This window comes from Pan troglodytes, chromosome 7 (genome assembly GCF_028858775.2).
Source record: "Pan troglodytes isolate AG18354 chromosome 7, NHGRI_mPanTro3-v2.0_pri, whole genome shotgun sequence".
NCBI lineage: Eukaryota > Metazoa > Chordata > Mammalia > Primates > Hominidae > Pan > Pan troglodytes.
The window spans coordinates 153,594,779-153,731,218 of record NC_072405.2 but is presented as its reverse complement, the minus strand read 5'-3'; the positions used below and the strand labels follow the sequence as shown (position 1 = coordinate 153,731,218).

At 56.4% G+C, this 136,440-nt stretch overlaps 5 protein-coding genes, 1 long non-coding RNA gene and 1 other non-coding gene across 57 annotated transcripts in view; 2 read left to right on the top strand and 5 right to left on the bottom strand.

The window, feature by feature from the left end:
• The window catches only part of RHPN1 (rhophilin Rho GTPase binding protein 1), a 13,658-nt gene extending 3,465 nt beyond the window's left edge, over positions 1 to 10,193 (bottom strand). For 3 of the 10 annotated variants that reach the window (XM_016959974.4, XM_016959975.4, XM_063817454.1), the window contains exons 1-9: positions 9,977 to 10,193; positions 5,075 to 5,233; positions 3,728 to 3,843; positions 2,743 to 2,871; positions 1,908 to 1,983; positions 1,016 to 1,093; positions 542 to 666; positions 284 to 450; positions 1 to 47 (exon numbers count right to left, since the gene is read on the bottom strand). The exon at positions 1 to 47 is cut by the window's left edge and continues 147 nt beyond it. In XM_016959974.4, coding sequence (XP_016815463.2) covers positions 1 to 47; positions 284 to 450; positions 542 to 666; positions 1,016 to 1,093; positions 1,908 to 1,983; positions 2,743 to 2,871; positions 3,728 to 3,843; positions 5,075 to 5,233; positions 9,977 to 10,036 — 957 coding nt within the window. In that variant the 5' untranslated portion in view covers positions 10,037 to 10,193. The other 7 variants (XM_063817452.1, XM_016959977.3, XM_016959978.3 and 4 more) reach the window with 7 other exon arrangements.
• An 8,863-nt stretch (positions 10,194 to 19,056) lies between these two features.
• Positions 19,057 to 88,219, top strand: TOP1MT (DNA topoisomerase I mitochondrial). Of its 18 annotated transcripts, none has more exons than XR_010159125.1 (19): positions 19,090 to 19,230; positions 19,716 to 19,855; positions 49,082 to 49,197; positions 50,951 to 51,072; positions 54,076 to 54,198; positions 54,887 to 55,074; positions 55,791 to 55,935; positions 56,278 to 56,421; positions 57,740 to 57,925; positions 61,194 to 61,262; positions 61,531 to 61,645; positions 63,132 to 63,259; positions 63,437 to 63,531; positions 69,047 to 69,196; positions 69,721 to 69,849; positions 73,610 to 73,847; positions 75,120 to 75,221; positions 75,656 to 75,776; positions 76,692 to 88,219. XR_010159125.1 is itself a non-coding variant. In XM_063816070.1 (19 exons), exons 8-19 carry the CDS (start codon positions 51,007 to 51,009, stop codon positions 69,821 to 69,823), a joined length of 1,512 nt encoding a protein of 503 aa, XP_063672140.1. In that variant the 5' UTR covers positions 19,128 to 19,230; positions 19,716 to 19,855; positions 20,446 to 20,536; positions 20,843 to 20,964; positions 23,057 to 23,127; positions 23,658 to 23,771; positions 49,082 to 49,197; positions 50,951 to 51,006; the 3' UTR covers positions 69,824 to 69,908.
• Positions 28,807 to 28,913, bottom strand: LOC112204251 (U6 spliceosomal RNA). The gene has a single exon (XR_002937827.1). It is a non-coding gene; the product is annotated as a U6 spliceosomal RNA (small nuclear RNA).
• ZNF696 (zinc finger protein 696) lies at positions 70,318 to 87,752 on the bottom strand. The gene is made up of 3 exons (XM_054657072.2): positions 87,686 to 87,752; positions 85,475 to 85,568; positions 70,318 to 82,791 (listed from the first exon to the last, which is right to left on the bottom strand). The coding sequence occupies exons 1-3, from the start codon at positions 87,701 to 87,703 to the stop codon at positions 81,731 to 81,733; spliced, it is 1,173 nt and encodes a 390-aa protein (XP_054513047.2). The 5' UTR covers positions 87,704 to 87,752; the 3' UTR covers positions 70,318 to 81,730.
• Positions 88,220 to 96,040: 7,821 nt separating the features above from the next.
• LOC107976465 (uncharacterized) lies at positions 96,041 to 98,404 on the top strand. The gene is made up of 2 exons (XR_010159717.1): positions 96,041 to 97,683; positions 98,050 to 98,404. It is a non-coding gene; the product is annotated as an uncharacterized LOC107976465 (long non-coding RNA).
• Positions 98,405 to 101,589: 3,185 nt separating this feature from the next.
• On the bottom strand, positions 101,590 to 127,649 carry GLI4 (GLI family zinc finger 4). Of its 17 annotated transcripts, none has more exons than XM_054657068.1 (5): positions 113,324 to 113,410; positions 112,341 to 112,475; positions 110,957 to 111,668; positions 103,717 to 103,815; positions 101,590 to 102,622 (listed from the first exon to the last, which is right to left on the bottom strand). In XM_054657068.1, exons 3-5 carry the CDS (start codon positions 111,618 to 111,620, stop codon positions 101,715 to 101,717), a joined length of 1,671 nt encoding a protein of 556 aa, XP_054513043.1. In that variant the 5' UTR covers positions 111,621 to 111,668; positions 112,341 to 112,475; positions 113,324 to 113,410; the 3' UTR covers positions 101,590 to 101,714. The 17 variants fall into 17 exon arrangements, with proteins under 17 accessions (XP_054513043.1, XP_063673521.1, XP_009454383.1 ...); XM_063817451.1 differs by lacking the exons at positions 112,341 to 112,475; positions 113,324 to 113,410 and adding exons at positions 103,988 to 104,102; positions 108,918 to 109,078 and having other exon boundaries at positions 101,590 to 103,541; positions 103,717 to 103,799; positions 110,957 to 110,979; XM_009456108.3 differs by lacking the exons at positions 110,957 to 111,668; positions 112,341 to 112,475; positions 113,324 to 113,410 and adding exons at positions 108,918 to 109,078; positions 127,542 to 127,649.
• ZFP41 (ZFP41 zinc finger protein) lies at positions 112,833 to 132,284 on the bottom strand. 9 transcript variants are annotated; one of them, XR_010159711.1, is made up of 4 exons: positions 131,186 to 132,284; positions 129,330 to 130,775; positions 127,542 to 129,190; positions 115,736 to 119,047 (listed from the first exon to the last, which is right to left on the bottom strand). XR_010159711.1 is itself a non-coding variant. In XM_054657071.2 (2 exons), exon 2 carries the CDS (start codon positions 129,034 to 129,036, stop codon positions 128,440 to 128,442), a length of 597 nt encoding a protein of 198 aa, XP_054513046.1. In that variant the 5' UTR covers positions 129,037 to 129,190; positions 131,742 to 132,010; the 3' UTR covers positions 127,856 to 128,439. The 9 variants fall into 9 exon arrangements, 1 of the variants encoding a protein (XP_054513046.1); XR_010159709.1 differs by having other exon boundaries at positions 129,381 to 130,775; XR_010159713.1 differs by having other exon boundaries at positions 130,491 to 130,775; positions 131,186 to 132,010.
• Positions 132,285 to 136,440: the final 4,156 nt, after the last annotated feature.

Sequence of the window (136,440 nt, the reverse complement as noted above, 5' to 3'; positions counted from 1 at the left end):
TGGGCTCGGCGCATGGGAGAAGTTCTCCCTCAGGAGGCTGAAGGCCCCTGCGGAGGGAGGGGTGCTCACACAGGCAGGGCCCTGTACCTGCCCATCTCTGCCCCATGCAGCACTCAGGGCGGCCAGCTAGGGATGCTCCTGGGACACATATGGACCTGATGTGCTCACTCCCCCTACCTGAGGGACTGACGTCCTAACCACTCCCCAGCTCCTGCCCTGCAAAAGGGGCTCTGCAACACCCTGGCACCGCACCCTGCCCCACGGCGGCCCGGGCCGCCCTCACCAGCAGCCCTCTGGAAGGCCTCCATAGCGCGGCGGGCACCCTCGGCGCAGGAGCGGTCCTGGCGCGCCCCAATCTGCGTGTGGAGGGCACCGATGTTGAAGAGAACGCTGCCCTTCTCGAAGGCCAGGGCACGCTGCTGGGCCGGGACCCCAGTAAGCGAGTCGTACCTGCAGTGTTGGGTCAGGCTGGGTGGAGTTCCCACGGTTCCCGCAGCCGGGCCTCCCCTCCCCAGGGTGCCCCCGCCCGCAGAGCCCCTACCAGTGGAAGAAGAGCCCAAGGCTCCTGGCAGGGGTGAGGAAGCGCGCATCCAGGAAGCACAGCTGGTTGTAATAGGCTGTGAGCAGCTCCAGGCCCGACTCATTCCGGCTGGGGGTCCGCATGGCCTGCAGGGCAGGAGCCGCTGGGCCCCACCGCCCTGGCCCGCCCCACTCACACACACTGCCCTGGGAAGTCCCATGGGCACCAGCACCATGGGGGGCGGGGAGGCAAAGCCAGTGGGGCCCTGGGCAGCCGTGACTCCCGAAGGCCAGCAGCATGCGGCACCGGAGCCACCTGGGAGCCCCTCCACGCCCCCTGGCTGGGTCTGGACACACAGGGCCCCTGGTGCGCCCGTCTCCCCATGTCCTCGAGATGTCTACGCTGAGCTCCTCTGTCTGTTCCTGACTTCAGCTTCAGCCTCTGCATGTGTCTCCCGGGGCTGCAGGAGGGTGGGTGGGCGGGGGAACCACACACCTGCCGCAGGGCCTCCAGCTCCCCGATTTCTGCCTCGTAGGAGGCGCCGTCCTCTCCGAAGTGCACTGAGATCAGCTCCTGATGGGGGGCAGGTGTTGGCATCCACAGTACCCCTGTGCCTGGCCTCCTTCCCTGAGGTCTCCCAACCCACGTTGGGAAAAGACTCATGGTGGAGGGAGGGTCTGTGCCGCAGAGCAGGCTGGCTGCCATGCAGCGTGGGGGCCCTGGGCCCCTCAGTGGAAGCCCCAGAGAAGGGCTGGGGGCCAATGTGTGTGGAGGGGCCTGGTGGGTTGATGCGGGTCGGAGCCCCTGTGGCCCTGGGGTTTCCCCACCCCATCACAGAAGCGGGGCCTGGAGACTCAGCGCTACTTTTACGTGCGTTTCCTTATTCATCCCCATGGCCGGGAGGCAGGTGCCATCTGCCACTCAGTGACTTGGACACGGAACACAGTCAGTGGCTCCCGTGGGGCCCTGCCAGGCAGTGCCAGTCTGTTCTAGCTCTCCCCAGGACCCTCATGAGCCAGTGCTGGGTGTGTGGCCCCAAGCCAGTGGTGCCCTCCATGGGTGAGCCTGGACCCTGTGCCCCGGCTGGGGCTTCCAGGCCCCATCCTCCTAGGGCATTGCCCATCCGAGGGTAGGGCCCATGTTCATACCCACTCTATGGGATCAGCCCCAGCCTGGGGCGCAGGCACCAGTGCGGGCCCTGAACGCAGCAGAGGCTGGGTCCCTGTGGCCATTTCTGCCAGGTCCCTTGTGTCCCTTTTAGCCCTCCCTCCCTCTGGGCCTCAGTTTCCCTATCTGTTCAACCAGACAGCTGGACCAGAAAGCCTCCAAGACCCCCTTGGTCCCAGGGCAGGGCCGTGTATCTCAGAGCTTGGAGGCCAGTACCTACCTTCAGCGGTGTAGACCAGTCCAGCTCCTTGGTCTCCTTCAGGCCCAGGGGGATCATGGGGACAGTGACAGCTTCGCTATAACCAGAAGCATCGACTTCAGACTGTAAGGCCAAACCCTGCTGCCCACGGCAGCCCGGGGTCCACTCCTAGGGCTCTGTGGCACAGGGTGCCTCCCTCCCTCATGGGTGTGCACGTGCGCCTGTGTCCTGGGGGGCATCCTTGCACCTGTGCACCACCCCCCCACAGTCCTAAACCGCCCCAAAAGCAAACACACACACAGACACACACATGCGCGCGCACACACACACAAACACATGCGTGCATACACATGCACAGACACACATGCGCACACACACATGCACACACGTGCACAGACACACGCGCACACACAGACACACACGCAGACACACACAGACACACGTGCATACACGCACACATACAGGCAAACACACACACGCGCACATACAAGCAGACATGCACACGCACGCACAGACACGTGCACACACAGACACGCACACACACAGAGATGCACACACAGACACATGCAGACACACAAGACACACGCGCACACAGACGCATGCACACGCATGCACACACAATGCACACATATACACACAGACACACACGCACACACACAGAGATGCACAGACACATGCACACAGACACATGCGCACAGACATGCATGCACACACACATGCACACATGCACACACGCACACACACAGACAATGCACACATATACACACAAAGACACACATGCGTGCACACACATGCACACACACACGCACACGTGCACACACATACACGCATGTGCTGTCCCGGCCCCCACCCGCACCTCCCATGCCGGCCAGGGTCCACGCCACCACTGAGCTCCTCCAGCTCCTCCTTCAGCAGCTGCAGGTTGGAGTTGACGTAGCTCAGCTCCAGGGCGACCGTCTCTCTCACTCGGTTGTTGCTGGTGGCTCTGAGGGAGGCCGCGGCAGTTGAAAGCCCAGCCCCAAGGCAGAGCCAAAGGCCCCATGCCCACTGCAGCTGTCCTGCCAGCTGACCTGTCAAAGCTGCAAGCCCACCCTGCAGAGGACGTCGCTGACAGGGTCTGCCCCCCATGGGTGGGGCAGGGGCAGCAGTGGGATCCGGGGGCTCACAGGTGATGCCCCCTACAGTTCATCACCCCGACCCCAGCACCTGCATGTTCCGACTCTGGCCTGGGGGCACCTTCCTCAGCACCACGGTTTTCTTTGGGGCTCATACAGCCCTCGACAGCACTCAAACATCACTCCTTGGATGGTGGGTGAGAGCCACACCCCTCTCTGTGCCTGCATCAGGGCCTGGCAAAGGGACCGGAGGTCCCCAGGGAAGGCCAGGATGGGGGCAGGGAGGTAGCAGGTGCTAAGGGGACCGAGGGGCACTCACACGCACATGTGTGGCACACAGGCGGTGTGCTCTAAGGAAGAGGCAGCCCAGGTCTTCCACCCCCTCCCAGGTCCCCAACCTTGGGACGCGCCGTCACCTGCCACAGCTCAGCCTCAACCATGCCTCTTCTGAGAAGCCCCCACGTGCACTGTTGGGGCTTCCCAAGCTGCACACCCGGCAGGGACACTGGTTTCCTGGCACCTCCAGCCCAGCACAGAGGCCCATGGAGGCAGGTCTGTGAGGGTCATGGCTGAGCATCACGTGTACTACGTGCCCACCAGGACCCAGCTGCTCATGCACCTGTCTCTGTGACCCGGCCATGGGGCAGACATCTGCCTGCGTGGCTGTCCTGCCCCCTTCACCCAGGTGGGCCCTGCTCCCGGGACCGGGCAGCCTCAAGCACTGACCTGTAGAGGTTCTCAGCGCCCGTCCGCATCTGCAGCTCCTTGTCAATCTGCTGGTGAATCTGGGCCCTGCGGCTCTGCAGCTGGCCGCACTGGATCTGCGTAAGGGCGTCACAGCCCTGCAGGGAGGCCACAGGCGATCACAGCCCGACCCCATGGCGCCTGCACAGGCTGTGCCTCGCCAGCCACTGAGAGGAGTGCATCCTGCCCATGGGTAACGGGATGGTCACCATGGGCTGGGGCTGGACAGAACTAGTGTGAACACGGGCCTGGCCAGAGCAGGACAGGAGGCAGTCAATGCAGAAGGACGTGGTCGGTGGGGGAAGCTGCTGACCCGTGATGGGGGTCAGCGGGGGAGGCTGGCACCTGCCAAGGACACCAGAAGCCAGGGTCTCACCAGGCAGCCTGGACAAGTAGGGGCTCCGGGAGCCCTGCAGGAGGCGGCCCACTGCTCCTCACAGCCTTCCTTCTGCGCTTCTGGATTTCATTCTGGATCCCCCCCTTGCCCCTCCCAATTTTTTCCCATCCAACTCACCCACGCCTCCCAATCATCCCATGTGGGTTTAGGCGTGGGCTCAAAGGACAGGGTCCCTGAGGCTCTGCGGGCGGCCACTGGCCCCCGATGGTTGGTGCAGAGGCTGCGGTCTGACTTTGGGAATGGTTCTCGAAGCGAACGCACACCCGTGCCCTCCCTATCCACAGAGAAATGACTCTGAGCCTTGCACCCAGACTGCAGACCCGCGGCCCTGCCCAGCACCAGCCATGGCGAAAGAGCGGGGCGTGCCCGGCGGGGCCCCTTCTGGACTTTGATGGCTCCTGTGTCGTCAGTGGTGCCAGCGTGCTGGAGCTTACATTTCACTCTAGGGCGATCCAGTTTCATGCCTCAGCCCACCCCAACCTTGTGGTGTTGGGGTCCTGCCCACATGATCCTCACGTGTCCCTCCCTCTCACCATGGCCTCCCAACCCCTACTCTTCCCCATGGCCATGTGGGAATGCCTGGGTCTCCACCCGGACAAGATTATTTGCAGCTACCTGTGGCTGTCCCCTGGGTGGGCTCCCAGGCGTGGGCTGGCTGGCTTGCCTCTCCAGCACCCACTCCTTCCATGCTTTGAGACCCACAATGCTGCTCAGGGCTCGCTGCTCAGGGACACTGACTCCCACCCAGCCCTGGGGCGAGCCTGGTCTGAGTCAGGCGTGGCCAACCTGGCCATTTCTGCCAGTCAGCAGCAAGACAAGGCCTCTGGTGGCTCCTGGGACTGCTTCCCGCCCTTGTCGGGAGACAGGACCTCTTCTTCCCCAGGACCTTGTGGCGTCTGAAGGTGAATCTTGCCACCATGAAACTGACCTACCACTGCATGAAGCTGCGGATTCACGGGGCCAACGTGCACACGCACTGGGTCTTCCCCTCTGTGGACCCGACACCCTCTCCACGCACACACGTCTCTCAGGCCTTCCCGTCTTCCCCGTAAAGAGCTCACACGTGTTTTCCTGGGTTTTCTCCTAGATATCTGGAGAGAGTTCTTTTTGCTAATGTGAACGAGATCTTTGTGCGCATTTTAATTAGTTTATTCCCATTATACAGGAATGATTTGATTTCTTAGACAGAAGGCCTGCTCATCCAGCCCCCCAAAATCACAGCAGCCAGCTGAGCGGGTGACTATCTATTATGGGTGAATTGTGTCCCCACAAAAGACAGGTTCAAGTCCTAACTCCCAGTACCTGTGACTGCAATTTTTCTAGAAATAGGGTCTTTGCAGATATAATGAATTAAGATGAGGCCACCCTGGAGTAGGGGGTCCTTAATCGCAGTGACAAGGGTCCTTATACGAGGTGGGGAATTTGAATGCAGTCACATGGAGGTGGCCATGGGAAAGCAGAGACAGAGACTGGAGGATGAGGCACCGTCCCCTGGAACCCACACCATCCCCCAAGCCCCCGCACCATCCCCTGGAACCCGCGCCATCCCCAAACCCCCACACCATCCCCTGGAACCCACGCCATCCCCAAACCCCCGCCCCGTCCCCTGGAACCCATGCCATCCCCAAACCCCCACACCGCCCCCTGGAACCCACGCCATCCCCCAAACCCCTGCCCCGTCCCCTGGAACCCACGCCATCCCCAAACCCCCGCACCGTCCCCTGGAACCCACGCCATCCCCAAACCCCCACACCGTCCCCTGGAACCCACGCCATCCCCAAACCCCCGCCCCGTCCCCTGGAACCCACGCCATCCCCAAACCCCCGCCCCGTCCCCTGGAACCCACGCCATCCCCCAAACCCCCGCCCCGTCCCCTGGAACCCACGCCATCCCCCAAACCCCCGCCCCGTCCCCTGGAACCCACGCCATCCCCCAAACCCCCGCCCCATCCCCAAACCCCCACACCGTCCCCTGGAACCCGCGCCATCCCCCAAACCCCTGCACCATCCCCTGGAACCCGTGCCGTCCCCCAAACCCCCGCATCGTCCCCCAGACACCTGTGCCATCCCCCAAACCCCTGCGCCATCTGCTGGACACCCGTGCCATCCCCTGGACACCCAGGCCGGCAGCCTCCTGCTGAGTGCTGGGGTGAGGGAGCCTGACGGAGGTCCCTGAACTGAAAATGAGTCGGCGCTTAGGGGCTGGAGGGAGGGACACAGGCGGCCGGAGGGAAGGACACAGGCGGCCGGAGGGAGGGACACAGGCGGCCGGAGGGAGGGACACAGGCGGCTGGAGGGAGGGACACAGGCGGCTGGAAGGAGGGTGTGCCGGCCCAGGACCCTGGCCTCCCCCAGCCCAGCCCTGCCCCCGTGGACACCACCCAGCAGCAGACGGGCCGACGTGCACTTGGGAACCCTCACCCTGCTCCCGTTTCTCACTCCCGCCTCCTCCAGAAAAGAAATTCCCTCCAGAGCTGCTTCAGGGACTCGGGCTGGAGAGGCCCACAGGTGGGAGAGGGGCATGGGCGCCTCAGATCTGAGAAGCTCCCTGAACCTGAGGCCCGCCCACCCCCACCTCCCATCCCTATCTTTCCCACTGGCGCTACCACCTCGAGGGCCTCTGCCCAGTACCTAGGAGACACCCGTGACACCCACCGCAGCTACACCCCCTCCCCACAAAGGCCCCGCTGCAAGGCTCCAGCAGCTTTAAGGGCTCTGGCTGTGCAACGGGCATCAGACACCCAGCCAGGTCCCTGCTCCCCTCCTGGCCCCAGGAGAGCTGCGGGGAGCCTGGCCCCTTGGAGCCCCACAGGCACCTGCTGTGGGCCTGGTCCATTCCTCGGCCTCCCTACCCGCAGTGCTCCCTGCAGGCCAAGTGACTTCCCGGACTACAGGCGGAGGAGCAGACCCAAGCCGGACCTTTGAGGCTGGGTAGACCTTGGAGGTGGGCGGCCCATGCCCCACTTTCCACACTGGGCTGAAGGTTGAGCCCAGTGGAAGGGGTGTAGACACAGGCGTTCAGGCCCCTGCTCCTGCTACAACCTCCCCACCCTCTGGAGACAAAGGTGACCTGGAGCGCCCCACCCCCACCTCCACGGTGCCCTGACACCCCACTGTGGCCATTTCCGCCTTGCATTAGGAAAGGACAGAGAGGCTGTGGTCTGTGGGGGTCCCGAGAGGCAGCCACACATGAAGGGCCTGGCCATGCCTTGATGGAGAGGGACGAAGAACAGAGAAACAGCCCCCCAACCCTGACACTGGGGCTCCTCTGCCCAGGAGGAAACAGTGTGGTCCTGGCCAGAGTGGGGCTGACCTGGGGATGGGCAAAAGGCAGAGATAGTTATCCCAGCCCAGGTCTGGGAACAGCAAAACATCAGAGCAGGGCCAGACCTCCACTCTCCCCCAGGATCCCCTGGCCCTGGGCCAGGCAGTCCCCAGGGAGAGGTCACCCACCTGGAGCAAACCAGCTTTTTCCCTTCAGAGCCCTGGCCCTGGGCACTCTGTATGCTGACAGCCACCCATCTCAGGTACCCCTCTCCTCTGCCCCCACTGAAGTCTCACCTGAATGCAAGAACTGGAAGCCTCAGGAGGGTGGAAGCCCAGCACCCACCTGACCCACCATCTCTGCCCCCCACTGATGAGGGAACAGAATTCAAAGGGCATTGCTGCACAGGGGTCTCCTGGGACACAGGGCTATAAGCAGCACGCACGCCAGAGGAATCATAGACTGGCCACTCACGGCAGGGACTCCCACTCTCTGATGCTCCCTGGGGTACCCAGGCACTGGTGCTTCCTGAGCACCCCTCTTCCTGGAGCCCAATCTACCTGGGCAGGGGCCTGGGAATCTGTAACCAGCACCCAGAGGGTGCTCCTGTCCAGCCAGGCTGGGGAACCTCAGGCTGACCCACTCGGCATGCTGGAGACCAGGTGAGGGGGGCACAGCCACCATGCCCACCTGCTGCTCCAACGCTCTCCCTCCGCAGCCTGCTCCCCCTTCTCCCACTGGCCTCCCAAGGAAACCATAGAACCTTCTGCATACAGCCAGGCTGTATTCCCTGTGGTCCTCCCCCGGGAGCCCCTGCAGCCCCTGCGGGAGGGACGGCAGCTGGGTTGGCCACCCTGGGCCGTGCCAGGCTTCTCCCCTTCCCAGCTTGGCAGCCTTGGCCACTTACTCACCCTGTTCCTCAGACGGGCTGAGGCCCAGGGCTTGGGAGGCACCAATGGCAGGACTCCAGCTGTAGCGCTGGCCCTGGCACCAGGTAAGCGCTTGCTGGAAGCCTGCTCTCATCACGCCTGGGGCAAATACAAGTCACCCAGACCTGTCCACAGGGCCTCAGGCCCAGGTGTGGCCTCTAAGTGGATGAATGACCAACCCCTGACCCACTGAACTCTGAGCTTTAGGGCCAGTTTGGGGGCCAGCCTGATGGGGGTGGAACAGGCCTCACTCTAGCCCGGCAGCAGGCATCGGGGAAGACTTTCCAGATGGCAGGACAGCCTGAGTGGTGCGCGTGTGACACAGGGCCTGCCTCCGCCCCACTGCCACCTCCCACGGGCCCCTCCCCAGTACCCTGACTGTGGGGTCATTTCTGGACGCTGCGAGAGACACGGCAGCCTGGAAACAGCTTCTCCCCGACTTTCCAAGGTGGCAGACCAGGGAGGGCCAGGACAGGGAGCCCAGGCACAGCCCCCAGCCTGAAAAGCGTCACCTCCGGAGCCCTCTGGGACATCTTGTTTGTACAGCCTCCCAAACATTCCACCCAAAACAACATGTGCCGTCCCAGGCCACCTGCAGGCATGGCCGCCCTGACAGAGCGAGTTCACAGGGGGCAGGCACAGGCTGCCTCTTTCCCTCCAGTGCCCAGGAGGTGCTGCAGCCTCTGGCACGCCTCGGGGTGGGCAAGAAGGGCGTCCTTGAGGGCTACAGTCAGCATCACCAGCCCAGTGACCTGAAGCCAAACCCTGGCTGATAGCACCGCCTCCTCCTCTAGGAGACCTAACCCCAAACACCAAAGCCGAGTAGAACCAGCCCAGGGACAACGCAGTCCGACGTCCCAGAGGGGAGGAGGGCCGCGGGCTATCAAAGGCTCACCCGGGGCGAGGAGCAGGAGCAGCCCCCGGCTGAAAGCCCGTGGCGGGCGTGGGCGCCCAGGGCCTGGCAGGAGGACTGGGGCAGCCTCGAGCTGGTCCGCAGGGAACAAGCAGGCTCTGGGCTACAGAGCAAGGCCCACAGACGTCCCCTCCTTCCCGGGCACAGACTCAGCAGGTCTCCATAGCCCTGCCCACCCCTCCCACTTGCCCAGTCAGCACCCCGGGTTAGGGGCTTCAGAAGGGAAGGAGGTTTGGGAAGTGAGAAGAGGCCAGCCGGGAAGACCTCTCTCGGTTTCCCATACCCAGGAGGCTTCGCTGCCCGCTGCTACCAGTGCACCCAATGGGCACGCAGTTCCTGAGCGGGTGCAGAGGGAGGACCGAACTAGGGAAGGAGGCTGTACAGGTGCCGGAAAGGAACACGATGGCCGGTGTGGGGAGGGCGCTCACAGAGCCCAGCCCCACATCCGCCCAGACGGGGGCCACGAGGAGGGCGTCCCCCCAACCCGCTTCAGCGGTGAGGATGATCCAGACTTTGGCTGCCCGCATTTCCCGGCTCACATGAGTGGCCTGGAAGCACCTCCACCGAGCTCAGAGGAGGAGGGACGCAGGCTCTGGCCTCAGTTTCCCTGCCTGCGTCCGGGCCGAATGAGACGTAGGAGGGGGGCGCCCGGAACGCGCCTCGAGGGGGGGCAGGAAAAGGCCGGGATTCCGGGCCCCTCCTCCCGCCGCCGCGCCAGTTCTGCGCACCTGCAGCCGCGGGCTCTCCTCGCCGGCGCCGGCGCCGTCCGGCCTCTCCTCCAGGATCATCGCCGCGCCCGCCGCGCTGGGGGTCCCTCGGGGTCAGCCAGCCCGCCGCTCGCGCAGCGGTCCGCAGCCGGGCCAGGGCCGCCCGCACCACCTGGGCCGCGGGCTCCTGAGTGCCCGCGCCGGTCCCCGACTGTCCCTCCTGAGTGGGGGCGGCCCGCGGCGCGGCTGGGCGGGGCACGGGTCTGGCGTGCGAACTGGCCATTGCCCAATAGGCGGCAATGCCGCTTCGACGGACAGCTACATCAGCCAACCAGAGTTCCAGGAAGGCGGGCTCTGGACGGCCTGCCCCGCCCGCCCGCGGGACGGTAACCCCTGGCAACCGCGGCCGGAACGCCCGCGGCTGGCTGGCTGGTTGTACTGCGCATGCGCCGCGGCGGCCGCTGAGCGTGCGGGAGAAGTTCGGGAAACGGAGAAAAAAACTATACGGAACGTCCCAAGCTGAGAGTCAGGGCGGACCTGGACTCGGCGCGCCTAGCTCCTCGGCTCCCTTTGCGGGGACTCCAGGAGTCTGCCCGCTCGCGCCGTTTCGTCCTGTCACCCCGGCAACGGGACCCTCTAAGAGGCTTGTTCCAAAAATGTTCACAATGGGGTTTTTAAAAACGGTTTTGTTAGGGACAAGTGCTTGTGTGAGTCCTCCGACAATGCCTGCTTTCTTCTCGCTGCCCGCGGAGCGGAGGCTCCAGGCCTGGCCCCAGTCCGAGGCGCCTCTGTCGGTGTCGTCCTGCTTCCAAAACCGGCCTCCAGAACCCGCCTCCTTCCAGAACCTCCGTCCAGAACCCGCCTCCCTCCAGAACCTCCGTACAGAACCCACATCCTTCTAGCACCTGCCTCTGGAACCCACGTGCTTTCAGAACTACCTGTTTGTAGAACTTGTTTCCAGAACGAACCTGCTTTCCGAATCTCTTTACTTCCAGAGCTTGTTTCCTGGACTGACCTATTTTCAGAACCTACTTTCAAAACCAGCTTGCCTCCAGGACCACCTGCTTGGAGAACTGGCCTGCAGCCCCAGGACTGGACGACTTGAGACTGCACAGCTCCCTGCGGGGCTCACCCGGCTGTGTGTGTCCTTCCGGGCCTTCCATACTTCCCTAGGTGTCTGGTGACTCCGGAGCCCGCTCGGATTTCGTGTGGGTCTCGCCTCAGCTCAGAACACACCCTTTGAAGAGCAGGAAGGCCAGGGCACAGGCGGTAACCACGGCTCCTGGTCATCAAGTTCCTCTGAAGCCCAGGCCTTGTCCACGTTCACTGCCCCACCACAGGCCCAGCGGAGCCTTGGAGCTGAGCCCTGGGATCATTCTGGTGCCTGTGCTCCCGGCTCCGCAACAAGCACACATGAGCCTGTCATCCCCAGATCTAAATCCTGAAGGCTAAGCTCCGTGGTCTGCCGCAGCCATCTGCAGCAGGCCCCTCCCAGCAACAGCCTTCTCATAAGGCCCCTGCCAGCCACGCGAAACCTCCTGGCTAGGGCCTGTCTTCCACTCCTGGCCTTTTGAGACAGGGCCTCACTCTGTTCCCTAGGCCGGAGTGCAGTGGTACGATCACAGCTCACTGCAGCCTCCACCTCCTGGGCTCATGTGATCCTCCCACCTCAGCCTCCTGAATAGCTGGGACTACAGGCTTGCACCACCACACCCGGCTAATTTTTGTATATTTTGTAGGGACAGGGTTTCACCACATTGCCCAGGCCCAGGCTGGTCTCAAACTTCTGGGCTCAAGCAATTCATCTGCCTCAACCTCCCAAAAGTGCTGGGATTACAGGGATGAGCCACCACACCCGGCTTTTTTTTTTTTCTTTCTCCTGGCCTTTTGGGCCCTTGAAGTGTCTGCTCCCTGGGAGCCCTTCAGCTTGTCGTCCACCTGGTGGGTTCCCACCCGTCCTTCTCACTTCTGCCTGAATCACACAGGCTACATGAGACCTTCACCCACCCCCTTCGCCAGCAGCTCTGTGGTTCAAGTTTCCTCAAGGGCAGGGGCTCCTGGCCATCTTACCTGTGGGCCTGAGCATGGGCCGATGCTTCCAAAGTTCACACTGGGTGCACTTGTGTGGGGACTCCCATGTGAGTCATCTCCTTGCAGGCTGCCAAGGTCCTGTACAGCAGAGACCCCAACCCTCTTAGCAGTCTTCAGAGTCGGCTATGTGTACAGGAGGCATTACCATATCAGTGACTGTCAGCAAGCATGTGTGACTGAAATGGTATCCAGTTCTTACGTATTTGTTTTGCAGGCTTCTTGGTTCAGCAGACAGAGGCCATTGGGAAGTTAAGAGAGGCTCTCAAACTTTGAGGGTCATAAGACTTCCCCTCCCTGCAGGGTGCTGTTTCCTGAAGGAAAATATTCAATTACTATTTTATTTATTTATTTATTGAGATGGAGTCTTGCTCTTGTCGCCCAGGCTGGAGTGTGTGCGTGTGTGCGTGTGCGTGCGTGTGTGCGTGCGTGTGTGTGCGGTGTGTGCGTGTGCGTGTGCATGTGTGCGTGTGTGCGTGTGCGTGCGTGTGTGCGTGCATGTGTGTGTTGGAGGGGGGTGGTGCTGCCTTTTTCTTTGCATGCTTCTGTGTTACTGGATTTGGCACAGCAAGAATGTATCACTGCACTCAAAAAATTTAGAGTTTCCTTTTTGTTTTTTTAAATTATTTTAGATTTGGAGGTACATGTGTGGGTTTGTTACATGTGTATTGTGCACTTCTGAAGTTTAAAAATTTAGGGGGAAAAATGAAAGGATGGGAGGTGAGAAAGTAGAGGAGAATTTTGGTGTGACAGGCAGGGAACTGGACAGCGGCGGGAGGGGCACGGCAGGCAGTGAGCGCAGGGACCTTTTGCAGATGAGGTGATAATTGCTGATGGGGCTGCTTTATGCTCGTTTTCTCTTTTGTAATTTATAAAGAAAAAAAATTGAGACAGGGTTTCGCCCTGTTGCCCAGGCTGGTCTTGAACTTCTGAGCTCCAGTGATCTGCCTGCCTTGGCCTCCCAAAGTGTTGGGATTATAGGTGTGAGCCACTGTGACTGGCCTTTTTTTTTTTTTTTTTTTGTGAGACAGGGTGGCTCTCTGTCGCCCAGGCTGGAGTGCAGTGGTGTAATCACGGCTCACTTCACTGCAGCCTCAACCTCCTAGGCTCAGGCAATCCTCCCACCTCGGTCTCCCAAGTAGCAGGGACTGCTTGCATGCGCCACCACATCCAGATAACTTTTGTATTTTTTGTAGAGATGGGGTCTCGCTATGTTGCCCAGGCTTGTCTCAAACTCTGGGCTCAAGCAATTGGCCCACCTTGGCCTCCCAAAGTGCTGGGATTACAGGTGTGAGCCGCTGTGCCTGGCCTGCTTTATGCTTTTATATGGACCAGTACTTTGCAAGTGTGAGCCTGGCAGACTCTTGCTGCAACCAGGAACATGCAGATTTTCCAGATGGGCAGGAACCTGGGCTCCTTTCTGAGCCTTCACATGTCCTGGGTGAAGACCTCAAGGTCTGGAGAGACTGACTGACTCACCCAAGGCCCAATGGCTGTGAGCGGGAAGCCAGGACTCCTCACAGCGCCAGCTTCTTCCATGCATGCCAGCCCATCTGCAGAGCCCGGTCAAGCTCAGGGGAACGCCACCACTGAACCAGAGAGGCAGCCAGGAGGAGGGGGTCTAGATAGAGAAATGTGGAGAAAGCAGCTGATTCCAGAAATTTCCTGCTTGGCCTGGATTAGGCCATGCTGGGGACTGGCTGCCCCTTGCCCAGTGGGTGCTGGGGCATTCAGGCTTGGGGTCTTTTAGGTCAGCCCTAAAAGCTGATGATTTGATGCTGATCGCTGGTACTTACTTCAGCTTTCCTTCTGGTTGGAAGCCTTAATTAGTGGAGGTTGCTGACACTGTTTATGCACATCGGTATTTTTTTTAGAATGTGGAGTGGAAGAGGTGGGCTTTGGAGGACTGGCTAAACCCAAAGAATTTAACTGGCTGTGTATTTTGGCCACTGTTGCGGCCTGTTAAGATCTTGGAGTATGGGTTTGCACCTGTATTTAGAGGTGCACAAACCCACACAAATTCAAGGATAAATAACTGCAAGGCCCGAAGAGAACACGCTCTCCCGCTGCACGCAGGCTGCTCATCTGTGATGAATGGAGTAACAGGTACCACAGGGCGAGCAGGACGCCTTCATCAATGGTGGTAATAGCCACCAATGCATCATCTGTGGAGGCGACAGGAGGGACGGCTGGGGCAGAATCAACAGAACGTGAAAATGAATTGTTTGTAAATACAATCGACAGTGTTACGTTCGTGAGAAAGCCATTCATCATTCAGAAACCACCTTTAGTAAAAGATGCACCTGGCTTCCCGGTGAGACGGGGCCATCAATCCCTCCCCAGTCACAGGGTCAGCTCGGGGTTGCCTAAACCCCCAGAGAACAAACACACATATTTATTCTTATTTGAAAATAAGAGTCGTTAAAAAAAAAAAAAGAGCCACTGAGAACATTAGCTTGCCTGGAGCATGGTAGAAGGAGCCACGTGGGGACAGAGAGAGCTCTTTAAAGCCGTCATCTTCTGGGTGCCCTGCCAGGCCCTGGTGGGGCCTCCGTAAGCAAGGAGCACCCAGCCTGCTCTGGGACCTTCCCGGGCTGTGTGTGCTTATGTCCCTCCCGGCCGCTGAGGGACCTTCCCAGGCTGTGGGTGCTCATGTCCCTCCCGGGTGCTGAGTGTGCTTAGGGAGGGAGAGAGGGAGACGCCCATGGTTGGCCTGCTGGCTTCTGGAGAACTGCACTTTTCAGGCAAATAAAAAGAAAAGGATATGGGGAAGGGGAACACATGATTGTCCTTGGAATGTGGCAGAGTGGCCTGCTGTGGGCTTTCTTCTGGTTGCCAGTTTCATTCTTAGGACAGTGCCTTGGTGAGGGTGCCCCGGGCACAGCACACTGGGTGTCTGCAGTGGGCACTTACCGGCACTGATCCCAGCAGCTGGATGCACCTGTGGCATGTTTTATACAACTGAAGCTACCCATGGCCTTCTGTGGTCCAGCCTGGTGCAGAGCCCACCGCCATAGAGCAGTGATACTGGAACGTGTGTGAGGGTTGCTGGTGGGTTCCACGGGGCGGTTGGAGGAAGAGGTGTAGAGGACTCAGACACTATTTTGGCCTTGGCAGCTCAGAGATGGCTGGTGTGACCACCATACGGGGACGGTTTGGGAGGAGGAGGTTTCGGCAGGCAGAGCCTTGGGTTTGGGATGCTGGGCTGGAGCTTCTCTCACACAGCTCAGGGGAAGGGTCCTGAAGGCTGCCGAGTCTCCAGCTCGGGCCAGGCTGGAGGCCAAGGTCCACACTGTAGACGTCTTTGCTATACAGTTGCTGGGGACAGAGTGCCAGGATAGTTCATGACAGTGGGCCCAAGGAGGAGGGCAACAGAAACAGGGTCAGGTGGCCCCCAGGAGCTCAGGGAGGAACCAGTTCCAAGGGAAGCCAGTGACCAACACATGCACCATCCTGCGCCATTGACAGCAAGACCAGGCTGCCAAGAGTGGAGGAGGCTGGTGGAGACCCTGTTGGAAGTGGTCTCAGGGGGCTTTGAGAGTGAGACCTTTTCTTTTTGAGACAAGCTGTCTCATTCTGTTGCCCAGGCTGTAGTGCAGTGGTGTGATCACAGCTCACTGCAGTCTTGAACTCCTGGGCTCAAACAATCCTCCTGCCTCAGCCTCCCAAGCAGCTGGGATTACAGGCGTGCGAAACCATGCCTGGCTCAGTTTTGTATTTTTTGTAGAGACAGGGTCTCCCCACGTTGCCTAGGCTGGTCTCTAACTCCTGGGCTCAAGTGATCCGCCAGCCTCATGAAAGTGTTGAGATTACAGGCATGAGCCACTGCACCCAGCCAAAGAATGAGAGTGCTTCAACGGGGATTAAGGTGAGTCAGAAGAGCAGAGACAGCCATAGGGAGTGGGCACATCTGAATTCTGAGGACAGGTGCAGTACTGTTTGTGGGGCCAGGGGAGGGCTGATGGCTGGCTGGCATTTAATAGGGGGCGTGAAGTGTTCAACCACGGTAACAGGAGAGAAGATGGAGGGGAGCAGAGGTTTGGTGGGTGGGGGGCACAGGCGGGACAGATGCCGTGTTGGGAGTGTGGGGTACCTCTGTGGATTGTCCCCAGGTGTCAGTGACACAGGAAGCAAGGCCTCTGCCCAGAGTGGCCAGGGAGGGGAAGCAGGCAGGACGGGCTGAGGACAGGGGCCGGGGCCCAGCCGAGGTACATGGAGGCTCAGAAGACCAAAGGCTGGGCTGGACCAGGGCTTAAAGGGAAGGAGAGGGGCAAGGGCCAGCCCCGTGGTGGCTCAGATGAGGATTGTGTCTCGCTGAAGTATTGTGATGCACACAAGAAAAACGTTCTTTTTTAAAAATATTTTATTTAATTTTGAGACGGAGTCTTGCGGCCGGGCATCATGGCTCACGCCTGTAATCCCAGCACTTTGGGAGGCTAAGGCAGGCAGATCACGAGATCAGGAGATCGAGACCATCCTGGCCAACACGGTGAAACTCCATCTGTACTGAAATACAAAAAATTAGCTGGGTGTGGTGGTATGTGCCTGTAATCTCAGCTACTTGGGAGGCTGAGGCAGGGGAATCACTTGAACCCAGGAGGCAGAGATTGTAGTGAGCCGAGATCACGCCACTGCACTCCAGCCTGGCGACAGAATGAGACTCCGTCTCAAAAAAAAAAAAAAAAAGAGACGGAGTCTTGCTTTGTCGTCCAGACTGGAGTGCAGTGTTGCGATCTTGGCTCATAGCAACCTCCGTCTCCTGGGCTCAAGAGATTCTCCCGCCTCAGCCTCCCGAGTAGCTGGGATCACAGGCACGCGCCACCACACCTGGCTAATTTTTGTATTTTTAGTAGAGACAGGGTCTCACCACGTTGCCCAGGCTGGTCTCAAACTCCTGGCCTCTAGTGATCCGCCCGCCTCCGTCTCCCAAAGTGCTGGGATTACAGGCATGAGCCACCACACCCGGCCAAGATAAAAGTTCTTAATTCCAAGGACTGTTAATCATTTGTGACCTAATCTAGATTCAGTCTGGATGGAGTCTCTGATGTCATTACTGAATACCTTGTTGTCAGACATTTTTGGATACAATTTATAGTTTTTGAGCCCTTCCCAGTCAACTGAGGCCAAGGCTTTTCCCCCAAATCTGAGACCACCTAGGCATAGCTACCCTCGAAAATGTACATCATCAGGAAATATGGATCATCTATTTACCAAGCAAAAGAGGGGGCATTATTCAGTGGAATCAAAGCCTTCTCCTCCCTGAAAACCTGTTTCTATTTTCCACGTGTGACTAATTTTTAATCTTGGTGACGGAGCGGTAATGGTGTTGTCACTGATGCTGACGATGGGCTTTTTAAAAAGCATAGGATCTATGCTGCCTTCATAGTATCCTTTTTTGGTTATTGTTTCTGTGGCTTTCTGAGTAAAATGAGCTCAGCGTCTGTGTGGCTCTAGCAACCCCGGCGCCATTGTAGAGGAGATGCCATCTGCATGCAAAGGTTCTGCGGTGCCTGCTCCACAGAAGGCTGCCTCTCCTGGCCATTACTCACCACAACAGGGAAACAGCTATCTGCCTATGTCCATTTGTTAAGAAGGCAGTAACATGGCATCTTTAATAACCTCAAATAAATGCACTAAAACTTATCACAAAATAGCCAAGTTGTAAAGTGAAGCAGTGTTTGTAATAACCTCTTCTGTCTTCCCCAAGTGTACGTTTTCCAGGCAGTTCTCCTTACCGTGACAGGGCTTTAGGGCCAGAAGACAGTGCCACTCACCGGACCACCCAAACTAGAAGCCTGGGCACCATCCTCAACTCGCTCATTCTCATTTCCACACCCTACTAATTATCAGACACCTCCCCTCAACCTCTGCAGGCCTGCGGTTTAGGCTCCTACTGTCTCTGGCCTGACCAAGCCCTGCTTCCTCCTGACCTGCGAGCAGTGTGCCCACTGGTGCCATCATCTCTCTGCAACATACAGGGGATCATGTGGGGGTGGTGCTCCCCGGTGCCCGCACCATCGTGTCCACACGCGCCGGCCCTTCCCCAGCCGCACCACGCACACACATGCAGTGCGGCTGACGCTCTCAGCACCCTGCCTTTCCCATGCACCCCAACGCCCCTCCGCCCCCCACACCTGCAACTTCCTGCCTGAGGGCTTTTCTCAGTGCTTAGGGGTGCTGGCCTATGCCCGGGGCTTGCTGGAAGTGCAGTTGGCAGAGGTGGGGCGGCAAGGATGGCCCCTGAAAACCAGAGCAAACCCACTCGGAACTGTGTCCTGTGCTCTCCCAGAGGCCTCCAGGAGGCCTAGTCCAGGGGCCCCGGCTCTCACCTGCTCTCCAACACGTGTACTTCCCTACTCCCTTACCTGTGCTTCCTGAGTCCACCTCCCGGATAAAATACCTGCAGGAAGAGCCTGCTTTGGAGGGAGCCGTACTCCACACTGGCCACCGGTGGCCACTTGCCGTGCCCTTGTACACAGAGCTCCCTCTCGGCCTGGGGGCCTTCGTCCATTCTGCTACCGCGGCCACATCCGCTCAATTTTCCAGACTCAGCCTCTGGGATCTCACGTCACCCCAGACTCACGGACCCCGACATGGCGCATCCTGCACCCCACGGGTGTGGCCTGGCGGCCCTCCTCCTCCCAAGCACTATGTTGAGGCTGAGTGGAGACTCTCGCTAGCAATGTGCAGGCTGCTAAGCAGATGCGACCCGGTGACAGCTTGCACCTCAGGCCTTGCTCCTTGAGCTCCTTGCTCCATGAGCTTTTCTCAAAATACGATCCTCTTTATCTTCAGAGTCGCAAAAGCGCTGCAGGGACTGGCGAGACTCCACCACGTCGCGGAAGCCAACAGCACGTCGGCCCAGGAACGCCCCTCCACCCCGGCCGCCTCCCACCCACCTCCTGGGTGCCCGTCAGCACCGCGGCCCACGGAGCGCGCGAGCCCAGGGGCCCAACCGAACGCAGCCACCAGACGCCCCGCGTGACCACCGCGTGGGCCTCTCCCGCGCCCGCGCAGCCCGCCCCCTTCCCGGCAGCACCCGCGGCGTCAAGGCAGGCACGTGGCGGCGGCTGCGCATGCGCGGGCTCGGGCCTTCCGAGCGTCTTCGCGCAGGCCTGGGGGAAGCGGGGTCCGGTGGAGCCGTGGTGCAGTGGCACCGCGTGGGTCCTGGAAGAGCTGCAGAGGAGGTGGGACTCGGCCTGAGGGCGCAGGGCCACCAGGAGGGAGGGGTCAGGCGGTGCCCTCAGTGGCCCTCTTCCTGTGGGTGACCCAGGTCGCGCTGTTGGTGACGACCTCCCACATCCCTCGCCGCACCGCGACTCCTCCGTGTACCTCCCCCTCCGCGCACTACGCCACCAACGTGTCCCCTCCTCCTCCGCGCGCTCCTCCTCTGTGTCCCCCCTCCATGTGCTTCACCCCTCAGTGTTTCCTCCATCTCCATGGGCTCTCCTTTTGTGTCCCCCCTCCAGGCCCCCTTGCTCTCTTCCCCCTTCGCTTACCCCTCCCCCTCGGTGTCCTGTCCCCTGGCTGCCCCACCCCTCCTCATCGCTCCCTTGGCTCCTGACTTTCTGCTTGGGCCCTGCACCTGGCCAGCGGTGCCGGTCTGGCTGCCTAGGAAAAGGGTCTGGAAACGGCCGTCGCTGATGGGATTCCGCTCTGTCTCCTGCCCCAGAGTGACGGCTTTGGATGCGCTTTGCCCAGGGCCTTTCTTCATGGAGTTGGCCTTTTCCCTGCCCTTCTCTTCTCCTGGCGTGGTGACCTGCCTCCCTTCTCCTGGATCGCTTTGCTGGCGGCCACCTTGTAACACCTCAGGTTTGCAGCTGCTTTTTTTACTTTTGGTCTGGCGCATCTAAAGCCATAAGCTCCCAGCTAAAACCCAAGAACAGGCTATTTTCAGGGGAGTCTCTATGCAGCATTCAAAATAGTCTACTTAAGGGCCGGTGCGGTGGCTCACACCTATAATCCCAGCGCTTTGGGAGACTGAGGCAGGAGGATCGTTTGAGCTCAGGGTTTGAGACCAGCCTGGGCAACATAGTGAGACCCTGTCTCTAAAACAAAAAACAAAAAACAAAAAAAAACGCTTTACTTAATAGTGATTTAAAAAACATGAACATGATGGCATATCACACCCAGGAATATGCTCCAGACCGGCTAATGGAAACTTTCTAGTGAGCCTGGTTGCATAGTAATGGGGTCAGGAATAAGCACCATCCTTTGGTGGTTGGAGCCAACAGAGGCTCGTGGCCGGTTGCCTCTCCTGCCCTCTCAGCTGCTGCTGTGTTTTCGGTGTCACTCCAGCCGCAGGTGCAGCAGTGTCCCTGCTGCCTGGGTCCAGGCTCACCTCTGTGGAACGGTCCTGCTGCTCACCCCAGGGCCCTGGAGACGTGTGTGTTTTCTTGCAGGTGGGGACACTCAGTTGCAGATAGGTGATGGGAGACAGTCGGGGCCCAATTTGAAGCAGTTGCCAGTGGATGATAAAGTTGCTCTCAAGAGGTAGCAAATACTTTTGGGAAGCAGTGGCCTTTGCATGTTTATGATGATGGATTTTGTTGCTGGGGGTGCTTCACCTGCTTGCCCAGCTCTTGTAACATTCGGGTCTAACCTCATCACTACAATGGTAGAGAATGGGGTGGAAGGAGCTGTCTGGGCTGTAGGTCCTGTCTGAACCACAGCCCAGGATCAGAACAGGGGAGGAATGGGAGGGGCGTGATGTCACTGCTTTCCTGTGAAGTTTATGTTTCTTCCTGTAAAAAACATCATTTTGGCACTGGTGTTGCCGTTTCTTCTTTGGAGTTACAGGAGCGTATTTCTTTGATTAAAGGAAGAGAGAGAGTACTGGGCAGATAAGGCTGGAAAATGCAAAGAAGCTCAAAGTGAAGAAGCCAAAGCAGAAAAATCAGGGAAGACAGGGCGAAGACCAGGTTCCAGCCTTTTATTTACTGTGAATGTTTCATTTTTATTTATTTATATTATTACTTTTGTGTAGAGACAGAGTCTTGCTGTGTCACCCAGGTGGGAGTGCAGTGGTGATCATAGTTTACTATAACCTCAAACCCTTGGGCCCAAGTGATCCTCTGCCTCAGCCTCTCCAGTAGCTGAGACCACAGGCATGTGCTACCATGCCCACCTAATTTTTTTTGAGACGGAGTTTTGCTCCTGTCACCCAGGCTGGAGTGCAATGGTGCAATCTTGGCTCACTGCAACCTCTGCCTCCCAGTTTCTAGCGATTCTCCTGCCTCAGCCTCCTGAGTAGCCGAGACTACAGTCGTGTGCCACCACACCCGGCTAATTTTGTATTTTTAGTAGATACGGGATTTCACCATGTTGGCCAGGCTGGTCTAGAACTCCTGACCTCAGGTGATCCGCCTGCTTCAGCCTCCTAAAGTGCTGGGATTACAGGCGTGAGCCACCGCACTTGGCCTAATGTTTTTATTTTTATTTTTGTAGAAACAAGGCCTGACTATGTTGCTCTGACTGATCTTGGACTCCTTGCCCCAAGCAGTCCCTGCCTCAGCCTCCCAAAGTGCTGGGATTACAGACGTGAATCACCACGCCTGGCCTTAATGTTTCGTTTTTAAACTCACAATCTTCAACATGTTCAATATGTTGTATTCTTAATTTTTGTTTTTACTCTCGAACTTTTTTTTTTTTTTTTTGAGACAAGGTCTCACTCTGTCGCCCAGGAGTGCAGTGGTGATCATAGCTAACTGCAGCCTCAACCTCTTGGGCCCAAGTGATCCTCCCACCTCAGCCTCCTGAGTAGCTGGACTACTGGTGTGCACCATCGTGCTGGCTAATTCTTCTTTTTAATTTTTGTAGAGATGGGATCTCCCTATCTCCCTATGTTGCCCAGGCTAGTCTAGAACTCCTAGGCTCAAGAGATCCTCCTGCCTCAGCCTCCCAAAGTACTGGGATTACAAGTGTAAGCCACCGCGCTCAGCCTCATGAAGCTTTTTTTTTTTTTTTTTTGAGATGGAGTCTCGCTCTGTCGCCCAGGCTGAAGTGCAGTGGCACTATCTTGGCTCACTGCAAGCTCTGCCTCTCGGGTTCATACCATTCTGCCTCAGCCTCCCGAGTAGCTAGGACTACAGGCGCCCGCCACCACACCCGTCTAATTTTTTCTATTTTTTAGTAGAGATGGGGTTTCACTGTGTTAGCCAGGATGGTCTTGATCTCCTGATCTTGTGATCCACCCTCCTCGGCCTCCCGAAGTGCTGGGATTACAGGCGTGAGCCACTGCATGTGGCCTTTTTTTTTTTTTTTTGAGACAGAGTCTCACTCTGTTGCCCAGGCTGGAGTTCAGTGGCGCGATCTCAGCTCACCACAACTTCTGCCTCCTGGGTTCAATCTGTTCTCCTGCCTCAGCCTCCCGAGTAGCTGGGACTACAGGTGCACACCACCATGACTGGCTAATTTTAGTATTTTTAGTAGAGGCGGGGTTTCACTATGTTGGCCAGGCTGGTCTCAAACTCCTGACCTTGTGATCCGCCCGCCTCAGCCTCCCATAGTGCTGGGATTACAGGCGTGAGCCACTGCGCCTGGATGAACCTTTTTTAAATGGGTATTTTACAAGTATAAAAAGCTTTTTTGATCATTTACTTAGATAAATTTAAAAATATGTACTTTGTGTTCACACAAGGTGCATTTATGTCAAATTTCAGGAGGGTTGGATCTGTTGCCAGCGTGCTACCTGGGTCGTGTGTGGGATGTAGAAGGAGCTGGAGTTAGCTGTGGGGACTGCACGCTTGTCCATCCTGGGAGGGTTGGTTACTGGTTACCTGGAATCCCTTGACGGCTGCTGCCAGGCTTTGGTTGAACTGTAATGGCAGCAGCCGTGGGCCGGGGAGTGAGTGGCCTGGGCCTGGCCGGCCCCATTCTCAGAGTTGTGTCTGTCTGCCCGCTGGCCACATGCAGGATGCTGTGGTGGGGTTCATCCTAGTGTTTTCACAGAAGTTCTGTTTATTATGACATGGAAATGTCCTCAACGTAACCCTGTTCTCTTGTGACTTATAGCAGTGCTTGAGGGAAGAAAATAAATTCTCCATTTCAAAAGAAAATCCAGGGCAGGACAATCTTACTGTTGGGTAAGGTTTGTTCCCTTTATCCCTTTTCTAAGAGCGAGGTGAAATGGGGCAGTGAGGGAATGGGGGGAGCGAGGGCATGGGGTGAGATCAGCTTTCGTCCTGAGAGCCTGGCCTTTGCAGTGGAATTGGGACCTGCCTCCTGTTCTTTTTCCAGTCTTTGTTTCCGCTTGAGTGGAGTTGGGAATCCACAGGACTGTGGAGCAGGTTCGTAATGCGAGCCACCTCTGACAGGTGCAGAAGTCCGGCTCTTGCACATTCGTGTCGGGGGCCCAGATGTAACAAGGGGGTCTGGCATCTCCCTCATGTGCCAGGGGCCCTTTCTGTTTGTTTTTGTTTTAGATAAATGATCTTGTCAGATTGTTACTGTGGTTAACAACCAGTGTGACCACATCTTTTTCAAAGATTAGAACCAAAAAAAAGTTGAAAGGCATTAGGCCTGCAGTCCTCACTCACCTTTCTCTCCCTCTGCTCTCTTCTCTCCTGCTTTCTTGTGTCAGATAATCATGTAAATAGCTTTCTGTGTCCCGCAGAACAAAGAAAAGAGCCCGATGGAAAAACGGTTAGCTTTTGCTTTTGAGAAATGTGGTACCTCCATGGCTTGATGGCAGGCTGCGTGCATCCATTCGCGGCGAGTAGAATCTAAGGTAGGATGAGTCCGTTTGAGCTAATTGTGTCGTTTTAAGTAAGGTTTCCATAGATGAACTAAGCACCTGGCCTTGGAACGCAGGAGCTGTTTAATGCGGTGTTTGCTCTGTGTCCTGTCAAATCGTGTTTGCTGGTTTCCAGTACCTGCCCTCTGGTGAGGAGCTGGGCCGTCCCGGTTGTGTCTGCCATGTGCCGCTTCCGCGCTCTCCTGCCATCCCGGCTGTGAGCTGGGAATGTAATTCTAAGTAGGCAGGCGGTGCAGGGGCCACACCTCCCAGGCTGCTGAATCTGTTCAAATGAAGCCAGAAATGGAGACTTTTATGGTGAAATATCCCAAGCGTTAAATGTTGCTGCAACTTCACAAAATTGCGTGGCTGTTTTCTGTACGTCACTTTCCTTTTTTTCTTTTCTTTTTGTTCTGTTTTTGTCTTTTTCACTTTTTGTCCCTTTTTTTTCCTGTCCTTAAGTGTGGTCTGACCACGCAGCAGCCCCGGACTTGCTCTGGACCTGTTCTGGTTCTGGGAGCTGCCCAATTCTCAGATGACTCTTTGCTCAGTTAAACTTTGTTAAATTTAATTTATCTAAAGTTTTTCTTATTTTTTTTTTGAAATGGAGTTTCACTCTTGCTGCCCAGGCTGGAGTGCAATGGCACTATCTCGGCTCACCGCAACCTCCGCCTCCCAGGTTCAAGCGATTCTCCTGCCTCAGCCTCCCTAGTAGCTGGAATTACAGGCATACACCACCACGCCTGGCTAATTTTGTATTTTTAGTAGAGACGGGGTTTCTCCATGTTGGTCAGGCTGGTCTCAAACTCCCGACCTCAGGTGATCCGCCTGCCTCGGCCTCCCAAAGTGCTGGGATTACAGGCGTGAGCCACCACGCCCAGCTAACGTTTTTCTTTTAACGTTCCCATTCTCCATTCCCCCAGCCCCTGGCAACCACTAATCTACTTTCTATTTCCATGGATTTGCTTATTCTGGATATTTCCTGTAAACAGAATCCTGCAGTATTTTTCCTTTTGTGCCTGGCTTCTTTCATGTCAGGTGTTTTCAAGATCCATCCACACTGTGCTGGTTAACACTTCATTCCCTTTCACAGCTGAAAACACCCTGCTGCGTGTATATCTGGGATTCGCTGATCCGTTCGTCTGCTGATGTACATTTGGGTTGTTTCTACCGTCGGGCTATTGTGAATAATGAGGCTACAAGTATTTCTTTATAAGTATTTGTCTGAATACCTCTTTGCAGTGCTTTCCGGTATGTAGCTAGAAGTGGAATTTCTGGCTCCTGTGGTAATTTCATGTTGAATTTACTGAAGAACCAACAGACTTTTTTTTTTTTTGGGATGGAGTCTCTCTTTGTCGCCCAGGCTGGAGTGCAGTGGCGCAATCTCGGCTCACTGCAACCTCCGCCTCCTGGATTCAAGCGATCCTCCTGCCTCAGCCTCCCGAGTAGCTGGGATTACAGGCACCCGCCACCACGCCTGGCTAATTTTTGTATTTTTAGTAGAGACGGGGTTTCACCATGTTGGCCAGGCTGGTCTCAAACTCCTGACCTCAAGTGATCCCAAAGTGTTGGTTCAGGCATGAGCCACCATGTCCGGCCCCAATAAACTTATTTAAAGCAGCATTACCGTTTTACATTCCCACCAGCATTGTACAAGGAATCCAGTTTTTACACATTCTTGCCAACACTTATTTTCTGTCTTTTTCATTATGGCCATTCTGGTTGATGTAAAGTGGTAACTCAGTGTAACTCACTGTAGATTTGATTTGCATTTCCCTAGTGATTAGTGATACCAAGCATCTTTTCATGTGTTTATCGGCCATTTGTATCTCATCTTTGAAGAAATGTTTATTTACAATCTTTACCTTTTTTTTTTTTTTTTTTTAAAAGAGACAGGGTCTCACTTTGTTGCCCAGGCTGGAGTGCAGTGACACCGTCATAGCTCACTGCAGCCTTGAACTCCTGGGCTCAAGCCACCCTCCCACTTCAGCCTCCTGAGTAGCTGGGAATACAGGTGTGCGTCACCACGCCCAGCTAATTTTTTAAATTTTTGGTAGAGATGGGGTCTCCCCATTTTGCCTAGGCTGGTCTCAAACTTGTGGGCTCAAGTGATCCTCCCACTTTGGCTTCTCAAAGTGCTGGGATTACAGGTGTGAGCCACCCCGCCTGGCCCTTTACCTGGTTTTAATTGGATTATTTGTTTTTTATCGTTGAGTTGTAAGAGTGTTTTGTATATTCCAGATACTAGACCCCTATCTGTGGATTGTCTTTTTGCTTTCTTGATGGTGTCTTTTGAAGCACAAAAGTTTTCAGTTGATCTCTTTTACCTGAGTTCAATTTATGTGTTTTATCTTTGATTGTTTGTGCTTTGCCTGTGTGTGTTTTAAAAAACCATTATCTGCCTATGATCCCAGCACTTTGGGAGGCTGAGGCAGGAGGATCACTTGAGGCCAGGAGATTGAGACCAGGCTTGGCATTGAAGTGAGACCGTGACTTGACGAAAAATTTAAAAATCAGCTGGACATTGTGGTGAGCACATGTAGTCCCAGCTATGGTAAGCTGAGGTGGAAGGATTGCTGGAGCCTGGGAGTTCAAGGCTGCAGTGAACTATGATTGTGCCACTTTACTGCAGCCTGTGTGACAGAGTGAGACCTGGCCTAGACCAACCAACCAACCCAAAAACCATGATCTAATTCAGGGTCATAAAGATTTATACCTATGTTTTTTTCTAAGAGTTTTATAGCTTTGGCTCTTACATTTAGGTCTTTGATCCACTTTGAGTTAACATTTGCATTTGATGTGAGGAAGAGGCCTAACTTCATTCTATGCATGTGGACAGTCCGCACCCCTTGTTGAAAAGACTGTTCTTTCCCCATTGAGTGGTCTGACATCCTTGTTGAAATCAGTTGCCCACAGGCGTGTGGGTTTATTTCCGGACTCTGAGTGAACCCACCGGTCTCTGCGTGTCCTTCTGACAGTGCCCCGCTGTCTTCATCACTGTAGCCCTGAAGTTTTGAAATCAGGAAGTATGAATCCTCTAATTTGTTCTTCTTTTTAAAAGACTGTTTGACCCTGGGTCAAACAATCTGGGTCCTTTGTGTTTCCTTGTGAATTTTAGGATCAGGTTGTCAATTTCTGCAAAAACACTAGCTGGAATTTTGATGGGGATTGCATTGAGTTTTTTGATCCGTTTGGAGAGTATTGCTGTCTTTTATTTATTTTGAGACAGAGTTTCACTCTTGTTGCCCAGGCTGCAGTGCAATGGCACAATCGTGGCTCACCACAACCTCCACCTCCCGGGTTCAAGCGATTCTCCTGCCTCAGCCTCCTGAGTAGCTGGGATTACAGCATGTGCCACCACACTCAGCTAATTTTGTATTTTTAATAGAGAGGGGGTTTCTCCATGTTGGTCAGGCTGGTCTCGAACTCCTGACCTCAGGTGATCCACCCGCCTCGGCCTCCCGAAGTGCTGGGATTACAGGCATGAGCCACTACACCTGGCCGAGTATTGCTGTCTTAACCATATGAAGTCATCTAGTCCATGAACACAGGATAGCTGTTCATTTATTTAGGGTGTCTTTAATTTCTTCTGGCAATGTTTTACAGTTTTCAGAGTATAAGCTTTGTATCTCTTGTTAAATTTATTGCTCAGTATTTTACTTTTTTGATGCTATTGTAAATGGAATTGTTTTACTTTCCTTTTCTTTTTTTCTTTTTTTTTTTTTTTTGAGACTGGGTCTCACTCTGTCCCCCAGACTGGAGTGCGGTGGCATGATCTTGGCTCACCACAAGCTCCGCCTTCCAGGCTCAAGTGATTCTCCTGCCTTTGCCTCAGCCTCCCGAGTAGCTGGGATTACAGGCATGCACCACTATTGCCAGGCTAATTTTTGTATTTTTAGTAGAGACAGGGTTTCGCCATGTTGGCCGGGCTGGTCTTGAACTCCTGACCTCAGGTGATCCACCCACCTTGGCCTCCCAAAGTGCTGGGATTACAGGCCTGAGCCACCGCACCTGGCCAAGAAAAAGTTTTTATGACACTTGTTGAAGATGGTAAGGCAGACTTTTCCAGGAGAGGCCGCTGTAATGGGGTTTTGCAGTAGGGGAGAGAGATTGAGCTCAACTCCAAATACAACAAAGATGTGGGGATGTACAGCCAAGAAGCAGAGTTGGAAAGTTACCATGAGGAGACATCGGGGGTAGGGGTTCTTGCTGAAGGCAGGCCAGGGTGATGAGCTGTAGAGGCTGAGGGAGGAGGAATTTAACCCGATGATGAAGGCGATCAGATACCAAGGTGGGCGTTTTCACTGAAGCGACCAGCGGGAGTCTCGCTGAAACTGGACTAAGCAGGTCAAGGACTAAGCCAAGGTCAGGGCCTGGTCGAAGAGGAGGACCCAGGAGCCAGACTCAGGTGTGGTCGAGGACAGTCTCTGTCGGTGGGGAGTGCTTATAATTCTGCATGTGCTTGAAATTTTCCAAAATAGGAAGTTTTCTAAAAATTTAAATTGAAGTAGATTGCAGTAAAAATAAAAAGAGAACCAAAAGTCTATTCAGATGCATTGGACTTTGTTTCAATTCTGATTTACAGAAAGATTTTTTAAATGATGAGACAATTAGGGAATTTGAGCACTCCGTGGATATTCGATAATAAGGAATTTGTTTTTTGAAGTGTGATAGTGGCCTGGGTGCGGTGGCTCACGCCTGTAATCCCAGCACTTTGGGAGGCCTAGGCAGGAGGATCACTTGAGGTCAGGAGTTCGAGGCCAGCCTGGCCAACATGGCGAAACCCCATCTCTACTAAAAATACAAAAATTAGCCAGGCGTGGTGGCAGGCGCCTGTAATCCCAGCTACTCAGGAGGCTGAGGCAGGAGAATCACTTGAACCTGGGAGATGGAGGTTGCAGTGAGCTGAGACCGTGCCACTGAACTCCAACCTGCATGACAGAACGAGACTCAGTCTTAAAATAATAAAAGAAAAGAAAAGCGAAAAGAGAGAAAGAGTGATGGTGTATAGTGGTTGTGTTCTTTAATTGTTTTGGTGGAGAGCGTGATGAATTTGCCTATCATCCTTGCACAGTGGCCATGCGAATCTTCTCTGTATTGTTTCACTTTTAGCGTATGTGCTGCCGAAGTGGGCACGTGGTTGTGGTCTTCAACAGAAGAGTTTGCATCTTTGGACATAATTGGAAATGTTTGTGGGTGAAACGATGTGCTGTCTTGGAGTTGCTTCAGAATAACCCAGTGGGGAGAGAAGAGGGTAGGCACTCAATGGAAGGAGATGGGATGTGAGCTGATAAGTTTTGAATTGGTGTAATGGGGTTGTGGGAGTGTATTAATACTTGTCAGACTCAAATGAAAATACACAGATGAGGCCCAGCACGGTGGCTCGTGCGTGTAATCCCAGCACTTTAGGAGGCTGAGGTGGGCAGATCAATTGAGGTCAGGAGTTCGAGACCAGCCTGGCCAACATGGCGAAACCCGGTCTCTACTAAAAATACAAAAATTAGCTGGGCGTGATGATGTGCGCCTGTAGTTCCAGCTACTCGGGAGGCTGAGGCAGAAGAATTACTTGAACCCACGAGGCAGAGGTTGCAGTGAGCCGAAATCATGCCATTGCACTCCAACCTGGGTGACAGAGCAAGACTCCGTCTCAACAGAAAAAAAAAAAAAGTGTACAGATGAATCTCTAAACAATATGTTTTATTTGGAAAAACAGAATTGCAATTCAGGCATACACACAGACCAGAGTGGTCTTTGGTCCCAAGAACGAAGAGCATGCTGGGGGGTTTATTGGAAAGAGAAATGTTACCTATTGTTTTGAAAGAAAACACATTGGCACTAGTGAAGTTTTGGGGAGCTGGCAAGCTCAGATTGGTGAAAGACACAGTAGGTAAACCTAGTCTTTGGGTCAGGTAGGTTGTTCCAGCAGCCATTAGGTACACCCGGTTGTAAGGTTGCAGCAGGTCATTTCAGCAGCTAGACTTGCAGGGGGCAGGGGGGTGGAGGGGGGCTCTGGGAGCAGGTGCTGTGTGCCTGAGAGCTTTTCCTGGGTCCCTCGACTCTGATTTGCTTGGGTGTGGTAGGAAAAGCTCAATTTGTATAATGAGTTTTCGTAAGCCGTTCTCTCTCTGTTTGTGTGTGCTTGAGATTTTCTCTAACGAAACATTAAACAGAAGAGGCTCGTGGCCCGCCTGTTGGCCTCTGGTGGGTAGTTTTGTGGTGAGGAGCTGAGAACCTGCCTGCTGAGGAGAGGCTCCTCAGGTGATTTGGCTGCTGCCCTGGAGACCGTGGTTCTGCCCTCTAAGCCAGCTAACGAACATTCTGTGCAGGCGATAAGCAACGCCTGGTCATAGTTCACAGTTCTGTAGGTCAGATGCTCAAGTGGGTTTGGCAGGATTCTCAGCTTAGGGTGAGTTGGGGTGTGCTGAGTCGGGGTGCGCTGGCCAGGCTGGGCTCCTGCCTCAAGGCACCAGGCTCCTGGGAGTTGGGTCAGTCCCTGTAGCTGTGGGACCAAGGGCCGTTTTCTTGCTAGCTGTCAGCTGGGGTCCGTTCTCCATGCCCCTCCATTTGGCCCTTCATCCTCACAGCCTGCAGAGGCACCTGAATCCAGTCTCTGACTCTCCCTGTCACCACCTGGAGGAAACTGCTTTTCAGCGGCGCATGGGGCTAGATCAGGCCCACCTGGAGGGCCCCCAACCCCCCACCCCCCAGCTGTCAGTGAGTACAAGAGTGACACAGGATGAAATATGCTGGTCTTCTTAGGACCCTCCTGCCACACCCCTGCAGGGCACCCCTTTACATGGCAGGATTAACAGGCTACACAGCTGGGCTTGTGGGGGAGGTCGGTGGGGGGTGTCTGTCAGGTGAGTGTGGGACAGAAGGGCCACAGGGTCACATGGAGTCCTGAGCCGTAGCTGCAGCTCAGGGCATGAAGTCCTGGGCCCTCTCAAAGCCGTGACTGGGTTTTCTGTCAATTCTCTTGTTGCCCCAGGTGGTCTCATGGCCTTACCACCCCTTGTGCTGTCCTCAGTGTGGACATTTTCTTGTGATTTTCTCACATGTCTGCTGCTCACTATTTGTGACAATGACTGAGGGACTTTGGAGCAGGGAGCTGGTGGGAGTATCTCTGGATGGGGCGGGCCTGGGTTTACCAGTGGGCTTTGTCCTGACTGGGGCCTCTCCAGGGTGGTAGGGCTTAGGGGGCAGGACTTTCCAACTCCAGGAACTCCACTCTTAGCACAGAAGGAGGCCCTGGGTGGAGGTCCCCTCTGGCTTGAAAGGCTGCTGTGGGATGCGGAGGCCCTGGTCAGGCCCCACATCTCCTGGGCACCCTCCATGGCAGCCACCCCTCCTCACCCTCCTCAGCGTGGGGAGACCCCTGGCTGCTGTAGCTGCGTCACAGAGGAGCCTGCTGAGCTCCAGGTACCCGTCCTCACCTCGGTGCCTGAGCTTTGAGGCCTGGCCTGCTGTGGGGCTCAAAGCGGTGGTCCCGCACAGCCCACCTTGGACTGAGGGTGGCTCTGCCCTCTCTCCCATTGTGCTTTATAAAGTTCCTGGATTGTTTCAACTCTTCCCCGCTGGCTGGCTGGCTGGCTGGCTGGCTGGCTGGCTGGCTGGCTGCCTGGCTGCCTGCCTGCCTGCTGTGGTTTCAATGTTCCTTCTAAAACTCAGGTTGCAATTTAGTTGCCATTTGTAATACTTAATACTAAATAGTAACTACTTTTAAGAGATGAGGCCTGGCCAGGCACGCCTATAATTCTAGCACTTTGGGAGGCCGAGGCAGGTGGATCACTGGAGGTCAGGAGTTCAAGACCAGCCTGGCCAACATATAGTGAAACCCCGTCTCTACTAAAAAATACAAAAATTAGCCGGGTGCGGTGGCTCATGCCTGTAATCCCAGCACTCTGGGAGGCCAAGGCGGGCGGATTGCGAGGTCAGGAGATCAAGACCATCCTGGCTAACATGGTGAAACCCTGTCTCTACTAAAAATACAAAAAAGTTTGTTGGGCATGGTGGCGGGCGCCTGTAGTCCCAGCTACTTGGGAGGCTGAGGCAGTAGAACGGCGTGAACCCAGGAGGCAGAACTTGCAGTGAGCAGAGATCGCGCCACTGCACCCCAGCCTGGGCGACAGAGCGAGACCCCGTCTCAAAAACAAAACAAAACAAAAATTAGCCGGGTGTGGTGGCGTATGCCTGTAATCCCAGCTGCTTGGGAGACTGAGGCAGGAGAATTGCTTGAACCTGGGAGGCGGAGGTTGCAGTGAGCCAAGATCACACCACTGCACTCCAGCCTGTCCACAGAGTGAGACTCCATCTCTCTAAATAAATAAATAAATAAATAAATAAAGAAGTGAGGCTTTTGAAAAGTGATTTGGCTCTACCCTCATGAATGGACAATGTTGTTATCTTGAGAGTAGATTTCTTACCATGGGAGTTGGTTCCTGATCAAAATCGTGGTGATTTTGCTTAGTGTCCTCCCTCTGCCCTGTGCGCTAGTTCATCTTCTGCCCCTGGGGTAATGCAGCAAGAAGGTCCTTGCCGGATGCAGCTTCTTGATTTTGGCCTTCCCAGCCTCTGGTGAGCCAGATAAATTTGTGTTCTTTATAAATTGCCCAGTCTGTGCTATTTGTTACAGCAGCAGAAAATGGACTAAAATACATCCCCCTTCCTTCTCTTTTTCTCTTTTTTAAGATGAGGTCTTGCTGTGTTGCCCAGGCTGGCTTCCAGTTCCCGGGCTCTAGTGATCCTCCCATTTCAGCCTCCCGAGTAGCTGGGACTACAAGCATGCTGCTATACCCAGCACAGCCCCCTTTCTTATTCTCTTGTGCTGTTTTGTTTGTTTAAAATATATCTTTTTTAAAAAAATCAGTTTGTGAGATCTTGGCAAGGGAAAGCAAATTTGAGGGGCAATGCCTGGTCCAAGAACTAAGTTTCTGGGTGTCTCAATATCCCATTAGTTGGGTGGTAAAAGTGCTCTATGAAGATAACCCCTTTGGGTGTTCTGTTCCTGCACTGCCTGTGAGGAGTTTGGAGCAGCCTCATATTTAGGAACCTGGCATTTCCTCCTCACTCCTGAGCTTCAGGAGGCCTGGCATTGCCTTCGGAGCTGTTCTGGAGGTGAAACAAACCCTGGCCAAGAGCCAGAAGAGCTTCCCATTCTCCTGGGCTCTGGAGTCACACAGGAGCACTTTGTGAGAAGTGAACTTTACAGACACATTATCTACACGTGATAAACTGTACTCGTTGACAGTGACCATTGGATGAGTTTTGGCAGAAGTGTCCCTCTGCAAAGCCACTGCCACACTCAGAATACAGACATGTCCACGCACACTCGACCATCACCCCTGCCCCCGGCATCTCCCTGGTGATGATTTCTGCAGGTGTTTCCTGCGGATGTGCTGATAGGGCAGAATCAGACCCTCCACAGTCTACCCCATCACCAGTGGGTTGTTAGATAACGGTTTGTTTGAAAAGCAGTGCAATAATAAATGCTTTGTGGGACTTCAATTTAGAAAAAGTGTCGATGATTTGGATTTTGCCATTTTACTGATGTCTGACTTCATCAGTATAGTTTAAGTGTGAATTACTTTATCTCTTCTCTGTGTTCTGGTACTATGTAATGTATTCTTCTATAGTTTATGAAAGCCCTGAGTTGGCGCTAAACTTTTCTACTACATGAATGCAAGCCTTATCTGTATTTTAATTTAAAACAGTGAAAAACTCTCTGCTGAAGTGCCAGCCAGAGGTGTGGGAGTATAGCCCGAGAGGCCCTGTTCCACGTGGGGTGTGAGTGACACCTCCCAGCCGTGCGTGGCAGCAGGAGCTGGAGGGGCCAGCCTGCTTCTCTGTGTCTGTGTAGAGTTTGCAACTGTGTCCTCCAGAGACCAGCAGACGCCTCGGGCTGGCATTGCTGGGCTCCTGTGCCCAGTGCTGGTTCAGACCTTTCAGCCACCAGGGCTGCCCTGTGGACCTGCCTCCTGCAGGGCTCTGCCAGGTCAGGCATGGGGGTGACCTCGGCTGCCAGTGGGCTTGTGGGCTCTGCCCCTCAGTGCGTGGCTCTGCCCAGTGAGGGTAAGCTCCTCGGGAAGGACTGGCTGGTGCCTGCAGTGTGGTACGTGTCTGTGTCCGGGGACCGGGACCTGTCTATGGGGAGTCTCCCATGCGTACTGTTTTACAAGCCCCTGTGCTGGCCCAGGTGGAGCCAGGATTGTGTCATTGAGTTGGGATGAGGTAGAGAATGAGTTACCTTTTAACACGGCCCCTGGGTCTCTTATCACGTAAAACTTTAACGTTTCCTTCCTTCCGATTTTTCTACCCCGACTGCAGCCCGTGCTGATGACTGTGGCTGTGATGAATTCCTGCCTGTGACCACAGCTGCTCTCCAGGTGCTGGGTGGCTCATCCCTTGACGCCCATCCATTCTGTCTCCTGCCTGGCCTTGTTCACTGTCGCTCTTCTCGCTCAGCTGAGGTCCCTCCTCCTCCGCTGTTTGGTGTCCTTGCCAGTTAATCACCCTTAGGTGCTGGGCCCTGCACTTACGGACAACATGGAGCCTGGCTTGTTGACAGGACAGCGTCTGCGCCTCTCCGTCTACACCCCCCACGACAGGGGTTACTGGGGAGGCGGCGTCTGGGAGTTGGGAGTGACAGAGATTGCTGTGGGGTCCGTGTGACCATCAGCTGTCCCTGTAGCTGGGGAATGGTGCTGCGTGGCGGGCGGGTGGCACAGTGAGCAGCCCCGGGTCCTCACTGAGTAAGGGAGTGGCTGGGGAGTGGGGAGGCTTGCCTTTGTATCCTGGGTGGGGATGGGGCTGGGGGAGTCACGGAGACCTGGAGGACCAGCTGCTGCTGGCCAGTGGGTGGTGGTGTCTCAGGGCCAGCCCAAAGCCTCCTGAGCTCCTGCCACTGCTACTGAGTTCTTCCTAGCCTGTCCCTCTGGTGTCCCGCCACTCCTTCTTCCTCAAGCAGGAGGGCTGGGCTGGGCTGGGGCAGAGGGGGCCTCCCACGGCTTCCCTGTGGGACTCTAGGCCTCTGCAGTCAGCACATCCCGAGAGGACCGTGGGTGTCTGCCGCCCTTCCCTCCCTAGTCCTCTCGTTTCGGTGAAGCGGCTCCTTCTGTCTTCTCAAGCACAGACCTTGGTGTCATCTTTGAGGGCCCCATCCTTGAGGGCCTAGATTCCACATGGAATCCATCTGTGAATCCTGCTTTCCAGCTGTGTTACAACAGGGCCTCCTCACCTTTCTCGGCTGGCCCAGGCCTCTGCCTCAGTAGGGCTCTAACATGATTTTCAGAAATCTCACGGGTTTTTCCTTGCAAGACGCGCGTTTCACTATGTCTCCAGTCTGCATGGATGTGGGCGTGTGTTGTGATGGTCAGATGGTGGAGTGAGAGCAGCTGTAGTGTGAGGTGTGGGTGAGGGTGGCCAGTCAGCCGATGAGTGGGCGCGTTCAGACCGGGGTGCCTGGCGCCCCCATAACCTCCTCGGGGTTCCCGGGGACGGCGCCTCTGACCCAGCGTGCAGCCCGAGGTGGGCCCCGTGCCATTCCCACTTAAGCGAAGTGTCTGTTCCTCTCTCTGTTCAATGTGGGTTTTGTTTCTGAATATATTTTCTCACACTTCTTCTTCAAAAGTTACTTTGGAAAGACTGTTTTTCCAAATTGATGATCTCTGAACTGCCGTGGTGTTGGTGGGGACAGAGATGGGCCCAGAGGGGACCTGGGAGCTGCCTTTTACTACCTGCCCACTCTTCCTGGGGCCGAGAGGGGCCTGAGACGTGTTCACAGCTTCTGGCCTCGGGTGGGACTTCCCACCGCCAGCTGGTGCTGTGCTCAGAGGCAGAGGTTCCTTGATGCCCAGCACGTGGGTCACCAGCAGCTTTGCCAGGTGTACTTTTGAAAAATGAGAAAAGGGTCATGAAGAGCTTGGGAGGCTTCCATGAGGTTGTTCTGACTCTCTGTTGTTAGAATGGCAACCCTAAATGAGCTGCAGAGCCGCATGTTTATGTATACATTTGAATTCTAGATTTGCACAGATCACCACGCCAGTGAAGACTAATCACCATGAAAAGCCACCCAAGAAAAAAGGCCAAGTCGGCATCTTAAATAGGAAATGAATGTGTGAACATGATTCTGATGAGCAACTTCCCAGGCACTCATGCCTGATGAATGCTTATTCTTGCAGATATGAGAAAACAACAAATGAACTTAGTGTCTGCTTTTCTTCTAAGATTTTATTGTGAAATAAGTTAGCAGGCCAGGCGCGGTGGCTCATGCCTATAATCCTAGCACTTTGGGAGGCGGAGGTGGGTGGGTCACCTGAGGTCAGGAATTTGAGACCAGCCTGTCCAACATGATGAAACCCCCTCTCTACTAAAAATACAAAATTAGCCTGGTGTGGTGGTCAGGAGGCTGAGGCAGGAGAATCGCTTGAACCCGGGAGGCAGAGGTTGCAGTGAGCCGAGATCATGCCACTGCACTCCAGCCTGGGTGACAGAGTGAGACTCTGTCTCTAATAATAATAATAATAATAATAATAGAGCGAGACTCTGTCTCTAATAATAATAACAGAGCGAGACTCTGTCTCTAATAATAATAATAACAGCGAGACTCTTGTCTCTAATAATAATAATAATAGAGTGAGACTCTGTCTCTAATAATAATAATAATAACAGCGAGACTCTGTCTCTAATCATAATAATAACAGAGCGAGACTCTGTCTCTAATAATAATAGTAATAACAGCGAGACTCTGTCTCTAATAATAATAATAATAACAGCGAGACTCTGTCTCTAATAATAATAATAATAACAGAGTGAGACTCTGTCTCTAATAATAACAGAGCGAGACTCTGTCTCTAATAATAATAATAATAACAGCGAGACTCTGTCTCTAATAATAATAATAACAGCGAGACTCTGTCTCTAATAATAATAATAACAGAGCGAGACTCTGTCTCTAATAATAATAATAATAATAACAGAGCGAGACTCTGTCTCTAATAATAATAATAATAACAGCGAGACTCTGTCTCTAATAATAATAATAACAGAGCGAGACTCTGTCTCTAATAATAATAATAATAATAACAGAGCGAGACTCTGTCTCTAATAATAATAATAATAACAGCGAGACTCTGTCTCTAATAATAATAACAGAGCGAGACTCTGTCTCTAATAATAATAATAATAATAACAGCGAGACTCTGTCTCAATAATAACAGAGCGAGACTCTGTCTCTAATAATAATAATAACAGAGCGAGACTCTGTCTCTAATAATAATAATAATAATAACAGAGCGAGACTCTGTCTCTAATAATAATAATAATAACAGCGAGACTCTGTCTCTAATAATAATAATAACAGAGCGAGACTCTGTCTCTAATAATAATAATAATAATAACAGAGCGAGACTCTGTCTCTAATAATAATAATAATAACAGCGAGACTCTGTCTCTAATAATAATAATAACAGAGCGAGACTCTGTCTCTAATAATAATAATAATAATAACAGAGCGAGACTCTGTCTCTAATAATAATAATAATAACAGCGAGACTCTGTCTCTAATAATAATAATAACAGAGCGAGACTCTGTCTCTAATAATAATAATAACAGAGCGAGACTCTGTCTCTAATAATAATAATAGCGAGACTCTGTCTCTAATAATAATAATAATAACAGAGTGAGACTCTGTCTCTAATAATAATAATAACAGAGCGAGACTCTGTCTCTTAATAATAATGATAATAACAGTGAGACTCTGTCTCTAATAATAATAATAACAGAGTGAGACTCTGTCTCTAATAATAATAATAGAGCGAGACTCTGTCTCTAATAATAATAATAATAACAGAGCGAGACTCTGTCTCTAATAATAATAATAATAACAGAGTGAGACTCTGTCTCTAATAATAATAATAACAGCGAGACTCTGTCTCTAATAATAATAATAACAGAGCGAGACTCTGTCTCTAATAATAATAATAATAACAGAGCGAGACTCTGTCTCTAATAATAATAATAGTGAGACTCTGTCTCTAATAATAATAATAATAACAGAGTGAGACTCTGTCTCTAATAATAATAATAACAGAGCGAGACTCTGTCTCTTAATAATAATGATAATAACAGTGAGACTCTGTCTCTAATAATAATAATAACAGCGAGACTCTGTCTCTAATAATAATAATAACAGAGCGAGACTCTGTCTCTAATAATAATAATAATAACAGAGCGAGACTCTGTCTCTAATAATAATAATAGCGAGACTCTGTCTCTAATAATAATAACAGAGCGAGACTCTGTCTCTAATAATAATAATAACAGAGCGAGACTCTGTCTCTTAATAATAATGATAATAACAGTGAGACTCTGTCTCTAATAATAATAATAACAGAGTGAGACTCTGTCTCTAATAATAATAAGAAGAAGAAGGGGGAGGAGGAAGAGGAAGAAGAGGAAGAAGGAGGAAGCAGTGGATGGGGCAGTGGTGTCGGGACAGTGCTCTGTGACCTTCCCTTTCTGGTGTTTTGTGCCTGGGTCAGGGTGGACGCTGGCAGTATGGCCTGTTGCGGCCTGCACCTGCTCCGGAGTTGGGAGCAGCCCCAAGCTGACCCCTGGCTCCTTTGTTCATTGCCCTTGGTTTCTGCTCCTGACAGAGGCCACAAGGGCTGAGATCAAGAGGCCATTTTCCAAAGCTGAGTTAAAAGCATCTGTTAGGCCCATGGAGGGCAGCCATTGCTGGGGTGGCGAAGGTGAACCTTCCCTCCTCCTCTGGGGTCTCCGGGTGGGTATGTGTGTGGCCCTGTGGCCCCTCTCATGGTGTGTGCTCTCTGTTCTGGGCAAGGTCCCAAGGCCACACGGAGGTTCCTGCAGACAAGATGAAGATGGCCCTTGGTGGATGTGCCCGGGGTCCTGACACCCAAGAGAAGAGATAGAAGGGCATGGCCCTGCAGGCGGTGCCCAGCCGGAAGAGGACCTGGACTGTGAGCTCACAGACACTGGCCGGGGCAAGGGCTGTGTGGAAGAGAGGCACAAACCGAGAAAAAAGAAAGAATATCCGAAGAGAAAGGGGAGAAAGGGCTTCAGGACAAACGTGTGGGGAGATGCACTGGGGCGGCAGCACGAGAAGAGGGTGGCGGGGACGCTAGGGGCAAGCCTGAGACCCTCAGCTGTGGGGAGCGGAAGAGTGCAGGGGCCGCCGTGGGAGCTGGGGAGGAGCGCGCCCTGGGCAGTGGGGATAGACAGAGCGGTCCCCACAGGAGAGGTGCGAAGCGTGGCCAGGAGCAGGTGCACAGTGAGGCCATGGTGCTCATCCCAGCACGGAGGACGAGCCGGGGCCACACTGAACAGAAAGGAGAGTTACGGGCCAGGAGACAAGCACAGAACGAGGACGAGGATGTAAAAGAAGTGCGGGTGGGAAAAACCAAGAAAGAAGAAAGTGACAAATTAGGTAGTGGCACAAAAGTGGGACAGGAGGCCTTGGTTTCCAGAAAAGAAAAGAAGAGGGAGACAGACAAAGCTGGGGAAGAGGGGACTCGAAAACCAAAGAAATGAAAAGCTCAGGACCTGGAGGAAGACAGAGAAGTGCAGTGTGGGAGTGAGCTGGACGGGGCACCACGGCCAGCGGCGTGGCCTCGCCATTGCCCTGGGGCAAACGGCGACTGGGAGGTGGGGGGCCTGGTGAAGAAGCCCCAAGAAGAGAAAGCTCAGGGCAGCCGGAAGCCAGCCAGAAGCAGAGAGAAGTGGAAGGAGGGGGAGCCAGTTGATGCTGGGGTGTCCAGAGGGAGAGAAGAAAGATGGCCAGGAGGCAGCTAAGCCACAGGAGGAGAGCCAGAAAGGGTGGGAGAAGGCCGAAGGCAGCAGGTGGAAATGGTGTGTACCCTACCCCGCCCCTTCTCTCCCTCCATGTCCCGACGGGGTGGTGGGAATGCTGTGTAGACCAGTGCTGGGAGGGGGGGAATGCTGTGCAGACCGGTGCTGGGAGGGGGGAATGCTGTGTAGACCAGTGCTGGGAGTGTGGGAATGCTGTGTAGACCAGTGCTGGGAGGGGGGGAATGCTGTGTAGACCAGTGCTGGGAAGGGGGGAATGCTGTGTAGGCCAGTGCTGGGAGTGTGGGAATGCTGTGTAGACCAGTGCTGGGAGGGGGGGAATGCTGTGTAGACCAGTGCTGGGAGGGGGGAATGCTGTGTAGACCAGTGCTGGGAGTGTGGGAATGCTGTGTAGACCAGTGCTGGGAGGGGGGGAATGCTGTGTAGACCAGTGCTGGGAGTGTGGGAATGCTGTGTAGACCAGTGCTGGGAGGGGGGAATGCTGTGTAGACCAGTGCTGGGAGTAGGGGAATGCTGTGTAGACCAGTGCTGGGAGGGGGGGAATGCTGTGTAGACCAGTGCTGGGAGGGGGGGAATGCTGTGTAGACCAGTGCTGGGAGTGTGGGAATGCTGTGTAGACCAGTGCTGGGAGGGGGGGAATGCTGTGTAGACCAGTGCTAGGAAGGGGGGAATGCTGTGTAGACCAGTGCTGGGAGTGTGGGAATGCTGTGTAGACCAGTGCTGGGAGGGGGGTAATGCTGTATAGACCAGTGCTGGGAGTGTGGGAATGCTGTGTAGACCAGTGCTGGGAGTGGGGGAATGCTGTGTAGACCAGTGCTGGGAGTGGGGGAATGCTGTGTAGACCAGTGCTGGGAGTGGGGGAATGCTGTGTAGATCAGTGCTGGGACGGGGGAATGCTGTGTAGACCAGTGCTGGGAGTGGGGGAATGCTGTGTAGACCAGTGCTGGGAGGGGGGGAATGCTGTGTAGACCAGTGCTGGGAGTGGGGGAATGCTGTGTAGACCAGTGCTGGGACGGGGGGAATGCTGTGTAGACCAGTGCTGGGATGGGAATGCTGTGTAGATCAGCGCTGGGAGCAGGGGAATGCAGTTTAGACCAGCGCAGGCCCACTTCCCCTCCCTGTCCCTGGTTGGGGAGGCGGGGAGTGCTGTGTAGACCAGTGCTGGGAATGTGGGAATGCTACAGTGCTGGCCTTTGCCTGCCCACTGTAGGTTGCCAGGGAGCCTGGGTGCCCCCCAGAGTGCCCTCTTGCATCGGCAGCTTTGAGCTGTGGGTTGTAGGGTACTGGGAGCAGCCAGCAGTAAGTGAGTGTTTGCTGTGTGTCTGGCATTGCTTTTGGTCAGTCCTCTATGAAGTAGGTACTGCTATGTCCATTTTTCAGATGAGGAAACTGAGGTACAAAAAGGTTAAGTAACCGGGCCAAGGTCACATGGCCACAAGTGGGCCACACTGCAGTTGTAGCCGTCACCCCTGCTGTGTCCTGTACGCAGCCACGAGCTGCGCAGCTCTCCCATGGAGACGTGCTGGGGGTGTGACACGCACGCCTGCTTTGAGAAGAACGATGCGTACCATTGCATTCGCATATTATGTTGAATGACAGTATTTTGGTTGAAATAGTTGAAATTAAGTATATTGTTAAGGTCAAAGTCACTGTTTCTTTTGCAGTGTGGCTTCTGGATGGGGTGAACTCCACCACTGCTCGCAGCTGTGTCTGCTGGGCGGTGCTGCCTCCCACCTGGGCAGTCCCTGCATAGCCTTGGAGCTCCGGCTTCTGGGTGGGAAACGTCTTTATAGGTATCAGCTCCTGCATTCAGCACCTGTTTGATTCTGGGGAAATTCTTTAAATTTTCTAAGCCTAGTTTCTCTCATGCAAAACAGGGGTTCTCCTACCTGCTGTGAGGAAGAGTGCGTGAAGCCCTGTCCCCGCTCCCTTGGGCAACCCCTGAGTGGCCTGGGGAAGAAGAGGGCACAAGGGGAGGAGGCCGCCAACCCCAGGAATATTGGCAGACAGTTCATAGAAACCCCTTCTGGTCTGCAGGCCCAGACTCCCCAACTGTGTCTCTGGCCTTGTGCAGTGGGTGCCACTTTTCCACGCCTTCCCCAGCATGTTGACTGCAGCCACCCAGGTGTGAGGTGACCTCACTGTGGGTTGGATTTGCATTTCTCCCATGGCTGATGATTTTGAGCATCTTTTTACAGGATTGTTGGCCTTTTATATCTCATCTTTGGAGAAATGTCTATTTAGATTATTTATCCCCCTTTTTTAAATTAACTTTTTTTTTTTTTGAGACGGAGTCTCATTCTGTTGCCCAGGCTGGAGTGCAATGATGCGATCTCAGCTCACCACAGCCTCCACCTCCCGGGTTCAAGTGATTCTCCTGTTTCAGCCTCCCGAGTAGCTGGGATTACAGGCATGAGCCACCACGCCTGGCTAATTTTGAATTTTTAGTAGAGATGGGGTTTCTCCATGTTGGTCAGGCTGGTCCTGAACTCCCGACCTCAGGTGATCTGCCCGCCTTGGCCTCCCAAAGTGCTGAGATTACAGGCGTGAGCCACCAAGCCCAGCCAAAAAAAAAATTTTTTTTTAAGAGACGGAGCCTGTTGTTCAGGCTGGAGTGCAGTAGCCTGATCATAGCTCACTGCAGTCTTGAACTCCTGGGTTCAAGCAATCCTCCCACTCAGCCCCCTGAGTAGCTAGGACTACTGTAGCAGGACAGGTTGCAGACAAAACCTCTCGGACACCGGTTTTAGGGACTAAGAGGTTTTAATCAGCTGGGAGCATCAGTAGAATCGCCTCTCAAGATCCGGGCTCCCCGAGGTCCAGATTCCTGTCCCTTTTAAGGGCTTACAACTCTAAGGGGTCCATGTGAAAGGGCTGTGATACATTGTGCAAGCGGGGGCTACGTAACTGGGGCCGCATGCACCGGTGATCAGAACAGAACCAAACAGGGAGTTACGCAGTGCTTCCTCATACGACGTCTGGAATCTGTAGATAACAGAAGCGATTAGGATTTAACTCCCAGGCCTGGGGTGTGGCGCCGGGCTGTTTGACTATTGAATTTCACTTCTGCCTTTTCTTTAACTCCTACTGTTTCTTTACTTTGAGGCAGAAATTAGGCAGAAGACAATATGAGAGGTGGTCTCCTCCCTTACTACAGGTGTACACCATCATGCCTGGCTAATTTAAAAATCTTTAGTACAGATGGGGTCTTGCTGTGTTCCCCGGGCCAGTTTTGAAGTTTTGAAATCAGCAAGTATGAATCCTCCAACTTTGTTATTCTTTTTCAAACGTTGTTTTGGCTATTCTGGGTCCCTTGTATTTCCCTGTGAATTTTAGGATCAGGTTGTCAATTTCTGTAAAAACGCCAGCTGGAACTTAGATGGGGATTGTATTGAGTTTTTGGATCAGTTTGGGGAGTATTGCCGTCTTTTTTTTTGAGACGGAGTCTTGCTCTGTTGCCCACGCTGGAGTGTAGTAGCGTGATCTCGGCTCACTGCAAGCTCTGCCTCCTGGGTTCACGCCATTCTCCTGCCTCAGCCTCACACATAGCTGGGACTACAGGCGCCTGCTATCATGCCGGGCTAATTTTTTTAGTAGAGATGTTTTAGCCAGGATGGTCTCGATCTGACCTCGTGATCCGCCCGTCTCGGCCTCCCAAAGTGCTGGGATTACAGGCGTGAGCCACTGCGCCCGGCCAATGCTGTCTTAACCATATGAAATCATCCAGTCCGTGAACATGGGATGGCTGCTCATTTATTTAGGCTGTCTTTAATTTCTTTGGGCAATGTTTTACAGTTTTCAGAGTATAAGCTTCATACTTCCTTTGTTAAATTTATTGTGCAGTATTTTATTTTTTCATGCTATAGTAAATTATTTTCTTAATTTCATTTTCAGTTTGCGTATGGCTACTGGTTAGAAATACAACTGATGTTTGCATATTGATCTTGTACCCTACAATTGCGCTGAATTCATCTATTAGCTCTACTAGTTTTTGTGGATTCTTTTTTAAATTTTATTTTCTATAGAGATAGGGTCTCACTATGTTGCCCAGGCTGGTCTTGAACTCCTTGGCTCAAGTGATCCACTTGCTTTGACCTCCCAAAGTGCTTGGATTACCGGCATGAGCTACGGTGCTTGGCCAATTTTTGTGGATTCTTTGGGATTTTCTATATACAAGATTATGCCACCTGCAAATAGACATAATTTACTTCTTTCTTTCTGATCTGGGTGTCTTATTTCATCTGCTTGCCTGTTTGCTCAGTTAGAGCCTCTGGTACCATGTTGAGAGGCAGTGGTGAGAGTGGAAATCCTCGTCTTATTTTTCATTTCAGTGGGAGCGTCCAGTCTTTCTTCTGACATATGAGGTTAGCTGCGGGGTTTTGTAGATGCCGCTTTTCAGGTTAAGTTTCCTTCTATTCTGTTCTTGAGTGGGTTTTCCATTCTGTTTATCATGAAATGGTGCTGGATTTGTCTGCTGCTTTTTCTGCATCTATTGAGAAATCTTAGGGTTTTTGTCCTGCCACACTCCCTCTTACGAAACCTGAGGAACCAACTGGGCATAGCGGCTCACACCTGAAATCCCAGCACTTTGGGAGGCCAAGGTACTTGAGCCCAGGAGTTCGAGACCAGCCGGGGCAACATAGGGAGACCCCATCTCTACAAAAAGTAAAAAACAACAAATCAAAAACCCTTAGAAACCTGAACTGGAAAACACATTGACCTCAGGATTCCGTTGAAGGAATGGTGGGCCTGGGCCAAGGCCCTCTTCTGGTTTGTAGAAAGGGTTACCTGAAAAAATATGCATCACTGTTCCGCAGCCCCTGGGAGGAGGTGGCCCACCTGGAGAGTCAGCTGCTGTGTCCTGGTGTGTGTGTACCTTCAGCTGCTGAGCTGCTCATTCTGAAATGATGGGACACCTACCAGGTCTGCCTGGGCCCTAAGAGCGAGCGAGTGCAGCCCTCGGCCTCTGCCCATGGCTTCCAGCAGCTAGATGACATGGACACTGAGTCAGTTGGCGGCAGGGGAGGGTCGCTGAGGGCGTGCGGTGGCAGCCCGGACTCCTTTCCTGCCTGTGTCCACTGCATTCCCCCCAACGGTCACAGTGAAAGTGCGGAATGCATGTGAATTCATCTGCTTCCCACGGTCCTGGTGTCAGGGTTTTACCGGGGAAGACCAAGGCTGCAGTGCTGCCAGAGGTGAGCGGTGTGGCCTGTTGTGGCTCAGGGCCTGCCGCCAAGTGCTGATCTAGAGGTTTTGCCCCTTGGCCATGCTCCCCAGTGAAGACACTGGGGTTGAACCCTGGTCAGGGTCAGCAGTCACGCTGGGGAATGAGTGCAGGAAGGAGGCTGCAGCTGTGCCTGGTCTCTGGTCTCCTTGGGAGTGAGAGGCTGGTTGGCAGGGATGATTTCGCAGGACTTCCTGTGACCTTTGTCCAGAGGCACCACCTCTGAGGGGCTGCTGTGGGCTGGACAGCAGGTGCTTCTGCCGGTTTCTGCGTCCTGGAAGTGCTGCTGTTTGTAGGGGATGAGGTAGGGGGCCATCTGAGCCTGTGAGGTCCCTTCTCCAGAGCAGCGGAGCGTGTACTTAGGAAGGACCTGCTAGGTGCCCCTGCCCTCAGAGGCTCTGGGAGAGAGCTGTGTGCAAGCCCTGGGCAGGAGTTCACTGGCCTGGTCGTGTGACCTGTGGGGCATCCTGACAGCCAGCCCTGTGCTGCAGAGGTCAGTGGGACTGGGTTTGGATCTGGGTCCCCGCCCAGCGTGAAGGGGCGCTGGACCACGAAGGCAGGGAAACCAGGGGGAGGCCGGCAGGACAGTCAGTGGTCCTGCTGCCGTAGCCCCGTGCAGGCTTAGATCGCCCAGCCTTGGGATGAGCGCCGCTGGAGGCGGAGGCCGCGCTCGGGGGCGGGGCTGGCCGCTGGGGCGGGGCCCAGCTTGTCGCCCTTTCCCGGAGGCTGGCAGATGCGCGTGGTGCGGCTGCTGCGGCTCCGGGCGGCTCTGACGCTGCTCGGGGAGGTCCCCCGCCGCCCGGCCTCCCGGGGTGTCCCGGGCTCGCGCAGGACGCAGAAGGGCAGTGGAGCCAGGTAAGGTGGCCCAGTGAGCAGGCGGCGAGGGCCCTGAGCACCGGGCTGGGGTAGGTCCAGAAAGGGGAGTGGCAGGCCTCGTGGGACGGCCTTGCCCTGCTTCCGGTTTTCCCAAAAGTCGGGCCAGGAGAGCATGCGTGCCGCGGTGTGACCGGCCCGCCTCCTGCCCGGGGTGTACAGGCCCCCCCATGACGTCGCCCTTGCTTCCCCAGGCACCACCCCACCAACCCTATTTGGGGAAATCTCCCCTGTTTTTTTCCGCTTGTGGTTTCATCATTTGTGTAGCTGTGCCTGGGCCTCAACACTGTAGGGTTTGGTTAGGTACTTTATAAAAAGCTTATGTTGCTGTGCATGGTCTTCTGAGACCCGCTCTTTCCTGGAGTCGGTTCCCGGGTTGTCTCCAGGACCGATTCTGCATGGCGGCGGGCACTCACTGTCATATCTACATCACCAGGCACAAGCCGCATGGATCCAGTGGCCCTGGTGGCCGTTGGTGGTCCCAGGCGCTTTCCTGGAGGACATGTGAGAAGCCCTGCCGGCGCATACTGGGCCTGGGGTAGCCGCATGGGGATGGGTCTCTGCGCATGAAATGCTGGAGGTTTCCGAAGAGCTGGAGAGTTGACAGCCTCACTGGTGCGTGGGAGATCCTGCAGGAGTTCCCGCCAGGGCTCGCGGTTTATCATCATTCACTTAGTGCTTCCAGCGTGGCATGTCTCTGTGACCTGGTGGTGCGCTATCAGCATACCCATTCACAGCTGAGGGCCTGCACAGCTGCCTAAGGCCATGCTGCAGAAATGTCCTGTCTGCCTGCAGGAGCTTGGGACCCAGAGAGCCCCAGATGGGGCAGGGTGTCTTGGGAGGAGGGAGTTCTGGCCTGCGCTTGGAGCTGGGGCTGGCTGTGGGCCCTGCATTGAGGCACATCTCTCCGAGGGTGCACAGGCAGGTAGGTGCTTTCCAAAAAGTGCTGCTGAGCTGCAGTCGCCCAGGTGGACAGGTGGGTTTGGAGCAAGGTCTCTGGCTTTGAAAGCCAGCTTGTGTCTGATGGTGGTGCTTGGTGCCCTGGTCTCTGCAGGGGTGAAAGAATGTCACTACAATGTGCAGCCCTCAGTTGGGCTTGAGCGCACACCCAGTGGTGCAGCCCTGCCTGGCCGCTGGCCAGCAAGTTGTTTCACCTCAGTGTCTTCATCTGTGAAATGAGACTGGTGGTGTGACTACCCTAGAGGCTTTGTGAAGAACTTGGCAGTCAGGGTTACTGTCAGTTCTTTATTTTTATTTTTATTATTATTATTTGAGACAAAGTCTTGCCCTGTCACCCAGGCTGGAGTGCAGTGGTGCAATTTCAACTCACTGCAACCTCTGCCTCCTGGGTTCAAGTGATTCTTCTGCTTCAGCCTCCTTGAGTAGCTGGGATTACAGGCACCCGCCACCACGCCTCGCTAATTTTTGTATTTTTAGTAGAGACGGGGGTTTTGCCATGTTGGCCAGGCAGGTCTTGAACTCCTGGCCTCAAGTGATCCGCCCGCCTCGGCCTCCCAAAATGCTGGTATTACAGGCGTGAGTCACCACGCCTGGCTCCTATCAGTTAGTTCTGAGATACATGTGGTTTCCCATTTTCTCACACCCGACATGATCCATCTTCCCTTATTCTCTAAGAAGGCGTTGTCTAGATTTGCATCCTTCAGGGCACTTAGTGGTGCAGCCTCCTACCAGCCCCACCCTAGACATGCTGTATTAGGGCTGGTGGGCTCTCTTGAACTCCTAAAACCTGTAAGAAAGGTGAGGCTGGTCTCACCTGACGTGGAAAAGCTCTGCAGAGTCAGCAGAACCCCCCTCTCCCCGACTCTCCCTCCAGACTCCAGCTGCCTGCAGCATCTGCCAGCTAGTTTTTTTGTACTTTCGCCATGTTGGCCAGGCTGGCCTTGAGCTCCTGAGCCTGCCTCAGCCTCCCAAAGTGCTGGGATCACAGGCGTGAGCCACCACGCCCGGCTCCACCCTGGAAGGTTCTTGAGCCCGTTAACTTCTCCCTACTTTATCAGCTCCGTCTCTACGTCTTCTAACCTTGCCCATTCCCTCCTCTGCAGAAACAGCCAGAAAGGCCCTTTCAGAAATGTCTGTTGCACATGCTTTCCCCTCTCAGACCCTTCAGAGACTTCCTGTTGCTCTGAGGACACTCATCCCAGCCGACCAGGCCCACCAGGCCCCCAACAGCACTACCTGGCTGGGGTCACGTGCGGGTCTCCTGGCTCTGGCAGGTGGGGGTGTGATCTGGAACCTTCTGTCCTTGTGCATCTGGGGGAGGCTCAGAAGGTGTGCCCATCTCACTCTTCCCCATCCTGATGGTGCTCCCACCCTCTCGCCAAAGCCTCTCCCACTGAGGCCTTTGCACTGGCCATCCTGGGTGCTGGACTTGCTCTTCCCGCAGCCCTGCTGACCGAGCCTGCCCACTGCCTGCCAGCCACGCCTCATCTCGCTCCTCTTCTCCCAGGCCCATGTCAGAATCTAGGTTCAGTTGAGCCCTTCGTATGGGTTTTGGTGATCTGCATCCACAGGACCCAGTGCAGTGCTGGTTCAGGGCAGGCTTGGGCTTGCCTCAATGGATAGATGATGACTGGCCTGGAGAGTTAGGATGGGCTGTAGCCGCCATGCTGGCTGTGTCCCCCCACCCCCTCCAACACCCCCCCAACCTCCAGAGCTGGGCTTGCCAGAAGGGGGCGCCCTGGGGAGGGGGACCTTGGCAGGGAGCCCTGTGGAGCCTCACTGTGTTAGTGCCTTACAAAAGGAGCCCTTCCCTGAAAACCCCTGAGGCTTCTGGCTTCAGGGCCTCCCCTCCCTGCCTCGCCTCCTCCACCCCGCCCTGCCTCCTCCACGCTTCCACCCTGCCCCATCCTCTGTGGGTGGCGGTCCTGCGCCCTGCTGTGGTGCCTCTCCACTGGCTGCACTGCTGGCCCCCCTTCCACCCAGCTCCTCGGAGGCAGGGCTCTCTCGTAAGCAGCCAGGTCCTTTATTTAGCAAATGAAATGGTCCCATGGAGGGGTTCCCGAGGATTCTAGACCGGCTCTGAAGGGACCCATCTGGGGAGAGGCCCTAGAGCCTGGGAGAGGCACGTTGCCTTTCCCGCTTAGCTGGGCTTGCCCTTTCCCGCTTAGCTGGGCTTGGTGGGATCCGTGACTGAGCAGCACACGGGCCTCTGCAGGTGGGGGGCATGGGCGGGTACACGGGCACGGGGTCTGAGGTCAGGTAGGGTTGCCTCCCTCTGCAGGCCTTGTTTTCCTCCCCCGTGAGGTGGAGGCCACACTGCTCACCTGCTAGGAGCCACAGGGAGGAGCCACTGTGGGAGCGGGGAAGAGGCTCATGCAGGGCCTGGCCCAGGAGAGTGACACGTCCTGTCTCCGTCTTTAGGTGGGAGAAGGAGAAGCACGAAGACGGGGTGAAGTGGAGACAGCTGGAGCACAAGGGCCCGTACTTCGCACCCCCATACGAGCCCCTTCCTGATGGAGTGCGTTTCTTCTATGAAGGTAAGGATGCAGGGAGCGGCTTCTCCCCAGCCTGCACTTGGTTCCCTGGGCGTGGGCTCCCAGTGGGCATCTGGCTCGCTCCCTCAGCCCCACTGCAGGCTTCTGGCTATGAGCGCTCCGTGCCCTCTTCTTGCAGGTGATGCGTGGGGGCCGCTGACCGACTGACCCATGCTCAGAGGGCGGCAGTTCGGGGGCTCCCGTCCCTGCCTTTCCTGCTGAGCCTGCACTGGCTGTGCCTGTTGTGTCCAGGACCCTCTGGGCAAAGCCGACCCCCCCTCCCTCCCCCCGCACCACTGTGTTCCCTGTGTGTTCTGAGTATACACAGTACGTACACTGCGTGTACACACATGGATCACAGAACGGTCACTTGACCCCAGCTTGTGATTCTCAGCAAGAAGCGGAGCCCGTGGTTGACATGAGCGCCGAGCCACCCTCAGAGGCAGGACCCGGGGGCTCTGGGACAGCAGGGCCCACACACCCCTCCTGCCCTTGAGCCCTCCTCTCTACCCCAGGGCCCAGGAGCTTTGGGTTGGCTCTTGTGCTGCTGATTTTAGCTGCTTCAGCCAATTTTCTTCATCTCTGCTAGAAGGCATCCTTCTAAGAAAAGCAAACCTCTTCTCCCCCAGGGCAGGCCCCCACGCCATGCTGTGCCCCTCCCACCAGCCCTCCTGTGGGCCCCCTGCCGAGTCACATGCACACCTGAGTTTGCTGAGCTCCTTTGATGCAATGTTTTGTTCAAAGCCTGTTTCTCCAAAGCGGTACTGGAGCTTCCACAGGGACAGAGGTTCTAACTGTGTCTGTGGGGGCTGCCCACAGGAGGCCATGGGACCTTACTGAGCGTCTCGCGCTGTGCCCCTGGCCTGGTGTAGCGGCTGCCTCGCCTGCCCCACAGCAGCCCTGCAGGACCTCCCTGGCCAGGAGGGACATGGCAGGCGAGGACTGCCTGTGCAGGGCCATGGTGGACAGTCCGGGGAGTGGTGGTGTCGCGTGGGGCCCAGTGGGGCCGAGCCTCCACAGAGGGGCAGCGGGAGCTGAGCCCCTCGGGCCTGTGCTGCTGGTCTCTGGGCCTCTCGTCCTCTGTCCTGAGAAGCTAGTTTGGGGAAGGATTGCTGCTGTTTATCAGGAATGCCTTCCTCCTTCTTACCAAATGATTATGCATTTATTTCTCTAAAATTTTCTTATGAAAGCTTTTCAGACGTGCAGTTGAAAGAATTCCCGGTGAACACCCTCGTTCCCACCACGAGCCTCTCACTCTGCTCGCCTGCTCCCAGCTCACCCCCCCATCTCTAAACCACACTGATCTTAGAATAAAACGCAGGGAATGGTGGGACAGAGGCCGCAGAGTTGTAAAAGGGTGCACCTAGTTATTCAGTTTTCTGCTTTGAAGCCTTAACTTTTATTTTGCTTGTGTAATTTTGTGGAAATTGGTGTGTTTTAAAATTGTACATGTTCCATTTTCATGTAATATAAATGTAGTAGCAAAGTTAAGTGGTAAAGGAGGAGAAAGCAGTAGCACCTGAAATCTTCTGCAGCATTCTCACGACCCACTCCAAGATCACTGTGGTCGTCACCTCCACGCAGGTTGATTGTCGTGTGTCACGCAGAACATGCTTCTGAACTTACAGAATAAGGCCTAGCTTCTTGCTCTTGGCATAGTACGCACGAAAGCGTAGTTTAAAGCAATGAGGTCATGTCAGCTGGAGGCCGAGCCTCTGGCCGCTCTCTCATACGATGTGTCTTCCGATGCCTGCAGGAAAGCCCGTGAGATTGAGCGTGGCAGCAGAGGAGGTCGCCACTTTTTATGGGAGGATGTTAGGTCATGAATACACAACAAAGGAGGTTTTCCGGAAGAACTTCTTCAATGACTGGCGAAAGGTAGGTACCCTGGGCGGCCGCCACAGCTGTCCTGGACCTGGCTGGCTAGGCGTCTGCGGTTCTGCAGTGCTGCCTCTGAACGCCCCTCGCAAGTTCTCGGTGGCCCCTGTGTGACCACTCACAGGTGCCGTCATGGCTCTTTGCAGCTTCGAGCTCCTGGGCTCAAGCCATCCTCCTGTCTCGGCCTCCTGAGTAGCTGAGACCATAGGCGGTGCCAGTGTGTCCAGCCTAGTGCACCTCAGACCTTTCCCTTCCCAGGCAGGCTGTGGATGTGGAGGCCGATTTGTGGTCCTTACTCCATGGACCGCTGAAAGGACAGGGGTCTGGCATATAAGAAGGAGAGTGGAGGAGGCCGCATGCCATTTCCCAGCCCCCAGGAAGACATGTTTGGCGAGAAGCTCTTTGGAGGGGAGGGTGCTGCCTCAAGGTTTTTCCTTGCTCATTTTCAAGGTGACTGCCCTTCGCCCATGGCCTGACTGATTTTATGTGTGTGCCGCGGACTCTGTGCCCTCCGGGGTTTCTGTCTGCACCACACCTGCGAGGCTCGCCCCTGACTGCTTGTCCCGCAGCATCTGCCTGGCTCTGGCCGGGTCGTGTTTCCTCCGTTCCGTGACTCATGCTAGTCCATTTCCCTATTCGTGGGTGTTTGATTAATTCCTGTTTTAGGCCTTTGCATGTGTAAAGCTGCCATGAACATTCCCACGTGGGTGAGGGCACATACGTGTGAGTTGCCTCTGACAGGACTTGGGGTGAAATTGCTGGGTCACGTGTGTCCAGCTTACTAGAAACACCAGGCTGAACTGTCCACACGCCCGCCGCGGGTGCGAGGCACCTTTCTAGTGGGCACAAAATAACACCTCGCCGTGGGTGTGGTTTGCGTTTCCCTAATGACAAGTGATATTAAGCATCTTTTGGTGTACTGACGTGTCATTTCAGTATTTTCTTTCGTGAACTTTTGTCTATTTAAAAAACTGAGTTGCTTGCGTATTCCTCGCTCATTTATCGGAGTTTTAAAAACGCATCCTGGGTGCAGGTTCTTTGCCGGACGCACATGCTGTGAATGTCATCTCCCAGACTTTGCCTTTTCACTTCTCAGTGAGGTCTCCAAACAGAAAACTGTAACTTAGTTATGCCGTTTATCAATCTGTCTTTTATGGTGAGTACTTTTGTGTCCTGTTTTAAGTCCATTATCAGAAATATGATTTGCAAAAATCTTTCACGGTGTTTGTAGTTTCTATTTGCGTTCTCTTAACAATGTCTTTGGAAGGTCAGGAGTTTGGAATACTGATGAGGTCCCACGTTTCATGTTTTGTCACAGGTTTGCTTTTGTTGTTTTGTCTAAGAAATCTGCTGAATTCGGCAGCACAGAGATTTCCTCCTATGTTTTTCCTAGAAGTTTTGGTTTTAGGTTTCCATTGAGGTCAGCTTGGTTTAGGTGGAACTCTGAGTTAATTTTGGTTATAGTGTGGGGTAGAGGCCGAGGCTCGTGTGTTGCACGTGGGTGTCTGACTGCCCTGAGCCAGCTGCTGGAGCCTGTGCTTCCTTGTCCCCTGTGCAGGCTCCGCTTCTGGACCCTCTTCCTCTGTCCTGATGCCACCCCTCTGCCTTTCACGACAGCTTTGTGAGGTGGCACCAGCTGCCCGGCATCCTCATTCTCCCCCTGGTCAGCACTTCTTCCAGTCACTAGCAGAGCTAGGAAGGGAGGCAGTGTCACAAAGCAGCAGAACAGGAGTGGGTGGCAGATCCGACGGCCCCGGGAGACACAGGGACGGACCCTGAGTCCGTGGTTGCGGCCGAGCGGGGCTCCATCCCGGCACAGATGGTGTCGTACCTGAGCTCCTCGGAAGAGGCGGATCGTCCCCATCCCACAGCGAGACACGTTTAGCAGCAGCTCCTGAGGTCTCACACGCCTAAGTGGCCGAGCCTGGACTGGGACCGCGAGCTGGTGCCCGCAAGCCTGGGCTTTTGTCCATGGGCTGTGCAGAGTTTTTGTTGTGTAGGAAACGAAAGGAGAAACAGTTGCCTGTGATCTGCGGCTCTCCCTCAGGTCAGTGTCTCCTGTTCCCGCGTCCTGGCTTTTCCTGGGCACTAGTTTTCGTGTGAGTGTGGTCAGTGTGCCTGTAATGTTTTCCTCACTTAGCACTTTATCCCGCTTAGTCTCCACACGGGTAGATCATCGTCAAACTGTTTTCTGCTGTGCTTTCCAAAATTCACCTTGAAACTGAATCCCCAGCACCACAGGACAGAGGGAGGGCCTTTAGGAGCTGATTGGGCTGTGAGGACTCCACCTTGCTGCAGCCCTTAGGATTAATTTAGGGCCTTAGGGCAGGGCTGGGTGGAATTAGCTGGGCCCCTTCTGTCCTTCTGTCCCCTCCACTGTGTGAGGACAGCCTTCAGGGCATCCTCTCAGAAGCAGGGACTGGGCCCTCCATAGACGTCAAATGCTGGGACCCTGATCCCAGCCTTCCAGCCCCCAGAGCTGTGACTGTGATTTACAACTGACCAGTCCCCGGGATTTTGTGGCAGCAGCACGTATGGACTGAGACTTTGCCCTCGCGAATCCCGTCATGTTCACCAAATGAGCTCCCGACCATGTATCCTGCTCTGTCCGGTCATGGCGTTTCTGCAGTTGCCCTTAGTGCGGTCATCATCTGGGTTTTCATACTGGAGAGTTTATTTAGGATGGATCTCAAAGTGGAATTATTGGGTCAAAGGTTTTAGCCAGTTTTACTACTGACTTGTTGTGAAGTTGCTTTTGGAGAACTGTGCCCTCGGCTGCCCCACCCCACTCCACGCCTGCAATAACAGAACCAGCTCTATCTGTGGGGTCTGCGGGGAGAGGCTCTATTTACGGGGCCGCAGGACCTTGGCAGGTTCTGCCTATTGCACACACGCCTCCGTCAGACATGGCGAGAGCGCGTTTCTGTCCGTCAGACATGGCGAGAGCGCTCTGCATGTCTGTCCTTCAGACATAGTGAGAGCGCGTGTCTGTGGTTTGTGCAGGAAATGGCAGTGGAAGAGAGGGAAGTCATCAAGAGCCTGGACAAGTGTGACTTCACGGAGATCCACAGATACTTTGTGGACAAGGCCGCAGCCCGGAAAGTCCTGAGCAGGGAGGAGAAGCAGGTTGGGCTGCCTCGAGCGTTGTGTGACCTGAAGTGGCCCCTGGGAATGAGAGGCCGGCCTGGCCCAAAGGCTGAGAAAGGCCTGTGGCCTTAGAGAAGCCCCTTCTCACAAAGCTGCTCTTTTCTCGTCAGCCTTAGCGCCCCTGCATGTGCTTAAGTGTCGTTCCGCTTCCCCAGAGCACATTTGAGAGTAAACCCGGTTTGAAATGGATAATTTACCATCATTGATCAAGGGAGGGTTCCCAGACGGGCCGTGGGCTGAGGGCGGGGCTTGTGCGGGCCAGTCGGCTTCTTGCTGTTCTGTGCCATGCGTCTCCCTACATCTAACAGGAACCTGCCGTGCTGTGATCTCCATGTGGCCTTCTCAGGGATTCCCTTAGCCCTCGTCCTCCATGGCGGGCAGCCACGCTCCCTCCACCTGGCTTTACTGCTTAGGCCTAAAACAGCTGAAGTCTGTGCAGGGGCCGGGGAGTCCAGGCCATGGGGTGGTTAGGCCATGGCTCTCGGTGCCCCCTGCAAGCCCACCTGCACTGTCCCCTGCCTCTGCGACCTCCATGGATTGTGAAGGGCTTTGAGGGTCCAGCTGAGTTAGCCAGACAGAGCAGGGTGGTCCCGGGTTAGCAACAACGGACTGAGGCCTGTTCTCTTCTCTTCACTGCTAATGTCCACTGACTGTTTTATTAACTCAGAAGCTAAAAGAAGAGGCAGAAAAACTTCAGCGAGAGTTCGGCTACTGTATTTTAGATGGTCACCAAGAAAAAATAGGCAATTTCAAGATTGAGCCGCCTGGCTTGTTCCGTGGCCGTGGCGACCATCCCAAGATGGGGATGCTGAAGAGAAGGATCATGCCAGAGGATGTGGTTATCAACTGCAGCAGGTGCGTGGCCGGGCGGGCAGCAGGCGGGCACTGGACCCCCGCCACCCGGGTGAGGCTGGCTTTTCTTCGCCTCCTGGGAGAGCGAGGCACACCGAGAAACATGTGGTTGGTGACCCCCACACCATTCCTGTGGAGCTCAGCCTGTAGGCGTGGCCGGGCAAGGGCGGCCCTCCCAGGGTGCTTCCCATGGGGTCGGAAGTCCTCGCCTTGCTATGGCTGAGACTTTCTCCCGCCAAGGACACCTCCATGTGGTTTTCATATCCCACACCATCTGGATGGCCCAGTAGCATTAGGTGTTTTGAACTTATTGGAGGGACATTCCAAGTGGTGGAGAGGGGACCGCTGGGCCACGTGTTGTACTGTGTGACCGCAGCGTGGAGTAGGGACCCTGCCTGCAGGACCCCCAGTGGCCAGGCTGTGTGGGGCAGGGCACTCGTCATCCCAGTTGGTGCTGAGAGGTCCGTGCAGAGCGGTGCCTTGCTTGGGTGGCCGCCCAGCCTCCTGGTGCACTGTGGCCTTCCTGTGTGTGCAGAGGGTAGATTGAGCGGCTGCTTTTGTCTGAGCTGCCAGGCAGGCCACCTCTGATGCCAGACTTGGTCAGGAGCCATGCCACCACCATAGCCACCACGTGGGACGGTTGACCAGAGCAGCTCCTTTTGCTTGCATTCCAGAGAATAAGGTCTCCAAGTTATGTTTGGGTCGTTGTTCTGCTGCAGGGACTCGAAGATCCCCGAGCCGCCGGCGGGGCACCAGTGGAAGGAGGTGCGCTCCGATAACACCGTCACGTGGCTGGCAGCTTGGACCGAGAGCGTTCAGAACTCCATCAAGTACATCATGCTGAACCCTTGCTCGAAGCTGAAGGTGAGCTCAGGGCTTGGCAGGGTGTTTCCTCCCCAGGAGGTCCCCCTGAGGACGCCGGCAGGGAGGTGTGTAAGCTGGGCGCCGGCAGAGGCTTCTGAGATGGGCTGGGAGTCGGCCAGCCCGTGCTGAGGTCATGCTGTGCCAGCAGGCACAAGCCCCAAAGCCAGGAGTGGGCATGGGTGCTCACTGCCGGCATCACCCAGCTGGATTTGCTGCCCCAGCTCCTGACCACGGCACCACTGAGTGGAGAAGCGCGAGGTTTGGGGGAGGGAGAGTTGACAGGCTCCTCCGTTATTTAACAGGAACGTGAATGTTTTCTTTCCTGTTATTTTCTTCGTTTAGGGGGAGACAGCTTGGCAGAAGTTTGAAACAGCTCGACGCCTGCGGGGATTCGTGGACGAGATCCGCTCCCAGTACCGGGCTGACTGGAAGTCTCGGGAAATGAAGACGAGACAGCGGGCGGTGGCCCTGTATTTCATCGATAAGGTGTGCGGCCTTCTCGCTTCCTGGCGGCTCTTCATCCTGGTTCTCCTGGCGAGGACTCCCAGTTGGATGGTGCAGTGTGGCGACGTGGGCCTGTGTGTGGGGTGGAACCTCATTCTGATGGGGGTGTGTGTGCATGTGCACACGTGTGTGGGTGTGAACATGTGTGTAGGGTGTGCATGTGCATTGTGTGGTGTGTGTGCACCTGTGTGTGGGGTGTGCCTTTGTGTGTGGCGTGCCTGTGTGTGGCATGTCTTTGTGGGGGGCGTGCATGTATGTGTGCACATATGTGTGTGGTGTGCATGTGTGTGGTGGGCCTGTGTGTGTGGTGTGCCTGTGTGTGTGGCGTGCATGTGTGAGGCGTGCCTGTGTGTGTGGCGTGCCTGTGTGTGTGGCGTGCATGTGTGTGTGGCGTGCCTGTGTGTGGTGTGCATGTGTGTGTGGTGTGCATGTGTGTGGCGTGCATGTGTGTGGCGTGCCTGTGTGGTGTGCCTGTGTGTGGTGTGCCTGTGTGTGTGGCGTGCCTGTGTGTGGCGTGCATGTGTGTGGCGTGCATGTGTGTGTGGTGTGCATGTGTGTGGCGTGCATGTGTGTGGCGTGCATGTGTGTGGCGTGCCTGTGTGTGTGGCTTTCATGTGTGTGGCGTGCATGTGTGTGGCATGCCTGTGTGTGTGGTGTGCCTGTGTGTGGCGTGCATGTGTGTGTGGCGTGCCTGTGTGTGGTGTGCATGTGTGTGTGGTGTGTGTGTGTGGTGTGCATGTGTGTGTGGTGTGCCTGTGTGTGGTGTGCATGTGTGTGTGGTGTGTGTGGCGTGCATGTGTGTGATGTGCCTGTGTGTGGTGTGCATGTGTGTGTGGTGTGCGTGTGTGATGTGCGTGTGTGTGTGGTGTGCATGTGTGTGGTGTGCATGTGTGTGGTGTGTGTGGCGTGCATGTGTGTGTGGTGTGCCTGTGTGTGGTGTGCATGTGTGTGTGGTGTGCGTGTGTGTGTGATGTGCCTGTGTGTGTGGCGTGCCTGTGTGTGGCGTGCATGTGTGTGGCGTGCATGTGTGTGTGGTGTGCATATGTGTGTGGTGTGCATGTGTGTGTGGCGTGCATGTGTGTGGCGTGCATGTGTGTGGCGTGCATGTGTGTGTGGCTTGCATGTGTGTGGCGTGCATGTGTGTGGCGTGCCTGTGTGTGTGGTGTGCCTGTGTGTGTGGCGTGCGTGTGTGGCGTGCCTGTGTGTGGTGTGCATGTGTGTGTGGTGTGCATATGTGTGTGATGTGTGTGTGGTGTGCATGTGCACGCACCACCCACTTTGACCATTCCCCACCAACTAGCTGGCGCTGAGAGCAGGAAATGAGAAGGAGGACGGTGAGGCGGCCGACACCGTGGGCTGCTGTTCCCTCCGCGTGGAGCACGTCCAGCTGCACCCGGAGGCCGATGGCTGCCAACACGTGGTGGAATTTGACTTTCTGGGGAAGGACTGCATCCGCTACTACAACAGAGTGCCGGTGGAGAAGCCGGTGAGTGCCCTCGTGCAGGCTGCCCCCGCTACGTGACACGTATTTGCTCTGGATGTCTGGGGGCGTGCCAGAGCTGCCGTGGGGTCTGTGGCCCGTTTGCCGCGTCCTGCCTGCTGGGTGAGGCCTGCTGTGCTGGGGCTGATCAGGGTAAAGGTGAAGGAGAGGCTGTGCACCATGGTAGACCCAAGGGGTCACAAGGGAGCTGGTCGGGGGCTGAAAAGGGCACGTGTGTCACGCCAGCTTCGTCTCCTGACCCCCGGCCAGAGCATCTCCCAGGGCTGCTGGAGGAAGGCACTGCAGACCCAGTGGTTTAACAACAGACGTTTATTGTCGCTCAGCCCTGGGGGCCAGAGTCCGAGTCAAGGTGCTGGCAGAGCCACATCCCACCCACACTCGGGGAGGATCCTCCTGCCTTCCCAGCATCTGGTGGGGCCATGGATCCTGGGTGTCCTTGGCCTGAGGCTGCCACACCCCAGTCTCTGCCTCCGTTGTCACATGGCCATCTTCTCCCTGCGTCTCTGCCTCTGCGTGTTCTCACAAGGACGCTGTCGTATTGGAGTTAGGGCCCAGCCCACTCTTTCTATGACTTCATCTTATCAGTCTCTAAAGACCCTGTTTTTAAATAAGGTCACGTTCTGGCCAGGCATGGTGGTGCACTCCTGTAATCTCAGTGCTTCGGGAGGCTGAGGTGGGAGGATCACTTGAGCCCAGGAGTTTGAGACCACCTGGGCAACATAATGAGACCCTGTCTCTAAAATAATAATTTAAAAAAACAGCCGGGCGCGGTGTCTCACGCCTGTAATCCCAGCACTTTGGGAGGCCAAGGCGGGTGGATCACGAGGTCAGGAGATCGAGACCATCCTGGCTACACGGTGAAACCCCGTCTCTACTAAAAATACAAAAAATTAGCCGGGCGTGGTGGCGGGCGCCTGTAGTCCCAGCTACTCGGGAGGCTGAGGCAGGAGAACGGCGTGAACCCGGGAGGCGGAGCTTGCAGTGATCCGAGATCGCGCCACTGCACTCCAGCCTGGGCGACAGAGCGAGACTCCGTCTCAAAAATTAAAAATAAAAATTAGCTGCGCATGATGGTGCTTGTGGTCCCAATTACTCCAGAGGCCGAGGTGGGAGGATTGCTTGAGCCTGGGAGGTAGAGGCTGCAGTGAGCCTTGATCACTCCACTGCACTCCTGCCTGGGCGACAAAATGAGACCCTGTCTTTTTTTAATTTTTTTTCTTTTTTCAAGACGGTGTCTCGCACTGTTGCCCAGGCTGGAGTACAGTGGTGCGATCTCGGCTCACTGCGACCTCCGCCTCCTGGGTTCAAGCGATTCTCCTGCCTCAGCCTCCCGAGTAGCTGGGATTACAGGTGCCTGCCACCACGCTCAGCTAATTTTTGTATTCTTAGTAGAGACAGGGTTTCACCATGTTGGCCAGGCTGGTGTTGAACTCTTGACCTCGTGATCTACCTGCCTCAGCCTTCCAGAGTGCTGGCATTACAGGCATGAGCCACTGCGGCTGGCCGAGACCGTGTCTTAAAAAAAAAAAAAAAAAAAGGTTACATTCTGAGGTTCTGGTGAGGATATGAATTTCGGGAACACTTTTCACCCCAGTACACCTGGGAGGGGCTGCCCTCTTTCCTCTGCTGCAGGGACTAGTGGCTGCCCACCACCCCCACAGCCCCTAGCTCCACCAGCATCGATGCCCAGAGGGATGAGTGTGGTCGGGAAGGGCTGGGTAAATCTCTGGTCTCCAGACTGGCTTGAAGGAAGACTGGAACCTGGGGAGCATCCTCACCTTTGAATGGCTGTCCTGAAGAGTCACGGTGTCCCCTGTCTGGGTGGGCGCCACGTCGCAGTGACGTTGGACGAACTCCCTGCACCTCAAAAGCACAAATGTGACTCAGGCCGGGCGCAAGGCCCACACCTGTAGTCCAGACACCTTGGGAGGGCTAGGTGGGAGGGTTGCTGGAGCCCAGGAGTTGGAGGCTGCAGTGAGCTATGATTGTGCCACTGCACTCCAGCCCAAGTGACAGAGCCAGACCTAGTCTCTAAAAATTAAAAATAAAAATAAAAAAATTAATGTGACCCAACCGTGGGATGGAGTGGAGCCGTTGAAAAACAGAAATGGAAGTTTGGGGACAGGTGTTGAGGGCAGCAGAGAAACAGGAGTCCCTGGCAGGGCCCGGCCTCAGGCAGTCTGGTCGGGAAGTCATTCCTAAGGAATGAATTAATCGGAGGTAGGAGACAGAAGCCAACACACGAAAGGAAGAGGCAAGGAGGTGCTCACCACAGTGCCCCTGCTGTGGTGAAGCATCGGCTGTGGTGCAGGCCTGGATGGGGAGTTGCACTCTGTCCAGAGGACTAGCCAGCCATTTGCAGTGCTGTCCAGGGGAGCACTCGGTAATGGAATGCATGTGATGTAGAGAAAAAGGCGGGATATAAAGCCTCGTCAAGATCAGCGGTGTGAAACCAAACGTGTAGAGGAAGATGAGGGAAGAAGCCAGAAGTCGGGAGCTGTGGGCTGGGGCTTCCCGCCGTGTCCCGGTGCCTGTGGGTTTGTAGAATGGGGTTCATCGGCCATGGTGCCAGGCTGGTGAGGGGGCCAGTTGGGGGTGCGGGGCCTCCTGCCCATGTCTGGTGAGGGAGGGCTGCCATGCTGGTGCTGGAGAGAGCAGAGCAGAGGCCATGGCAACCTCCGCCCTGGAGCTGATGCCCAGCGCTCAGGGAGGGTGCCCGCCACTTGTAGGAGGACCAGCAGGTGAAACTGAGGGGAGGGCAGGCACGGGTGCAGGTGCAGGCTGGCGTTTCCTCGGAGCAGGGTTGGTCTCTCCAGAAGGGAATTAATGTCCTCTCCCCAAAGGGACTGGTGGAGGGAGGTTGGACACAGGAACCCCAAAGGCCCTGAGGTCCTGTGATGTCAGATGAGTGTCTCACATTACAAGGGTGTGGGCTCACCTGGTGGAGATCCGGCATTGATGGAAGAAGGAGCCGGGGACTCCGGGCCACCTGCCACGGTCACCCGGGGGTTTGCAGGGCAGGAGTCACGCCCACCTCCTGAGCACGCTGCCTGTGCGTGTGGTAGCGGTGACTGCCGCACTGGAGGGTGGGGGCCGTGTCACGGGAGGATGCCGACAGGTGACGGTGATGCTGCTCGGGCCACCTTCCTCAGGGAAGCCTCCCGTGGGCTCCCAGGCTCTGCGTAGACGCCCTTCAGGTCCTCACTGGATTCGGGTTTTTTCTGTCCTCTGAAATTCCTTCTTTCTCCTTCAGGTGTACAAGAACTTACAGCTCTTTATGGAGAGCAAGGGCCCCCGGGACAACCTCTTCGACAGGCTGACCGTACGCCGGCTCGTGTTTCCTCAGTGGGCGGCGGCGGGACCCAGGGAGAGGGCGTGGGCGCTGAGTCTGGCCCAGGGTTTTGTCCTGACCCAACGGCCGGCTCGTGTTTCCTCAGTGGGCGGTGGCGGGACCCAGGGAGAGGGCGTGGGCGCTGAGTCTGGCCCAGGGTTTTGTCCTGACCCAACGGCCGACCTGCCCTTTCCTTCCTGCGGGAGGCTGGGACGGCCCCGCAAAGCCACGTAATTATAGAGACCATTTTCCTCCCCAGACGACCAGCCTGAACAAGCACCTCCAGGAGCTGATGGACGGGCTGACGGCCAAGGTGTTCCGGACCTACAACGCCTCCATCACTCTGCAGGAGCAGCTGCGGGCCCTGACGCGCGGTGAGCAGGCCCCACACCCAAACTCAGCGCAGGGGAGCACGGCCCCTGCCCCAGACCGGGCTCCCCGGCTGGCCCTTGTTGAGTGAGCCTCGGGGTGGGGCCACTTCTTTGGGAAATGGGCTGAGGTTGTGGGCTGGCTGCTTGGCAGCCTAGGTGGCCAGAGTCCTGGGGAGGAGGAGGGAGGTTCTGGCTCTCGGGACCCCAGGCATCCCAGCCATGTTCTCCCTGCGGGGCAGCCCCTACTGCTGAGCCCTACGCAGGACCCCGTGGCCAGGCGTGGTTCCTTGGCTGCATCCCAGCCACGTGCTCCCTGCGGGGCGGCTGCTGCTGCTGAGCCCTACTCAGGCCCCCGTGGCCAGGCCTGGTGGTGTTCCTCAGCTCCTCCTCAGGGTTCTTTCTTGAAGGCCCAGGAGGCCTCTGCACTTTCCAGTGGTCCTGTCCCTCCCGCCCTCAGCTGTCTGAGCACCCCGACCTCTGGGCCTCTGTCCACGGCCCTGTCTCAGCTTCAGGGCCCTCTGCTCTTTGTCCCCTGCCATCAACCTGGGGATGCCGTCTAAGCTCGGTGAGGGCCTCTCCTCCCTCTGTCTCTGGCGCTGCCCCTGCTCCGTGATGTCTGGGCTGCTCTGTGATGTCCGGGCAGATTGGACGCACAGACTCTGTCCAGAGGGTGCCTCCCACCCCGGCGCCCACTGCACTCCCCAAGCAGGGCTTCCTGGAGGAGGCGCCGAGGCTGGGTGCTCAGGGGTGCTGACGCTCGGCATGTGTTTTGCGTGCACCCGTGGGCCTCAGAGGCCGGTGCTGTGCTGCCCTGGGGACAGCCTTGGAGCTGGGGCAGCACTGGGGCTGTGGGATGCGGAGGAGCTAGCTGGCATCCAGGTGAGAGCCCCAGCAGAGGAGACGCGCCCTCCACTGAGGGAGGCAGAAGATTCTGGGTGAGGGCGTAGGGGCCGAGGCCAAGGCCGGGCCTGGGAGAGGAAATGAAGGTGCTGGGCCCACTGTGGACGCGCTTCCAGAGCTGGGTGGGCCATGCAGGATGGGCGTGAAGGAGTGGCCGCTCCAGTAGGTGCCTTGGGGCCAGTGCTTACGTTCTCTGAACCTCATTCTTGACTGGAAAATGGAGACAACGTGGTACCTTGAGGGGATGTCGCCAGGGGAAGCCGGGTGCCGGGGACTTGTGACAGGCAGACTCGCCCGTCCAGGCGGCTGGGCCTCCTCCTCGCCATGGGGCCTGGGAAGGCCCGGGTGGTGCTACCTGTGCTGTGGCCCCACGTGAAGCCTTGTTGCTGTGGTTAAAGACGCTGGGCCCTGCTCTCGAGGCCACCTTGGAGGGTCACTGACCCTTGGCCCTCACTCTCCCCATCCCAGTGGGTGCCTGTGTGAGTGGAAGGGGCTGCGCTGTGTGGCGCGTTGAGTAAGGCCAGCTCAGGGCAGACAGGGAGGGTGGCCGGCCCCGTGGGTGCTGCTTCTGATAGCCCGTGCCTCTCAGCTGAGGACAGCATAGCAGCTAAGATCTTATCCTACAACCGAGCCAACCGAGTCGTGGCCATTCTCTGCAACCATCAGCGAGCGACCCCCAGTACATTTGAGAAGTCGATGCAGAATCTCCAGACGAAGGTAGCAGCTCCCAGGAGAGCCCCCAGCCCAGCCCTTGAGGGACCCCTCCCCCTCCCCAGAGCCTCGGCACAGGCCGGGGAGCCAGCCGCGGTGGGCACGTAGGGTGTGGAAGGGTGTGGGCACAGGGGCTGGTGCGGGACGGGGAGGGGCAGCCCTGTCTGGACCCTTTTCCTGCAGATCCAGGCAAAGAAGGAGCAGGTGGCTGAGGCCAGGGCAGAGCTGAGGAGGGCAAGGGCTGAGCACAAAGCCCAAGGGGATGGCAAGTCCAGGAGGTGAGTACCCGTGCCCTCAGACGCCTTCTCCCGGGGCCCTGTCCCAACCCGTAGGGTCCAGCCCCACAGGGTCGGTGGGAGACGACCCTTGCTGTCTCTCCTTGTGCGGAGACGAGAGATTGTAGAAATAAAGATACAAGACAAAGAGATAAAAGAAAGGACAGCTGGGCCCGGGGGACCACTACCACCAGGACGCAGAGACCGGTAGTGGCCCCGAATGTCTGGCTGCGCTGTTATTTATTGGATACAAAGCAAAAGGGGCAGGGTAAAGAGTGTGAGTCATCTCCAGTGATAAGTGAGATCACGTGGGTCACATGTCCACTGGACACGGGGCCCTTCCCTGTTTGGCAGCCGAGGCAGAGAGAGAGAGAGAACAGTTTACGCCATTATTTCTGCATATCAGAGACTTTTAGTACTTTCACTAATTTTCTACTGCTATCTAGAAGGCAGAGCCAGGTGTACAGGATGGAACATGAAGGCGGACTAGGAGCGTGACCACTGAAGCACAGCATCACAGGGAGACGGTTAGGCCTCTGGATAACTGCGGGCGAGCCTGACTGATGTCAGGCCCTCCACAAGAGGTGGAGGAGTAGAGTCTTCTCTAAACTCCCCTGGGGAAAGGGAGACTCCCTTTCCCGGTCTGCTAAGTAGCAGGTGTTTTTCCTTGACACTGAGGCTACCGCTAGACCTCGGTCCGCCTGGCAACGGGCGTCTTCCCAGATGCTGGCGTTACTGCTAGACCAAGGAGCCCTCTGGTGGCCCTGTCTGGGCATAACAGAAGGCTCGCACTCTTGTCTTCTGGTTACTCCTCACTATGTCCCCTCATATCTCTGTATGGCCTGGTTTTTCCTAGGCTATGATTGTAGAGCGAGGATTATTACAATATTGGAAAAAAGAGTAATTGCTACCAACTAATGATTAATGATATTCATATATAATCATATCTATGATCTATCTATAGTATAACTATTCTTATGTATTTTATTATACTGGAACAGCTCGTGCCCTCGGTCTCTTGCCTCGGCACCTAGGTAGCTTGCCGCCCACACCAACCCAGATGTGGCAGCTTCAGACGCGCCTTCCCACGGCCAGTTTTGTTTTCCTCTTCAATTGTTATTTTGTGATTTTTTTTTTTTTTTTTTTGAGATGGAGTCTCTGTCGCCAGGCTGGAGTGCGCTGGCGCGGTCTCAGCTCACTGCAACCTCCGCCTCCCGGGTTCAAGTGATTCTCCTGCCTCAGCCTCCCGAGTAGCTGGGGTTACAGGTGCCCGCCACCACGCCCGGCTCATTTATTTATTTAGTAGAAACGGGGTTTCTCCATGTTGGCCAGGCTGGTCAAACTCCTGGCCTCAAGTGATCCTCCTGCCTTGGCATCTCAAAGTGCTGGGATTACAGGCATGAGCCACTGCACCTGGCCAACTTTGTGATTTTTAAAAATACAAACTATATGCCTTGTGGACAAGAGTGGGACACATGGAGCCGTGGGAGGAGGAGACCCTGGCCGCCGAGGAGGTTTGTGATTGTCATTGTGGGGTCAGGAAATGAGAAGAAGGTGCCAGACTCTTCTCCAGGGCGGCGGCACCATCCCCTCCCCACCAGCAGTGTGTGAGGGCTCCGATTCCTCTGTCCAGGCGCCACTGTAGGGTCAGTTTTCCATGTGTCGATTAGAGCGCAGTGGGTGTGAAGGAGCGTCTGACCGTGGGTGCTCTTTGCAGGTGCTTGTTGCCTGTTTCTGTATCGTCTCTGGAGAATGACTGCTCAGGTCCTCTGTCCATTTTCCAGTCGGGTTGTTGTTTTATTATTGACTTGTAAGAGCTCGTCGATGTTTCGCCCACTCTTGGGTTGTCTTTGTTCTTTCTTTTTTTTTTTTCCCTTGGAGACAGAGCATTGCTCTGTCGCCAAGGCTGGAGTGCAATGGCATGATCTCGGCTCACTGCAATCTCTGCCTCCAGGGTTCAAGCAATTCTCCTGCCTCAGCCTCCTGAGTAGCTGGGATTACAGGCGCCCGCCACCATGCCCGGCTAATTTTTTTGTATTTTAGTAGAGACGGGGTTTCACCGTGTTGCCCAGGCTGGTCTTGAACTCCTGAGCTCAGGCAATCTACCTGTCTCGGCCTCCCAAAGTGCTGGGATTACAGGTGTGAGTCACCACTCCCAGCCCTATTTTTTTTTTTTTTTTTGGTGATGGAGTCTTGCTCTGTCACCCAGGCTAGAGTGCAGTGGCGTGATCTTGGCTTACTGCAACCTCTGCCTCCTGGGTTCAAGCGATTCTCCTGCCTCAGCCTCCCGAGTAGCTGGGACTACAGACACACGCCACTATACCTGGCTAATTTTTGTATTTTAGTAGAGATGGGGTTTCACCATGTCGGTCAGGCTGGTCTTGAACTCCTGACCTCAGGTGATCCACCCACCTCGGCCTCCCAAAGTGCTGGGATTACAGGTGTGAGCGGCTGCGCCCGGCCACGTCTTTCTTCTTTCTTGTTGGTGTCCTGTGACACATTTAAGATTTGGATGAGTCAGCGTGCTGAGAAGGCTTTGCCTAACCCAAGGCCATGAAGATAGATTTCTCTGTTTTCTCCTAAGAGGTTTATTGGTTTACTCTTACATTTAGGTCATTGGTTCTGAGTTAATTTTTGTGTGTGGTCTGAGGGAAGGGCCCAGGGTCATTCTCTTGCATGTGGACAGCCAGATGTCTCAGCATCCTAGCTCACCATAGTCTCAACTTGCTGGGCTCAAGCAATCCTCCTGCCTCAGCCTCCTGAGTAGCTGGGACCACAGGTGCGAACTGCCACAACTGGCTAATTTTTACACTAAGAAAATTTTTGTATGTTGCCCAAGCTACTCTTGAACTCCTGGCTTTAAGCAATCCTGCCTTGGCCTCCCAGAGCTCTGAGATTACAAGTATGAGCCACCGTGCCTGGCCCTTAGGACTGTATCTATAAAGGCCATATTGTATGCAAACAGAGATAGTTTTACTTCTTCTTTTCCCATCATATGCCTTTTATTTCATATTTTTGCATTATGGACCTGGCAGGAATCTCCAGTACACTGGACATGAGTGGGCAGCCTTGCCTTGTTCCTGATACTGGGGGCAAAACTCTCATGCTTTTATCATGGAATATGATGTTAACTGTAGGTTTTTCACAGAAGCTGTTTGTTAACAAAATTTACTTCTATTCCTAGTTTGCTGAGGTTTTTTTTTTTTTTTTTTATCATGAAGAGCATTGGATTTTGTCAAATGATTTTCTGCACCTGTTGAGATCTTGTTTTTGTCCCTTCCTTATATTGATAGGATGTATTATACTAATTGATCAGATATGAAACCATCCTTGCATTCCTGGGATAAATCCTACTTGAGCAATTGTGTAATCATTTTTGTCTATTGCTGGATTCAGTTTGCTGATATTTTGTTGAGGTTTTTGCATCTGTATTCATGAGCATGTTAGTCTATAGTTTTCTTATGATGTCATTGATTTTGGTATCAAGGTAATACTGGTAACGAGTTGAATAATATTTAATATAATATCTAATATTTCATGAAAGTTTATGAAAAATTGGTGCCTTTTTAAAGAGAGAGAGTCTTGCTGTGTTGCTCAGGCTGGTCTTGAACTCCTGGGCTCAAGCAGTCCTCCGAACTCAGCCTCCCGAATAGCTGAGACTATAGGCTTGCACTGCGCTGCCTGGCTAGGGTCAGTTTGTTAAATGAATTCACCAGTGAAACCATCTAGGCCTGGGCTTTTCTTTGGGAGACGTTTAAAGTTACTGATATAATCACTTGTTATAGTTCTATTCATATTTTCTATACTTTGTGAGTCGGTTCTGGTAGTTTGTATCTTTCTGGGAATTTGTTTAGTCTAGGGTGTCTAACTGGCTGGTGCCCAGTTATTCATAGTATTCCCATATTATCTTTTTTATTTCTTCAGTGATGTTCCCTGTTCCCTCTTTCATTCATTCCTCATTATTGTGGCTGCGGTTCTTTTTTTTTTTGACACAGAGTCTCACTCTGTTGCCCAGGCTGGAGTGCAGTGGCATGATCTCAGCTCACCACAACCTCTGCCTCCCGGGTTCAAACGATTTTCCTGCCTCAGCCTCCTGAGTAGCTGGGATTACAGGTGCACGCCACCATGCCTGGCTAATTTTTGTATTTTTAGTAGAGACGGAGTTTCACCATGTTAGCCAGGATGGTCTCAATCTCCTGACCTTGTGATCCACCCGCCTTGGCCTCCCACAGTGCTGAGATTACAGGCGTGAGCCACTGCTCCTGGCCTGGCTGTGGTTCTTAAAGGGTAAAAGTTTTCTCTTCAGGATGAGCATCCGGAGATGCAGGGGTCTGTTTTTAATGGTGGCGTGTGCGAAGGAAATGTCAATTGGAACAAAGGGTATTCAGTGAAAAATAAGGCTGTGACCCACCCCTGACCTCCTGTCCCCAGAGGCAGCTGCTGTGAAATTTCTTTAGCATTTCCTGGCCAGGCAAGGTTGCTCATGCCTGTAATCCCAACACTCTGGGCAGCCGAGGCAGGCAGATCACTTGAGTTTGGGAGTTTGAGACCATCATGGCCAACATGGTGAAACCCTGTCTCTGCTAAAAATACAAAAAAAAAAAAAAAAAAAAAAAATCATGTGCGTGGTGGCACATGCCTGTAGTCCCAGCTACTCAGGAGGCAGGAGATTCACCTGAACCCGGGAGGCAGAGGTTCCAGTGAGCTGAGATCGTGCAACTGCACTCCAGCCTGGGTGACAAAGCAAGACTCCCGTCTCAAAAAAAAAAAAAAAAAGACAAAAGAAATTTCTTAAGCATTTCCAGAAGGACTGTGTGTGCGTGCTGGCTCTTCCTCTGTTTTCCCTCCTTTTTTTCACATAAACAGCAGCCCCTCATGTGCCCCTCGGCCCCTGGGGATGTGGCTCATGCTGGGAAGGCACTTCCCCGGACCTATGCTTCCGGCCCGGCGGGCTGCCCCATTCTCGGCCGTAGTTTTGCAGGCGCAAGTTTGTCTTTCCACGCACATTCGAGTGTTTGTGGCACAAATTCCTAGAAGAGTTGGGGTCAGAGGTTGCATGTGTGGGTGACGTTCTGGCGTTGGAGGGTGCAAGTAATGTGGAAAGGGCATCTCTGTGCTGAAATTTGCTTTCCCTAAGGAGGCAGGAAGGAGGGCTTAGCGGCTTCCCGGAGGTTAAAGGACATTTGTGTTTGCTTTCTCGGGCCTGGTCTCGCTGCCCTCGTCCTGTTTGGGCCGGCCTCAGTCTGTTGTGTCGAGCATCTCACCCTCCTGCGAGTCAGGTCCTGACGGGCTGCTCACCCTCCGCCCACGGCCCTCCTCTGTATCTGACTTGGCAGCTGGGGTGGGGCTGGGCTTCCACCTTTGATCCCGGCTGGTCTTTTGCTGTGATGGATGACTGATGACAATGACAGGGACAGGGCTGCACTGGGAGGGAAGGTGGCAGGGCCAGAGAAGTGCAGGTCTCCTCAGGTGGCGCTAGTCCAGCGCGGGGCCTCGCGGCCTCCTCTTCTCTTGCCAGTGTCCTGGAGAAGAAGAGGCGGCTCCTGGAGAAGCTGCAGGAGCAGCTGGCGCAGCTGAGTGTGCAGGCCACGGACAAGGAGGAGAACAAGCAGGTGGCCCTGGGCACGTCCAAGCTCAACTACCTGGACCCCAGGATCAGCATTGCCTGGTGCGTGTGCCTGGGGTCTCAGTTCCCACCTGTGGCCTATGGGGGGCCTGGGTTTTCCAGGAGGCCTCTGTTCAGTCCCAGCACTGCCCCTGTCCTGTGTCCCCTGGGGTCAGCACAGGCCCTCCCTGTGACAGGGACCCATGATGCTGAGTCCTGTGTCATCAGCTCTCCCTGCCCTGAACGTTCGGATGGACAGGGTGAAGTGGGGGTGCTGACAGTGGCCTGGGACTCGGAGGCATCAGGAGGGCCTGTGGAGCTCAGCCTGCCCACAGGGAGTGGGAGGTGGCTGAGCGCCCTGCTCGGTGGACACCTGGGCCACAGCAGGTTGTCTTTGACACCTCGCTGATGCTCCAGGGTGGCGGCATGCGTGGGGTGGGGTTGGCCTAGAGGAGCAGGTCCCAGCTACACCAGGCGGCTCTGGTGTCTCTGCTGCATGGAGGATGCTCGCCCTTGCCGAGCACCCTGACCTGGCCTTCAAGGTGGGTGAGTTGCCTGCTTGCCTGGGCTGACGCTGCCTCCCGCAGGTGCAAGCGGTTCAGGGTGCCAGTGGAGAAGATCTACAGCAAAACACAGCGGGAGAGGTTCGCCTGGGCTCTCGCCATGGCAGGAGAAGACTTTGAATTCTAACGACGAGCCGTGTTGAAACTTCTTTTGTATGTGTGTGTGTTTTTTTCACTATTAAAGCAGTACTGGGGAATTTTGTACAATAAAATGTGTGCAAGTGCTTGTACATCACTAGAAAAAGTCCCCAGGCCAGCCGGGCACGGTGGCTCACACCTGTAATCTCAGCACTTTGGGAGGCTGAGGCAGGCGGATCACAAGGTCAGGAGATCGAGACCATCCTGGCTAACACGGTGAAACCCCATCTCTACTAAAAATACAAAAAACTTAGCCGGGCGTGGTGGCAGGCGCCTGTAGTCCCAGCTACTCAGGAGGCTGAGGCAGGAGAATGGCGTGAACTCGGGAGGCAGAGCTTGCAGTGAGCCGAGATCGTGCCCCTGCACTCCAGCCTGGGCGACAGAGTTGAGACTGTCTCAAAAAAAAAAAAAAAAAAAAAAGAAAGAAAGAAAAAGTCCCTAGGCCAGGCACAGTGGCTCATACCTGTGATCTTGGCATTTTAGAGGCCTGAGGCTGGAGGATCGCTTGAGCAGACATTGAGGGTGCAGTGAGCTGTGATTGTGCCCCTGCACTCCAGCCTGGGCAACAGAGCAAGACCCCATCTCAAAGAGAAAGAAAAGTCCCTGACGCCTGCCGTGTCCTTTGAAGCCTCTACCCCGAGCATGGAGTCTGCTGGGCTGTCACATCCAATCAGCGTCCCAGCCTGGACCCCCGGTTCCCGCTCGACAGGGGAGGAGAAACACCTTCGTGTGCTCTGAGGCTGAGGACTTTGGGTGAGGATTCCACATTTGCACACACGCCACCCTCTCAGCGGGGCCCGGACTCTTCACCAAGTTCTTTAGCGCCTGGAATTCAGCAAGGGCACAGTTGCTGCCTGGTCACTAAGCCCAGCGGCCCCCGTTCAGTTCTCGTCACCTCCACACTCTCCACACGTAGCTCTCAGCTCTTACGATGGCCTTCTGCCTGAGCTTCCCAACCCTGTATCCTCCCAGAGCTGCCTGTCGGCTGCCCTCTGCCACGCGGGACCCTCCGCCGCCCTCTCTGCCACGCGGGACCCTCCGCCGCCCTCTCCTCTGCCATGCGGGACCCTCCGCCGCCCTCTCCTCTGCCACGCGGGACCCTCCGCCGCCCTCTCCTCTGCCACGCGGGACCCTCCGCCGCCCTCTCCTCTGCCACGCGGGACCCTCCGCCGCCCTGTCCTCTGCCACGCGGGACCCTCCGCCGCCCTGTCCTCTGCCACGCGGGACCCTCCGCCGCCCTCTCCTCTGCCACGCGGGACCCTCCGCCACCCTCTCTGCCACGCGGGACCCTCCGCCGCCCTCTCCTCTGCCACGCGGGACCCTCTGCCGCCCTCTCCTCTGCCACGCGGGACCCTCTGCCGCCCTCTCCTCTGCCACGCTGGACCCTCTGCCACCCTCTCCTCTGCCACGCGGGACCCTCTGCCGCCCTCTTCTCTGCCACGCGGGACCCTCTGCCGCCCTCTCCTCTGCCGCCCTCTTCTCTTCCACGTGGGATCCTCTGCCATCTGCTCCGCGCTTTGCTTTCGGGGCTGCCTCTGTGGCTGTCTCCCTCACGCCGGGGCTCCCGCCAAACCCATGAGGCAGCCCCTGTGTAAGGCTCCTGGTCAGCCAAGAGGACCCCAGCGCCCTGGAGGCTGCACCCCCATCCCTCCTGCTGTGGGGCCCTTGGTGCTCCAGGCCCGAGTCTCTCACACCGCGGCTCACCCGCTGCCCCAAGGGGCTCAGGCAGCAGGTCCAGCTCCTCCCGGGGCCTGCGACAGAACAGTTCCAGCAGGGGGCTCTCACGTCCCCACCTGCTCCCAGAGAGGTGCTTCTGTGCCCAGACATGGAACAGCTCCACAGAAAATGAGGGCACTGGCCGAGCAGGCCCAGACTCCAGAAAGGAAACCACTGAGGGTGCAGGCCCGACCCACGTCACCTCGGAGTCTGTCCTCGCGGAGACGGTGACGGGCCCTTCCCTCACTGTACAGATGAGGACACACAAGGAGCTGACTTCATGCCTGGACATTAAGCCCAGGAATTCCCAGCCTAGAGCTGGCTCTCTAGGTTGCGGGGTCTGGTCCCAGTCCAGAAACATCTCCCAAGCCACAGCTCAGGACACAGCAGGGTGGGGGGCGAGGGGGCGAGTGGGAGCTCCAGGGAGAGGCCCCTAAGGCTGTTCCCCATCATCAGAACTTGCAGGCCAGTGGCCTCTAAAGGTACTCATTAGAGGGCTGTGGACCTCACTTGCCCAAAACCCCGGGCCTGCTCAGCGCATCCTTCTGAGACGTGAGGCTGTGACCACCTGCTGCCTCAGCGTCCCCTTCTCACCCCGAACAACCTGCCTTTAACCCAACTCTCTCCAGACTGACAACGATCCCTGTAGACTGTCAGAGCCTCGTTTGGATAGTCACAGACTACCTGGATAAAAGATAAAACATGGCCGGGCGCGGTGGCTCACGCCTGTAATTCCAGCACTTTGGGAGGCCGAGGCGAGCGGATCACCTGAGGTCAGGAGTTCAAGACCAGCCTGGCCAACATGGTGAATCCCTGTCTCTACTCAAAATACAAAAATTAGCCAGGCATGGTGGCAGGCACCTGTAGTCCCAGCTGCTCAGGAGGCTGAGGCAAGAGAATCACTTGAACCTGGGAGGCGGAGGTTGCAGTGAGCTGAGATTATGGCATTATCCTCCAGCCTGGGCGACGAGTGAAACTCCATCTCAAGAAAAAAAAAAAAAAAAAAAGATAAAACATGCAGAGTAGAAACCCCAGGTGGAGAGATACCTGTCCCACCCAGAGAAAAGCTGGGTGGTGCCATCGACGGGCAAAAGTAGTGGAAAAGCCAGCTGCGTGTGCTGGCGCGAGATGCGTTTCCATGATGGAGGATGCCACGCACTCAGCCTCTCCTGTTACCCTGTGGCCTGCGAGCCCTCTCTTAAGTGCACCAAGAGCAGCAAGGGACTTAGAGCAACTTCATTCACTGCTGCCCAGGCGGAAAAGGGCGCACAGGCCCTGCAGCTGGAACTGGGTAACAGGCCGGGTGGAGACTCACACTGGATCCCACTCAGCCATGATCACAAGAACAGAGCGACTGCTGCTCGGGTCTCACGGGCGACTGACAGCAACCGGGAGCCCCAAAGCCTTCCCGACACCCCCTGTTCCATCCACGAACAGGCACGCCCACCATTGTTTGAGTTTTTACATGTCTTTGAGTAATGCTCCATCTCCCTGATACCCCCCCGTTCCATCCACGAATGGGCACGCCCGCCGTTGTTTGCATGTCTGAGTAATGCTCCAGCTCCGCAACATCCCCTGCTCCATCCACGAACAGGCACCCACCATTGTTTGAGTTTTTACATGCTGACACCCCCTGCTCCATCCATGAATGGGCAGACCCGCCATCGTTTGAGTTTTTACATGTTTGTGAGTAATGTTCCATCTCAACAGTCTGGGCAACATAATGAGACCCTGTCTCTCCCAAAACAAGCAAACAAAAGCCCCCAAAATTACTGGGCATGGTGGTGCACGCCTGTAATCTCAAGCTACCCGTGGGGCTGAGGTTGGAGGATGAGCCCGGGAGGTTGAGGCTGCAGTGAGCTGTGATTGTACCATGGCCCTCCAGCATGGGTGACCCTGGCTTAGGAAAATTTGTAATAATACCATCCCATGTCTCAGTTTACATGTAGAAATCTTACACATCTTTCCTAAATATCATCTAAGTCAGTCCCAGGTGTGTTATGTCCTCTGAGTCTATTCTAAATGGTTTCTTTTGGATCTTTTTTTCCTTTTCTGTCAGATGCTTTAGGTACTGATTTTCTCCTCTCTGCCTGGCTGGAACATCCGTCTGCATCGGACAGGCTTCCTTCTGCACCTGTGACCTCACAAGGGCTCTCCTTGGGGATGCAGGACCAGAGCAGCCCTGAGCAACCGAGCACAGCCAAGGAACAGGCCCCAGGGAGGCCAGGACCCAGGTCCTCACGCCTGCGGCCACAGAAGCACCGTGTCCCTGCAGCTGTGAGCCACCAGGCGTCTGGGTGGGTGGTTACTCAGCACGTGCCAGTAGAGAAACTGGGTCCCAGAGTTGGGGTTGCTGTGGACTGGATACTTGTCCCCCACCTCCAGTTCACATGTTAAAGTCCTCACCCCCAGCAAGACAGTGTTGCAGGTGGGGCCTTTGGGAGGGGAGCAGGTTGAGAGAAGATCCTGGGGGACCCTCACGATGAGATGAGCGCCCTCATGGGAAGAGACACCGGAGCCTCCTCTCCAGGAGCACACACGGGGACAGCCACATGAGCAAGAGGCTGCTGTCCGTAAGCTGGGGGTGGTCCCTCAACAGGAACTGGGTCTGTGGCACCTGGAGGCTGGACTCCCAGCCTGCAGAGCTGGGAGAAAGAAATGTCTGCTGTGAAGCCAGTCGGTCTGTGGAATTTTGACACAGCAGCCTCGTCTAAGACAGGTGCCGGCAGAGCCACCTCGTCTAAGACAGGTGTTGGCAGAGCCACCTCGTCTAAGACAGGTGCCGGCAGAGCCACCTCGTCTAAGACAGGTGCCGGCAGAGCCACCTCGTGTAAGACAGCTGTTGGCAGAAGCAACACCTAAGACGCAGTGCACTGACTGTGAGTGCAGTCTGGGGCTGGAGGCCAGAAACACGGGGAGGAGGCTATTAGCAGAGGAAACCATGATTAGGTAGTAGTGAAAAATTTGGGTGGAAAAAAATTGCCTTTGGGCAGGTGCTGTGGCCCGTGCCTCTAATCCCAGCACTTTGGAAGGCCAAGGTGGGTGGATCACCTGAGGTCAAGAGTTCAAGACCAGCCTGGCCAACATGGCAAAACCCTGTCTCTACTAAAACTACAAAAATTAGCCAGGCGTGGTGGCGGGCACCTGTAATCCCAGCTGCTCAGGAGGCTGAGACAGGAGAATCACTTGAACCCGGGAGGCAGAGGCTGCAGTAAGCCGAGATCGCACCACTGCACTCCAGCCTGAGAAACAGAACCAGACTCTGTCTCAAAAAAAAAAAAAAAAAAAAAATTGCCTTCAGTAACTTGGAAATTAGAAAATGGACCCAGCTAAGCAGAGCTCCAGACAGAGTGGGAAAAATGTCAGCGGAACGCTCCTCATGGCACTGGTGAGGCCTGCGAGCGTGAAATGTGTGAAAGGAGGGATCGTCTAGTCTGCAGGCGGAATCTGGAGGACACAGAGCCGGGGCCTGAACTGGCTTGGGAAACAAAACCATCTCACATCTTGTCTCTGCAGTCAGCAAAGCATTTTCTTTTAAAAGTTGTTTTAAATTTACTTTTATTTTTTAGAGACAAGATCTCCCTATATTGCTCAAGGGATCCTCCTGCCTCAGCATCCTGATCATTTGGGACTGTAGGGTGTATCACCACTGCCTGCAAAGAATTCAAGTAGTAAGTGGCCTCAGGATAAAGATAAAATCAAGGTTGTGGCCATATCCATTGTCAAGGCCCCAGAAAGGTTTACTATGTTGGGGCTGGGTGTGGTGGCTCACACCTGTAATCCCCGCCCTTTGGGAGGCTGAGGTGGGAGGCCAGGAGTTCAAGGCTGTTGTGAACTGATTGCACCACTGCACTCTAGCCTGAGTAACAGAGCAAGAGCCTGTCTCTAAAAAAAAAAGAAAAAAATATGCTGGAAGATAGTATATAGTACCAATCCTCTCAGCTAGACAAAAGTGTTTCTAAGACCCTAAAGGATGTTTTCCCACAACATGCTAACACATCATATGAAACAGAGAAAACACTGACAAATGTTTAAGTGTATTTTTTGTCTAGTGGAGAATATAATCTAAGAAACCCACAAGATTTTGTTTGTTTGTTTTTTTGAGATGGAGTCTCGCTCTTCTGCCAGGCTAGAGGGCAGTGGCGCGATCTCGGCTCACTGCAACCTCTGCCTCCTGGGTTCAAGTGATTCTCCTGCCTCAGCCTCCTGAGTAGCGGGGACTACAGGTGCGTACCACCACACCCAGCTAAATTTTGTCATTTTATCAGGGACGGGGTTTCACCTTGTTGGCCAGGATGGTCTCAATCTCTTGACCTCGTGAGCCGCCCACCTTGGCCTCACAGAGTGCGGGATACAGGCGTGAGCCACCGCGCCCGGCCCGAAACCCACCAGATTTTTAAGGGCATTGTGTCAGTTTAAATGAACAGAGATGGAAACAGCTGAAAATGAAGCCTTTGGGTTCCCTCCTTCTACAGGCAGTAAGCAGCTAAGAAAGCTGCTTAGCCTCAAATACAGGCTATCGGACATCTAAAAACACAGAGGAGAGAGACGAAGGGCAGAGCCAAAATCTGAGGGAAAAAAAAAAGGATAATAATGTCACTTCCAGGGAAAATGAGGCCCTAAAAAAGACACAGACTCTGCCCCCTTAATGAGGTCCCGTGGCAACATGCTGTTGACTGAGTCACAAAAGTACTACAGACTGGGGTCTGCAGTGGACGAGCCCCCACCTCTCTTTTTCAAACGAGAGAGTTACTGTGCTTATCCTGGGCCTGTCTCAAAATCCTGTGCTGGGGCAGAGGCAGGTAATTTTTTCTTTAGTTTATAGCCTCAAGAGGCATCTCACACACATCTGGACCAGAGGAGAATCATGAGCTGATGGCCTCTGAGCTGAGACAGCAGCAGGAAGAGACCTCTGGGTGGCTTGAGTGGGGGGTGGCGAGCACATTTCACTTGTGGAAGGAAAGTAAGTCACTGTGGCTCCAGAGTGGACCGTGGGAAATATCGGACGGTCCCAGGACACGCGGCTCTCTCTGCCCAGCCCTGGGGCTCCGTTGTCACGTGGGGATGCCCCTCACCACTTTTTTTCTATGAAACCCCATTTACAAGATTCCACTTCTTCCTTTTTTTTTTTTTTTTTTTAGACGGAGTCTTGCTTTGTCACCAGGCTGGAGTGCAGTGGTGTGATCTTGGCTCACTGCAACCTCCGCCTCCCGGGTTCCAGCGATTCTCCTGCCTCAGCCTCCTGAGTAGTGGGGACTACAGACACGCACCATCACACCCAGCTAATTTTTGTATTTTTTAGTAGAGGCGGGGTTTCACCATATTGGACAGGCTGGTCTCGAACTCCTGACCTCGTGATCCACCTGCCTCAGCCTCCCAAAGTGCTGGGATTACAGCACAGTGGCCAGCCCCTTCTTCCTCTTTCTTGGTTTGCTCCCTTGATTTGGAGCTCCTCCTTTAGTAGGCTCCTGAAAACATGTATTTTGAAAATGAATTTTTAAAAGTAAGAGTTTGCATATCTGAAAATGTTGTCATACTGTCACACTTGACTGACCACTTGGGTAGGTATAAAGTTCTAGGTTGCAAATTATTTTCACTTGTAATTTTCGAAGCATTGTTCTGTCGTTTTCTAACTTCCAATCTGCCCTTGGGAAGGGATTTATTCCTCAGCCTGTGTGTGTGATCTGCGCTCTCAGATCGTCTCTATGTCCTGGACTGTCTGATGTTTCACGTCATGCCTGGATGTAGGTCGTTCCTTCCATCTTTGTGCGAGATATCAGTAGGTGCTTTTACTCTGGAGATTCATGTTTCTCGGTTCTGGGGGAAAATTATTTCTCTAATAACTTCCTTCCCACCATTTTCTGTTTTTGTTTTCCCCTCCTTGGAATTCCTGTTAGTCTTAATCTTTCTATCCTGTCACCCACCTTCTTGTCTTTTCATTCTTTCAAACAGATTTTCTCCACTTTCCACCTTCTTGCTAATTTAATTTTGCCCATTACATTTCCATCTCTAAGACATTTTTATTATTTTTTAATTTTTTTCGAGGTGGAGTCTCACTGAGCCTGAGTGACACCCAGGCTGGGAGTCAGCGGTGTGATCTTGGCTCAGTGCAGCCTCCGCCTCTCAGGTTGAGTGACGCCCAGGCTGGAGTTGGTGGCACGATCTTGGCTCACTGCAACCTCTGCCTCCCAGGTTGAGTGAAGTCCAGGCTGGAGTGCGGTGGCGCAATCTCGGCTCACTGCAGCGTCCGCCTTCCAGGTTCAAGCGATTCTCGTGCCTCAACCTCCCAAGTAGCTGGGATTACAGGCGCAGACCACCACACTTGGCTAATTTTTGTATTATTAATAGAGATGGAGTTTTGTCATGTTGGCCAGGCTGGTCTCGAACTCCTGACTTCAAGTGATCCGCCCGTCTCTGCCTCCCGAAGTGTTGGGATTACAGGGGTGAGCGACCACGCCTGGCCCATCATTATTTTTGAGTTTCCTTTTTAAAACAATGTTCTGGGCTTCACATGGCACCTGAGCTTGCCTTTCCTCCCCCTGGTTGACTCACGCCTCCCTCCTGTCTGTCTTCATGTGTGTGACTCTGGGTCACGGATTTTCCTCCTAATCTTTATGTGTGTTTGCGTGTATGACAGTCTCAGTCTGTCACGCAGGCTGGAGAGCAGTGGCGCAATCTTGGCTCACTGCAACCTCCGCCTCCCAGGTTCAAACCATTCTCCTGTCTCAGCCTCCCGAGTAGCTGAGATTACAGGCATGCACCACCACAACTGGCTGATTTTTGTATTTTTAGTAGAGACGGGGTTTCACCATGTTGGCCAGGCTGGTCTCAAACCCCTGACCTCAGGTGATCCACCCACCACGGCCTCCCAAAGTGCTGGGATTACAGGCATGAGCCACTGCACCCAGTCCTAAGCTTTACCTGTCAACCGGCAATTCTATACAGCTTACTGTGGTTAGGGACATATTTAGTTTTGTTTCCACCATCTTAATTTGCCCAGTTTGTTTCTGATTTTTTTTCTTTTTTGAGAGAGGGTCTCACTCTTTTGCCCAGGCTGGAGTGTAGTGGTGTGACTACAGCTCACTGCAGTCTCGAGCTCCCGGGCTCAGGTGATCCTCCCACCTCAGCCTCCTAGGTGGCTGGAACTATAGGCTTACTTACTGTATTTTTTGTAGAGACAGGTTCTCCCCATGTTGCCCAGGCTGGTTTCGAACTCCTGGGCTTAAGCGATCCACCCACCTTGGCCTCCAAAGTGCTGGGATTACAGGTGTGAGCCACAGCACTCAGGCCCAGCCTGATTTTTTTTCTTATTTTTTAATTGACAGAAGTTTGTGTTCAGTTCATTTATTTATTTTATGGGCTCTCACTGTGTTGTCCAGTCTGGAGTGCAGCGGCACAATCACAGCTCACTGCTGCCTCAAACTCCTGGTCTGAGGATCCAAGCCGAGATCCTCCTGCCTCAGTCTCCCAAGCAGCTGGGACTACATTTTAAATCACAGTGTTTTATTCTTTTTATTGGATTAGAGATGTATAGACTGGTTACACTCTTTTAGTAATTAACATTAAATTACACTATGCACATTTAACTTATCAAAGTCAAATTAAACACTATCTTACACCCTCTTCCCAACAACCGGAGGGTCTTAGAACATTTCTGTCCCTTCTAATTTACATGCTATTGTTGTCTAGTATTTTAGTTGACACTATTCTTTTATATATACATATGTATTCATATTTATAATTTTATTTGCTTGCCATTCCATCTTATATCTAAGACCATCACTCGGCTCATTTTCCTTTATTTATTTATTTTTTTAAGATGGAGTTTTGCTCTTTTTGCCCAGGCTGGAGTGCAATGGCGTGATCTCGGCTCACTGCATCTTCTGCCTCCCAGGTTCAAGGGATTCTCCTGCCTCAGCTGCCCGAGTAGCTGGGATTACAGATGTGGGCCACCATGCCCAGCTAATTTTGTATTTTTAGTAGAAATGGGGTTTTGCCATGTTGGCCAGGGTGGTCTCAAACTCCTGACCTCAGGTGATCCACTGCCTCAGCCTCCCAAAGTGCTGGAATTACAGGCGTGAGCCACCATGCCCAGCCCTATGTTGCCTAGGCTGGTCTTGAACTCCTAGGCTCAAGTGATCCTCCCCCTTAGGCCTCCCAAAGTGTTGGGATTATAGGCATGAACCACTGCACCTGGCCTGTTTTTCATTTCCAAAAGTTCTTTAAGGAGTCCTGCCTATTCACGCATGACAGTATGTACCCTACAGCTTTCTCATCACTGACTGCGCGACTTCTTTGAACACCTCACACATAACTATCCTCTCACCTGTATGATGACAGTTTCAGGATCTGCGTTTCTTTGTGGCTGACAGCGGCTGCCTGCTGTTTCTGTTGGCCCTCAGTCAGCTGACTCTCCTTGTGTGCTTGGGGATCTTTGCAAGCTGAATGCCTGACTTAACGAGCAGGGATGAGGCTAAGCCAGGTAAGCTTCCTTCAGGGAGCAGGTGCTTTGACCGCTACTGGTACCTGAGGATCTTGGCTCAGCATGGGAGACACAGGCTCATCTTCCCACCTCACCACCGGCCCAGGGGTCAGGAGCTTAATTAACGGTGGGGCCATCAAATCCATTCTGAGAGCACCCCTGCCCCTACAGGCTGCACAACCCTAAGCTCATGCATTTTAACAAAATCGGTGCCAAGAGCCCTCAAAGCAACTGTCTTGGAAGCGGCAGCCAGCTCAGGACCCAGAATTCTTCCCAATTAGTCCTTACCTGGGCAGAGAACTGCAGGAGGTGGTCACAAGCCACACCCAGACCAGGATGGGCGAATCCTGCCACTGCACCCCAGGGCTCACGGCCAGTAGGCAGCTCACATTTCCCTGTCATCCCAAGAAACTCAAAGCCCACCTCGCTTAATTCATGATGACAGAGCTTTACTATACGCCCCCAAAAACGCTCCCCAAAGAGACACTTCTACTTTTCTATCTAGAACATAACATTTTAAAAAATGAAAATATTTTACAGGAAATAACATTTGTACATACTCATAACAGTCTCAAAGAGAAAACGATTCCTCTACCCACAGAACGCTTCTGAGATCACATGTGTGTAAGCCTTTCCCTCCACACCAACCAGCTCTCCAACTCTCTCTCAGACACCAACGCGATGTCCTACAATTTAACTCGATTCTGTCACCAATTGCCCGGAGCTAGTGCAGAACCCACAGGGTAAGGGGTCAGTCCCACAAGACCACCCCCACTTCAGATGCCAAGTGCAGACGGTGGGCCCCGGGGACCCCACGACCCCCTTCTCAGGTTCCATAATTTTTTTTTTTTGAGATGGGTCTCTCTGTCGCCCAGGCTTAAAGTACAGTGCCCAGATCTCCGCTCACTGCAACCTCCGCCTCCCAGGTTCAAGTGATTCTCCTGCCCCAGGCTCCCAAGTAGCTGAGATTACAGGCGCACGCCACCACGCCCAATTAATTTTTTGTATTTTTAGTCGAGATGGGGGTTTTGCCATGTTGGCCAGGATGGTCTTGATCTCTTGACCGTGTGATCCGCCCGCCTCGGCCTCCCAAAGTGCTAGGATTACAGGCGGGAGCCACCGCACCCGGCCAAGTTCCATAATTTTCTAAGCACACAGAAGTCGGGACCATATGAATCGGCTGTGAAAAGGCGTTGAAATACATGGATGAACCACCGACCCGCAAGGTACGGGGGAGGACGCGAGGCTTCCATGCCCTGTCTGGGCGCCCCCTTCCTAACTGCCCCCCCACCCCGCCTTCACCAACCCGAAGCCCGAGGCCCTCATCTCATGCAGGGTTTTGATGGAGGCCTGGTTGCGGAGGAATGACCGATTCAATCACCGGCCACTGCCCCGCAGCAGCTGACCGTGGGAGGCGGGGAGTCTCGGAGACGGGCGGCCGGCCCGGGACAGACCCCTGAGACCTCCCCGCCTCTGGGAATCGCCTCCCGCGGGCGGCGCTCGCCTTCCCCGAGCCCTGCCTCTCCTGAGTGCTCCCAAGCCAAGGCGGATGCAGGCCTGGCGAGGCTTTCGCAGCCCGAGAACCAGGCGCGCAGCCGGCTGTTACTTCCTCACCGCGCACGGGGCGGACAGGAGCCTCCCCCGGCCTCGGCCTCGCGCCCACCAGGCCGCCCGCATCTCTTCCGCCGCAGCCCCGGCTCACTCGGCGCCATGCACCCGCCGGTGCTGGATGAGGTGGAAGCTCAGGCGGAAGGCGCGGCCGCACTCGGTGCAGCGGAACGGCTTCTCGCCCGTGTGGAGCCGCTGGTGCCGGAAGAAGCCCGACAGCGCCCGGAACGCGCGCCCGCAGTGGCCGCACTGGTGGGGCTTCTCCCCGCTGTGGATGCGGCGGTGCTCGCGGAGGAAGGAGCTGCGGCTGAAGGCGCGGCCGCAGTCCTGGCAGGCGAAGGGCCGCTCCCCCGTGTGCACGCGCTGGTGCTGGAGGAGGTTGGAGCTCTGGCTGAAGGCCTGGCCGCACTCCCGGCACTCGTACGGGTTCTCCCCGTGGTGGGTCCGCCGGTGCCGGACCACGTTCGAGCTGTGCAGGAAGCGCTTCCCGCACTCGCCGCACGCGTACAGCCTCTCCCCGGTGTGGGTGCGGCGGTGCTTGGCGGCGTCCGACCTCTGGCCGAAGGCCTTGCCGCAGTCGGCGCACGCGTAGGGCTTCTCGCCCGTGTGCACGCGCTGGTGCCGGAGGAGGTTGAAGCTCTGGCCGAAGGCCTTGCCGCAGTCGGCGCACGCGTAGGGCCTCTCCCCGCTGTGCGCCCGCTGGTGCCGGACCACGTGCGAGCTGTGGATGAAGGCCTTCCCGCAGTCGCTGCACTCGTACGGTTTCTCCCCCGAGTGGATGCTCCGGTGCTTTGCCGCGTCCGAGGAGCACTTGAAGCTGCGGCCACAGGCGCTGCACGGGAAAGGCCGCCCCTTCCAGCTGCCCCCGCCCTCTGCCCCGGGGCCTGCGTTCGGAGGGACGTCTGACTCGCGGCCACTCTGTCCTCCAGTTTTCTCAGAAATGACCGGGCCTCGAGGGGAACCTCCGGGCCTCTCTCTGGCTTCCTCGTTTTCACAAAGGCCAAGAGACCCCAACGCCCGGGGAGGCCCCCCTCTGTGGCCCTCTCCCTCGGGAGCGCCTGCCTCTGCAGCAGGCTCCGTGCTCTGAGCTGCCTGCACCTCGGCTGACCGGCTGCCACTCGGGGCCTGCGCCAGGAAAGCAGCCTTCACAGCTGAAAAAGAGGCCAGACAGGAACGATTTAGATGTAAGAGAACGTGAGTCGAGGGTGGCTCTGGCAATCGTGGTGACGACAGAGTGACAGTGATGGTGACGTCAGTGTGCCACAGACACCTTTGATTTTCCCATTCAGTTCCCGCCTAGTTTTTTTTAGTTTTTTCTCCTCTCCACCTTCTTAACCCCCATGGTTATGAGGTAGACGAGAATCCTGCACTGCCACTCCAGAAACGGGGATGGGGACCGGGTGTGGGGACTCACACCTGTATCTCCGCACTGTCGGAGGCTGAGGCAGGAGGACCACTTGAGACTTGGAGTTCAAGACCAGCCTGGCCAACATAGTGAGATCCTGTCTCTTAAAAAATAGAATTTTAAAAATATACAAACAGAAACGAGGCTAAACGGAGCTAGAAACAGGGCTAAACCTCTAGCCTCGGCCCACCCAGTCCTGGGAGGGGAGGGGACAGAAACGCAGGCTCTGGGCACTGCCTTACTCTGCGGGACAGCTGGGAAAGCAAAGGAGGCTGGAGACAGCTGGCAGCAAGCCAGGACGGGAGCGAGGCAGATGCAGCAGGAAGCCCGGGGACAGTGGCACCCAACAGAGCCCACGGCCCAGCTCTGCCTTCTGTCTGTCCTTCCTTCCTTTCTTTCTTGTGAGCCAGGGTCTTGCTCTATCACCCAGGCTGGAGTGCAGTGGTACCATCATGGCTCACTGCAGCCTCAGGGCTCAAGGGATCCTCCCTCCGCCTCCCAAGTAGGTGGCGCACCTCCAGGTGAGCACCACCACACCAGGCTATTTTAAAAATTTTTTGTAGAGACAGTGTTGTCAATGTGTTGCCCAGGCTGGTCTTGAACTCCTGGGCTCAACCCTCCTCCCACCTGAGCCTCCTAAAGTGCTGGGATTACAGGTGTGAGCCACCACACCCAGCCATGGCCCCAGCTCATTCCTTTTACCTTGGACTCCCTGAGACAACGCGGACTCCTTAAAACTGCCCCCAAACACCAAACTCTAAGGGCTTCTGTTACGTGCAAACAGGAGCGTCCTCACTCAGACAGAAATCTGGACCAAGAGGCCAGTCGCGGTGGCTCACGCCTGTAATCCCAGCACTTTGGGAGGCTGAGGTAGGCAGATCACGAGGTCAAGAGATCAAGATTAGGTGAAACCCTATCTCTAATAAAAATACAAAAATTAGCTGGGTGTGGTGGCGCACACCTGTAGTCCCAGCTACTTGAGAGGCTGAGGCAGAAGAATCACTTGAATCCAGGAGGTGGAGATTGCAGTGAGCTGGCGCCACTGCACTCCAGCCTGGCGACAGAGCAAGACTTTGTCTTAAAAAAAAAAAAAAAAGAAAGAAAAGAAAAGAAAAGAAATCCGGAACAAGAGCTGGAAGCAGCAACCCACGTCCCATGTGGGCTGGGCAGCGGCGGCGCTGGCCAGGCTGAGCAACCCCATCCAGGCTGCGTTATCAATGGCCCTTGTCTGGCAGTCAAGCCACTGGTTAGATTTGGTTCCACTGGCTCACAGGGACAGACCATGTGGCCATTTAGAAAAAAGGCTTAAGGGGTAGGGGTGAAACCCTGGGACATGAGAAAGCTGGCAACTGAGCTTGGCCTGCATAGGAGGCAGGAGGGCTCAGCCAGGAGGGGCAGCAGGAGGAGGGGGGCCGCCAAGGCCAGCACAGCAACTGAGGGGGACTTCTCAGTCTGCAGGCAGTCCGCTGTGGCAGCAGAGGAGAAGCGGCTGAGTCCCGGCTGCACCTCTCAAGAATGCGGAGGGCGCAGATAAGACGGAAGCTCCTGTGGAGGTGGGGGTGGGGCAGGGATGTTCCGGGGCAGATGAGAGCAGGCTGCTGTCAACAGTCCCCACCTCTCTCTGCCCTTGCAGACCCTTGACACTGAGCAGCCAGGGGGCGGGAGACGCTCGGGGTGGCGCGCGGAACAGAAGCCCCTTGCAGAGGCCCAGCCCTGCTCTTGTGGCTTGCAGACTTGGAAGTTCAAGAACCGACTCAAAGGTATTGCTTATGAGGAAAAAGAACCAAGACTGTGGTGAGAAGGGGCCACATACATGGTGGAGCTCTACTGGATCCAGCCTGCAGGCCCTGAGGACGCCTCTCCGATGGAGGCAATCCCAGACCCCACAGCAGGGCCTGCACTGCCCACGCCATCTCCCGGGCTGTTGCTGTGACACACTCTCAGGGTGGCCCCAAAACATAAAGCAGTGTTCTCATGGGGGCGACTTTGTCCTGAGGGCACATTTGACAATGTGTGGAGATGTTTTGGATTGTCACAACTGGGAGGGGGCCCTACTGACACCAAGTGGGCAGAGGCGAGGGTGCTGCCCAACGTCCTACAACACACAGCATGGCCCCTCAACAAAGACTCATCCATTCCAAAACAGCCACGGTGCCAAGGTTGAGAAGCACTGAGAGAGAGACCTTCCCAGAGGCAGAGCCTGGGGCTGCCAGACTTTCTAACCAAAAGCTCTCAGTTCACTGGCAAAGACAGTCATCAAGCAGATGCCCAAGAGATCTGATGGGCCTGCGTTTACCTCCCTCCCTCACCCTGCGCCCAAGGACACAGTATATGCTCTGCGTCAGTGACTGAGACATGGTGTTTTTCCTGTATTCCTGTTCAATTCCTGCCCTGGAACTCTGGGCCCCACTGTGGACATGTCCCCTCACCTGCAAGGGACTCCATCAGGGTACTGCTCTCTTTAGCACCTGTGGGCTCTCCTCCTGGCTCCATCTTGCAGAACACCAGCAGTTGGAACAATTTCTGCTTAGGTAAAAGAAAAGGAAAATAAATCACAGCCAGGGCTAGGTACAGGGCCCAGGGGCAGTGAGGTCAGAATGCCTTCAGAGGAAACTGTCAGAACAGGCCCTGTGGGAGCTGCATCACCCAGCTGGGCCCACTCCTGTCACTAGCAATCAAGGTCCTGGCTCAACAGACACTCCCAGAAGCGGGTGTTCTGTTCTGTGGGATGCCCAGGAACTCTGGTCCAGGCTCTGCGGGTCCCCCTCCACCCAGGGCTGACGCAGAGCACAGGTGGGCGTGGCCACAGCTTCCTAGCTCCATGCTGAGCAAGCCCGCACCCTCCAGCAGTCTTCAAATGTCTAGAGAAATTCCCATGGGTTTTAAAATTTTCTTGGTAGTTATAAGGATTTGAATATAAAAATGTTAAACCAGAAAAAAAGAACAACTTATTTGAATGGTAAAGTTTTGGAATGAGGAATGATTTTTCTAAGCCTGACATCAGATGTCTGACAAATTCAACTACATAAAAAAATTTAATGTAAAAAAACAAAAACCAAAAAGGGAGGAATACGTGCAATGCAAAGATTCATCCCTATCTGATAAAGACCTCTATATATTAATGAGAAAGGAAGGAAAATTGGCAAAGATCATGAATAGGTAACTCACAAAGAAGAAAAACCAGCAGGCAATACATTTTTTTAGGTCTCACCTCAAGTGCAATTAAGAAATGTAATTTGGCTGGGTGCTGTGGCTCACAGTTGTAATCCTAGCACTTCAAAAGGCTCAGGATGGAGGACTGACTGAGTACAAGAGTTCCTGACCAGCCTGGGCAACATAGTGAGACCCCGTCTCTACAAAAAATCAAAAAATTAGCCAGGTGTGATGGTGGGCGTCTGTAGTCCCAGCTAACTAGGGAGGCTGAGGTGGGAGGATTGCCTGAGCCCAGGAGGTCTAGGCTGGGGTGAACCGAGATTTCGCCACTGCACTCCAGCTGGGGGTTGGAGTGAGACCCTGTCTAAAAAAAATAAGTAAATAAAGTGATTAATCAGTAAATTTAATTTAAGCCGCCTGTAATCCCGCCTGCCAGGGAGGCTGAGCGGGAGGATCGCTTGAGCCCAGGAGTAGGAGGCCAGCCTGGGAAACATAGCGAGACCCCGCCTCTTTTACAAAAAGGTAATTTAAAGTGCAATTTTTTAGTCTGGAAGCAGATTTTTGCAAGTACCTTACCGGCAAGAATTAGGGAACAGGCCCCCCTGTTCACAGCTGGGAAGAAGCTCGATGAGCTGGGCCGGTGGGAAATTTGACAACTTACAAAGGCCTGAAGACGCGCAGCGGGGACTCAGCTCGCAGGAAGCCCCGCACGTGTCGGACCCCGGGTACGCACCTGCAGGGCCGCCTCCCCCACGCCGCGCCCGAGAGCGGCTGGGGCCTGCACTGCAAGGAGAGGGCGGGACGCGCGGGCCACGGGGGCGGTGACCGCCCCGTTCTCTCGGCCGCGCCCTCAGCCCTCCCGAATCGACACCCCAGCAAGAGAAGCCGAGGCCTCAGCGTCCAGAGCAGCTGGACTGCACCCGCTACGGTCCCCGCCCCGTCGCGCGCCGGAAACGCCACAGTCTCCACCCCTGGCCCGCCCCCTCGGCACTTCCGGCGACGCTCTGGGCAGCGGGAGGACAGTGCGCTCGGCGGCGGGAGAGCGGGACGGCCCAGCCGCGGCGCCTTCAGCTCATCGGTTGCCCGCAGGCGCCGGCCGAGTCCTTCCTGCCGGGCAGGAAGCCCTGCCTCGTGGGGGGCAAGGTCGAGCCGTTGGCGCGCCGGGATCTGGCTCGAGCCAACTGAGGACCGGGTACCCGCAGGACGTGTCAGGAGGTGTCGAAGGCCCGCTGTGGGGAGGCCACGCGCGTTCCCGTCCGTTCCCCGCGGCGCCCCGCGCTTGTCCCGGGTCCCGCTCGGCTCACGGGACCCTCCAGGCCCCCGGGGCTGTGGCAGCACGCGGGTCCCGAGCGTGGGCTTCCTTGGGGCCGAGAGCTTGGAGCGCCCCAGGCGCTGCCCCCCGCCTCCCTGCAGGACGCCGCCCTCGCGTCTCCGCTGCAGAGAAGCCCTTGCTGCCCGCCTCTCGCGTGCTCTGGGCTCTTTCTCACCAGGGACCGAGCTCTCATTCGTTCAGCCTTCCCCGGGCAAGATGCACCTCCTGTCCAAGTCTCTCGCCCTTCCGCCTGCCGCAGACCGAAGGTCACGCATCTCCAGCTGGAATGCTGCGAAAGTGACGCTTTTCATCATGGGTGCAAAGTGTACAGCTGCAATGTGGACTTGTTCCCTCTTACAACGAGTAGACAGACCCTCTCTGGGGAGAAAAGAAAGGCTGAAGAACCGATTCCCATGAGAGAACCCTAAGAAGACAGCAACAGGGGGCCAGACGCGCCCCTGGAACTGGACCCTGGACTGGGGCGGGAGGGCCACAGCCTTGGGAGCCCAGGTCCCTGCCCGCGCCTCCGACAGTCCCGCGCCGCCGCCACCGGGCATCTGCCTCTGGGCCTCCACATCTCGTGCCTGGAACCGCGTTCATTGCGCACTGCACCAGTAAACACCTGAACACTCCCACCACATGCTGCACGTTTATTTGTAACAAATTAGAAGCTGTTGTAAAAGATAAAAATTAAAACACTTAGACTGGGTGGGCGAGAGGCTCATGAATGTAATCCCAGCACTTTGGGAGGCCAAGGCAGGAGGATTGTTTGAGTCCAGGAGTTTCAGACCAGCCTGAGCAACATAGTTAGACCCGTGTCGACTAAAAATTTTTTTTTAAAATTAGCCGGGCGTGGTGGCCGGCGCCTGTGATACCAGCTACTTGGGAGGCTGAGGCGGGGGGACCACTTGAGCTCGGGAGGCGGAGGCTGCAGTGAGCCGAGATTGGCACTGCACTCCAGCCTGGGTGACAGAGATTCTGTCGCAAAACAAAAACAACAACAACAACACACACCACACACACACACATCTAAAAGAGATGATGTAGAAGTACAAATAACCGTTTCCCTCTGCATCCCAGTGGAACGTCGTGGGTCTTCTGAAGACCCTCTCTTGCCCTGCAGGCTCCGGTACTCCAAGCACGCGAGTCTGCGCAGGAGGCGCTTCGCTCTCCGGAGCTCCCTACTGCCTCCTAGACACAGTCCCGGCTCCTTACTCCGGGCGGAGGCTCTTCCAGACGGGTCCCGACTGCCTCTGTATGCCCACTGCTGCCGTGCCAGAAGCCACTGCCCTCTCCTCGCCCCCTTTCCAAATGTGCCCTGCCTCAGGCCCGTGTCATGCTGTTCCCTGTGCCGCTTTCGCCCGTCCCCTCACTCCCCGCCACCAGAACCGGGAAGGCGGTGCCCCCTTTCCAGGCCCATCTTCCGGCACTGAACCTCTAGGAGTCCGCAGCCTCCTCCGCCCGGGCCTCTCCCGTCCGGCTCAGACCGCAGGGCCAGCAGCCCCGCCCACACGGAAGCCCCGCCCATCAGACAGACCCCGCCCCTCCTGCCTCGGCCCCGCCCTCGCCTTGGCCCCGCCTCCTCGCTGGCAGCCGGCAGGCGCAGTCGGGGTCGTGGGACCCAGGAGGGGCCTCCAGCAGGTGCCTTGGCGAAGATCCTGGACTGCGTCACAGCCCAGGGTAGCCGTCCCGCGGCCCGGCTTTGGAGCTTCCCACGGACACCCGGGGCTCTGCCTCCTCCGAAATCACCCCTCACCGCTTCCCTCCTGCTCTCCCACAATGGGAGGCCACACGCTGGGGCCCCTGAGAAACAGAATCGAAAACACAAGGCAGGACTCCAGGGACATGGGGGTGGGGGAGTGAACCCAAGCAACTCAGGACGCCCGCGAATAGCTCAGATCCTGCGAAGAGCCCGCGCCCTGGAATTCTGTTTGCTAAAGGGGTCCTCACGGTGTAGGGTGAGACAGAGAACCTCTGGGCAGTTGCAGGTGGTAAATGTCCATGATAAAGGGCAAGTTCACAGTCTAGAAAATTCTGGATTTCTTGATCCAAAAGTAGCCGAGTCCAGGCCGGAGAGGTGGCTCACGCCTGTAATCCCAGTACTCTGGGAGGCCAAGACAGGAGGATCACTCGAGGTCAGGAGTTCGAGACCAGCCTGGCCAACATAGTGAAACCCCGTCTCCACCAAAAAATAAATTACAAAAAATTAGCCAGGCATGGTGGTGCTTGCCTTAGTCCCAGCTACTCGGGAGGCTGGGGCAGGAGAATTGCTTGAATCCAGGAGGCGGAGGTTGCAGTAAGATTTCGCCACTGCACTCCACAGTGAGACTCCGTCTCAAAAAAAAAAAAAAAAAAAGAAAGAAAGAAAGTAGCTGAGTCTTAGAATACCACGCCTTCAAGGACTGTTTCCATGAGCCTATCCACTGAGTCTCTTACCTGCTACCCTGAAAAAAAAAGTACGATGAAGAAATTACCAAAGGCACCCCTGAAAAACAAAGACAGCTGGGCCTGGCGCAGTGGCTCACTCCTGTCATCCCAGCACGTTGGGAGGCCGAGGCGGGTGGATCACCTGAGGTCAGGGGTTTGAGACCAGCCTGGCCAACATGGTGAAATTCCATCTCTACTAAAAATACAAAAATTAGCCGGGAGTGGTGGTGTTCCCCTGTAATCCCAGGTACTCAGGAGGCTGAGGCAGGAGAATCACTTGAGCCCGGGAGGTGGAGATTGCGGTGAGCTGAGATCACGCCATTGCACTCTAGCTTGGGTGACAGAGTGAGACCTGTGGGGAAAAGCAAGAGAGATCAGATTGTCACTGTGTCTGTGTAGAAAGAAGTAGACATGGGAGACACCATTTTGTTCTGTACTAAGAAAAATTCTTCTGCCTTGAGATTCTGTTAATCTATGACCTTACCCCCAACCCCGTGCTCTCTGAAACATGTGCTGTGTCAACTCAGGGTGAAATGGATTAAGGGCTGTGCAGGATGTGCTTTGTTAAACAAATGCTTGAAGGCAGCACGCTCCTTAAGAGTCATCACCACTCCCTAATCTCAAGTACCCAGGGACACAAATACTGCAGATGGCCGCAGGGACTTCTGCCTAGGAAAGCCAGGTATTGTCCAAGGTTTCTCCCCATGTGACAGTCTGAAATATGGCCTCGTGGGAAGGGAAAGACCTGACCGTCCCCCAGCCCGACACCCGTAAAGGGTCTGTGCTGAGGAGGATTAGTATAAGAGGAAGGCATGCCTCTTGCAGTTGAGACAAGAGGAAGGCATCTGTCTCCTGCCCGTCCCTGGGCAATGGAATGTCTTGGTATAAAACCCGACTGTACATTCCATCTACTGAGATAGGGAAAAACCGCCTTAGGGCTGGAGGTGGGACATGCGGGCAGCAATACTGCATTGTAAAGCATTGAGATGTTTATGTGTATGCATATCTAAAAGCACAGCACTTGATCCTTTACCTTGTCTATGATGCAAAGACCTTTGTTCACGTGTTTGTCTGCTGACCCTCTCCCCACTATTGTCTTGTGACCCTGACACATCCCCCTCTCGGAGAAACACCCACGAATGATCAATAAATACTAAGGGAACTCAGAGGCTGGCGGGATCCTCCATATGCTGAACGCTGGTTCCCTGGGTCCCCTTATTTCTTTCTCTATACTTTGTGTCTTTTTCTTTTCCAAGTCTCTCGTTTCACCTAACGAGAAACACCCACAGGTGTGGAGGGGCAACCCACCCCTTCAAGACTCTGTCTCAAAACAAACCAATCAAACCAAACAAAACAAAAACAAACAAACAAAAAAAGACCTCAGAGAAAGAGGACTGTTGTTCAAAGAAGAGGCCGTGGGTCAACTGAAGCAAGTGGACACGCAGCCAGGAAACAGGTGACACAGAAAGGAAGGACTCCCAGTCTCCTGGCAGAAGGAGCAGGTGAGGCAGAGACCTCTGAGTTACCCCTGGAAGCCGAGGGCCTGACCCCCACAGCCGCAGGATGGAAATCCTGCCACGGCCCGAATGGTCAGGGAAGGACCTCAAGCTCCACAGGAGTTCGGAGACCAGGACAGCTTAATGGCAGCTCCAGGAGACCCTGGCAGAGACCTCAGCCAAGCTGTGCCGGGCTCCCGCGTGGCAGGATCTGTGAAGTAATAGACGGGTTTTTGTGAGCAGGTTCCAGGTGAGACACACCAGTGGCCCTAAGAGGAGAAAATGCAAGGGTGGTAGGAAGTGGCGGGTGCACCAAGACCTAGCGGCCAGCCTGACCAGCACTGACTGGCACCTTGGTGCTGTGCAGTCAAGGAGAACTGGCTCAGGCTCAGGACATTCACTCCTGCTGCGCTGGGCACCAGGGACACCCCCGAAGATGGACAGAGCACCACGGGGGCTGCCCTGGGAGCTCACGAAAGAGAAGGGAGAAACACAGAGGCACAGCGGGCACCGCCTGCCAGGTGCCAGAAAGCAGCGCGTGGAGGCCTCATTAGAAGCAGAGACCAGGGAGCAGTGACTCAAACAGCACTGCCAGTGGGTCCTGAAGTGTGGGCAGGAGTTTGGGAAGGGCGCTGAGGTGGGGAGGCCGCTTGGCTCTCAGGGAACCCAGCCTTGTCACACGGATGCTGGGCTTCCTACTCTGGGGCCCTTGTAGCCACGAGGGTGTTCTAACTCAGAAAAGACACCACGGGTTTGGGATTGGAAAAGGGCATGAGAAGCACACAACCCCAGCAATAAAAATGGGGTCAAAGCAAACACTCAGAATGGGAAAGCACACGCCGGCGCGGACGGGGCCAACAGATACACAGAACCACCCAGAGTGAACTCTAGCACATCGTGTGGAGCAAAAGGAGTGCCAGGAGGGCGGGCAGACGAATCCATTCCTGAGAGGCCCGATGGCAGACAGGGCCCTCCAGAAGCTAGAATACCCATCAGCTTGGGGAGGGGAAGGGAAAGGGAGGAGAAGCTCTGGAAAGTTCCATGCTGTGACCTGGGGGGATTAGCAAGAGTGTAAACATGTAAACAGTCAAGCCGAGTGCTTAAGATTTGGGCATTTTCGCTATGTAAATTATACCCTAATTCAAAAAAATCAAGAACACCATATCCCAGGAAAACTTAATATAAAATATTGACACCAGCACGGATCTTGGTGAAGCTATTCAAGGTTATGGATGAGGAAAGAATGACCAAGGCATCCAGGCAGAAGAGGAGCGTTTCAGAGAAAGGGCAGAGGCCAAGGGCTTCCCAGTGGTGCAGGCTCAGCACAGTCCTGCAAGGAAAAACCTAAAACCCAACCACATGCCCCAAGCCCTTGCTATTCGCCATGCCCTCCGTCGAGTGTAATGGCTACAGAGGGCATTCTAGAGCTTTCAGGAGCTCAGCATGCAGCCCCTCTTGCCTGCCCCCGTGGAGCCCTCTCCCCAGATGGGAGCTGGGCTCAGGGTCCTGCTGGATGGGCACATGGACCGAGGTCCTGGGAAGCCGCCTGCTCCCACTTGCATCCTGCCTGTTACTCTCGTCACCCAGACTCTGTTCACCCAGGCTCTGCAGCAGGCGCTGGGCTGGATGGTCTACCGTGTAAACGAGGGGATTTCCCATCCCACGGGCTGCTTGAGGAGCAGCAGCCTCACAGAATGGCCACGCACAGAGTGCAGGGCGGCAGGACGGGAAGGCCCTGCCTGGAGTCAGGCACACGAGTGCCACAGTAGTGGCATGATTTTGCCCACCTGAGACTCAAGGAGTGGGACACCTGTCCCTCCTCCTCCACCCACGCTGCGGGGAACTGCATGGCTTCTCCGGGCGGGGACCATAGCTTTCCGCCTCAACGTACCTGGGGCTCGGCATGCTGCGTTGAATTTTGGAGTGGATGAGGAGTGAGGGTGTGGCAGGGCGGCTGGAGCTGTCCAACTGCTGAAACTGCTGCAGGTGCCACAGCGGCCGGCTCCCTGAAAGCGTCCTCCTGCCTCTGAGACCGTAGCGCAGGAGGGTGCGAGTGCACCTCCGCAAGGCCTGACGCCGCTGATCCACTTCCTCTCCCCACGATGGGGACACACTTGGCGACAGTTCCATCCGGGGTAAAAGACCCACCAAAAGGTCGCTGGCATGGGCACTCCAGGGACACCAAAGTGGAGTCTGGGAGACCCCTCGGCTTGTGCGGGGAGCATTCCTCCCCGAAATGCTCGTCCACTTCTGGTTACAGCAATCTTTGAGGGCAGGGAGGGTGGCCAGCAGGGGGCATTGTGGAGCAAGCACGTGGGCCTCGGATCCAAGCCTGGGTTCAAATCCCGGCTGCGGGACGTCCTCACCAAGTCTCGATTTCCTCCCGTAAATGAGGGATGCTGGCGCCCCTCTCGCTGTGGGGGAATAGGGCTTCCAGCACTGCTCCCAGCAGATCTCAGACCTCAGGACGTGAAGGTTATTTTAGGGACAAGTTAACCATGAAGTCTATTTAGTGTAACAGCAAGAGCTGCTAAAAACGTGCACAGACATTCCTTGTACAGCCTGAGTATCCCTTATCCAAAATGCTTGGGACCAGAAGTGTTTTGGCGGCCGGGAACGGTGGCTCACGCCTGTAATCCCAGCACTTTGGGAGGTCGAGGCGGGTGGATCACGAGGTCAGGGGATCGAGACCATCCTGGCTAACACGGTGAAGCCCCATGTCTACTAAAAAAAAAAAAAAAAAAAAATTAGCTGGGCGTGGTGGCGGGTGCCTGTAGTCCCAGCTACTCTGGAGGCTGAGGCAGGAGAATGGCGTGAACCCGGGAGGCGGAGCTTGCAGTGAGTCAAGATCGTGCCACTGCACTCCAGCCTGGGCAACAGAGCGAGACTCCGTCTCAAAAAAAAAAAAGCTTTGGCTTTTTTTTTGGAATATTTGTACCATAGTTAGCAGGTGAGCCTCCCAAATTCCCACATCCGAAATCTGAAGTGTTCCAGTGAGTATTTCCTTTGTGCGGCATGTCAGCTGCTCAAAAGTTTTGAATTGGGGGTGTTTGGATTTGGGATACTTAGCCCGTAATGCTGAGGAGAAAATTTCTGTCTCTTCTATTTTTCCTACACTTCCCAAATTTCTTTAAAGAGTATGAATAAATGCTATTGGGTAAAAAGAAATCTGTTTAAAACCTGTGATCTTTAAAGACTTGACCAGGGTATCCCACGCTTGAGGCACTGCCTAGGCCCAGTGAGCCAAGCCCAGCCTGAGTCGGCAGCGCGGCCCCGCCCCCGCAAGCCCCGCCCCCGCAAGCCCCGCCCCGTGCCGAGGGCATTTCCGGGCGCTCTAGGCAGCTCGGAGGACCCGTTCGGAAGACTGGCGGGGGACCCCGGGCGAACCCAAGGGTGGCGGGCCAGGGCCGGGCGAGTGCCTGGCGTTGCTCGCGCGGCTGGGGGGCCATGGCTGTGGGGCCTCTCTGGGAGGGGTCGCGAGGCTGTGAACCAGCACCGGGCTACGTTGTAGAGAGAGAGATGGGGCGTCACGGAGGCAGGGGGCGCCAGGCAGGGCGCGGCTGCCAGAGGCCCAGAGGCCGAGCTGGGCCCTGCAGGTCTGAGGTGCAGGACCCGATTCTGGCCCAAGCAGGGGCGTCCCACGGCTCGAGCTGCCCGTCCAGGTGGTGTCTGAGGAGGGCCTGGGCAGCGGCCTTGCAGAGGGCAGGCCAGCAGCTCCTGCTTTGAGGGCTTGGAGGAGAACAGACTCCCGAACCTGGCCCATGATCAATGTATTTGGGTATTTGAACTAAATCCAGATTTCCTGGCTTCCCCTGAGGCCTGCTGAATCCCTTGGGGTGGGGCCTGGGAATCTGCGTTTTCCAGTGGGCTTCTCAGATAGTTGGGTGGTCCCTGAGTGGGTTCCCATGACCCCATGAAACAAGACCCTAGAAAACGCAAGGCAAAGCGGCCTGGTGAGTGGCCAATGATCCACAGGAACTGGATGTGATCAGAGCGAGACCTGCATCAACTGGGCAGGGGAGGCGTGGAGCCATTCTGAGGAAGAGACCCAGCCGGAACCCAGGGAAGAGCAGGCTGTGAAAACTGGGCAGAAACTTGCGGCGACTCGGAAGACACTGCCAGGAAACCCTCCCCGGGCCTCCTGTGGGGCCTGTAGCAGCCGCAGGGGTCGGTTCTCACCTTCTGGTCCCAGCCAGGTTGTCTTGGAGTCAGTTAATGGGCAAGGCCCCTATCTCTCTTAGGATCTGAGGATGGGAGGGGCTGCGTTTTTCCAGAGGATCTGCACGTGTGCAGGCTGAGTGTTGAGACTTGATTGGTGTCAACTGGCACTGCCTGCCCATGACGCACAAAAGCTACTGTAAGAAACAGGGTCCATGTCTCCAGGGAGCAGGACCCCGTTCTGAGGCCACAACCCCGAGGGCAGTCTCCGCCTGCAGAGTCCTCCCTCTCGCACCGGCTCACCTCGTGGTGAATCCCTTGGCTACGGTTTGGTGTGAGAAAAGAGATGGGTGTTTCACTCCCTGCTGCATCCCTGGTGACGGCCCTGGCATTTCGGAGCATGAGATCTTTGCTTAAAGGTTTTTGCGGTGGTCACTGCACAGGGGGTGGGGGTGGGGTCCCTTGGTGCAATTTATCAGATTCTGCTGCGTGGATGACATCCACAGTGTTCCTCTCTAGTGGGGATTATCTGAGACCTTTCCGCATGCCCGCACCCACAGTCCGCTCCCTCACGGCAGCATGAACTCAGGAGGCGGGCGTTCCCACAGTCATTACATTTGCAGGGCCTCTCTATGTCCACTCTGATGCCTGAGGACCAGCGCTTCCACGAAGGTGTGGCCACGTCCAGTGCTGCTCATTGGCTTCTCTCCTGCGGGAATGTTCTGATCCCGAACGGAGCCTGAGCATGCGCGAAACCCTTCCCACGTTCACAAGGTGCTTCTCCAGTGTTCCATTACATCTCACCTATGCACACTTCATGCATACGGTTTCCACCGGCTGTGCGTGTCCCTAGAAGTCACATTCACGGCGTTTCTCCCTGGGAGGAATTCTCCCGTGCATGGCTGCTCTGAGACCATTTGCACCTGCGGCCACGCGTGGGCTCCTCGAGGCTTACAAACCAGGCTGGACTCCTGAAGCCCTAGCTGCACTCGGCACTCAGCGAGGTTTTTCTACAAAATCTCATCTCAGCCATCTGAGTCCTTCACCATTTATCTTATGAATCCGCTCGAACGTACAAGGAAGGCCTCTCTGCCCTCCTGCTCCAGGGAGGAGGTTTTGACCCTCAGCTCCACCTCTGCGGCTGGCCCGGTCTCCACAAACCTTTTTCTGCTTGGCCAGCTGGTGCCATGCTAGGCTTTCCCACTAGGGGCGCCAGAGAAAGCGCGTGAGGCTGCGGAGGAGAGAGGGGCACACTCCGGTTTGCTTCCGGTTTTTTCCTCAGGCTTCCGGTCTGTTTGGTGCCCTGGTCGCGTGTCTTCCGAACTCTGCTGCTTCGCCCCGGCAAGAGCACTTCCTTCCGCGGCTGCTAAAACTGGTGCGCGGGTTCCCAACTTCGCAGAAGCAGCTTCATCGCCCCCCCGCTAGAGACCTCAGACCGCAGCCATCGACGCCTCGCCTCGGGGATCTGTCCCCACCCTCGGGGCCAGGGCAGGGACCAGAGACCTGTGAAGCCCTCTCCTTAGGGGTTTAGTTCCCAGGCTTTCTGACCCCAGTAATTCCAAACGCTTCCCTTTGTTTCCACAGCCCTAGCGTAGCAGCTGCTCCCTGCAGTTTTTGCTTCTGAGATACTTAAGAGTTCTCTTTTCAGCTCCTTCGGTAGTCACTTCGTACATAGTGATTCATGATGCGAAATCCTCTCTGTTGAAATAACTGACGAGGCCTCTGTCTTCTGACTGGACCCTGACTTCCATGCCCTTTCCACCCTCACTCCAGTACATGCCCAAACCCCAATCTTTGTTGCTCCAGGCATTGCCTCGGTGGCGCTGTGTCCCCTCCTTTGAACTCTGATCCTTCTGCTCAGGCCCTTTCTCCCAGTCTGAAGTAAGGAGTGAAAAAATGTGAATTGTTCTACTCATCTGGAAAAGAGAACCCTGAGGCAGGAACAAGTCGTTAATTGCATGCGCGTTTGTCCACAGCTCACCATGAGTCAGGCCCTGTGCTAGGTGCTGGGATGAAGCAGTGACTGACACAGGCCTGGACCTGTCCTTGTGAAGAGTGCGTCTGTGACACAGATACTGTGCCATGTGGCAAAGTAAGCACGTGGGACAGCAGAGCCTTGTTTGCCATTAAAGTAATATCACAAGTCTGTTAAGGTTGGAGAATCAAGCGAACATGCTGAAAAGTTATGGGGAATGTAGTCTCATAGCTGGGAGAGCTGGGGGCCTTGTCAATTGGTTCCCCCAGTCTGGAGAGCAATCTGAGAGTAAGTAGTGACACTGTGTGTGCTGAGTGTGTCTGTGGGGGTGTTTTTGGATAAAATTAACATTTGAATTTGTGAACTGAGTGAAGCAGAGTGCCCTTCATAATGTGGGTGGGCCTCATTCAATTAGTTCAAGGCCCGCATAGGAACCACCTCCTGCCTGACTGAACCGGGACCGACGTCTTTTCTTGCCTTCAGACTTGAATGGAGACATCAGCTCTTTGTGGGTCTCAAGTCTACTGGCTTTCAATCAGCTCTTCTGCTTGACAGCTGCAGGTCTTGGGACTGCCCAGCCCCCATAACCCTGTGAGTGCATTCCTGATAATAACCCTCTTTCTCTTGTCCTCCCCCACCCCACATCATTGGTTCTGTTTCTCTGGAGAACCATAATACATCATTTACTAATCAGGAAATAGATTCAGAGACATTAATAACTCATCCAACCTCACAGTTAACTGTAGAGTTGGGCTTGAAATTCCAAGGTCGATTTTCTTAGCCAATACACCATGCTACATATATGTATGTAAAAATAAAAACGCTTGTGAACTGAAAAGGGTCCAAACTTAAGCTCATTTTGGTCCTTAATTGCTAATCCATAAGCATGTTTCGGTCCTTATTTGCTAATCCATAGGCCTGCACACCTGCCCCCAAGGCCATGGTTAGGTCGGCACTTGGCCCTCCCCTTGTCTGGGGCTGCCAGAAGCTGCCTCAGAAGCCCTCTCCCTGCAGCTCCAGTGCTTTAGGGTTCAGCGCCCCTCCAGGGCCTTTATTTCCTTCTGGGCTCAAAAGCAGATACTGTGCCAGATACAGATGATTACTTTCTGGGTTCCAGAACTCACATGCACCCCTTTTCCTGGTCTCTCACATTTGCTGTGACCAACCCAAGCCTCAGGTGGTCCTCTGCTGAGACTATCCACTCACGCTGTTGACAGAGCCCTTCCAGGAGCTCTTTTTATGGGGATTTGCTATGTACCTGGCACTGTGCAAAGAACCCCACCCATGCCGTCCTTGCAGCCGCCATGTGCGGTGCGGAGCGGGCTGCGCTACCACCATTGTCAGAGGCAGAAACAGGCTCCGTGAGGAAGGATAAGTGTGGGTTATGGAATCAGGGCTGGCAGATCCCAAACCTTGGCTCCCAGATACCATGGGATCTTTAGGAAGATCCCTGGTCACTTCGGGGAGGAGGGAGAGGGCGAAGGCTGAGAATCGGGGTCCTGGGTCGGAGGAGGGAGAGGGGTGGTGGTGTGCGCTTGGAGGTGGTGTGGGTTGGAGATTGGCCGTTGAGCTGGAGATGCTCCAGGTGGTCTGCGTCCAGGTTCCTCTGGTGGCGGGGGGATGGGGCAGAGCCGGCAGGGGTGGGACGGGGCTCCGAGCCAGCCCCGGGGGCGGCCACCCGGACAAGCGGCCCTCGTGTGACGCAAATCGAAGGAGGATGGGGAGAGGCGTGACCAAGAGGCTGAGCACAGCTCAGGGTCGCAGGCGTCCCAGGAGGGCTCAGGAATATCACGTCCGGTTCAACTGCACGCTGATAAACCCGGCAGCCACCACAAGGTAGAAAAATGCCCTTAAACGTCCACGCCTGGGTCCTGCCGGGCCGCTCTGGGGTTCCCGCGAAATGTTGAGTGGATCAGATGGCACGTTCGAGAATCAGCCCCGTGCCCGCGGGCTTGGAGAAGGCACTGAGGACACTGGGAAAGACGTAAATGCCATTTCAGCGCATTTCGCGGGCCCTGCCCAACGAGGGAGGACACAGAGACCTTGCAGAGAGTTTACGACCCGGCGCGGAGGAACAGCCCTGCCTGACCCAGGACCCGCCGCACCCCACTTCCTTCTCCGGGAAGCCTCCCGTAAGCTGCCGCTGCGGGAGTCTCGTGCGGGCTGCGGAGAGTGCGCCTGGCCCCGCCCCCTCCCCGCCCCTTCAGGAGCTGCGGCCACTTCCGGGACTATCTAGGACGGCGTGGAGGACCGCCGGGCTCCCCTCTCCGGTCGCAGCGGGCGGGAGTCCAACCCGGGCGCCGGGGGCGCCCTCTCCAGGTCTCACCTGCCCTCCTGCTGTGACTCATCCAGAACCCCCGGCCTGGCCCCCAGGTGTGCCTGTGAGGTCACTGTCCTGTTGAAGAGGAAGGCTACCGTCCCGGCTTTTTGGCGGTGTCTGCGGGGGCCTGCGCAGCGCGCATCTGATGTCATCAGCCCCCAGCAAGCTCGTTTTCCAGAGAAGAACCCGGAGGCTCCGAGGTGACTCGTGGCTTGCTCGAGGTCACACGATCAGTGACGACACCAGATGAATCCCCTAGTAGAGCCAGCACCTCGGCCTGGCTGCCCACGCGTGTTACTGAACAAGGAGAATGCAGGCGTCCTCACCCTTACCTTTCAGGCAAACAGTCTGAACCCCAGGCCCACCGCACACCAGCAAGGACGCCTCAAGTAGGCGCCTGCCTCCCAGCTGACTTCGGACAGACACACTGACCTCCAGCCCGCACCCCTAAACTCGTTCTCACCTGGCAGAGTGGGGCGTCCAGAGCGCTGGTGGCCATAGGGCCCCCAGAGCATGGCCTGGAGAGGGTGGCGGGGGCTGGCAGAGCCTGGGGCCGTCTTCCCCAAGGGGCTGCACAGGGCCCTGTGCCGCAGGCTCCCAAGCCGGGCAGCCGCGTTCCGGGGGCTTCTGAGTTGGAAACGAGGTCCCGCGGTCTCAGCAGGGGCCTGGGTGGATGGCTGGTCAGGGAGCTCAGGGATTCATCTGGTGCCGTCACTGATCGTGTGATCTCGAGCAAGCCACAAGTCACCTCGGAGCCTCCGGGTTCTCTTCTGGAAAACGGGCTTGCTGGGGGCTGATGACATCAGATGCGCGCTGCGCAGGCCCCCGCAGACACCGCCAGAAAGCGGGGACGGTAGCCTTCGTCTTCACCAGGACAGTGACCTCAGAGGCCCGCCACAGGCACATCTGGGGGCCAGGCCCGGGGTTCTGGATGAGTCACAGTAGGAGGGGAGGTGAGACCTGGAGAGGGACAGCCTCGGAGGAGCCAGGCTGGGGCCCGGGGTCTGCCAGCTGTCCCGGAGGGCACAGGCAGGGCAGGGAGAAGGCACTGGCAGAATCACTGGCACTCAGTACTTGGAGCCACCCCCAGCTGAGCTCTCCCAGAGCTTCGTGGCCCAGACTCCCCTGCCAAGAAGCAGTGTCCCGGCAGCTCTGAAGAGGGCCCGGCAGGCCCAGCTGTACCAGCCCACACCTGTCAAGACCTGAACACCCTGGGCCCCCACACCCCAGGGCAAGGGGCTAGTGCAGAGGAAGCCCGGGCCACTGCTGCCCAGCAGGCCCCCCGCTGAATGGAGGCAGCAGAGCTGACAGGGCACGTGGGGAAGCCTGCTGCATTTACAGAAGCAGAGGCCTCCCAAATACATAAGGGAACCGAGTTGTCAGAGACCCCTCACCCAGGTGGCAGACAGGCAGCCTGGCCAGGCCTGAGCACTTCTAGACTGGCCCCGTCCTCGACCCCTGCTCTGGGCGCGCCCCCCCCCGCCTCCCGTGTTGATGGTGGGGTATCAGCTTTGGGCAAGTCAGGACACCTCCAGGCCTCAGATCCTCCCCTACGACACTCGGGCCGCCCGCCAGACCCCAGGGACCCCGTGGCCCTGTATGGCAGGTCTTGGTGGAGCAGCCCCATCACCCCCATCCCGCAGCGGGTCCTCGGGGATAGGAAGCTGCCCCAAGGTCTCACCCAGGCAGGTGCCGGCTCCCACTTCCAACAACTAAAAAATTTATTCCGGACACGTGGCATGCGGTGCTGGGCAGTGCCCACCGTGGGGGACGGGGTGGAGGGCGGGTTGGGGGCAGGTAGGAGGCCGAGCCCCGAGCCCCCGCCCGGCTACTCGCGGTAGTGCACCCGCTGGTGCTGGATGAGCTGGGAGCTCTGGCCGAAGGCCTTGCCGCAGGCGCCACACGCGAAGGGCTTCTCGCCCGTGTGGGTCCGCAGGTGCCGGAAGAAGTGCGAGCGGCCGCGGAAGGCTTTGCCGCAGTCGGCGCACTCGTAGGGCTTCTCGCCAGTGTGGATGCGCTGGTGCTCGATGAGCACGGAGCTCCAGATGAAGGCCTTGCCGCACTGGCTGCAGGCGTAGGGCTTCTCACCTGTGTGCAGCCGCTGGTGGCGCACCAGGTTGGAGCTCTGGCTGAAGGCCTGGCCGCACTCGCCGCACTTGTAGGGCTTCTCGCCGTTGTGGATGCGCAGGTGCTGCGTGAAGTGCGAGCTGTGGCTGAAGGCGCGGCCGCACTGGCCGCACTCGTAGGGCTTCTCGCCCGTGTGGATGCGGTGGTGCTGGATGAAGCCCGACCAGCCGCGGAAGCGCTTGCCGCACTCGTGGCAGGCGTAGGGCTTCTCGCCCGTGTGGATGCGCTGGTGCTTCAGGAGCAGCGAGTTATACTTGAAACTCTTGCCGCAGGCCTCGCACCTGTGCGGCTTGGCCCCCCGCGCGCTGCCCTGCCGGCTCCGACCGAAGTTGACTCCCAGCTCGGCAGCCCGCTCGGGCGCACCCTCGGGCCCGGCCGCTGCTTGCTGCACGAGCGTCACGCGCCAGGCGCCCCGCGGCTGAGCGCAAGGGACGGCCCCAGGCGGCTGGCCCGCCGGCCGCTCCGCGCTGGATTCAGGCCCGAAGCCGGCGCTGCACCGGGCCCTGCGGGGAAGGCTCCTCAGGAGGCTGCGCAGCGCCCCGCCCGCCCCCTCGTCAGGGGCCTGAGAGCCAGGAGAGCGTGGAGCCTGCTCCGGCTTGGGCTCGGAGTCTGAAATGAGAAACGGCAGAGGCGGATAGTACCCGCATGCCCCCACCGTGGCACGGAGGGACGGGGACGGGGAGTGAGAGCAGAGCTGGATAGGGGGGCTTAGAGGGGACAAGGAGGGGCCAGGCACCCAGTGGATGGGAGACAAGCGGACAGTGGCTCGGAGTGCTGTGCCCGGGAGAGCTGACATAGACACAGGGGTGGGGGGCGTTGTAGGGTGACCCAGAGCTGCTGGGACCATCCACAGTCACCACGGCGGCCGTGCCGGTGCACGGAGCCACAGTGGCAAGACAGACCGTGGGGTCACCCTTAGCCAGGAGGAAGCACTAAGTGTTGGTGAGGACCCGGAACCTGGGGGACGCCAGAGCTCCAGAGGGCGCCTCAAAGCCCTTGCCGAGGATGTGGTCCGTATGGGCACAGCTCCTCATGGGGCTGCCCCAGGCCTCGGTGGCAAGTGCGCTGCCGCCCAGCTCCCATGCCCACCCCAGGAGCTTCCCACGCAAATCTCTGGCCCAGGGTCTCTTTCCAGGGACCTGACCTCAGACACCTGCTCCCCACCCCAGGGCCGCCCAGATGTGGGCGAGGGCTCAGCACTGTTAAATCCAGCCATATCACTAACATCGCCCAGAGGGAACCCTGGGAGCTTCTCAAGGGGGAGGTGCAGGGGACCTGGACACAGCTCCAGCCAGGCTGAGGGGAGGCCATCTAGGGGATGCAGGAGGAGGAGAGGACACAGGATAACTCGTGGATCTGGGGGGACAGTGGTGCCCTGAGCCAGAAGCCCCAGCCCAAGGCAGGTGGAGGGGAGGGAGGAGTTCCTGATTCACTGTGTCCAGCTGGGGCCGGCAGGAGTCCACGTGGGGCCACTGGCGCAGGTGGCTGTGGGCTGCAGTCACCGCCTCGGGAAGCATCAGTAACTGGACTGGCATTAGAGTGGGGGAGGGGCCATGGGGCAGAGGTGAGCTGGTGCCAGGGAAGAAAAGGGGCCCCAGGAAGGGGGTGGTGCCAGCATTGGGGGTGCCACAGAGGTGGGCATTGTGAGGAGCCTGGCACGCACAGAGCTCTGGTCCCCCAGTAACCCGATTCTACTCACTCACCGGGCCAGAAGGTGTCTCTGCCGATCTCCACTTCCTCTACGTCTTGGAGATCCAGGTCGGACGGCTGGGAGAGCACCTTAGGGCTGGAGCCAGGGGAGCCTGGGGGTCAGGGAGGCTGGGGCTCACCTCCACCCTCTGGACCACTGCCTCCGCTCCTCTCTGACCGCCACGTGCTCCCGGGCTGTGGCCCTGACACAGGACACCTCCTGGCCCTCCCAATCCCAACAGCAGGCCCACTGCTTGGGCTTCTCTAGCCACGAATGCCCTTTACCTTCCTTCCCAGCTCGGTTCAAGAGCCTCCTCCTCCAGGGGCCAGCATTGGGAGCTCATTCCCCTTCAGCCCAGTAAGCAGAGCCAAAACCTGGGGTAGCTTTGAAGCAGCCCTCCTGCCGTTGAAGGCGGCTTTGTCACCTTGGTGGGCTGTGGCCCGCCCTCCTCCCTGCCCCAGCATCCTGCAGTGCTGCTCTGGACCCGGCCTCTCAAAGTGCTGGCCCTGCGGGCTCCCACACCCGTACCTCACAAAGCCTTCCTCCCTTGGCCCCAGACCTTTCTGTCCCTCCGGGGCTCTCTGCTGTCCTTGACGAGCGCCCAGAAACAGCAGAGGCAGCTGCTTCCAGCAGGCCCAGCGCACTGGCCCCTGGCTTCCTCAGGCAGAGCCTGAGGAATGGGCTGGGCCCATCTATGAGCCCCTCACCCCTGGGCACACCAGGCTTGGGCACCCAGGACCAAGACCCCCCTCCCATCCAAGACTTGGTGGGGGCAGGGTGGGGGGATGGCCTTAATGCTCAAGGAGCACAGACTCAAAAGGGAGGGGCGTGGGCTCCGCTGCCCGAAGCCAGTGGTCAGCTCTCCTCATGCCAGCAGGGGCACCAGGCCCCTTTGGGGATCTCACCTGTCTCCTCAGTGCTGTGCCACCCTGGTGCCTCACCTGCCCTCTGCCCACAGCAGAGAGGGTGGCTGGGGGCTGTACTCAAGGACGGGTGTGTCTCTTAGCCCCGTGAGGCCGAATCTGGGTGTCCCCAGCAATGACAATGCAGAGATGGGCACAGAAAGACGCAGGGCTGGGGTGGGCAGAGGCTCCTGTCCACGCCCTGTTCATAACACAGTGCCTGGCTGTGACACCCTGTTCATAACAGTGCCTGGCTGTGAGCTTTTCATGGGGCTTTCCAGCCTCAGGCAGGCCTGCCCCAGCTGCGGTGGGGTGATCAGCTTGCCCCACCATGGAGGGTGGACCTCCCCAGTCCAGCCAGCCACTCACTCACCCGACACGCCCTCCCGCCCTCAGGTCGGCCCCTGGGAGACCTTCCGAATCCAGGCTGAGGAGTGAGGGGAGGCCCGACATGAAGGGCTGGGAAGTTCAGCAGGTGGGGGCGGCTGTGCGATGTCCCTTCCTCGAGAGCCGAGGGTCCAGAACTGCTCGGCTGCCCCAAAGCAGGATGTGGGGGGTCCCAATCCATCTTTGGGTCTTTCGGATACCCTCCCCATTGTGGAGACAGGCCTGGGGGCACCATGTCACCATCCCCTGGCAGCCAGGGGAGCTGGCTTGTTCCACAGATGGCCAAATGCAGGGCAGGCTCCAGCGCCGTGCTCCTACAGAGGGGGCGGTGAGGACATCACCTGAGACAGCCTTGCCACCTTTGCCCTGCGCTGGGACACCACTGGAGGGGACCTGGCAGCACTTTGAGAAAGAAAGTGACCCCGATTCCAGCTTTGTTCCTGGGGCCATGCCCTGGCACTGACAGGCAGGATGTTCCCTGGGCTGTCACTTTAAGAGGGCCAGTGACATTACCAAGATAGGAAGCACGCCAAAGCCGCTGCCAGCTGTAGGGGTGCCCGGAGACACCCTCAGAGTCAAGCAACGCCAGGTGGTGTGCACCGTCTCCACCCTGCTGCGGAACAAGCCGACTCAGGATGGCCCCCAGCTCCCTGGGAACTGCCCTGTGCAGGCAGCAAAGCACTTCCTAGGACCTTCTCTAGGGGAGGATGGGGGTGGCCTAGGGTCAGGTGTGGGCCGCATGGGTCACTGTCATTCCACTGCCTAACCCTGGATCCTGACACCTGCCCACATTCGGGCCATTTCTGCAGAGCTCAGTCACCTGCCACCTGCTGGCTGTGCCCAGGCTGTGCCAGGTCTCCACAGGGTGCACACCCAGACCCTGCTCCCCACCCTGCTGGCTCTGTGCAGAAGTACCCCTGCCTCAGTTTCACCACCCCTCACTTGGCCAGTGCCCTCCCACTGTGCTGTGACACAGGGACAGTGTGGCCCAAACTGGAGAAACACCAGGGCTGCCCACCTGCTGGGGCTGGCCTTCCAGGTGGAGGCGAGGTGGCTGTGCACGGCTGGGGACAGGCGGGAGGTGGGTGCTTTCCTGGCTGGAAGGGCCTTTGTGTATTAAATGGCGCAGCAAGTGCTGTGTGCCCGGGCCCGGACCAGGGTGACTTAGGGGAGCAAGCTAGGCGCTGGGGGGTGGCCTGTGGGAACCTAGAGTCCAGATCTCAGGTGCCAAGGCCAGGCGCTCCATGTGCAAAGATGCTGTGCCTGTCGCGGGGTGGCCCTGCCCTGCCCATGGGGTCCTCCCTAACAGCCTGGGCACTCAGTAACCCCCACAGGGCTGCAAGCCCCCAAGGGTCCCAGGCCTCCCCTCCCTCACTTCCTCCTGCCCAGACTGCCCCTCCACTCGCAGGACCCCTGGGTAAACCTTCCAGAACCGGCCCAGGCAGTGCTGGCTCTGGTGGGCGTGGCCTTGGGGCACAACACAATCCCTGAGAAGCTGTGTGGGGGCCCTGAGTCCCCCAAGCCCAGCCCAGCTCCTGATCTGCGTCTCCGTGGGGACCACAGAGGTCCTGGGAGATGAGGAACTGTGGCCTGTTCCCACCGCCTGGTCTCCCTGCTCTGCAAGGCTTGGGCTAGGCCACGGCCCCAAGTCCTTTGCTGTGGGACCCCAGCTTCATGTCTGCAGGGACCACCGCAGAGAACCTTACCCGGCCACTCCCCATGCCCCTCACGACCCTCCCCACTGATAAACGGCTCCTACTTGGGACCTCCTCTGCTCCCTGATACCTCACAGCCTGGTGCCCAGCAACGCACCCACCAGAGGCTCCTGAGGTGACCACATGTGCCTGGGGTGGGCCCCAGGAACCTCGGTCTGGCCCACTGCAAACTTCTTTCTGGGAGTTGGGAGGCTGCAGCTCCAAGTCCTGTCTTGATCCCTAATTGGCAGGATGGCCCTGGGCAAGTTCCAGAAACAGCGAGGTCTCCCCTGCTTAGGAATCTGTGGCCCCGGGGCATTCCCAAGGAGCAGAGGAAGCTGGAACAGTAGCCGCCCATTGCTGCGGCCTGGCCCCGTTCTCTCTACACCAGGCCTATCAGCATGAAGAGCGGATGAAGGCCACCCCCTTATCTGGCTCTGGCTACCTGACAGCCTTCCCAGGCCCCGCTGTGCCTCAGCCACAATCTCCTCCTGCCACAGTCTCTTGCTTGGGGGAAGCAGCCACACCTGCTGTTCTCAGGGCCCAGCTCATCTGTCCTCCCTGGATGTTGTTTCTAGCACAGCAAGGAGACGGCAGAAGCTGCTGGTACAGCCCCCACTCCCTCCCACGGGGCAAAACCCCTGGGGGTTTCAGGGCACTCGGACATGGCTCCAGTGCCCAGGAGGCTTCCAGGCCTGTGGGGCTGGGGACTCATGCCTGGCTTTCTGGGCCTGGCTGCCCACAGCTGGTGGAGACAGGGCTGGGGGTAGCGCAACCCTGCAGGCTCAGGGGGCCTGGCCCCAGGCCCCTCCATGCTCCCCAGCCCACCCTCCACCTGGGCATCAGTTTCTTATCCTGCAGAAACCGGCCTGCAGCCACCTCAGTGTGTGTCCTGTGCTGTGCCAAGATGATCTGCTGGGCTGTGCCCTCCCTCAGAAACTGTCCCTCTAGAGAAGTCACACCTCACCAGGCCTGGGGGGGTGCCAGGGCGTGCCCTGAGTCTGCTGACCTCCTGGCCTTGTCTCTGGGCTTCTGTGTCCCCACTGGTAACGGGACAGGAGAACTCCTCTCAGCCATTGTACAGATGACATGAGAGGGCAAGGGTGGGCCCTGAGATTCTGACTAAGGGGTGAGGAGCACGGCCCTCAGAGGCATGGGCTGGAGGCCCAGCCACAGTGTGTGCTGCAGGAGCTTGGGATCCTTCCAGGTAGCCCCTGGCCAGGCCCACCAGGACAGGCAGCCCAGGCAGCCCACGGGCGCCCCTTCCCAGCCTCCTCGCAGTCCCTGGGGAGTTGCTCGGGACACAGCAGCGGAGACGGCAGGGCTGCAGGGGAGTGGATGCCAAGCCGCCTGGCTCCCTGCTCCTCTAACTCACCCTGGTCCTGGCTCCTTGGGGGAGCCCCCCGGACTCTCTGTCCCCATCTGAGTGCCCACCTGAGGGCCCCATGCAGCGCAGCTGCTCTCCACAAGCCTCAGTGGTCCCTTCAGCCACCAGGACTCTGACTCCCCAAGAGGGAGAACCCTGTGCCAGGTTGCCCCCATTCCTGGGCCAGGCACGGGCTCTCCAGGCTTGACCTATATGGGGCCTTGCCCCTGCTGTCAGCAGCTCATGTGCTGGGTTGGGCCACGAGGGCCGAGGCCAGGCCTCCTGTGGAACACCCAGCAGAGATGTAGCCTCAGGATCCCTGACCTCTGAGAGGGAGTAGAGCCAGGGGCACTATGGGGCTGGGACTCCCCCACACCTCAACTCCCAGAGCCTGCCATGTGACCATGAGGCCACAACATCAGGGGTGGAGTGAGGCTGGCGCTCTGTCCCTGCGAGTCCCGGGGAATCACACCCAAACCAGCTTGGCAAGGACTCTGGCTGCTCCACTTCCTGAATGACAACACACACTCAGAGGGGCGATGCCTTGCTCCTGGTCACGCTGGATCCAGATTTTGAGGCCACTTTCCCTCCTATACCTCAACTCAGGAAAGAAACAATGCGGGGAGCTGTCCCTAGGGAGCGAGAGCTCAGGCTTGGCCCCAGCCTCAACCACCGCTGCCCCAACCCAACCCGCGCCCAGCCCCTGGCCTGAGGGTGTGGGAACCCCAGCTGCTGAAGGAGCTGCATACAGGTGTCTGGAGGCGCCTCTCAAGTCAGCCAGGGTGGCAGGTCAGGAGGAGACAGGGCAGGGGACGTGAGGGCAGGGGATGCAGGGTGGAGGGCGCACAGCGGGCTGGGTGAGTACCATGTTGATGCCCATGGAGGTGAAGCTGAGGCTCGTGGTGCTGGGTTCCAGGTGTCCCCGGTGATGAGAAACTGACAGGGGACGGGACAGAAGGGGACTCCTGAATGTCCCCTAGGGCTGCCATCTTCCCTGAGACCTGCTGAAGGTGTCACACCTGGGACCTGGGGAAAATGAAAACCATGGCAGATGAGGGGATTGGGAGGAATGTGGGGGGGATGGTGCAGGAGGAGGCAACATGCCAGCTCTCCAAGGGGAGATGGAAGTTTATCCACTCCAGGAGGAGCAAGGATGGAGGATGAACCCACAGAGACACATAGGCCTGGGGTGAGGCAGTTGGGGGACCTGGCACATTTATTCAGTAAGGAATAACACTTTGAGTGGCTGGGTGCGGTGGCTCTTGCCTGTAATCCCAGCACTTTGTGAGGCCGAGGCTGGTAGATCATGAGGTCAGGAGTTTGAGACCAGCCTGGCTAATATGGTGAAACCCCATCTCTACTAAAAATATAAAAATTAGCTGGGCGCAGTGGCGGGCACCTGTAATCCCAGCTACTTGGGAAGCTGAGGCAGGAGAACAGCTTGAACTCAGGAGGTGGAGGTTGCAGTGAGCCGAGATGGCGCCCTTGCACTCCAGCCTGGGAGACACGGCAAGACTCAAACAACAACAACAACAGCAGCAGCAGCAGCAAAGGAGTAACGCCTTGGAAGGCGTGCTTAGGAAGCAGCCACGGCCTGGGCGGCACAGCAGACGCCTGTGGGGGCTGAAGCGAAGCTCCTGTCCCAGCAGAGGCTCTGGCATCTCCTTCCAGCCCGTGGCATCACCCCTCCCCCAGAGAAAGGCATAGAGAGTCTTTCAGAAAAACCTCAGCTGCTGGCCCTGTGGGAGGGCTGAAAACCGAACCATGCCTGCTGCGCATGAGTGTTTTGGAGGAAATCTTAATAAGGTTTTTCCCGAACAGCAGAGAAGAGACGTTTCCAGAGGGCAACTCTCTTCCTCAGACCTTACAGAGCCCTCAGAGACTGCAGGCTGGAATCCCCTAGTCCAGCCCTGCAGCAGCACTGGGAGGAGCACTCACTCAGGGCTCCAAGACACTTCTTAGTTTACTTTGCAAAAACGGCTTGAGTCCAATGTGAAAAGTGACTTTTCTTTCATACTGTGATAGAGTAGGAACTCCTAATCTGGGGCAGGGAGTGAAGAAAGGAACGGGAAAAGAGGACAAAAAACGGATACTCAGATCTAAGAACAGCAGACAGTGCCTGCTTCGAGGAAGTGGGAGAGGCAGCTCCCACACGGCCGCCACCCCAGTGCCCAGCTTCTGGGCCAGCCTCCATCCCCTAATGATGGGAAGGGTCAGGTCACCAGGTAGGTGGCCACTGGGTGCAGGTCCTCCACCCTGAAGTCACATGTCAAGTTACTTAGTTAACTTACTGGGGACACCTGGTAAAAGGGCCTGCTCGATCACCCCGACCCTGGCTTGGCCCCCAGGACTGAGCAGAGGCGGCCATCACAGCGTGGACGCCCCTTCACCCCCAGGGACGCACAAACTCTGAGCTCCAGACTGAAGGGGGAGGGGCACTCCTGCCAGCGGCTCGGGGGAAGCATCCTCTGCCCCTCTGTTCCCAGCCCCGTGGGAGCAGACCCAATCGCCGGGAGCTCGGCACAGAGCGCGTCCGCCCGGCGGTGCGGCGCTGGGGTCCGGCGGCTCCTCGCTCCGGAGCGGCGGGACCTCCGGGCCTCAGTTTCCCATCTGCAGAGTGGCGATGACGACAGCTGCCGTCACTGGGTGCCTGGGAAAGGCGCCCTGCGAACGGACACCGCTATCGCCAGGGCCGCTGGGCGGGGCGGTCCGCTGCTGCCCCACGACCCCCAGGAGCCCACCCCGCTCCCCGGGCTTGGCCCAAGGCCAAGGTCACGGCGAGCGGCGGCTGCAAGGGCCGCACGGCCCGGCTGGGCAGGGCTGCACCGCGGAGTACGGCGCACGAGCTCGGACTCGGCTGGTCCCAGGCACCCGGAGCCGCCGCCGCCGCCCGCGCCCACTCACCTTCCGAGCGGGAGGAGGCCGCCGCGCGCCGGACGGAAGTGCCCGGCCCCGCCCCACTCCGCCCGGCCGGCGCGCACTTCCGGGACGCTCTGGGCCCCGGGAGGACCGCACGCCTCGGTGGCCGCGTGGGGGCGGGGCCGGGAGCGAAGAGGAGGCCTTTCCCCTCCCCTCCCCTCGTGGGCTGCGCCCGCGCGTGGCTTTCGCGTACACGCTGGCCCGGATCCCGCCCGCGCCTGCAAAGCGCCCGGGCGCGGGGAGCGGCGCTGCGTGGGGCGCAGAAGCCGGCGCCTCGGAGCCTCCTTCCCGACGCCGGCCCTGCACCGCCCGGGGAGCCAGCGCGGGGCCGGGCTTCGGGAGATGACGGCGCCGTCCCCACGCTGCCCGCGGCCCCTCCGTGCACTCCAGGCCTCCGGGGGTCCTCGGCTGGAGTTGCTTCCACGTTCAGCTCGCGAGTCCACCCCGCCGCCCTCTTGGGTTCCCTCCTCGGGATGTGTCCGCAGCGATGGTCACCGGCGGCCGGGAACCGCTGCGAGACGCGCGACCTCCCGCTCCCCTCGCGGGGGCCCCAGCGCCCTCGACTCTGCCTGCTTTCCAGGGGCGTCCCCGGGAGCCTGAGGAGGATGTTACAGGTTCCCCAAAGCCCCTTCATGGACTCCTTCCTCATTTTCCTCTTGTTCAGCCACAGTTTCTCCCTCAGTTCTGTGCTTACGACCTGAAAAGAGAAAATTGTCACTTTCTGGGAAAAATAAACGGCCGGGGAGGGTTCTTTGACCGTTTTGAGCAGGGGTGCAGAGAGCCGAGGCGAGGGGACCCCTGAGCTGGAGGGGCACGCGGAGCGGAGGGCGGGGGGGCCTGCAGACAGGCAACAGCTGCCAGGTGCCAGGGTGGACGCTCAGGGCTGTGTGGGTGGAGGAGCCCCCAGGCTGATAATATGTAAAAATCTCTAAACTCTACCCCAAAAAAAAACATTCCAGTTAGAAAATTGGCAAGAGCCGCAACAGACGTTTGACCGAAGAGGGCACAGGGATGGCAATAGGCTCGGGAAGGGATGGCTGTCAGGGAAGGGCCGGCCAGCATCGCGGTGGGTGCCACTGCACACTTGCCAGGTGGCTCAGGTAAAAACTGCTAACAAGTGCCAAGCATCACTGAGGTCGCGGAGCAGCTTGGGACATCGCCAGTGGTAAGGCAAAGTGGTGCTGCCATTCTAGAAATTGGCTTGGTAGTTTCTTAAAAAGTTATAAGTAGTGCCGGGCACAGTGGCTCATGCCTGTAATCCCAGCACTTTGGGAGACTGAAGTGGGCGGATCATCAGAGGTGGGGAGTTTGAGACCAGCCTGACCAACAGGGAGAAACCCCATCTCTACTAAAAATATAAAAAAGCTACCTGGACATGGTGGCGGGCACCTGTAATCCCAGCTACTTGGGAGGCTGAGGCAGGAGAATCGCTTGAACCGGGAGGCGGAGGTTGCAGTGCGCCGAGATCGCGCCCCTTCACTCCAGCCTGGGCAACAGAATGAGACTGTCTCAAAAAAAAAAAAAAAGAACTAGTACTATATCTGATACTGTTTGGAAGTGAGCCCCCTGCACATCTCATGGAAATGTGGCCCCTGATGGTGGCGGTGGGACCTGGTGGGAGGTTATTTGGGTCATGGGTAGCTTGGTGCCCTCTCCTTGGTGATGAGTGAGAGCTGGCTGTTAAAAAGAGCCTGGCGCCTCCGCCCCTCTCTTGCTCTGGCTCTTACCAAGTGATGGATGCCCTGGCTCCCACTATGCCTTCTGCTGTGAGTAAAAGCTTCCTGAGCCCTCCCCAGAAGCCTCTTCTTGTACAGTATGACCAGGGACAGCAGCACCCTCTGAACGCTGATCTGAACTGTGAGCCAAGCAAACCCCTTTTGTTCTTTATTTACTTTTGAGATGGAGTTGCCGCTCTTGTTGCCCAGGCTGGAGTGCAATTGGTGCGATCTCGGCTCACTGCAATCTCTGCCTCCCAGGTTTAAGTGATTCTCCTGCCTCAGCCTCCCAAGTAGCTGGGATCACAGGCATGCGCCACCACGCCCAGCTAATTTTGTATTTTTAGTAGAGACGGGGTTTCGCCATGTTGGCCAGGCTGGTCTTGAACTCCTGACCTCAGGTGATCCACCCACCTCAGCTTCCCAAAGTGCTGGGATTACAGGTGTGAGCCACTGCGCCCAGCTCCTCTTTTTTCTTTTCTTTTCTTTTTTTTTTGAGACGGAGTCTCGCTCTGTGGCCCAGGCTGGAGTGCAGTGGCGCGATCTCGGCTCACTGCAAGCTCCGCCTCCCGGATTCATGCCATTCTCCTGCCTCACCCTCCTGAGTAGCTGGGACTACAGGCGCTCACCAACTTACCCAGTCTCAGGTATTCCTTTATAGCAGTGCAAAATGGACAAACACAGAACTACATCAGGAGAGCGGCGGACGACAATGCAATTGACTCGATGACAGGCTGCAGCTGCATTGCACCGGGCTGTGCGGACTCATTTTTGGGGGCAGCTGTGTCTTTGTATGTAGTTCTTGACGTCCTGTCACACGCACAGGCTGTTCTGTCACACAGAGGCTGTTGTCACCAGCCCCCTGTGCATCCAGCGCATCACGGGAAGCTGAGTCACCGAAGCTACCGTCCATGTCAGCTGACCCATGAGAAGCTGTGGAGCGTCTCACTCCCCAGGCCCTTTGGACAAATCCTCAACCTGGCCAGCTCACAGGAGTGAAGGGAGATGGGAACGGGTGTAATCAGAGTGGAAGAATCCCCTTCCTCCACCAGGAAGGGGTGAAGGTGACGGGCAGGGCTTTGGAGGGAGTGCAAAGGTTGCTGATTTAATGAGCTCAGAGCCAGCAGCCAGTCTGGTCTGTTGGAGCAGCAGGTCCCCGATCCTCACCTCGAGCAGGGTTTTGTTGGGTATTCACTGTAAATAATGAGCTGGTGTTCGTTATGCTGGGAGGAGGGGTTCCAGCCCAAACAGCCCCAGAGCCCCTGGTCCTAAGACGTGGGAGTCGGCCCACAGCCAGATCCCCCAGCCTGTTGTCTTGATTTGTCCTCTTGGACTGTGGATTAGAAAAGGCCTCCATGGGCTTCTTTTGTTGAGATCAGGGAATCCAGTGCCTGTTCAGATACCCACACAGGCATGGCCTGCTCCAGCCAGTGCTGCTGGGGTTGGGGTGAGGGTGCCATCTGGACGGGCAGTGCCCTTGTCTCTAGGGGTCCCTGTGGGAACCTTCAAAGCTTCCCTGGCAGGAGCGCTGGTCAGAGCCCCCGAGCCACTGGAGTAGAGAGGCTGAGAGCACTTCCTAGACCACACCTGGAGATGAGGGGCTTAGACGAGTGGCCAGGCTTAAGGTCCAAGAAGGCTTCTCTAAGGGGCAGCATCAGAGAGAGATAGGGGTGGGAGCAGGAAGGAGGGAGAGGAGGCAGCAGAAGGGAAGGGCCAGCCCATCACAGAGAGGCAGGAGGGGCGCAGGGGCAGAGGTCTGATGCCTGAAGGAGTTGCCTGGGGTTCGAGTTTGGAAGACCAGGCAGGGGAGTGTGGTGAGCAAGGGGAGGACAGAACGGGACGGGGACAGACCGAACAGCCTTGACACCTCCACTGGGGGCTCAGACGTCATCCTCAGGGCACTGCAGGGCACAGGGGTCTGCAGGGAGGGAGGGAGGGAGGAGAGCTGACATGCACTGAAGATCTGCCTGGGGCTGTGGGGTAGAGAAGAGCAGGACAGAAGGGAGAGGGGGTCAGTGGCTGCAGTCCCCTGCACGTGACACAGCTGGCAGAAGTCCGCCTAAGTCCCAGGCTGGGATGCAGATGATGAGGAAGCTTTAGGCCTGGGCTGGTGGGGCAAAGACGGGGCCACTCTGGGTGTTGTCCTCAAGAGTGGAGAAAGGCAGTCGAGCACACTTGCCTCTCGCCAGCGCCAGCCACCGTGTCGCCTTGCTGGCTTGGTTGCGGGGGAGGGAGAGCTGGGAGGGTTCTGGTTAAGTGTGTGAAGGCATGACCAGTCTCCATCCCGACATCTCCAGCCACCGCAGAGGCTTGTTCCTGCACCGCTCCATGCGTTTCCAGCTTCTGGAACCGCAGGCGTCTCTGGGCGGTTCCCTGGGGCCTTGAGAGCCACCTTTCCCGTCCTTTTCTTTGTCGTCACAGGGTCTAAATCTGTATCTCTCACCTGCAGCACCTCTGGCGTCTGGGCAGGACCCCCGCCTCTGCACACCAGATTCCGGTGGTGCCCCCACCCAGCTGTGACCGCCAACACGGTCCCGGACATTGCCGAGTGGGCCCCAGGGGCAGAAGTACCCCTGGTTGAGAGCAACTGCCCTGATGAAGGAGGTGCGAGCCAGGGAACAGAGGACCAGACAAAAGTGAGTGCTGTTTGGAACTCAGAGGGCCTGGAGAAGGGCTGAAGACAGGGCCTGAAGAAGGCGTTCAGGACCCCCGGGGCCTCTTCTGGGGCATCCTGAGTGCAGGCACTAGGCCACCTAATGAACCCTTAGCTTCCCAGGTATCCGGGGCCAGAAAGGCTGAGGGCATTTCCGCACTGCAAAGGGTTGCTCCCATTGTGAGTTAGTGAACAACTTTCTCATTTATGTGTCAGTCTCCTGTGAGTCTGGCTAATGGGGAGTGGTCTTGCGGAGACCCATCACAGGCAGCGACCAGCCAGGGTCCTGTGGTCCTGGGAAGCAGCACCTGCACTGTTCCCTGGGAGGAAGCCGGTAGCCTTCGTGGGGTCGCTGACTGCATCCCCAGAGTGCAGAGAGCTCAATGAAGACAGCACTCGAGTCAGAAATCAATGTTTACTGCAGAGAACACAGAAGCCAGCAAGCAGTAGGCAAGGGAGGCGTCGCAGTGAGTGTGTCGGGCAGGCTGGGAACCAGCGCAACGGCCCACGTGGACCGAGGACACACGCAGAGCAAGTCACAGAAAGCGCAGCTGAAAACAAACGGATGCTTATCCCAGATGCACAGGACACTTACCAAGGACTGATGGTCTATCAGAGTAATGCTCAGCAGCTTTGGCAGGCAGGACAGTTAAACTTTTGGACAACAGAAAGTAACTGGGAAATGGGACATCTGCCACCAACACGAGAGGCCAAGACCACAGCTGTTACAGGAGGGGTCAGCGCCACAGTACATGGGTGGCGGCGGCGGCTGCACATGCATGCCTGGGGAATGTGAGTGTTCAGACATGCCAGGCGTCCAGCCTCACCAGGAAACAGGCACACGGGGACACAGGCACAAACACTGAAAACCCTCGCTGAATCCACTTGGCTGAGCGGTGGCCACGGGAGCACGGGGCTGCCCTCCTCACAGACCTGCACCTGGGCCCCAGGGCAAGACGGGCGTGGGAGGTGCAGGGGTGCGGGTGCGGGCAGGGGCTGCCGGAAACAGCCGTGAGGGGTGCGGGTGCAGGCAGGGGCTGCCGGAGACGGGCGTGGAAGGTGCAGGGGTGCGGGTGCGGGCAGGGGCTGCTGGAGACAGGCGTGGCAGATGCAGGGGTGTGGGTAGGGGCTGCCGGCTCAGAGGCGTGTCCAGGAACCCCCGTCAGGCCAGAGCCCTGCCCTGAGCGGCCTGCAGGGGTGACTGCGGGACAGCAGCGTTAGGCCCGGTCTCGGCTGTGAAGTCGCCCCCACCGCCACGCACGACCCTGGGGATTCTGTCAAGGTGGGGGCCGTCTGCTAGGCCCGGGCTCCCTGACCACGTGGCTAGGTTTGCGGAGGACACCAGGAGAGTGCCGACACCAGGGTCTGTAAGCATGAGGCTCCCTGCCGGCCCCATCCCGGAGTTCACCCCATCCTTCCCGCGTCCCTGGACCTCAGCTGTTCCTCACTGACCTCAGAGACACCCTGCCCTGCCCCGGCTTCACAGGAGCCCTGCCCACCACCGCCTCAGCTCTGGGGACACGGCCTTTCTCCCGGTGCAGAGGCGCAGCTCGCTGCCCCCAGGGCCCATCTTCCTCCCCAGCATGTTTTTACGTCAGCTTATTCTCAGGAAAGAAACGATCACATCTCAGCGCCCCAAATGGGGACCAATAGGAGAGGTCACTGGGAATGAAACCCAGGTACACCCCAGGGTCCGTGGGCTCCCCAGAAACGCAGGTGGACCCCACCACAGCCAACAGGCCTAAGTCGCTGATCGGCCCCTCCCTGCTTCCCTGTGTCGAAGAGGAAACAGAGGCCCAGACAAGGAGGGCTGGCCGGCTGCGTCCCCAGACCTCTGGTTCCGGGGCTGGCTGGGAGCACCCCTCTCCCTGCTCCCTTCCTGCTCTCCTGAGAAATGGCTCAGGGATGGGGCCTGCGGGGACGGATGCCGGCATAGCTCTCAAAATGCTCGCACAAGGGACACTTCATGGCAGGTCCCTGCAGCAGAGCAAAGTCACAACATTTGAGGTTCTCTGCACTCTGAGGCCTACAGAGCTCGGCTGGCCGAGTGAGGCTGGGAGGATGGTGCCCGCTGGTCAGGGCAGCTGAGTGGGGCTGGGAGGATGGTGCCCGCTGGTCAGGGCAGCCCTCTGGGTCAGGGTGACTGAGCAAGGCTGGAAGGATGGTGCCTGCTGGTCAGGGTGGCCGCGTGAAGCTGGGAGGGTGGTGCCCGCTGGTCCGGGTGGCCAAGAGAGGCTGGAAGGATGGTGTCTGCTGGTCAGGGTGGCCCAGGAGGTGCTGTCCAGGCGGAGCCCGGGGCTGGTGTGGGTGCGCCATGCTCCTGAGAAGTTTCTGGGTTGTGGCTTTAATGTTCTCCTGCAATAAGAACGCTGACACTTGGCTGAAAGGTCCTCATGTCTCCCCCAGTACACTTCTGAGATGCCAGGAAGGCATTCTGAACATCAGGCTGATTCCTGGGACTCCCCTCCAGGGTGACCTCACCGGAGTCAGGAGCCCCCGCCCCGCGCCCACTGCCCCACTAGGATGGCTCTGCAGTGGCCTGAGGACAGTGAACACTGGGGTGTTAAGTTGCCCACTGTGATGGTTTTGACCTTTGAAGAAATTTGGGAACCAAGTGAAAGCCCGGCAGCTATTTCTAGGCATTTCAGAGGGTGCTTCCCTGCACGATTTCAGAAGGTGCTTCCCTGCACGACTTCACAGGGTGCTCCCCTGCACGACTTCACAGGGTGCTTCCCTGCACGACTTCACAGGGTGCTTCCCCTGCACGACTTCACAGGGTGCTTCCCCTGCACGACTTCACAGGGTGCTTCCCCTGCACGACTTCACAGGGTGCTTCCCTGCACGACTTCACAGGGTGCTTCCCTGCACGACTTCAGAAGGTGCTTCCCTGCACGACTTCACAGGGTGCTTCCCTGCACGACTTCACAGGGTGCTTCCCTGCACGACTTCAGAAGGTGCTTCCCTGCACGACTTCACAGGGTGCTTCCCTGCACGACTTCACAGGGTGCTTCCCTGCACGACTTCACAGGGTGCTTCCCTGCACGACTTCAGAGGCTGCTTCCCTGCACGACTTCAGAGGCTGCTTCCCTGCACGACTTCAGAGGCTGCTTCCCTGCACGACTTCAGAGGCTGCTTCCCTGCACGACTTCAGAGGCTGCTTCCCTGCACGACTTCAGAGGCTGCTTCCCTGCACGACTTCAGAGGCTGCTTCCCTGCACGACTTCAGAGGCTGCTTCCCTGCACGACTTCAGAGGCTGCTTCCCTGCACGACTTCACAGGGTGCTTCCCTGCACGACTTCACAGGGTGCTTCCCTGCACGACTTCACAGGGTGCTTCCCTGCACGATTTCAGAGGCTGCTTCCCTGCACGATTTCAGAGGCTGCTTCCCTGCACGATTTCACAGGGTGCTTCCCTGCACGATTTCACAGGGTGCTTCCCTGCACGATTTCACAGGGTGCCTCCCTGCACTATTTCAGAGGCTGCTTCCCTGCACGCACTCTGCCGCACACCGCGCTCCCTGGGCCAGGAGCCTGCTGCACAGAAGGAGGTTCCTTTTCTTCTCTTTCCAGCGCTTTTCTTCTCCTTTTCTTCATCTCTGCTCCTCCTCTAACTGAGGAATGTGCGAATCTTTTTTGTTAGTTTTGAGGCTGCTTCTTATGCATATTTCATCTGGAACTTCTTGCTTTGGGGGTGATCTGCTCTACCAGCCTGAAAAGGACGAGAAATATCTTCTGAATACATGAGAAGTGCGGTGATTACCCGGTTCCTCTGTTGGTAAAGACCACACTCTGAAAGCAAGAAGATGGCTTAAATTTGGGTTGAGTGGAAACAGGCACCTGCGGGCAATGGAGGCCAGGGTTGGGGGTGGGGGGGCCTCAAGATCAGTGGGGGGCATGGAAGTGGGCGTTAACCCGTGCACCCCAGGGCTGGATGGCACCAGGTTCATGAGGAAGTGCTCCCTGTTTTCTAAAAACGTTAAGGAAGGTGGGAGGGTGTCAGATGTGTAAGCTGAGTGTACATGACATGATCCTTTAACTGCGCTACAGTAAATGCCCACTCACCCTCCATCTGGTTTAAGCGCGAGATACCACCCAGGGGCCCGTGCCCGGTGCTGGCCCCTCTCTCCTGAGTGTGAACCAGGCCTTTGCCTTTCTCTGCAGTTGGACCACATGTATCCCCAAACGCCACACTGTGTGGTTTTGCTTGGTTTTGAACTTTGCGGTGGTTAAAATCGCGCCGTGTGTCTTCTGTGCCTCACATTCTCTGCTCAGTGTGTGTCTGTCACGTAGGTGTTGACGTGGGTCCTGGCTGGCTGCGCGGCCACTGTGCCAACAGCTTCCCTTGACCAACAGACCACGATTTACCCGCTTCGCTACCGACAGGCATTTGGGTTCTTTCCGGCTCTCCTGACAGTGCACGCCATGAACGTTGTTGTGTCTCTGGCTGCGCGGCCACTGTGCCAACAGCTTCCCTTGACCGACAGACCATGATTTACCCGCTTCGCTACCGACAGGCATTTGGGTTCTTTCCGGCTCTCCTGACAGTGCACGCCATGAACGTTGTTGTGTCTCTGGCTGCGTGGCCACTGTGCCAACAGCTTCCCTTGACCGACAGACCATGATTTACCCGCTTCGCTACCGACAGGCATTTGGGTTCTTTCCGGCTCTCCTGACAGTGCACGCCATGAACGTTGTTGTGTCTCTGGCTGCGTGGCCACTGTGCCAACAGCTTCCCTTGACCGACAGACCATGATTTACCCGCTTCGCTACTGACAGGCATTTGGGTTCTTTCCGGCTCTCCTGACAGTGCACGCCATGAACGTTGTTGTGTCTCTGGCTGCGCGCACACACGTTTCTCAAGGGGAAGTCAACAGGCGGCTCCTGGGTCAGCAGGAACGCACATCTTCGCCTTTGCCAGAAAACGCCAGGCTGCTCTCCAGACTGTGCTGCTGCCTGGTGCCGCAGCAGGAGATGAGGACCCCCGCCCGTCCCATGCAAGGATCCGAATCCGACCTGGCCATCTTTACCACGCTGCGGGGCACAGAATTGGATCTCTTTGTTGTTTTAACTTGTGTTCTCTGATTTTTAAAGAGATTGAGCATGTTTTCAGGTATTTACGAGCCATGGATGTTTTTTTCTTCTGTGACTTTTGCCCATTTTTCTTTTTTCTAGAGATGGGGTCTCGCTGCGTTGTTCAGGCTGGTCTTGAACTCCTGTTTTGGCCATTTTTCTATTTAGATATTTGTCTTTAAAAATCCTGGTTCCTATGAATGCTGCACATATTCTGAACGTTTGTCATTTGTTGCTACAGTGGTCAGGGTAAGTAACGGTGGCTGGGATAACGAAGAACCTCCGCATGTCAGCGTCTGGCTCAGGAGGCCTCCCCTTCTTGCTCACACCACGACAGGGTCTTGAGGCTCTCCCGAGGGTGACTCCAGGACATGGCTCCTTCTCTTGGTGTGTGGCTCTGCCATCTCTGAGTCCTTCTCTCTCAGTCACAGGAAGGGAGGACAGCGGATGATTACAGGGAAGATTTCAGGAGGCCAGGCCTGGAAGAGGCGTCCATCACTTCTGCTCACGTCTGCAGAACAGAATGCAGTGATACAATCCCAGTTCACTGAAGTGTCAACCTCCTGGGCTCAAGTGATCCTCCTGCCTCAGCCTCCCGAGTATACGGGACCACAGGCGCACGCCACCATACCTAATTTTTAATTTTTATTAGAAATGAAATCTCACTCTGTTGCCCAGGCTGGTCTCAAACTCCTGAGCTCAATCGATCCTCCCACCTCAGTCTCCCAATGTGCTGGGATGACAGGAATGAGCCACCGTGCCTGGCCTGCAAGTGCTTAGTACCTTTGTTCATGTATATGTGTATGAGTGACACTGAACTGTAATTTTGATATCCAGATTACACTCACTTCAGAAAATAACACAGGGTGTGTTTCTTGTCTGTCTCCGAGTCTGGGTAAAACTGGAGCTGTTTCTTGAACTCACGTGCAAAGCACCTGGACTTGGTGTTCTTTGGCAAGACTGAGAATCATCCACACAATCTCTGTCATGGCGATGGATTCTGTGTGCGTGTCTCCTCGAGCTGGGCTGCCACGTGACTTTCCTCCTGATGGTCGAACCGTTTTGGTGGAGTTCTCTTTGTCAGCACAGGCTTTTCTCACCTTTTCAGCATCGGATGTGGCTGAACTGTCTTCCTTTCTCATTCCTGATGGGTGATTTGCTCCTTTTTTCTTAGTCATTTTGCCAGAGGATGTCAATTTTAATAGTCCTTTCAAAGCACCAACTCTTAGCTCTTTTGTCCTCTCAATGGTGTCTGTTTCCATTAATTGTATTAATAAGTGGCTTTATTTACTTATTTATGTATTCATTTTTTTGAGACAGAGTTTCACTTTTATTGCCCGAGCTGGAGTGCAATGGCGCGATCTTGGCTCACTGCAACCTCCGCCTCCTGGGTTCAAGCAATTCTCCTGCCTCAGCCTCCCAAGTAGCTAGGAATACAGGCATGCGCCACCATACCCAGCTAATTTTCTTCTGTATTTTTAGTAGAAATGGGGTTTCACCATGTTAGCCATGACTTGTCTTGAACTCCTGTCCTCAGGTGATCTGCCTGCCTTGGCCTCCCAAAGTGCTGGGATTATAGGCGTGAGCCACCGTGCCCGGCCTGGGCCTTTCTTCTTCTAACTGTTACACTGGGTGCTTCCCTCCTGACTTCCAGCTCCTCTCCTAACAGCAACAGAAGCACGCAGGGTTGGACACTGCCCTTGGCTCCCACTGCCATCAGGTGCTCTGTTAAGTCATATGATCACTGAATTTTAAGTGTCTTATCTTTGACCTGGGTCATGTAGGTTTTCTCTTCCTGCAATAAGAGCTTCTTTTAAACAAGACACCGAAGCAGAGGTCAGCCTAGACGGCCTCCGGCTTCAGCTCTTGGTCTTGCTATGACATCAGGAATTCATCTGTCTGTGCCTCCGGCTTCAGTTCTTGGTCCTGCTGTGACGTCAGGAGTTCGTCTGTCTGTGCCAAATGATAGGGGCAAAAAAGATGGCAGACTGGTTTTGTTTTGGTTGTGCAATTTTTCTCATAACCATAAACGTTAAAAAAAATTTCCAAGTGGATTTAAAAAAATGTATCTTTTATTTTTGAGACAGGGTCTTGCTCTGTCATCCAAGCAGGTCTTGAACTCCTGGCCTCAAGTGATCCTCCTGCCTCGGCCTTCCAAAGCACTGGGATTACAGATGTGAGTCACCACATCTGGCCCCAAAAATGTATCTTTTGTTGTTTTCCATGCCGATTTTGTTGAAGCCAGCTCTCTCATCTTTTCCTTGGAGAAGTATCCAAGGCAGTCAGTTTGCATGGCCCCCATTTCGTGTGTGAACCAATATCTGATCTCACTAACACCAGCACGTGGGGTGAGCCCTGATCTCACTAACACCAGCACGCGGGGCGAGCCCTGATCTCACTAACACCAGCACGTGGGGCGAGCCCTGATCTCAAGAATGCCAGCAGGCAGGGCCAGCTCTGATCTCACTAACAGCAGCACGCGGGGCGAGCCCTGATCTCACTAACACCAGCACGCGGGGCGAGCCCTGATCTCAAGAACACCAGCACGCGGGGCGAGCCCTGATCTCAAGAACACCAGCACGCGGGGCGAGCCCTGATCTCACTAACACCAGCACGCGGGGCGAGCCCTGATCTCATTAACACCAGACGCGGGGCGAGCTCTGATCTCCAGAACACCAGCACGCGGGGCGAGCCCTGATCTCACTAACACCAGCACGCAGGGCGAGCCCTGATCTCACTAACACCAGCACGCGGGGCGAGCCCTGTTCTCAAGAACACCAGCACGCGGGGCGAGCCCTGATCTCACTAACACCAGCACGCGGGGCGAGCCCCGATCTCACTAACTCCAGCACGCGGGGCGAGCCCTGATCTCACTAACACCAGCACGCGGGGCGAGCCCTGATCTCACTAACACCAGCACGCGGGGCGAGCCCTGTTCTCAAGAACACCAGCACGCGGGGCGAGCCCTGATCTCACTAACTCCAGCACGCAGGGCGAGCCCTGATCTCACTAACACCAGCACGCGGGGCGAGCCCTGATCTCACTAACACCAGCACGCGGGGCGAGCTCTGATCTCACTAACACCAGACGCGGGGCGAGCTGACACGGTCACACGGTTCGTAGGATCCAGCAGTGTGCTTACGACGTCACGTATTACGGCTCTGGTTCTCGGCAACCCTGTGGGGTTAAGCATTGTCAGCATCGCCATTTCACACCTGGGAAAACTGAGGCAAAGGCCCCAGAGTTCCAGAGTGAGGGTCAAGTCCACAGCCCCTGACTTGAGAGCTATGCTCTTGACCCCCTCCGTCCATCCTAGAAATCAAAGACGTCGGATTCAAGTGTGAGTTTAGGATCAGGAACCCACCTGCCTGCTGCTAGAGAGGCCGAGGTGGTCCTGCCAGCCGTGCGCTGCTGCAGGCGTCTCTGTGGGCATGACCTGGGGCTGGCATTTGGTGAGATGTCAATCCACACCTGGGAATCCGTCCTATTGGCCCTAAATATGGAAAAGATATTTATTGTGGCATTATTTATAATAACCTAGGTTGGAAACAGCCCACATACCGATGCTGGGAAGTGGATAAGTCACCTGTGCCTTTTCGATTCAACTGGTCATTGTGCAGGCATTAAAAGTAATGCTTCCTTCCTGGCCAGCATGGTGAAACCCCGTCTCTACTAAAAATACAAAAATTAGCTGGGCGTGGTGGTGCGTGCCTGAAATCCCAGCTACTCGGGATGCTGAAGCAGGGGAATCGCTTGACCGCGGGAGGTGGAGGTTGTGGTGAGCTGAGATCGTGCCACTGCACTCCAGCCTGGCAACAGAATGAGACTCTGTCTCAAAAAAAAAAAAAAAAAAAAAAAGTAACGCTCCCTATTGTCAGTAACGGGGAAAAGCAACGATCATACTATCATAAGTAAAATCAAACCAAATGCAGACACCACCAGGGAATGCGTGCCCGTCTCCTGGGCCATCCTAGACAGCCGTGTCCACACTTGCCACCCTCCGTGGCACATCCTGACAGACAGCAGAGGATGCCTGCTCTGAGCAGCTCCCTGTCCCGCCCCCTGGTTTCTTTCTTGTGTCCGAGTTCCTGACTCCTGACGCCGGCTCTTCCCTGCCAACAGCTAATTCTGAAGGACACTAAGACACAGAAAGCATGTGCAAGGACTGGGAGTTGTGTTAGTTCATTGTGTGTTACTATAAAGGAACACCCGAGGCTGGGTAAGTTTTTGTAACGAGGTTTACGTGGCTGGTGGTTCTGCAGGCTGCACAGGTATCTGCTTGGCTTCTGGTGAGGCTGCAGGGAGGGAGCAAGAGACGGGAGGAGGCACCAGGCTCTTTAATGCAGGAGTCCCCGACCTCAAGACGGGTCCATGGCCTGTTAGAAGTAGGTCACACAGCAGGAGGTGGGTGGCAGGCGAGCGAGCATTACCACCTAAGCTCCGCCTCCTGTCAGATCAGCGGTGGCATTAGATTCTCACTGGACCACGAACCCCACCGTGAACTGCATGCGAGGGATCTAGGTTGCACGCTCCTTATGAGAATCAAATGCCTGATGATCTGAGGTGGGACAGTTTCATACTCAAACCATCCACACCACTCCCTGTCCATGGAAAAAACTGGTCCCAGGTGCCAAGAAGGTTGGGGACCACTGCTTTAAACAACAAGCTCTCCAGTGAACCTCAAGAGTGAGAGCTCACTCATTACTGTGAGGAGGGCACCAAGCCATTCTCGAGGGATCTGTCCCCGTGACCCGAATACCTCCTGCCAGGCCCCTTCCCACACTGGGGATCACATTTCCACATAAGATCTGGAGGGGACAGACGTCCAAACTATACCAGGAGCTCGAATGCACCCTTCACCTAGGACAGGATCGGCAAGCAAATCCGGCCCACCTCCTACGTTTGTAAATAAAGTTTTATTGGCACAGCCACGCTCGTTCATTCATATGCCATTGACATCTGCTGTTGCCCTACACAGCAGGGTGGGGACCTGCTCTTCACGGGAGAGCTAGTTGTTTAAAGCAGTGGTCCCCAACCTTCTGTGGTCCCCTGTGGGTGCTAAGGCACAGGCTGTATGGCTGCAGTGCCAAGAATATTTCCTGCCTGACCCTTCATCGGAGAAGTATGCCAACTTGTGCTCTAGATTCCCCATGACTGACATTTAGCCAGTCTCCTCTGTCACTCTCTGGTGACGTGCACACACCGTTGGCATGAACTGCAGACGTCACGCTCTGCGGCCAAGAGCCTCAGTGTGCATCTGCAGTAGGAGGACGTCAGTGAGGACTGCCCCGTCCCTGTTGCACTGGTGCCGACTGTGCCTACAGTTGACTGTGCCTGGAGTCTACATTCCAGGTCAGCCAAACGTCCCAGCAAAGTCCTTCAAAGCAACTCTTCCGATCCAGGATCACACATCACATGTGCTCTGATGCCTGCTTCTGAACAATTTCACCTCCTGATATGTCCATTTCTGGGAGTGCGAGTCTTCCTCTCCTGGTGACAGCTGGCTGAGGCCGTCCAGCCTCAGGACATACCGGGAACGGCTGCATAAGGAGATCCGGGCCAGGGGGCCCACCAGGATGTCCTGCCCTGTGGGGGTCAACACTGGCCGTGGTCCGCCGGCGGCATCCAGGGACAGTCTATCTAGGTGAGGCTGAGGCTGCCCGCCCCCTCGCTCCCTCACCCCCTCACCCCCATGCTGACAGCAGTGGGCTGACCACAGCCCCGGGGAGCCCCACGGGAAGACTGGCCTCCCCAGCACACGCCCAATAGTGTGAGACACAGTCATCACAGAGGCAGGTACACGACACCACGGGACTTGCCACCTACCTACCCCCATTGGGACCACGGGCCATTGAGAAGCCACGAAGGCCGTGCTTCCAGCAGCGACTGAGGCGGCAGGACCATCAGGAGGCCACAGGCGCCACGGCTCCCCTCTGGTGGTTCACCTGCTCACCTGCGCCGGGGAGGCCCCTCCAGTGCGTGCGGTCCCGAGAGCAGAACCCCCCCAGGCAACACGTCTGATGAAGGCCAACACAGCCTCAACCCAAACAAAGGCAGGGCCCGCAGGCGAGCACAGCCACACCAGCAATGCCATGGGGGCGTGGCGGGGTGGGGCCTTCCGGGTGGACCAGCCTGCCTGGGTCCGCAGCCAGCCCAGGCACTGAGTGTCACCCGACCTCAGAGAGCCCTACAGCCATCTGGGAGATGCTGCCCTGCCGGTCAGGACCCAGTGTGAGCAGGTGACGGGCTGGGCTCTGGGACCTGCTATATAGAAAGTTAACCAGGCCAGAGGCAAAGCTAGTGTGGGTGACAGTGTGGTTCTGGGATTTACGGGAGTTTTATTTTCCAGTTCTAGGCTATTTCTATTTCTGCGGGGAAGGGGAAGTGAGGAGACACATCTGTCAGTGCAGCCCACGGGCAGTGGGCATGAGAGAGGCTAGGAGCCGAGCAGCCTCCCCACGATACTACAAGTGGCAGCACTCAGGACCCCCTGCCATGGAACAGGCTCCTCTGGCCAGGCCAGCAGCGGGAGCAGCCGGGAGAAGAGACACACTCTGCGTGTGGAATGTGCTTCCAACACGTCCGAGTGCAGAGGGATTGAAGCATCCTCCCAGTGGGAGGGGAGGCCTGCCGAGAGGCTCCCTTTCCAAGTGACCCCACAGTGGCCAAGCTGGTATGGGGCCTACACAGACAGGCAGGAATATTACAGCCCTCAGAAAGACGGCGGCAGGAAAAATGTGTTAACCCAGTAAACGTTTCTACCCAGACAGGACTGCTCTCCATCATCCGGGCAGTGCACCCTAGTCCGTTTCTGAGACTGCTCAATGGACAAGGCCAAGGCCATCTCCAGCTCGAATCGGGACCCTCCTTCCAAGACAGAATCCCCAAAGACTAGGGCCGTGATTAGTGTTTCACGTCTAAACAGCTGAAAACATAGGCGCCAACATTTCCCAGTAAAAAACCTTACCTCCAGGTTTACAAAGTCATTTGCTACCCTCTTATAAACCACAGTCCCTAGAGAGCACAGGATCCCGTCCACACTGCTCCTGGATGGACACAAGGGTGGCACAGGCCTGTGGACCTGCCACGGGGTGGGACAGGACTGGGTACAGGCATGAAGAAGTAGGACTAACCTGAATGCTGGGCTGGTCTGTGGGGCTGGGGCCCACTGCCCACGTCGGAAGGCCGAGGGGCAGATGCAGGCTGGACTGAAGCTGCCGAGGGCACCCCAGGGGCCCCACCGCGTGGCTGGGACGGGAAGCTCAGCAGGTGGTGGTGTCCAAGGTCCTGAGGAACCTTTGTCCCAAGTCCGTCCAGGTAAGTCAGGCCGCCTCTCTGGGAGGAAGCCTGGGCCAAGAGGGCACGTGGTGTGGCCCAGTTCCGGGGACGGGGGTCTGAGCTCAGGGACTGGCGCTCCAGCAGGAGGAGAGAAGCCAGAGGACCAAGCACAGTTGGGGCACAGAGGCCGGGCAGGGACAAGCGGCCCTGGGCACTGAAGCTGGCTGGGCAGGGACGAGTGGTCCCAGGGCTCGCTGCAGAGCTCGGGGACCCAGAGGGCAGAGTCCAGACTGGGGCCTTCAGCGGCAGATGAAAGGCTTAAGCAGAGTGGACATCACAGGCAGGCGGCAGCGGGAAGTGCTGGGCTGCCCACCACACCAGGAGCCTCTCCTGCTGGGTGCTCTGAGGTGACCCAAACACGTCCAATGGATGGCAGTGAATACCCCCTGGTCTCTGGTGCTGAGCCCCGTTCGCCATCGGGAACTTGGAAAATGCTCTGTGGCTGCAAGGAGCCTCTGGTGGCTTCTCCATCACTGCGGTGTCTTGATCAGAGAGACTCTCTGCAGTGGAAAGGTCTCTCCCTCGCTGGCACGTTCCCACATCTGACTGGGCTGATTTTCCAGGGGTCCCCAGAGCACGGAACACAGTGCACACGGCCCCGCGCCCCCATCAGACGCTGAACACGAGGAAGCCACGGAGCAGGTGTCCGGCGAGGCTCGCACTGCAGGGCCCGAGTCCGCAGATGGCCCCGGCTCAGGGCTTCTTCCGAGGGTGGCGTTTCTGATGGCGGATGAGACAGGAGCTGTAGGCAAAGGCTTTCCCACAGTCCGTGCATTCGTAGGGCTTCTCCCCGGTGTGCGTCTTCTGATGTTTCAGGAGATTGGAACCGCAGTTAAAGGCTTTCCCGCACTCCCCGCATTTGAAGGGCTTCTCTCCCGTGTGAGTCCTCTGGTGTTTGGTGACGTCAGAGCTGTGCCGGAAGGCCTTCCCGCACTGCGCACACTTGAAGGGCTTCTCTCCAGTGTGGACCCTCTGATGGCGAATGTGGTCTGTCTTGTGCTTAAAGATCCGCCCACACTCACTGCACTCATAGGGTTTCTTCCTCTGAAAAGGAATGAACACGGGAACCCCCTCAAAGTCATCTTTAAATGAAGCGTCGAAGGCATCAAAGACGTGCTCTTCGTCTTCAGGACTCAGGCAGGGCTCTGTGCGGGGCTTCCTGGGCACAGTGGGCCTCTCAGGTGGCTTTCTGTCCCCGGACACCTTCTCCTCTCTGAGCGCGCTCTTCTGCACGTCTGCCTCCTCCCTCGGGGTCGGCGTCTTCTTTTTTCTGCCTGCAGGCTTCTCCATCGTTCTGTTCCTTGGAAGCGTGAGGGCTAAGGGGCTGCTGACCTCTCTGTTGGCCCCACTTCCTCAATGGCTTGCTTCCCACGCACCTCTCCACACTCCCAGCGTGGGACTGATGCTCTGCACCAGGAGGCCGAGGGCCACCATCCTCTTGGTGCTGGGGAGAAGCAAGAACACGAACCTCAGATTAAAGGTTTGCCTTTCAGGGGATGTGGGATTCAGGTGCGGCCCCTCCCTTCCCATGTGTTCCCCCAAGAGTGTCTCAAACGGAATTGCTGATCTCCCCGGAGCCCCACCTGACTCTCTCCCGGCCTTTCCTTGTCTCGATGAAGGGATCAGTTGCTCACCAAGGAATCCTTGCTCCTCTGCCGGGGTTCCGGGTCTGCACACCGTGTCCACAGGATCTGATGTACCCACCAACTGCCCTGCGGCTTCCCTCCTCCACCCCCGAATCCCCCTGGTTCCTGCCCTAGTCTCCTTCTCCACCATACTGGGCTTGGAACCAGTCACCGTGCTTTGAAGCTACAGGCTGCAGGGACCACACGTGCCCAGTGGAGAGTGCTTCCATCCCCCAGAGGCTGGGTTCTGAGTTCATGAAACCAGGGCTGCCCCCCTGCCATGGACCACAGCAGCCAGCAGACCCCCTCATGTCACATCCTTCCCACCTCAGCTTCCTGAGTAGCTGGGACTACAGGTGGGAGCCACCATGCCCAGTCATATTCTAAGAAATAATATTCCGTACCCTTTGTATTAGTTCTTGGTCAACCAGGCTGGAGTTTGAGGCCAGGGTTGACCCTAGGTAGAAAGTGGAGCTGATATGCATGTCGTAAGTGACACAACTCAACACATAAATACTTTGAATTCTCTTTGTTGAGAGGAGGTTGGTGGCCTTCCCTCCTCTCCCTCATGAGTGCAGGTAACACATAAACGCACTACAGATTTCCTATCTTAACAAGGAGGATCTGGTCTTTTCTACAGGAAAATGTTTAGATGAATGTGACTCAGTTTCAGGCCAACATCACTTTCTAGGGCTCTATCTAGAGGTGGCGTGTGGGAGGAGGCAGATCAGGTGGGCGCCAGAACTGAAGATGAAGGCCACGTGTGCTAAGGGAGGATGCAGGCATAAAGCAGCATCTCTGCTGGGGTGGGCGGGGGAGCCCTGGTGCCCAGGATAGAGGATCACAGCCCAAGCTGGCTGGAGTTTGAGGCCGGGGTCCAGCTCTGGTAGGAAACAAAGGTGAGAACCAAGAACCAGCACAGAAGACCAGTCGACCAGCTGTTTGCCTCATGGGCAGGGCGGAGCTGGAGAAACGGCAGCTCTCCAGGGCACGGTGGGAACCTATCTGGCTCTCTGCAGACTCCACTCCACGGCGGGGCGGGGGGGTGGTTTGTGAACCCACTGAGCCTAACGGCTGCTGCCCGAGGCCTGTGTGGGGGTCCTCTGTGCTGTACAGCACCTGACGCCTGCTGTCCAGAGCCTGTGTGGGGGTCCTCCGTGCTGTACAGCACTGTTCCTTCTTCCAGACACTTGTCACTGCACGTGTGGCTGGTCACTGACATGGCAGTCTCCTTATGCGACAGGGTCTCCTGAAGGTGAGGATCATATCTTTTTTATCTCCAAATCCTAGTCACATACTGTGGTCAGGGAACATTCTCCATAACGGCTCTGTTGACTCAACTTAGGCTGGCAGGTGCTAACCGGCAGAGACTGGAATGACTCACTTCTCTACACGCTGCCCACCCTGAGAAATAAAATATTTGTTAAAAGCAGAGTGGACTGGCCGGGCGCGGGGGCTCATGCCTGTAATCCCAGCACTTTGGGAGGCCGAGGCGGGTGGATCACGAGGTCAGGAGATCGAGACCATCCTGGCCAACATGGTGAAACCCTGTCCCTACCAAAATACAAAAAATTAGCTGGGCGTGGTGGCACGTGCCTGTAGTCCTAGCTACTCAGGAGGCTGAGGGCGGGGAATTGCCTGAACCCAGGAGACAGAAGTTGCAGTGAGCAAAGGTCGCGCCAGTGCACTCCTGCCTGGCGACAGAACAAGACTCCGTCTCAAAACAAACAAAAAAACCAAACCAAACCAAAACAAAAAACCCCACACGCAAAAAACAAAAACGGATTGGACCATAGCGATTTTCTTGGCCTCACCTCACAGGCCTGTAGACAGGAGTGATTAGCTAGTTACAAACAGCGCGACCCACGCTTGCCACACCCCTAAAGACTGGGGTTCTGGTTCTGTCGTGCAACTCCAGCGTAGCTCCGTCGCCTCTCTGGGCGGAGGACCCTTCACTTGTAATATGAAGCTCTGGGTATCCGTGGGCGGTAAGGGCTGCCTAGAAAACCTCACTCACCCTGGCGCCTCCCTCCACTACTTTCAGGGATCTGGGTCTCATGGAGAGACTGGAACATTAGTGGGCTTGAGATTCAGGGGCAATCTGCACTAAAACAGCCTGCTGGGTCCACGGGCTGCCAGGGGCCTGCTAGCTGTGCCAAGGCCTGAGATGCCAGGCATCTGAGCCAGGCGGAGGGGCCCGCCAGGGTCCCGTGCGTGCTCCTAGTTAGAGGCTCCCCTTTCAACGGCAGAGCCCCGCGGCCCACGTGCGGAGCTAGGTCGGCCTCGGGGCCGGCGCCCGGGTGGTGCTCAAAGCCGGGTCTTGCCACATCCCTGGAGCGCCGGGGTGCGGGGAGGCGGCGGGGCCCATACCGACGCTGCGCGTCCTGGGCCGGAGGCGGCAGGCAGGAGCCCAGTGAGTATCTGGCTGGAGACGAGGGGCGACGAGGACCTCCCGCTGCAGAGCGCGGACGCGCCCGGGCCCTACCAGGACTGCTGGAGGGCGGGGAGAGGCGCGCGCCCCTCGCGGGGGCCGGAGGCAGGAAAGGAGAGCCCTAGATGCGGGACCCCCCAACAGCTCCCCACCAGTGCCAGCGTCCCCGTCGGCCCTAGGCACCCGCAGGAAATGCCCGCCCGCTGACCCGCCCCTTCCGGCGGCCGCGCTAGGAGCCTGGGCCGGACTCGGTGATGGTGGGCGGTGGAGGGCTCGGCCCGAGCGGCTCCACCCCCAGCCGACTCCGCCCCCGAAGACCCCGCCCCGATCAGGCCCCGCCCGCTCAGGCTTCACCCATAACTGCCGCCACGCCCGCAGGGTCCTCCCCGAGCTGACCCCGCCACTTTACAGTCGTCTATGGCAGGCGCCCTCCCGAAGGCTCCCCCCAAATCAGGTCCCTCCCCGAGCGGGCCCCGCCTCCGAAAGCTCCTTCACGAGCCGGCTTCCCCTCATGCCCCGCCCCCTCAGGCTCCGCCCTCGTGTCCCGCCCCCGAAAGGCCCGCCCCCGAAAGTTCCTCCCCAGCCACCTCCCCACATGCTCCGCCCCCAGGCTCCGCCCCATGTCCCGCCCCCACCGGCCCCGCCCCGCAAGGCCCAGTCCCCAGCAGCTCGGTCCCGAGCCGACCCTGTCACGTAGGCTGCGCCCACCAGACTCTCCGGATCCGACGCGCGTGGGCTCCTGGCTCCAGACCCCCAACGGGGAGGTCGCGGCCGCGTGCTGGGAGACTTGTCCCTGAGGACGCTCCCCGCCAACCCCCAGCCCCCGCCGACCCCCAGCTCCCGCCTCCGCCGACCCCCAGCCCCCGCCTCCGCGGCGCCCACGGCTTGCCTCCACGGGAAGTCGCTGTCTCCGCCTTCAGCGCGGAAGGAGAACCGACGCCTCTCCAGGCCGCGGACCCCTAGCTAGGCGGGCAACGCCTCCACCGCCGCCGCCACCGCGTGCGCGCCCTGGCGAGCCGTCCCCCACCACGCGGCCCCTGCCGCTCCTCCCGCCGCAGGCAGCCCCTCCGGGATGTGCTCCCAGCCGCTGGCTGTGCTCACTCCACTTCCTGCCTGCCCAGATCGCACTGAGCCGCCAGGCCCGCCAGAGCCCCGCGTGTTAGTTGCCTACGTACCGCAAATTGGGTGTCCTAAAACGACATCCGCCTATTATCTCAAGGCTTCTGTGGGCCAGAAGGCCAGGCTTAGCTGGGTCCTCAGCTCAGGTCAGCCGCTGTGTTCTCATCTGGGGGCTGGACTGGGGAAGGATCACTTCCCACCTCATGCAATTGCTGGCAGAAGTCATGTCCTGGTGCCTGTAGGACTGAGGGCCGGCAGGAGCTGCTCTCAGCTCCCGGGGGCTGCCTGCCAGTCCCTGCTGTGTGGCCATCTGCGAGGGTGGGCGGTTCACAGGGTGGCCGCTTCCCCAGGGTCCATGGGAGAACCCCACCCCCAGATGGAGTCCTGTGGAACAGAACCTAATTGTGGGTGACATGCCACCCCCTCAGCCCAGTTCTACTCAGATTCAAGTCACAAGTGCCACCTGTAGCCAAGGGAAGGATGGGCATTGGGCTGGCTTTGGCAGATCTCCTTAGGATATCTGCAGCATTCTGCCCCCCCAGCACTTCCCATTTCCACTTTCTATATGATTTCCTTATTATATTTATTATTAATTATCCCCCGCTCCCACACTCCCATGCAAATCAGCTCTTGGAGGGCAGCCACCTGTTCTTGTTCTGGGTGCCTGATGTGTGCTGGGCCCTCGTGTCGTGTGGACTGAGTGAGCATGAGTGGAGATCTTAGGTGCTGCTGGTGCCGTGGCACCCTAGGAACTGCCTGCCCCCACCCAGCCCTCTCTCCAACTGCCTCCTGGACTTAGCAAGGTGTTGAAAACCAGGCAGTTCTGCTCCCTCCTCGTCCCACCCCCCTCTCCCATCCTGTTGCTTTTACCTCCCAATGTTTAAACCACCGGCTCTTGTCCAGCCTGCTTCCTCTGTCCCGGCTGCAACCCCATCTCCTCTCACCAGCATTACTTCTGTGCCCTGCCCTGGGGTCTCCCTGCCTTCATTTGGGCTCCCCTGTCCACCCCTCCTACAGCAGCTGGAGGGACTGACTTACCGGGCAAACCCACAGTGGCCCTCCCAGCTTCACGCCTGTCCTGCAGGATGAGGTCTGGGCCCCCTTAGCAGCTGCAAAGGGGCCTGCACAGACTTGCAGGCCGCCCCTCTCACCACCCTTTCCCCTTCCAGGAGACTCAGCAGCAAGTGCTTGCCCTGCCACACAGCATCGGCTGCATGCCTCAACCCTGGGCCTTGAACACCCCCGCTCCGCCTCCGCCTGACAGACCCTTTCCTGCTTTTTAAGACTCCACCTGTTCGAGCTCCTCTGTGCCAGCCCCGGCCTCGCCCCTGCCAGCCTTAGGCCAAGGCTGCGTGGGTAGCTGTCCATACAGGTTACATGCTGCACATGACCCTCGGTCAGGGCTTCTCTTTTTCATCTTTGTATTATCGGGGGCCAACACATAGCCCATAGCAGGTGCCTAATCCATATTTATTGAGCAATTGATGACTGATGGAGCTGGGACAGAGAGAATAAGACTGAGAATAAGAATGGCAGGCTGGGCGCAGTGGCTCATGCCTGTAACCCCAGCACTTTGGGAGGCCAAGGTGGTGGATTGCTTGAGGTCAGGACTTCGAGACCAGCCTGGCCAACATGGTGAAAACCTGTCTCTACTAAAAATACAAAAATTAGCCGGGTGTGGTGGTACGTGCCTGTAGTTCCAGCTACCTGGGAGGCTGAGGCAAAAGAATTGCTTAAACCTGGGAGGCAGAGGTTGCAGTGATGCTCAAATCATGCCACTGCACTTCAGCCTGGGTGACAAAGCGAGACTCCATCTCAAAAAACAAACAAACAAACAAACAAACAAAAAACAAAAGCAGAAGAAGGAGAAAGGTGTCCTTCCCCTATCTCAAAAGAGACAGCCCCTTGCCTTCTAAATGAGCCAGGTGGCCCCTCCAGTCCCTTCAGGCGTGGTGGTGGCTGGGCCGGCCCACCAGAGACTCCATTTGGTGCCAACACCATTGGTATGTGATATGTGGGCAGAGGCTGTTTCCCTGGCCCGGAATCTCCCATTGTCACCAGACCCCCTCCCTCCAGCTACCCTGTAAATATGGAAAGAAGCTCCAAGGGCTGAGGACCCCTTTCCTGCAGAGCTTCCCACAGAGGCAGCCTCTCTGAAGAGGGGCTGGGGGCCCCAGGCTCTGCCATGTCTCTGCTCCTCATTTCTCTCGCACATCCCTGTTTTGTGCCCTGCCTGCGTGCTGCAAAGGCTGGAGCTGCCCGGAAGCCCAGGCCTCTTGTTCTGGGTGGCGGGCTGCCTCTCATGGCTGCCTGGGCACCTCTGGGTCACAGTCCTATGTTCCGATGTGGGAGTCCTATTGCTAGTGAGTGGGGTCCCAGTCTGCTCTGCAGGGGACAGCCACCAGAGAAGAGGACTGAGGACAGGAGACAAACACTTCAGTCTCTTGGCTTAGAGAGGGACAGAGAACTGCTTTCCTCCTGAGTGGTTTACTGTCTGGCCTGTTGGATTGAATGGTGCCCTTTCACTTTTCCCTACTGCCTGCACAACCACCCGGGAGCTTTTCCCTTTTCTTCCTCCCCCTCCTCCCCCTCCCCCTTCCCCTCCCCCTCCCCCTCCCCCTTCCCCTCCCCCTTCCCCTCCCCCTTCCCCTCCCCCTCCTCCCCCTCCTCCCCCTCCTCCCTGTGGTGGCAAGCCACCCAGGTGCCAAGGCAAGAGACCGAGGACACGAGCTGTTCCAGTGTAATAATATACAAGACAAGAATAGTTATACCAGATATAGATCTTAGATATGATTATATATGAATATCATTAATCATCAGTTGGTAGCAATTACTCTTTATTCCAATATTATAATAATCCTCACTCTATAATCATAGCCTAGGAAAAACCAGGCCATACAGAGATAGGAGCTGAGGGGACATAGTGAGGAGTGACCAGAAGACAAGAGTGCGAGCCTTCTGTTATGCCCAGACAGGGCCACCAGAGGGCTCCTTGGTCTAGTGGTAACGCCAGCATCTGGGAAGACGCCCGTTGCCAGGCGGACTGTGGTCTAGCGGTAGCGTAAGTGTCAAGGAAAAACACCCGCTACTTAGCAGACCGGGAAAGGAAGTCTCCCTTTCCCCAGGGGAGTTTAGAGAAGATTCTACTCCTCCACCTCTTGTGGAGGGCCTGACATTAGTCAGGCTCACCCGCAGTTATCCGGAGGCCTAACCGTCTCCCTGTGATGCTATGCTTCAGTGGTCATGCTCCTAGTCTGCTTTCATGTTCCATCCTGTACACCTGGCTCTGCCTTCTAGATAGCAGTAGTCAATTAGTGAAAGTATTAAAAGTCTCTAATAAGCAGAAATAATGGCATAAGCTGTCTCTCTCTCTCTCTCTCCTCTCTCTCTCTGCCTCGGCTGCCAGGCAGGGAAGGGCCCCCTGTCCAGTGGACACGTGACCCACGTGGCCTTACCTATCATTGGAGATGGCTCACTCTCCTTATCCTGCCCCTTTGTCTTGTATCCAATAAATATCAG

What these genes read in the sequence shown, in the direction of transcription:
- TOP1MT (XM_016958943.4), top strand. Translation starts at nt 45,561, where the DNA reads ATGCGCGTGGTGCGGCTGCTGCGGCTCCGGGCGGCTCTGACGCTGCTC. An exon ending in AGTGCGTTTCTTCTATGAAG is followed by an intron (nt 49,198 to 50,950) that starts GTAAGGATGCAG and finishes CGATGCCTGCAG; the next exon opens with GAAAGCCCGTGAGATTGAGC. An exon ending in ACCTCTTCGACAGGCTGACC is followed by an intron (nt 61,263 to 61,530) that starts GTACGCCGGCTC and finishes TTTCCTCCCCAG; the next exon opens with ACGACCAGCCTGAACAAGCA.
- ZNF696 (XM_054657072.2), bottom strand. An exon ending in CCTGATGGAGTCCCTTGCAG is followed by an intron (nt 82,792 to 85,474) that starts GTGAGGGGACAT and finishes CCTCTTTTTCAG; the next exon opens with CTGTGAAGGCTGCTTTCCTG.
- GLI4 (XM_054657068.1), bottom strand. Translation starts at nt 111,620, where the DNA reads ATGAGGAAGGAGTCCATGAAGGGGCTTTGGGGAACCTGTAACATCCTC. An exon ending in GGCCTCCTCCCGCTCGGAAG is followed by an intron (nt 103,816 to 110,956) that starts GTGAGTGGGCGC and finishes CCTGACCCCCAG; the next exon opens with GCTCCCCTGGCTCCAGCCCT. An exon ending in CAGAGACACCTTCTGGCCCG is followed by an intron (nt 102,623 to 103,716) that starts GTGAGTGAGTAG and finishes TTCTCATTTCAG; the next exon opens with ACTCCGAGCCCAAGCCGGAG.
- ZFP41 (XM_054657071.2), bottom strand. Translation starts at nt 129,036, where the DNA reads ATGGAGAAGCCTGCAGGCAGAAAAAAGAAGACGCCGACCCCGAGGGAG.